The sequence below is a fragment of the Myotis nattereri genome, assembly GCF_964212035.1.
Source record: "Myotis nattereri genome assembly, chromosome: 1".
Classification (NCBI taxonomy): domain Eukaryota; kingdom Metazoa; phylum Chordata; class Mammalia; order Chiroptera; family Vespertilionidae; genus Myotis; species Myotis nattereri.
Genome location: NC_138075.1, coordinates 188,648,792 through 188,788,830, shown reverse-complemented (window position 1 = coordinate 188,788,830; position 140,039 = coordinate 188,648,792). Strand labels below are relative to the sequence as shown.

At 38.1% G+C, this 140,039-nt stretch overlaps 2 protein-coding genes and 2 pseudogenes across 4 annotated transcripts; 1 reads left to right on the top strand and 3 right to left on the bottom strand.

Annotated features, from left to right (window-relative positions):
• Positions 1–13,677: 13,677 nt before the first annotated feature.
• Positions 13,678–49,418, top strand: STAP1 (signal transducing adaptor family member 1; the record flags this gene model as incomplete). Its single annotated transcript, XM_081083695.1, has 9 exons — positions 13,678–13,797; positions 26,443–26,514; positions 30,779–30,892; positions 32,818–32,874; positions 35,794–35,966; positions 37,661–37,789; positions 43,225–43,294; positions 47,389–47,485; positions 49,384–49,418. 9 exons carry the CDS (start codon positions 13,678–13,680, stop codon positions 49,416–49,418), a joined length of 867 nt encoding a protein of 288 aa, XP_080939821.1.
• On the bottom strand, positions 21,732–22,529 carry LOC308513580 (protein N-terminal asparagine amidohydrolase-like; annotated as a pseudogene). The gene has a single exon. The product of its transcript is annotated as a protein N-terminal asparagine amidohydrolase-like (transcript).
• Positions 49,419–69,894: 20,476 nt separating the features above from the next.
• On the bottom strand, positions 69,895–138,792 carry UBA6 (ubiquitin like modifier activating enzyme 6). Its single transcript, XM_081083433.1, has 33 exons — positions 138,698–138,792; positions 134,071–134,133; positions 129,046–129,140; positions 128,507–128,535; positions 124,257–124,351; positions 123,380–123,491; positions 118,059–118,139; positions 115,184–115,306; positions 112,892–113,015; positions 108,899–109,002; positions 107,442–107,504; positions 106,598–106,674; positions 105,719–105,785; positions 104,019–104,162; positions 100,409–100,476; positions 99,863–99,941; positions 97,923–98,003; positions 93,084–93,161; positions 91,256–91,437; positions 89,511–89,616; positions 87,928–88,017; positions 87,736–87,816; positions 86,875–87,003; positions 83,796–83,847; positions 83,644–83,707; positions 82,627–82,696; positions 81,209–81,280; positions 79,792–79,909; positions 78,480–78,673; positions 77,345–77,472; positions 76,354–76,441; positions 76,064–76,158; positions 69,895–70,903 (listed from the first exon to the last, which is right to left on the bottom strand). The coding sequence occupies exons 1-33, from the start codon at positions 138,766–138,768 to the stop codon at positions 70,768–70,770; spliced, it is 3,159 nt and encodes a 1,052-aa protein (XP_080939559.1). The 5' UTR covers positions 138,769–138,792; the 3' UTR covers positions 69,895–70,767.
• LOC308529841 (jun dimerization protein 2-like) lies at positions 102,612–103,096 on the bottom strand (annotated as a pseudogene). Its single transcript has one exon. The product of its transcript is annotated as a jun dimerization protein 2-like (transcript).
• Positions 138,793–140,039: the final 1,247 nt, after the last annotated feature.

Here is a 140,039-nt window from a genome sequence, read left to right as displayed (position 1 = left end):
AAAACAGTATGTAATTACATATGTGTTTTCCGATGGTCGTAGGCGACCCCTGTGAAAGGGTCGTTCGACCACCAAAGGGGTCGAGACCCACAGGTTGAGAACCGCTGGGCTAAGGCCTGGATTTTTTTGTTTGTTTTTAATTTTGTTTTATTGCTTAAAGTATTACAAAGAGTATTACATATGTCTCCTTTTCCCCCCCCTTGACATTCCCCCAGGCTCCCCTACCCCCAGTGTCTTGTGTCCATTGGTTATGCTTACATGCACCCCCTGATGTTTTTTTAATTAGATAATGGGAAAGCTAAATTAAACTATTTCCTACCTGACACCCCCCCCTTTTTTTTTACACTATTTTTTTTAATTGTTAATCTTCACCAGAGGATAGTTTTTTTTATTGATTTTTAGAGAGACTGGAAGGGAGGGAGGGGGAGAGAAAGAGAGAGAGAAATGTGAGAGATGGAACCTGCAGCCCAGATACTTGCCCTTGACCAAGAATCGAACCTGCAACCTTGGCTTATCCGTAGGACACTCCAACCAACTGAGTTACCCCACCAGGGCCTACCTACCATTTTATGATTCTACAAAATGATATCCTATTTTTATAATTTAATAAAATTTGAAAGGGAATTTTAATCAGCAAATACATTACTTATTGAATAAATTCATTAATCAAGAGTTGAGTAAAGGCCATTTTCTTTTTTTCTTTTTTCTTTTCTTTTTTTTTCGTGTGTGTGTAGGGAATAGGGGTTACAAATTAACTCTGAAATCTGACAAACCTGAGTTCCACTATACCACCACTAATTCTGCCATAAAATATTTCTCAAGTCTCCTGTCTGTTAGTGGGAATAATATTAAAGTTTTGAGATATTGCATTAATTCCTTTTAAGATGTAGGTGAAATGCCTGGAACATAGTAAGAATAAATAATGTAAAAGGTTGTTACGGTAATTTTTAAACTTAGTCTAGCAGAAGTTTTGCCAATCAGGCTATATTATATAATTTGGTGCTGTCATATTTGGTATAGATAAAACTATCACTTATTGAGGAGTGTGTACTATATGCCAAGTTCTATTCTAAATGTTCTCCGTGCAGGAAGCAACTTATTTAATTCTTAGAACATTTCTGTGAGAGAAGAGGACTAATATTCCCATTTTATATACAACAAAACTGGGACAAGGTTTAATTAATTTGCTCAAGATTGCACTACCATTACAGGACAAAGTTGGGGGATGAACCCTGGTCTTCAAACTCCAGAACTGAGCACTAATCACAACACTTTTTACCTCTCAGGGGAAAATTTTAAAAGCTCAGTCATAGATGTAAAGTTCCACATGTAAAATTATATCCCTCCGCTTCCACCGGAAACAGTAACCCTCAGAGGTATTTTAAGAAACTTGAAAATCAATCACATACAAAAAAATAAATTTTAAGCTGACTATACAAAGTGACAGTAAGGAGGAGTAGCAACTGGAAATCTCATACATTAGTAGGAATGCAACATGGCACAGACACTCTGAAAAACAGATTGGCTCTTTCTTATAAAGTTTAACGCTCACTTAACATATGACCCAGCAATTCCACACTTGGGTATTTACTCAAAAGAAATAAAAATACATATCACAAAGAAATGCATACAAATGTTTATAGCAGCTTTATTAATAATGGACCCAAACTGGCAATATGCTCATTAACTGCTGAATGAATAAATAAGTTCCAGTATATTCATACAATGGAGTACTCCTCAGTAATAAAATAAAATAAATAAAAACCCCCTAGTGTTGCCGAACCGGTTTGGCTCAGTGGATAGAGCGTCGGCCTGCAGACTGAAGGGTCCCAGGTTCGATTCTGGTCAAGGGCATGTACCTTGGTTGCGGGCACATCCCCAGTAGGGAGCGTGCAGGAGGCAGCTGATCGATCTCTCTCATCGATGTTTCTAACTCTCTATCCCTCTCCCTTCTTCTCTGTAAAAAATCAATAAAATATATATTATATAAAAAAAAAAACCCAGCTAGTGTGGCTCAGTGGTTGACCTATGAACCAGGAGGTCATGGTTCAATTCCTGGTCAGGGCACATGCCCGGGTTGGTGGTGGAGGGCGGGGGAGAGCATCTGATCAATGCTTCTCTCTCATCATTGATGTTTCTATTTCTCTCTCCCTCTCCCTTCCACTCTTAAATCAATAAAAATATTTTTTAAAGTATTATACTAAGACATTAAAGGTTAACTACTGTGTGATTCCAAGTATGTCACTGCTGCAGGAGTAATAGGCCAGATTTCCCAGACAGAAGTAGGAATGAGGTTCTTTGGGCACCACTGAAATAAGAATTTTTAGAAGCCTCCACGGAAGGATGGGATATGGAAAAAGGCTTTATTTGCATGAGGTTACATTTCTCAGTTTCCAACGTCCCATTTACCACTATACCCAGGAAGGTCTGAGGGACTGCCAAGCTCTTTCCCACATCACTCAGCCTTACTGGGTATAGTGTCTGTTTGGTATTCCCTTTCCTCTTTTCCTGTTAAACAATAACCAGGTTATTACATCAGCATCATGACTGCATACAACTATATGAACAGACGTGAGATCTGTGGTTGCGGGGGATTAGGTGGAATGGGCAGGGGAGAAGATGCTGACTACAAAAGGCCATGAGGGAACTTTCGTTTCCCCATCACCATTTATCCCCTCTATAGCCTCTCCCACCTCCACGTCACCTCCCCGCAGCAACCACCACACTGTTGTTCCATGTCCATGCGTTCTCATTCTTTTTTTATTTTTTGCTCAATCCTCCCCCAAACACCCTCCTCCCCTGCACCACCAGAGGTGTCTGCCTACTCTCTATCTATCAGTCTGTCTCTATTTTGCTTGATAGTTCAGTTTGTTCATTAGATTCTACCTATAAGTGAAATCATATGTTACTTGTCTTCTCTGACTGGCTTATTTCACTTATGAGGGAACTTTTTGCAGTGGTGGAAATAGTCTAGGTCTTGATTTTGGTGGTGGTTACACAACTGTATCTACTTGTCGAAATTATTAGAACTATGCTCCTAAAAAAGGAGTGACTTTTTGGGTAAATTATACCTCAATAAACCCGATTTGAAAAACTAGGAATGTTAGAGATGTTATAGGCAGCTAGAAAGACATGAGCAGAGCAAGGACAATAGGCCAGGTACAGAAACTCACCAGGGCAGAAAGCCCAGATGCCTAGCCAGGGGCAAAACTGGGAAAACCAGAACCTCGCCCCAGGATAACCTATCCTCCCCTAGCATATTACAGACCATGCAGTTTGGACCCCTGTGGGGAGCCGATATAGGGTTAAGCCTCGGACTGACCTGTTGGCAAAGTCACAAACAAGTCTTCTTCCAAGTCTTAAACAACCAAATCCAAGAGGTGGCCGCTGATTGACACTCGCTGTCATTTAAAAAATAAAAATGGGGGAATTTGCCGGAAGCAGGTCCACCCTTGCTGCTTGACACAGTCGCTGCAGGGAAGAAACATCTGCACAGCTTATGTTTCAAGGGAACTGGCGTATATGGCATATGTTTGCTCCCCCTCTTATCGCTATGTGTTTTAAACAGGACCACCTCCCCAAGAAAGGTTGTTTCCCCAGGTGGGGATTTTTTTCCCTGGAGTTAGGGATTAACAGGACTAAGGAAGGGAATAAATCCGTAAAGCCCCTTAACTAAGTGCCAGGCAGGTAGTTAATCACTTTAACTACAAACAATCACACTTAAAGCTACATAATCTTTACTTAGGATAATCTCCTTCAGTTACTTCCTTGTAATTTAATAGAACAATAGAGTAACCTTGGAATGGAGATAAGAAACGCCCGAACCTTTGGAATAGAATGGATAGGATTAAAATCAACTGGTATAAATACAGATGTAACAGGACAATAAAAGGAGAACCTGGCTATGATGATCAACTGAAGGCTGCCTCTGTGTCATTCCTTCTTTGCTGACTCCGTCCACACCTTTGGGAACCCCTGGACCTGCTGGGGATGGACCCCAACAGACCCTCTGACTTTTCATATCACTAGTCATGTAGTTTAGACTCCCCTCCCCCCCGCCCCCCGCCCCACCTTTTCCTCCTAAAAATAACATCTAGGCCTCAGTTGTATTTCAACTCCAGGCCCAGAAAAGCAGCAAAACCAGACCAGTGATGCTGTAACTGCCTCAGGGCCAGCCGAATTGACCAATGACCCCTTGCCTTGGCACTGGCCAATCATTGACGAATGTCCCCTTGCTTTGGCACCGGCCAATCAGTTGGAGATTAGACCCTGAAAGAGCACACCTGAAAAGCTGATGAATACTCTGTAAAGACCCTCCCCTGAGCCCTCCCAAAAGATTTCCACCTGTAAGAGGGATAAACATGCTCAGGATGAAGAACCCAGGGCATGCTCTCCCCCAGCGGAGCATCCATGCCATTCCCTTCCCCTTACTTTCCTAAGGGACTCCAGGAGACTTGCAAATGGGGAGGTGGGTGGGGGGCAGCAGGCAGCGGCAGCTCTTCCTGGGCTAACCCCCTAAACCTGTCTCTAAGGCCCTCTTTTCTCTAACTTCTCAGTGAGCCAAAGCAGCCCAGCCTAGACATTCCTGTTACTTCCTCTATGTCCTTCCTTGTTTCACTGTCCTAAGTATATTTTTCCCATGGCCAATAAATTCTTACTTGCTTTGCTGCACCTATCTCTTGATAATGCAGATAGGAACTACCCACCCTGTGTGGCTCAGTGGTTGAATATAGACCTATGTATGAATCAGGAGGTCACAGTTTGATTTGAGGTCAGAGCATATACTTGGGTTGGGGGCTGGATCCCCAGTGTGGGGTGTGTAGGAGGCAGCGATCAATGATTCTTTCTCATCATTGATGTTTCTATCTCCCTCTCCCTCTCCCTTCCTCTCTGAAATCAATACAAATATATATATTTAAAAAAAGAAGACAATCCTTGACTGGTTTGGCTCAGTGGATAGAGTGTCGGCCTGCAGACTCAAGGGTCCCAGGTTCGATTCCAGTCAGGGTCACGTACCTTGGTTGCGGGCACATATCCAGTAGGGAGTGCGCAGGAGGCAGCTGATCGATGTTTCTCTCTCATTGATGTTTCTAACTCTCTACTCCTCTCCCTTCCTCTCTGTAAAACATCAATAAAATATATTAAAAAAAAAAAAAAAGACAAGAACTGAGATCTCATCATCTCTCCGGTAATAGAAATAGAGGAGAGAGAAACATAAACACATGCAATGCGAATTTTGATCAGTCTTGTAAAAAAAAATAAAAGAAGAAGAAGAAGGTATAAGGAATATTAAGCAACAGGGGAAAACTAAAATATTAATTGATTATTCAATGACATTAGGGAATTGTGAAATTTTTGTAGCCATTAAAATGTTATTGTGTTTATATAATAGAATGTCCTTACTCATATGTCTTCCTTCTTAGCATATACATATTAAAGTATGGAGGGACAAAGTATGATGTTTGTTAAGCACTTCGAAATGATTCCATGAAAGAAAGATGTTACAGGGCAGTGAAAAGCTAGGAAAACTTTAGAGCAAGAGAAATAGGGAAACTGAGACAGGGAAGTTCGAACAAGGCCAGTGCAGGCAATTCGCAGTGGGCCTTGCACCTTCCCAGCCAAGGACACTTGAGAGCAAAAGGTTAAAAACTTCCCTAAGGAGAGAATGCAGGAAAGGAAGGCGGAAGGGGAAAGGGAAACCAGGCAGTTTCACTCTCTAAGCAGAGAAGCCGGCAGTCTCAAGGCTTGGCGAGGTAAAATTGCCAGGTGCTTCTCATGAATTCTGAGAAGGCCACAACCAAGTAAAAAGGGACCTTGAGAATTAATCTGTACAAAATTATTCCGCAGAGGAATTCTGAAACTTGTAGACAGGAGAGTATATAACACCTCAAACCCCAACCCAACTCGCTCTTCAGGTTAGCTGAGAGCCCATCTGTGCTTCAAAAGCCAGATGTATAGATTTGCTTGCTTCTTTAATAAAGGTGCATGCTTTAATAAAATTGTCTTCATCACAACACAATCGTCTGGGGTTTTCTCATTCAAACTCATTTACATGAGAAGACAAGAATAGAGGTTAGGGGCGACTCAGGGGGCTGTCTGATAACTATGATTTCTCTGAGAGGTTCCTGTAACAAGATAGAGATACAATTAAAGCAATTATGACAAAATGTTAACAATTCTTGAACCTAGATGGTAGATGTGTAGATATCTATGAACACTACTTGTGGGGAGCCCATATAGGGTTAAGCCTCAGACTGACCTGTCGGCAAAGTCACAAACAAGTCCCAGCTTAGAGGGCACAGTCCTCTTAGCATAATTAGGCTTGACCTTATAAGGCTCCTCAGATCTTATCTGGGAAGCTAATGGGCTGAGGGAAGTGCAGGAAGTGGCCAAAACAAGTGAAACTCACAAGAACTATGTAACTATGGTAACCACTACCTTGTTTACCTCTGACTATAAAATAAAGGCTCAGTTTGCCTCGGGATCTTTCTCTGTGGCCTCAGCCAGGCACAGGAAGATCCACAGAGACTAAAGAGAGCTAGAGAGCTATGAATGCTGTTTCCATGTAAATCATTCTTCGCTGACTCCATCCACACCTTTGGGGACCCCTGGACTGCTGGGGCTGGACCCTGGCAACTACTCTTTCAGCTTCTCTGTATGTTTAAATTGTTCCCTAGTAAAATGATGGGGCAAATGTAACTGACCAAAGAGAGTTTGTTCAAACAGTACTGCAGATAGCCAATTAGTCTGGCACAGGGAAGCAGTGAAAGATATTGGTGTTTATTGTGGAGCACTACTCAACCGCGAGCTGGCAGCTTGTGCTGGAAAAACTGAAACTCTCCAATAATGTTTCCAGACAAGGGGTGTCATAGAGCAAAAATAAAGAGTCATCATGGGTAAGAGGTTGGTCAGGGGCAGTAAATCATTATTTCTCTTTTTCTTCTCTCTCCCCCCCCAAAAAAATTAATAAATAAAATAGATGCAAGGGAATGGGAGGAGACTTACTGGGCTTGCTGTGAAGAAACTGAATTGAGTTCTGGGGCTACATGTTAAAATCATACCTTAAATCAGGCCCCTCAGTTTCACAAAGTGACATTAATAAAATTGCTCAAATATCTTGCAAAATAATTTGTTATTCTTCGAAAGTAAAAAATGGACATTTTAGCAAATTACTATGAGTTTTGTCATAAAAATTACACTCCAGAAATCAATTTACTCTAGAAATTATAACATAGCAATTATAACCTAAAATTTGCTAACATGAAATAAACTTATTTGTATAATTTTGAGTTTTATCTTTTTATATAAAATTTCATTTTATATATATATTTATTTGTTGATTTCAGAAAGGAAGGGAGAGGGAAAGAGATAGAAACAATAATGAGAGAGAATCTGTAATCAGCTGCCTCCTGCATGCCCCCTGCTGAGACTGGGCCTGCAACCCTGGCATGTGCCCTTGACGAAATCAAAACTGGGGCCCTTCAGTCCCCAGGCCAATGCTCTATCCACTGAGACAAACAGGCTAGGGCTCATTATATTTGCTTACTTTTTACTGCCAAATATCGCTTCATTTGTTAAGTACATTCACTTGCAGCAGCCTTCCCTTACAAAATTATCCCAGAAAGAAAGGCTCTACCAGATTAGAAAGTGCACTTGCAATATGTAGCTAGGTGGCAGCAGAGTTCACAAAAAACAATTTTGCTGTGCAATGGATCCTGAAAGTCTGCATCAAATCCTGAATGTTAAAGTATTACATAAATTGACCCACCTTAACCTTTTCTAAGTTACCTCTATGCATATCATTTGATTGTTAGTTGCAATTATATTCATATATATATATATATATATATATATTCTCTTAACAAGGAAATAAATACACTATTTTTGGGGTCTCCATTCTGTGTCTCAGTTTACTTCTAGTCAATGTAATTCTTACCTCAAAAAAAGGTTTGTGTCATTTAAACAATGCAATATACAGATCATGTGTCATAGAAATCTACACTTGAAACCTATATAATCTTATTAACCAATGTCATTGCAATAAATTTAATCTAAATAAATTAAAAATAAAAAGCCTAAATATATAAAAACAAATTTAGATTTTAAAAAGCTTAAAAATATAGTTCTGCACTGTAATGTTACCCTTGCAAATATTTACATTACTTTAATGATACTAAGCAAAAAATTAAATAACACGCATTTATATTTATTGACATAGAAATGTGTTCTAGACACATCATATAAAAAATGTAGTTCATGGCCCTGGCTGGGTAGCTTGGTTGGTTGAGTGTCACCCCATGCACTGAAAAGTCACCGGTTCAAGTCCCAATCAGGGTAATAGATTGCAGGTTGAATCCTGAGGATTGGGCACCTGTGGAAGGAAACCAACTGATGTTTCTCTCACTCCCTCTCTCCTCCCTCCCCACCCCTTCCTCTCTTTCTGGGGTCAATAAAACATATTTTTTTAAAATGTAGTTTATGAAACAGTGTGAATTTGATTAACCTGATTACATAAAGATATCTAGAAATAGAGAAAAAGTGCCCAAAGAAGTGATGGTAGCCATCCAAAGAGTGCGAATTGAAGATAATAGAGTAGTGTGTGATTTTCATTTCTTCCTTATGCCTTTCTGTTGTGTCTAAAATTTGTATAAGTAAGTTTTCCATTAATAATAAGAAAAATAAATAACTTCTTTTAATTTAAGTATGGATAAAATATTAGGTGTTTATAAATTCAAATACCTATAAAAATTTATAAACAATGAAGTGCCAAAATTGTAGCTTGCAGGCAATCAATCCCTAACAGTAAGAGATTTATGAGGTGAAGTAAATAGGGAGATAACTGCAAGCCAAGACAATTGGCAGATGTGATGTACAGTTAGTTGATGCAGAAGAATATATGTAGTAGCAAAATGGAGCTAGATTATGGAGTACCTTCAATGTTAGGGTGGCTTTTCACTTATTCCTATCGGTCCTTGGGAACTGTATTGATGAAGGGTCAGTTACATGGAAAATAATTCATGATAACTAATTTTGGTTTTAAAGGGGGGGAATCTACTAATAGGATCTACTAATTCAGCTTACAGAATTGTTGGAAGGGATGGAGAAATAGTGTATTTTGGGCTTTCAAGAATGATTCCCAAAGACACACTGCAAAACTGACTCCCCAAGAGTCAGCTGCTACATGTACAGCCAGGAAGCAAACTGAAAAATTGGGAGGCTGATGCTAATGCTGGAATTTCCAGAACCATACTGACACTGTACAGTCAGGATGCCACTGCAATTACAAAACTGCCCTGTCAAGGAAACAACCACAAAGCAGAAGCCTCTATGACCAGGAAGCCTCCTTACTATTTCTAGCTCCAGAAGCACCCCATACTTGCCAAGATGGCCTCGGCTATTAACATCCATGAAACCAGTGGTCATAGACTGGGACTTCTGATAACGTTGCCACAGAAGAAAGCAGATGCCTACAGACTATGCTTGCTTCCAGAAAAACCAAAGGCAGCCTGAGAATGAAGTCTGTCTCAGTTCTGCCTTGCCAAAGTTGAACGCATCCCAACTCCAGCTGCAAAGAAGTCTGGGAAATTTAGTTTTTAGCTTTTCAGCCGCTGCAGTAAAGAATGGCACACTAGAAGAGGTTGGAATGGATATTAAACATCAATCTATTTTATCCCCTAAGCAAGCACTAATGGATCATAAATGAAGTGAAGGGGAAGGAAAATGTAGACCTATCCTCATATATATTGAGTTTGAAGTGGTGAAAACAGAATTCATCATTGCTCTATTCACCTCCCCCCCAAACTATCTCCTTATCTGAAATTACCAGCTTCTATTAAAACTGCCATTGTTCTGTTATTTATCTCATTTAGAAATCTGTGAGTCCTGTATCTATGTGGCATCTAAGAAATATTTCTCAATAATATGTTTCCCCACACTATAAAAATAGTGTGAACATTAACTAGAAAAACTCTTTATCTTCCTAGAAGAAACTCTTTCTACTGAAATGAAAATTACAAGGTTAGCAAATGAAATCATTCTGACAGAGCAATGATATCACTTCTGTAGCAGTGATTTGTCACCTTTAATTTTCTGTCCCAAAAGACATACGTAGTAGGAGTAACCAAAGCTATTAGAGAAGAGAGTATTTTTTTAATGTTTTCATTTAAAAGGGCCCTATTATAAAAGACCTGTGTGACCTGCCTGCACACATTGCTGGTGCTCAATAAATACTTAGTGTCGAATGAAAAAATAAACCTCAAAAGCAATGAGAATACTTTAAAGCAGCGGTTCTCAACCTGTGGGTCGCGATCCCTTTGGCGGTCGAACGACCCTTTCACAGGGGTCGCCTAAGACCATCCTGCATATCAGATATTTACATTACAATTCATAACAGTAGCAACATTACAGTTATGAAGTAGCAACGAAAATAATGTTATGGTTGGGTCACAACATGAGGAACTGTATTTAAAGGGCCAGAAGGTTGAGAACCACTGCTTTAAAGTGTTTTAAGCAGGGGAATGACTTAAAGAGACTGATTTTAAATGAATCAGAGAAGAAAAAGAGTAATAAGTAGACTGCTTAGACGCCTACCGTAACTCCAGACAAGAAGTCATTTAGCCCACCCCCTCATATCATAGGCTGGGAAGCTGTGATCCCAGAGCAGTTAAGTGGTTTGTTTAAGGTCTCAGAGCTGGTTAGTGGCAAAATTGGCTTTTCTCCCTACTCCCAGACACTTTTCCTATGACATTACCTAACCTACAATTCATTATTCAACACCTAAAACTTGAGATATCTGTAAGAGGATTTCCATTGTAATGGCACACTGGTACAATGATACTGAAAATTGTGGACAGGTGTAACTGGTTAATAATGTTCCAGCAGGACTTCTGCATTGTGTAAATTTGGGGGGTGTTTTTGTTGTTCTCTATTTTTTGTTTTTGCTGTGCGTATTGTTTTTTTGGAGACAGTATTTGAACTTTGATATATTATGAATTAATTTGACTTGCAAATCAGCAAACCAAAGCAACGTACAAAAGTTCATGAACTGGCTTTTTAAAAAATTTTGTGGCCGAAACCGGTTTGGCTCAGTGGATAGAGCGTCAGACTGCGGACTGAAGGGTCCCAGGTTCGATTCCGGTCAAGGGCATGTACCTGGGTTGCAGGCACATCCCCAGTGGGAGATGTGCAGGAGACAGCTGATTGATGTTTCTCTCTCATCGATGTTTCTAACTCTCTATCTCTCTCCCTTCCTCTCTGTAAAAACTCAATAAAATATATTTAAAAAAAAATTTTGTGTATGTTTTTAAAGATAAGAAAAAATGTAAAAAATAATAAAGATAAGAAAAATATAATTACATCATTATTTCTCAAAATATTCCTACTTTTACATTTCAAAAAAATCTTTATTTTTGCAAGTATTTCTGATGTCCTCTTTCTCCCCACTGACCCCTTCTAGCCTGCACCCACCCCAACCCCAGGCCTTTACCACACTATTGTCTGTGCCCATTGGTTATGCATATATGCATACAAGTTCTTTGGTTAATATATTCCCTCCCACCCACCCCCACCTTCCCTCTGAGATTGGACAGTCTGTTTCATGTTTCTATGTCTCGGGATCTATTTTGTTCATCAGCTTATTTTGTCCTGTAGATTCTACATATGAGTGAGATCATGCATGTGATACTTGTCCTTCTCTGACTGGCTTATTTCGTTTAGTATAATACTTTCCAGGTCCCTCCATGCTGTCTCAAAGGGTAAGAGATCCTTCTTTTTTACTGCTGCATAATATGTAAAAGGTGTATTTAGATCATTATTTCTCAAAATATTTCTATTTTTACACTTTTTAAAAGACATTTTTGTTTTTCTCCCATGCCAATCTCTGGACATAAAGCCAGTGACTACTTTTCTCACTTTCTGACCACTAATGATTCCCAGCATCCTACCTCCCTGCGTCTCCTTATTTCTCAGTTCTCAGCCCTCCTTTCACTGCCTTCCTGTGTTACATCAGCTACCAGCTGCCAACAGGCAGATTTGGTCACTTATTAACTTGGGAGGTTTTCTTTGGTTATTTGACTCATTTTTAAAATTACATTGAAACTAAAAAATAGTGTGAATTTATCTCCAAAAAATTAAGTTGGGCTTAGATTTTATCATTTGAAAGTTTGGGTCATAGGGAGCAGGTCTCAAATTTAAAGGTAAGGCGATAATTCTGAAGTTTTGATTTCCTATTTCTGTTTCAAATTATTTTCATTTTGATAACACACTTGAACACTCTTCTCTAATTTACTAATAATCTGTCTGTATTGTTGTACCTCACTTTGTAGACAACTTGGTATCCCACATCTACTGCTGCCCCAACTGGTGGAGGAAACCATGTGCTCTCTCCATTAGAAAAGAAGGATCAGCCCTAAGCCGGTTTGGTTCAGTGGATAGAGCATCGGCTCCGGGACTGAGGGTCCTGTGTTCATTTCTGGTCAAGGGCATGTACCTTGGTTGCAGGTTCCCTGGCCCTGGTCAGGGTGCGTGCACTCTTTCACATTGATATTTCTCTCTGTCTCTCCCTCTCCCTTCCACTTTCTCTAAAAATCAATGGAAAAATATCCTGGAGTGAGGATTAACAACAACAAAAAGGAGGGGTCAGTTGGAAGGTGCCTGGCTTGGTTTGATTTCTGAGAATAGGCTGGTTCAGATGTAGGGAATGCTCAGGCCCAGGCTACTAAATCAAGAGTTTTCCTGAAATATTGAGGGTGAAATATCAAATGGTGTAACTTCTCAGGACCCTGCAAAACAAACCAGAATTCCTCCTATGTTTCTTTCTTCTGCTATTCCTTTTATAGTATTGAGCTAACTCCAGTCTCTCAATGACCATTCCCCACATGGAACTATTAGTTGCATGTTGGTCCCAGTGAAGCTCTATAAACCTTACTAGATAACAGTAAGGACCTCATCTATGCATCATAGCATCAGTGATACACAGCTCAGAAAGCATAAAATAACAAAACAAAAGTTTGAAAATTTAAAGCTTTCTCTGCCAAACATTTTGCCAAATATCCACTGGTGACCCAAGAATTTAAAATACTGACCAAAAAGAAGTGGAAAGTTCCATGTTCCCATAACTGTGTTTTATGCTTAGTGGACCATCAAAATGGGTATGGGATAAAGAGCTCCATTTTTCTTAAAATTTAAACAAAGTTTGATCCTGAAATACAACAGAAGTAGTCCAAATAAAGTTATCCTATGAATTAATTTTTAGTGAAGTGGAGTTAATTCAAGTCATGCCTTCTAGGGATAAAAATGGACAACAATGAAAACAAAAAGTAAACAAATGTGACCTGGATGTCTCCTCTAAAGCCCAGAATCTCCAAATGGGTTCCTTTCATCTTCTGGTGATGTTAATCTTCTGTTTATTTTGTTATTGTAATTCTAAGTACATGTAGTTTATTCAGAGGTTGCTTTCTCAAAGCTGGTCTATGCCTGTTTTATCTTACCTCATAAAAAGCGAAGGAAAGTGTGTGTGTGTGTGTGTGTGTGTGTGTGTGTGTGTGTGTCCTGTTGGTGGTTTAAAATCGAGTTGGGACTTCCTCTTTGAACAGTTGCCTTTTCCTCTCACTCAAGGTAGATCTCATTTTGTTTGAAACTGGATACAGTTGTAACCAAACCACACACCCACGAGAGGGTATGATGGCTAAGAAGCCCCCGAAACCAGCCCCTCGAAGGATCTTCCAAGAGAGGTTAAAGATTACTGCTCTACCTTTATACTTTGAAGGTTTTTTATTAGTCAAGCGCTCAGAATACCAGGTAAGTCCACAGATGATAATGTTAAACTAGCAGCTTCTGTCTTAATATAACGTGTATTTCATGGTGTTGTGATGTGACAAGGACCTCCTTGTTTCTGTTGCGATTAAACCCTCTTCCTGGAGCTCAGAAATATTATCCCATTCTTGCATAATTTAAATACAATGTATGGCTTAACCATATGTGTATATATGTATGCATTATACAGGGGTGGGCAAATGCAGGTTTACAGTTGTTCATATGGAAAAATACACAAGAATAAGCTCTGAGTTTTACGTACTCACAGCTGTAAAATTGCTTTTGCCTACCTCTGTATATGGTAATATAAAGTTCTAATATTAAGTTACTAAGATAAAAAAGTTCAATAAGCTAAAAGTTCAAAGAGTTAACTTACACATCACAGAAGATTTTGGCTTAATAGATGAAATGTTTCCTGTATTTTCTCTGCAATTTACTACGATGCTTCCATGATGACTTGTATCATTAAGATAAAATATTATGATTGAAATTAAACCTTCTGCTCCTATTCTCAGTTGTTTGAAGCTTATAAATAAGGATCAAATTATTTTTTAAAGTGGTAAACTTTTGTAAAAAAATGTGAAAATGATAAAAGTAATACTGTTTAACATTATGTATAAAATACATTTTAAAAATACTGTTCAAGATTGTGGGTTTAAAAAATAAAAAAAGTTAAGAAAGAATAATGAAGGATAATACATAGGGTGTTTTGTGGGTGGTATATACTTCACATGACATAAATACACTTTGTAAGAAAATTCACAAAGCATCCCATTTTTTAAAAATATATTTTATTGATTTTTTACAGAGAGGAAGGGAGAAGGACAGAGAGTTAGAAACATCGATGAGAGAGAAACACCGATCAGCTGCCTCCTGCACACCCCTCACTGGGGATGTGCCCGCAACCAAGGCACATGCCCCTGACTGGAATCAAACCCGAGACCCTCTAGTCCGCAGGCAGACTCTCCATCCACTGAGCCAAACTGGCCAGGGCAAAGCATCCCATTTAAAAAATATATATATTTGAATTGATTTCAGTGAGGAAGGGAGAAGGAGAGAGAGAGATAGAAACATCAGTGATGAAAGAGAATCATAGATCAGCTGCCTCCTGCACCTGCACATCCTCCTCTGGGGATCGAGCCCACAACCTGGGCATGTGTCCTGACTGGGAATCGAATCATGATCTCCTGGTTCATAGATTGATGCTTAACCATCGAGCCATGCTGGCTGGGTAAGCATCCCATATTTTTAAATGTAATAATGAAAACTTACAGTTAAAATCAGTGCTTTTAGAATAGTAATCGTAGATAATTTGAAATTAATGAGAAAAATAAATACAAAGTGCCTGTTACTAAAAAAAAAAAAAAAATCACTAACAGCTCAAATTTTATGAAATCTTAATATTAATTGAAACTAGAAAATTTTAAATGTTTTGAAAATGCCATAAGAAATATTTAATATATTAATATTTTTTTCCTGTGGATTTATTATTACTTGGGGGAAATTGTGTATATGAAAATATCTATAATGGCACATATTTCTTTTATACATAATAAGACCATTTATTATTTGAGAGTAAAGACATCGTAATTTGTATTCTGTTATGGGTGTTAAATATGCATTTTTAATATTTGTCAGTTACATTGTAATATTTTTTGCTTGATCTTACATGCTTTAAAAGTGAATTCAGTCTTATCACCATCCACCATCGGTTAGCCACATTGTTACACTTCGCGAGGAAAGAGAAGTTGAGAAAAAGGAATTTCTAATTTGTAATTTAAATTTTGTCATTCATTGGTTGTTTTCCAAGTATTTAAAATAACTGTTTTTGATATCAGATTCCTTTTCATGTTTAAAGAAGGCATTCCGTTGGTATGGTTAAGAGGAAGAACAAGGATTTTAGAGTGTCAGTAAAACATGACTTTACCTGATGGTTTTGCTACTCACAGCTTATGATCTTACACAACTTACTCAATCTCCTTGGGACTCAATTTCATCAACTGTAAAATGGAGAGAATCCGACTTGCCTCCCAAGGTACAATGCCAGGGATACAGTAGGTGCTCAGTCTATTTATTCGTTCAAGCAACACCTATCGAGTACCTCCTATGCAATAAGCATCACACTCAGTTCTGTAGAATATGAATAAAACACAAAGACCCTACTTTTACAAGGCTAAGTCTAGCCCTAGCTGGTTTGGGTCAGCTGTTACAGCATCTGCCCTCGGGTTCAGTTGCGGTCAAGGGCACATAGAGCGGCTTGATCCCTGCCCCTCGCCCCTCCCCCCTCAACACCCCAGCCACGGAGGCAATTAATCGATATTTCTCTCTGTGTCTCCCCCTCCTTTCCACTCTGTCTAAATATATATATATATATATATATATATATATATATATATATATATATATATATATATGGAAAAAATATCCTCCTGTGAGGATTAACAACAACAACACAAAAAGGATAAGTTTAATAAGGAGCGATGACTCGATTACCCAATTACATAGCAAAGTATCTTTCACTTGTATGTCAGGGAGAACAGAGCAAGAGGGTGACAAAAATTTCTACTGATAGGGTGGTTTCAAGGATTAAAGGGATAGCATGTAAAACATCTGGCTCACCCCAAAGGCTAGATTCATTCTCTTCCCATTTCACTATTTATCATAGTCTTACTAACATGATAAAATCAATTTTGAGTCTACAAGTAATATGGCTCAAAGGAGAGCTGTATTGATAGAGTGTTTGAAAATGGAAGCTGTGAGGAAAAGCTCAGGAAAATAGTGGGATTTCTTCGCATATGGCCATAGAATGCCAGGGAACCTTTGAAAGGAGGTGAGCCAATGCTATATAGAAGGTCATCTTTGGAGCCAATGTGCTGAAGAGTTGGGAGGCTCTGCAGGATGTTAAGTGAAATCTCCGTTGAAGGAAATCAGAACATTAGAGCTAGAGAATGTAAAACTGAGAAGTAACCTGCTTTATAAGGAGATTACATGTTAAGAGGTGTGTCTTAGCGCCATTAAAAGTACAGAATCTTCATAGAAAAAATAATGTGGAAAATTTTACTTTAACCACAGCACTAGAATTTTGGATTAATCAGGAAGATTTATTTGATAATAAGAGCTTTGAATGCCACAGTGGGACATCAACAGCAACACAATTCTTATCCATGGGGAAAATGTCATTTTTCTGGAACTGTTTGAAAATAAGAGCGCATTTGGAGAGCATCTCAGTTTCTTCAATCTGTGATATGCTAACATTAGAAACACTATGTGTAATATGTCTTCTTATGAGCCTGAACATAAGAATGTGGTCATCTTAATAATATCAAAATAACATTTCTCTAACCAGTACTCTAGTTGCCAGTAATTTCTTTAGAAAGATTTCAGGGCTATCTCAGGTGTGCTTTTTAAATTTTTTTAATTTTAAAAAATGCATATTTTTATTGATTTCAGAGATGAAAGGAGAGGGAGAGAGAGAGACACACACATCAATGATGAGAGAGAATCATTGATTGGCTGCCTAATGCATGCCCCACACTGGGGATTAAGCCCACAACTGGGACAAGTGCTCTGACCGGTATGGAACCATGACCTTCTAGTACATAGATTGATGCTCAACCACTGAGCCACGCCGGCCAGGCCAATTTTTAAAATAACACACTGTTTTCAAGATTTTTAAGCACAGATCTCTACTATAAGACTACCAATCTATTTAGAAATTATACACTTGTACTTGTGTACTAATACCAATACTACAAGCAAATTATTAGAGATATGCAAAAAAGGAATTAAGAAAGATGAAATATAATTAGATATTCTAAAAGTTTCTTCCTCCTTGCACACCTCTGGGGCTTATGTGTCCTATTTTGGAGACCACTATACAACATCCTTCCTTAAGCAAAGGCATTTTGCTTGCTCATAAGAAAAAGGATAGTTTTTTATTGGGGACATGGGATAGAGAGAAACTTAACTGGATTTTGCATTGTAACCCATTTTTACTAGTTACATTAATGAGAAAGAGCACTGGGAAGCCAGAAGATATAAATATCAGCCCAACTATGGAACTTGGGCAAAACTCTTAAATCTTTTAATCTGTTCCTCTTGTAAAACTGAATGGGTTGCTGTGATGATCAAATGGGCTAAATAATAATGGGTATATTTTCTTAAGGTTGACAGATGGCAGATACCACACTGCTGGATATATATATATATATATATATATATATATATATATATATATATCTTGATTTCAGAGGGGAAGGGTGAGGGAGAGAGAGATAGAAACATCAGTGATGAAAGAGAATCATTGGTAGGCTGCCTCCTGCACTGCCCCACTGGGGATCGAGTCTGCAACCTGGGCATGTGCCCTGACCAGGAATCAAACCGTGACCTCCTGATTCATAGGTCGACGCTTAACCACTGAACCATGCCGGCTGGGCTCATGCTGGGCTCTTATCGTCCTGTCACTCTGATCCTTATAGTAACTCTTCTGGATAGAAATTATTTTATCCCCTTCACAGATGAATGAGTTGTGGCTCACAGATGCTATGGTCAAGGTTCCTCATCTAATAAGGAGCCTCTTTGGATTTTATTGCCAAGCACTTGACATCATCCTACTACCTCTCAAACTAAAGTTCTAATTCCATTTGATTGTGGGCTTCCAAAGGTTGGGGATGTCTAATCACTAGATTCTTTATCACTCAGAGCTCAATGGGAAGCTCGGTAATTTCAAACATTTGTTTAATTGCGTGTAAATGAGATAGAGACCTTAAACCAGTGGTTCTCAACCTTCCTAATGCTGCAACCCTTTAATACAGTTCCTTATGTTGTGGTGATCCCCAACCATAAAATTATTTTCATTGCTACTTCATAACTGTAATTTTGCTACTGTTATGAATCATAATGTAAATATCTGATATGCAGGATGTATTTTCATTGTTACAAATTGAACATAATTAAAGCATAGTGATTAACCATAAAAACAATATGTAATTATGTATGTGTTTTCTGATGGTCTTAGGCGACCCCTGTGAAAGGGCCATTCGACCCCCAAAGGGGTCGCGACCCACAGGTTGAGAACCGCTGCCTTAAACTCTATATAATGATTTTGAAGCAAGCAATACATTCAGTAGTCCCATTTCAGTCCCTTTTCTTACTTCAGTGACTCAACATAAATGATTGCTAAAGCATAAGAATCTTAGTGCTAATTGTATTTCATTCAAAAATGAGTTCTTCAAACTTAATTTGTAAAATGTTTACATAGATATAAATATATATCTACATGTTGATTATCGAGAGTGATATTATTATTATTATTATTGTTAATCCTCGCCCAAGGATATTTTTCCTATTGAGTTTTAGAGAGAATGGAAAGAAAGGGGGGAGAAAGAGAGAAACATAAATGCAAGAGAGACAGATCAATTGGTTGCCTCCCGCACACGCCATGACCCAGGGCCAGGGATTGAGCCTGCAGTCCAGGTATGTGCCCTTGATCAGAATCAAACCCTTGACCCTTCAGTCCATGGGCTGATGCTCTAACAACTGAGCAACTGAACAGGGCAAGAGAGTGATATTTAGACAAGACTCAGATTATAGTGCTGGTATTCATGAGAACTTACCAGAAACTAAATCAAGACATGGCCCATAGGTCTCTGCATATTGAATATAAGTTTGATCTGATCTCTTAGGTTTGTGGCTGTGGTTGGAGTTCACAGGACCTATTGTTATTTGTGACCTTATTTTTCCTCCAGGCTGCCTTTACTCTCAACTCAGTGCCTTTGTTTGTGCTTCTTCTCTCGTTTAATAAATCCTCCTTAATTCTTCCCATAAATTTATATGTTCAATTTACCAGTAAAACCCCCATTTTTCCCTGGTTAATTCTATCCAATTCATATCATTCTGTCATGACTAAACAACTCTGTAATTTTTCTCAGGAGCACAAATGCATGTCTGCATGTACATAGAGAAGGACATCAATAAACCTTGACTGGCTATTAGTCTCTGTAGTTTTTCTGTCCAGTGGTGGGTTAATACGAATGAAGCTAATTAAAACGGTGAACATAGTGGCAGACTTTGACTTCAGGGTTTCTCTTGTTTTCTTTCCCTCCAAGAATCAGAGAGTCTCAAATTTGGACTTGATCTTAGATGATATACGTCAGTAAAGCTATAAGCCCATCATTAATTTCTCTAACCAATATACCTACATTCTGATCTCCTCCCCACTCCCCTTCACCCCTATCCTTGTTACAGTGTAGCTTTGACCTGCTGCCTGCATTGAGAAGCTTACAACTAAAGCAGGATGTGAAAGCCTTAAAAAGAGAGATATGATTTTTTAAAAAAAACTCCTAAGATATATTTGAATTGTTTTATTTTTTAATCTCAAGTCAGATCTGAGAAAGTTCAAGAGAATTTTTAAATAAAGTGATTAGATACTCTCATGGTTCTTACAGAACATCTGTTTTGATCTTAGACACAGTATATATTAGTAAATTTCTCAAGCCATATTTCTCAATGCAGTTTTCTACTTCTTGCAGCAATATGAAAGGGTGCAAAGTATCTGTTAATAATGTGAGTGAAGAGGCAATGTTTTTTTTTTAATGTCAAATGTATTTTGTATTGGTTTTAGGTATAGAGCTTAGTGTTAGACAATCATATAATTTATATAGTGTTTCACCTGGCACCATACATAGTTATAACAATATTATTGACTATACTAGAGGCCTGTTGCATGAAATTTATGCAGGGGTGGGGTGTCCCCCAGCTCAGCCTGCACCCTCTCCAATCTGGGACCCCCTCGGACATCCCTCTCATAATCCGGGACTGCTGGCTCCCAACCACTCACCTGCCTGCCTGCCTGATTGCCCCTAACCACTTCTGCCTGCAGCCTGAATACCCCCTAACCATTCCCCTGCCAGCCTGATCGATGCCTAACTGCTCCCCTGCCGGCCCAATTGCCCCAAACTGCCCTCTCCTGCAGTCCTGTTCCCCTCCAACTGCCCTCCCCTGCAGGCCTGGTCACCCCCAACTGCCCTCCCCTGCAGGCCTGATCACCCACAACTGTCCTCCCCTTCCAGCCATCTTGTGACCACACGAGGGTGGCCATCTTGTGCAAGGATGTGATGGTCAATTTGCATATTACCTCTTTATTATATAGGATTCCCTATGATTTATTTACATCTCCGTGACTATTTTTTAACTACCAATTTGTACTTCTTAATCCATTCACCAACCACCAGATTGTTCTCCATGTCTGAGTCTATTTCAATGCTGCATTTTTAAATTTATTTTGTTCTTTAGAACCCACATATAAGTGAAATCATATAATATTTGTCTTTCTCTGTCTGACTTATTTCACTGAGCATAATACTTTCTAGGTCCTTCCATTCTTTTGCAAATGGTAAGATTTCATTCTTTTTTATGGCCAACTAATATTCCATTGTATATATGTACCACAGCTTTTTTATCCACTCATCTATTGATGGGCACATGGCTTACTTCCATATCTTGGCTATTGTAAATAACACTGAAATGAACATAGGGTGCATATATATTCTTTCAAATTCATGTTTTGAGTTTCTTTAGATAAGTCACCAGAAGTAGAATAGCTGGGTCATAATGCAGATCCATTTTTAAATTTCTGAGGAAACGCCATACTGTTTTCTACAGTGGCTACACCAATCTAGCAATTTTTTTTTTCTCTTTTTAGCAGCCAACATTTATGGATCCCAGGTCCTATGTGCTTTACATACCTTATTTCATTCAATCCTCAACAAGTCCTTGAGATGATAGGAGGCTGGTTTCCCTACCTCTATTCTTGGCCCCTTAACAGTGAACCATTACACAAAAAATCCTCCCCAAAACAGTGAACCATTACACAAAAAATTACCCGCACCTCCCATACCCTGTTCATTTTTATACCTGTTTGTTGGGACTTTCTGTTTCCCAGCTTGAAACCATTAAAATATTAAGACACAGGGGTCACACAAATGAACATCAACCACTACCTTTTTTTCCCTTTGCCAAAATAAGATTTTATTTTGAAAGTCATTTGAAAGACACTAAGACTCAATGGATATTGATTCCAAATTCATGTTCCGTCCAACCTCCCATCAATGGTCTCTGTCATAAGCCATTTTCATTTTTTTTTTTTTTAGAGTAGAGCTTTATTCCCAGGAAATAGTGTATTTGTTGGAGATGGGTATTTTTTTTTTTTTAATCAAGGTTGTTCTAATATGTTCAACAAAGTGAGGGGGCTCAGCCCGAGGTGGCATGGAAAGGTTCTCTAGTATTTGCTTATCATCTTGCTGCGACCAGAAATCCACATGTGGAAATGGCACCCAGGAATCCGGTCCTATACAAAGTTGTTCTGTCTTTGCATCGTAAATTCTAACCATTGGTCCTCCTGTTAAAGCTCGCGCAGCACGCTCGCAGCTCCTCCTCCGGCCGCGATCTTGGCAGGAGGCTCTGTAGATCTCCGCAGTTCTAACGTTGACAGCAGTGCCGTAAGTGATTGGAAAGTGGTTTTCGTTTTCTTCGCGGCCATTTAATTCTGTCACACATAATGTCACTAAGTGAATGTCCTCGTCTAGTCTGTCAAATTCACTAAGAAGTTGATGAGGAAGACTTTGTGACAACTGCCTATTGCCACTGAAGCCGCCCACGGGGTGCACCTCCAACCTTCCACATTGAGCGTGGTCGGAAAAGGATTTTATGGAGCTCATGGTCAAGGAGACCTCAGCTTCGGTGTCAGTGTCCAGCAGGTAGCCCCATTACCTCCAGAAGCCGGTGGGCTCGGACGAGGTCCCCAGCGGACTGCGGCGGCCCCACTCACCAGCCCTCAATCAGCAGCGGCATCGTGGAAACGGTGGCCCGGCAGTCCAAGGAGGCGACCGCCTCCCCCGCCCTAGTTACTTTTATCATTAATAAAATCTATCTATCTATATGTGGTTTAGATTTAAGGCCAAAACTCTGCTAACACCTTACCCTAGATTTAGGTAGCCTTGGGCGACCTTGAATCACTGACTCGGTGTAAGAGGCACAAGCCTGCTCCTCTTGGAGACCCTTTGCCACGTGGCAGAGAACAGAGCAGAACACCCACTCTCTCTGGTAGGCTGCGCTGAGAGGACAGGAAGGGGCCTAAGGTGAGCATCCTGCCTCCCACACTCACCATTTACGCAGTCCTACTCTGGCAGCTCTGTGGAGGATAGATGGGGGGACATAAGAGAGACAAGGTGAAAGGCAATTGTGATGCCAATAGCACTGCATCCTATATGAAAGGAGGAAAAGATTTCTGATGGGGCCGAAACGAGGTGGGTTTTCTTGCCTTATTAAACTGCTTGACTCTGAGATGCGTCGAGCATATATTGGGCCCCTGGATCTCAGACAAGAGGCAGCATCTCTTTGCCCAGGTTTATAACTGCTCATTTGGAGACCATCTATTGGCTGCTCCTTCAATCCTATGCCCTTTGGAACTGTCCTTTCCTATGGTAACTTGTTCTTGGCCAGGAGGCATCAGCAGGTTCATTACATTACACGATGGCGAGCTCTCAATGGGGAGGTAGGATGGAGTGGAAAGAACACAGGGATCAGACAAAGAAACCTTGCTCCAGGGTCCACCTCTGCCCCTGAGGTAGGTTGTTGCAGGAATACTACCAATTTGTTCAAGCCTTACTGTACACACTCCCTTTTGAAATGGGACTTTTCTGCTCCTTCTATAAAGAAGTTGAGCCTAGTTTTCTACGGCTTTAATCTGGCCTCGGTCATGCTTTGGTAAACATGACAAAGGCAGAGGATTAGAAAGTCCTTGCACATTGGGTTTTGCTCTCTCTTGCTCCTGGGAATCCCTCTGCCGGAACGTGAACAAGTCCAGGCTAGCTAAAGAATGAAGCCAGGTGGAGGGAGCCTCCAGTTCTCTCAGAGGGGTATTTCCCAACACCAGCAGCCATTTCTGTGATTCTCTGAACACCAGCTGGCTGCTGAACCATTCAGTTCAATTGTGAAACTAGCTACCTACCCCGATTTAGTGCAGATTCACAGCTTAATTAAGGACTCAGTTCCACAAGGCTGCCCTCCCGAGCCTCAGTCACCAGTTGCAAGTTCCTGGCCTCCCACACTTCTGACTGACTGGCTATATGTCAGGGGTTACCGTGACCCCCTCCTAAGACTTGACAGTTTACTAGAATGGCTCATGAAACTCAGGAAGATGCTTTCCTTACATTTACTGGTAAAGAACACAAATGAACAGCTGGATGAAGCGGTAGGTAGGGCAAAGTCTGGAAGGGTCCCAAGCACAAGTGAGTGCTTCCGTCCCTGTGAAGTTGGGGTGCACCACTCACTCAGCATGTGGATGTGTTCACTAATTAGGAAGCTCAGCAAATGTGATTGTTCAAGAGTTTTTATAAAGCTTAATCTCTAGGCCCACCCCACTCCCACTCCTTCTTGGAGGTCGGTGAGTGGGGCTGAAAGTCCCAACCCTCTAATCATTTTTTCTTTTGGGGACCAGACCCATCCTGAAGCTCTCCATGGATCCCCTCTCAAATCACCTCATTATTATAAACTCAGGTATGATATTAAGGGGCTCATTATGAGTAACAAAAACACTTCTATCACTCCGGTTTTAGGATCTTTATGCCAGGAACTGGGGCACAAATACCAAATATATTTCTGACTATACCACTTCCACTCATTCTTTCTGCATTCCCAGCTTAGACTCCAGGCAAGTAGTGAGGCCACCCTAGACAATTTGGTCACAGAGAAGTATCATCATTTAAAGAATCATTAGCCAGACACAGAATGGTAAAAAATGGAAAGCATTTGCTGTTATAGTCCACCAAGTTTGAAGGTAAGCTTGTTACATAACAAAAGCTGACTAATATAGCACCTTATCAGCTATGAAGACAACAGAATAAAATAGTTCTACTAAGAATGTGAGAAAGATTGTTGTTGTAATTCAGAATGAATATAACCTTGAGCTTCCTGAAAGCCAAGGCAAACAAAAACAATGGGTTATGGAGTTCCCGTTATTTGAGAAAATAAGTATATAAATTCTGAAGAGGTGACATTTTGATGGTCAAAAAAGGAATAAATTATACTTTAGTATTAAAGAGATACAAAACACCATAATATATAAAAGTGTTTTCACATTTATAAACAAATAAAAAAATTTCTTCATGTGACTTTCTTACCTTAATTCTCAGTATAAGTTCAGATAATCCAATATGTCATAGAAATTCAGCTTATTAAACCCTAAAGGAAGGAATGATCAACATGTCCATGCAACTGACTGGAATGTTTTAAAACATACTTTTGGAAAGAGCTGTGTATGAGGATAAGTCCTTAGATGTGGAAGGATTTTATTTCTTAAACTCCCTTGCCATTCTTTTGTAATACAAACAATCTTCATAGAATATAAATTCTCCTTATTTAAATAAACTTGCACTTGGGTGAAGTGAGAGTCTGAATGGGTTATTTACATTTTTTTAATTTAAAAAGTTGTGAATGTATTAATAATAAAATGTGAATGTGTGGGGAAGCATGGGGCTTGGTTGGAAAGTGTGTAAGGAAGATTTTGCCAAAGGTGGAAGCCCCTGCCTTGACTTTTCCAAACAAGTCTGAGCCTCTGAGTGTTTTGCTGGAATCTCTGTTTAGTCTTTTAGACCCGACCTTGTAGAATCATGTGCTTTCTCAAGGACACTTATCCTGCTGATTTTATCTTGAGGTTAATTTTAGTTCAAGCTGTTGTTGCAATAAAAGCTCAAAGGAGGCAGGCAATTGGGGCTGTTTTGGTACCTCCTGCCAAGAAGCCCCTTAGCCTTCTCTTTCACAGAAACATGTGTCAGAGTAATCCATTCATCTGTCGCTCAGGGTCTGCTGGTATTAATAATAAAATGTTCACCACAGGAATGAAATTTAAACTTCAAAGTTCAGCTTTGATGGTGCTATTTTCATCATTACCAATTGCTCACATTTCCTTGATCTATGTGTTACTTATTGAAATCAAACTATGAGTCATGTGCTATGCTATGTGCTGTACATGTATTAATTTATACAATCCTTTCCACAGTCCTAGAAGGGAGATATTAAATGCTTATGCTTGTTCTGTGTTCTATCCTGGCCTCTTAAATGGCCCCTCTTACAGGTGCAAGCTTCCACTGAAACTGCATTAAAATAGAATGTCTCAAATCAATGAGAAAAGTTTTGGCAAATGCTGTATTTAAACACAGATCAAACTACATCTTTACCTCACATCTTTTTATTTTTTATTCTCACCCAAGTATATGTTCATTGATTTTAGAGAGAGAGGGAGAGAGAAACATCAATGTGAGAGAAACATTGATTGGTTGCCTACCAGCAGCTTCCTGACCAGGGATTGAACTTGTAACCTTTTTAGTATTTGGGACCATGCTCTAACCAACTGAGCCACCTGGCCAGGGCCTTACCTCACATCTTATACTAAAATAAATTTTTGAAAAATTTAATCAAAAATTAAATGTAAAATTAAGCCATAAAAATTAGGTGATTTATCTCAGGATAAAGAAGATTCATATCTCACAGCAATTAAGCAAGTTACAAAGTAAAATATCAATAGGAAAGTAGCTGAATATTACACTGATGCTTACAATTTCTTTCCCACAGGAATATAAACAATATTGGACAGAGTTGAGAGGAACTACCCTTTTCTTTTATAATGACAAAAAAAGCACAATAGTAAGTAGTTAAACATGTTCAGCTGATTCATTTTTTTCCACCAATATACACTTGTCATGTAGTTTATTATTCATTTGGGATTTTCTGTCTTTTAAGGGTAAAAATGTTGTAGTAAAATCAATTCAAATAAGAATATTTCTATCTGCGAGGGCTATTAATTATAAAACCCATGGTAATAAATTTCTGGGCAACTCGGAACAAGGTATTAACTCATATTTTAAACTTTGCATTCTTTTCTTTCTGATCCCGAGTAGAATACTTGGTTGAAAAGTGGAAATTTTAGCTATTCATCTGGACACAGTTGCTTAATACCAAGTGATAACCTTAATTTCCCGCCTTGTTGTCATGTGCAGTTATAATCTGAAAGAAAATAGATGATCCCTAAAGCTTAACAACATACAATATGTCACTATTTTTTTCTGGAAAGACAAAAGCATACCTCACTAAACAGGACTTCTAAGAGCTCAAGCATGAGAAAAACAATGAAGAGATTATGACATTTATTTATTTATATTAATTTCAAATAATTGATTTGTATTTTAATTTTTCCACACACAAAAATTGAAAGGTGACTGTATTTCATTCCCCACAAACACACAAATAAAATGCATTTTAGTAGCAAATGGTTGCCTACCTTGAAATGCTATGCTTATAATAGATTTTATGACGCTGTAACTTGTTTAAATAAAAACATTTTGGACCATGGATGTGGTTGCCTTAAAATGTCATTATTACATATCCAGATCTTGTGAAAGAAACAGAAAATGAGTCTCTATTCCACCTGCAGGCATTTCAGCACCATTAGTGGTAGACTAACCAGAAGTTATTAAAAAAGAAAATAGTTATCTTTCACCAGAGTTCTGGATAGATAAGATTTATATAAAGGTGTTTCCAAAACTGTAATACATTTTAACAAAACTAATTTCTCTGTTTTGCCTTCCAACTTCTCACTGATGTCAGTGAAATTATGAAGGCCCTGTACTAGCCCTTGTATAACACACATTTTGAGTGAGAAAGTTAATAGTTATTCTTCACTGTAAGAGACAGTACAGCTTAGTGATAAGAGCGTGGTCTTCAGGTAGTTTTACCTGGGTTTTTATCCTGTTCCTGCCCTGTTCACTCTGCCAACTTGGTCTCTTGGGCTACTTAACTAACCTCTCTGTGTCTCAGAGTATCAGACAGGGAACTGGTAGGAAACAGTTGATCTCTCAAATTGGGCAATTTGAAGAGAGTTGAATAAAGATGCAATACTCAAAGCAGTGGCCAGGATATAGAAAAGCCACAAAGGTTAGTACAGAACCCTGAGACTAGTAACAGTGCCCCATTACCATGCCAGGGTGTAAAGGAAAGAGAGAATAGTGGGGAGAGTTATATGAAGATGACTATCTTGAGAGGAGTATGCTCTTGGATTGAGGAAGCAATTGCATAGAGTAATAAATACTTGACTTCACTCTCTTCACTCCTCTATCTTGTGCCAATGTTCAACTGTCCAACCCAGCAGGAAATCAAAGGGTAAGCGTGCCCATAATGTTGTCCACATAGGTTCTTACTATGGCGCACAGTGTTGGGTGATGAAGGGATAAAAGTGAATCTAGAGGAGCAAATAAAAGATCTCCAACACACTCAGTTTCAAATCTCTAAATTTAGGATAAAAAATAGCCTATCTCATAAGGTTATAAAAAGGATTAAATGAGATAGTAAATGTAAGGCACATAGTGAGCATTCATGAATTTTATTTGTAATATCTAATTTAATTCTCACAACAAAAATGCAAAGTAGGTACTATTTTAATCCCCACTTTATAGAACTGAATAGTCAAGTGTAAAGATTAAGAAATTGTACAAGATCAGACAGCTAATGCAAGGGGTACAATCCAAGTCTTGCTCCTGAGATAGCATTCTTAACTACCATGCCATGAAGAGACTGTTATAATAAAATGATGCAGAATTGCTCATCTACCAATTGCATTAAAAGAGGATGCAGAATTTTGGGAATAAGAGAAATCACAGGAATGAAACAGGTGAGAACTGTAGATATTCAGCCTATGATCGGGAAGAATTTATAGCTGCATTTAAGTATTTGAAAGGCTGTCAGGAGATCATATGAAAGAGTCACCGAACTTGTTTAGTGTTATTGCAAAGAGACTAAGATTAATGGATGAAAATTGCCTAAAGGAAAACTGTGGCTTAACATAAGAAAACAAAACAAAAAACTTACTGACAGGCAAAGCTGCATAGATGCATAAATTCCATGTTTGAGATGTTCAACATAGGCTAGATGACTACATAGAGGGATAGCCTGGGGATGATTCAAGCATTGGATAGTAGCTAGATTAGACAGATGACCTTAAAGGCTTTTTTCAATGTTACAATTAAAAACAAAAAGATATGACTTCCTTTTTTCTAATCAATAGATCAGCTTACAGGCACTCTATCTAACTGGGCCACTTCTTCCTTTGTTGCTTCCTCTGTCTCAGCAAAATTCACTGAGCTTAATCTAGACAATCCATCAGAAAAAGATTCTTGTGTAATTTTAAATTCTGTCCTCCTTCCCTTATACCTCTCCTTCTATATTTAATGTATCTTTGTTCATTGAAAATAAATAGGCCAACCCAAATGTAACCTCAACTTTATCAACATAGAAATAACTCTGGGAATTATTTACTATTTTTATGTCCTACTTTATTCAGAAAAATAATATAAGTCTTATAAGAATATAGTAAAATAAGTTATATTAGGCATAGTGGAGAAAAATAAAAGGAGAAAAAATAAAGTCAAGAATGAGGTTAATTTAGCAAAAAAAATTATACCATAAAAACCCTACTACCCTCTCTAGAGGTGGTCTTAACCTTTCTAATACTAGAGAGTAAGTCTGGCTAGTTACATACAAACCGGGCCATGTTGACTAATTACTCAGAAGAAATATTTTTATTGCACTGCAATACGATAGAAATTTCTTAATAGAATCCTCATAACCAGTAGAATGTGGTAAGTGTTGAATAATGGCTTCCTGGAAAAAAATATGAATATATGTATATAAATTTATTATAAATATTACTTACATAAAGAATGCATAACACAGTTAAAATACATAATAATCTTTATTCTAATTTTCAAATAAAGCAGTTGATTCTCATAAAATGTTTTTGTTAATTTTTCTGAATGCATATCAGAATTGCAATTCAATCCTGATATAACAAATGGAGTTGTTTTCTAATATGCTATTTTCCTAATAATTTTATTGTCATTAAATATGATATCTGACATTGTTGGCTAATATTTTTGTTTACATTAATAAATAAGAGGAAAGTAAGACAATTATGTATGCCAGAACTTCACCTACTTTTCAATGACATGAGCCACCTGTTTGTTGAATAACAGTCTTAGAATTATAGAATAATATTTTGTTTTTTGTTCAAAATAAAGTTTCAGATACAACAAACTTTAAAGTTTCATTTGCATTATTAACATTTTCTCCTTCACTTTCTTAAGTCTAGACCAGACCAGAAAACTATAGCCTTTCAGCCAAATGTAGCCTGTGGCCCAATTTTGTACATTCTATGAGCTAAGACTGTTTTTACAGTTATAAAGTGTTATAAAAAAATTTCCAACAGAGACTTTTTGTGGTCCACAAAACCCAAAACCTTTACTACCTGGCCTTTGAAGAAAAAAATTGCTGGCCTCTGGGTCAATTAATAAAATAATAAATCAAGCCCTAATTTGTAAGGTTTGCCAATTTCCATGGTGTACTAGTAAATACTCCCACCATGGCTGATTTTAACCTATCATGTGACCTCACTGAATGTGGAGGTGGGAAGAAAGGCTAGGTAGCACACCATTATATAATGTGTTTAACACACAGAAATGAAGATGTAAATAACTTTAAGAGCATAGAGAATATTATGTGGTAATCAGAAAATGATTAATTTTGAATTTTCATTACCCTCTTTGAAAGATAATTTATTTACTTATATGTTTATATAATTTAACTTTTAATAATGACTGGGTTTAACAACCAGCTAGCAAAATTCCTGAAAATGTAACAAATGAGCTTTTGCAAACCCGTATAAGCCAGCACCAGCACACCACCACACAATACATTTCCACATGCCCTCTGAGTTGGGAAGGGGTGACACAATGAAAACCAGAGTACCATGCAAAGTATAAATCAGTTGAAAGGAAGATATTATTTGCTTTCCTTCCTACTAAAATTACTGTGTGTCACCCATGAAATAATTTAATGAGATTTCCCTTTATCTTTGCAGTATGTTGACAAGCTAGACATAATAGACCTCACATGCCTTAATGAGCAGAATTCAACTGATAAAAATTGTGCAAAATTCACCCTTGTTTTGCCAAAAGAAGAAGTGCAACTGAAGGTGAGTGAGGAGATGCAATTATTCTGAAACAAGATGTGGTTATAAATAGCATTCACCTCTTCACAGCCTAGTGGCTGAGGTAAAGAGGGGTTATGGGAGAGCCAACTCCTATACTTTGTTAATATTTCTTGCCTTTTGCCAAGAACTACGGTTTTCTAAATAAGAACTTAAAAGGGCATGTTCACTTGTTTAGTATACAAGCACATTGAAACCATATACTCTGTCCTGTGACAAAGTCAGAGATCCCACCTGGTGTTTATAAAAGTTCTCCTTGAATTGATATTCAAGAACTTGGTATTTACCAAGTTCTCAGATGATCCTGAGACATGTCCAACATATTACATGTTTGGAACTACTGAATTAGACAAACTCATATTTCAAATGTTGAGGGACATTCTGCAAGACAATTGGCCTACACTCTTAAAAACTACCAGTGTGACAAAAGCCAAAGAAAGACTGGAAACCTGTTCCAATTACAGAAACCATAGAGTCATGATAACTAAATGCAGTGTGTGATCTGGATTGGATCCTGAATTAGAAAAGAAGAAAACAAACAAGTAAGCACACAAAAACCAAAAGCTATAAAGAACATTATTGAGACAATTAGAAAAATTTGAAAAAGATCTGTATCTTGCATATACACAATTTGTAAAATATGGTATTACTATCTATTAATTAAAACTCTAAACTCCACACCAGCAGAAATTGGTACATTCATCACTCAAAGTGAGCCAATTACAGTCAACCAACAACTACAGTAAAAACAAAACAAACAACTTGCAATAGAGTAAGATGCAATTGGAGCTGACCTTAAAAGTACTGGTCATTAAGCTTTAGTGTGCTACAAATCACTTGTACTTAGGAAATCCAAGCCCCACCCAACAAACCTGGGTCTCAGAATCTACATTTTTAGCAAGCTCCCTCCGCAGATGATTCTGATGTGGTGGTGAAGAGTATAGGCAGGACTGGAGCCTAGGTTGAATTCTGGTTGTTTTATTCATTAGTTGTGTGATTGTAGATAAGTTATGTAAGTTCTTTGTGCCTTGGTTTCTACACCTGGTAGTAAGTCTGCTCAGATGTAACCCTCTTACTGAAATCTACCTGGACTACTTTATTAAAATGGCAACACTTTCCCCCTCTATGGCACTCTCAATCTCTTTTACCTTGATTTTATCTTCCCATTTATTTCCTTCTGACACCATAAAATTTACTGTTATGTTTATTATTAAATGTACCCTGCTACACCGTAAACCAGTACTAGAATAGTGCCTAGCACTAAAAGTCACTCAATAGACACCAGTTAAATAATTAAATCTGTAAAAAAAAATGATAGTACCTTTTGTCGAGTTGCCATGAAGATTAAATCAGATAATGCATGTGAATAGAATAGAAGTTGCTACTTATAAGCACTTAATAAATGTTGGTCATATTTGTACTTTTTAGAGCTAACAATTGTAAATTTCTAAGGACTAACTACATTGGTTGCCCCCAATTTAAAGCCAGTCATTGTTAAATACCAATTGGGGGATTCACCATAAATTGACATACTGCAGAAGTAAGTGTGCTAACATTTAAATTTTTTGAGTTAAGTAAATTGGTATACTTTTACTTGTTTACTAATCAAAAGATATATACTCTGTCTTCTGATAAAAGAAAACAATATTGAAATATTTCATAACAAATACACTTTAGTAGTTCTACACAAAAAGAAAAATGAGTTGTTTATTCCATTCAACTGATTCTAAGTGGTTTAAAATTACAATTGACTTTTTAAAACATTGTGCTTCAATAGAAGACTATGCATTTTTGTTGATTTTGCTGATTTTTTCAAACAATCATGAAATTGGGAAGTTATTTGAAATTAATAAAAGTATTAACACTCATAGTCATGCATAAAGACTTCTCTTCTTTGTCTTTATCTTTAGACGGAGAACACAGAGAGTGGGGAAGAATGGAGAGGCTTCATTCTTACAATAACAGAGGTAGGAAAGACATCACTCTTGATTAATTCATTCATTCAGCAAATATTTACTGAATATTTACTATGAACCATGCAGAGTAAAAGGGGTTGGAGATATAGAAATTGAAAAAGATAGATATAAACCTTCAGACTTACTTGTGAAATTTCTATCTTTATTGGGTGGATGGAGAGGGAAAAATAAAGTAAGTAAACAAGCAAGATAATTTAAAATTGTGATTATTTCTATAGCAGTGTGCTAGCTAGCAAACAAGAAGTGGTCAGGGAGATCTCCTTTTTGCTAATATCCTTTTGACACAGTGGTCCTTGTATATTCTGATATTTTAGCTTGCATAGCATCCTCTAAAATACTTTCCAAATCCATACTTACACATTTAACACATATTTATAAAATGCTAAATGAGATGGATTTTATGAATAACATAGACAATATAACATGGAGGGACCATCAAAATAAAACCCATGATTGTTTAGTGACTCTTAAGAAAAAGGGATGTTGATCTGTTAGACTCTGTGGCATCTTATCTGAGATCAGTACTGGTAGTAAGACCTGCTGCTTATGGTGTACAGTTGTAGCAAGATAACTACCACTATGTTAAGTAAAGCCACCGCAGCAATTGTCTTAGAAACATGAGGTACTTTGATAATCAGCCCCGAAAAGAGCACCTTTATTCTCTAATGCTTTTAGTGGATGAGAAAACTTTCTGTTTATTAGAGGAAGTTAAATACAGACTCTATCGAAAGCTAGTTCCTCAGTAAAGACTCTGCAGTCACATGAAATAAGTACTGCACTTTACTGATAGGCGATGGATGTTGGGTCTTTATCTTAGCCAATAACATGTAAAAGTTAGAGGCTCAACTGCCATGTGGGTAAGTCCTAGGTGATTAAAAAGTAGTCCAGTTTAAGATGTGAAAGCCATGTTGACGTGGTGGGAGGGAGAAACTCTTTGGGGAACTGCATTCTTTTCCTTTCCTTGTGCAAAGGCAGCATTTTGGCTGTGGCATTTCTTAACCTGGGGAATAAGTATCCCAATGATATCTGCCTAGGTGTCAAGGAGTGCACTAAAACCACTGGAAAAACTTCGGGGTGCATCTTTCTGGTACACTAATACTTCGTGTTTTGGCCCCCCAATTTTTTTTCTTGAGGAAAGGCTGCATTCTTTTTAAATTAAAATGTATATAGGTACATTACAGAATATAAAATTTAAGTGAATTTCCAAAAGAAGACAAGGTACCTTATATTTTATGCTTGATAAATGTCATTTTTTGCACAATGAACCCAGGTCACTCTATGCTATTATTAGGAGAAGTTTTGTAGACATTTGAGAAACATAAACTATAGTTGAAAGAGTTGAGATATTGTGTTTGAATTTAAAAAAAATGGAGTTTGAGTCTTGGTTTTACAACTTACTAGCTATGTGACCCAGGACTAGTTATTTAATCTTTTTGAGCCTTTCTTTCTTTCCTTCTTTTCTTTCTTTCTTTCTTTCTTTCTTTCTTTCTTTCTTTCTTTCTTTCTTTCTTTCTTTCTTCCTTCCTTTCTTTCTTTCTCTCTCTCTCTCTCTCTCTCTCTCTCTCTCTCTCTCTCTCTCTCTCTCTCTCTCTCTTCCTTCCTTCCTTCCTTCCTTCCTTCCTTCCTTCCTTCCTTCCTTCCTTTCCTTCCTCCCTCCCTCCCTCCCTCCCTCTTTTCTTTCTTTCTTTCTTTCTTTCTTTCTTTCTTTCTTTCTTTCTTTCTTTCTTTCTTTCTTTCTTTCTTTCTTTCTTCCTTCCTTCTTTCTTTCTTCTTTCTTTCTTTCTTTCTTTCTTTCTTTCTTTCTTTCTTTCTTTCTTTCTTTCTTTTTTGCTTTCTTGCTTTCTTTCTTTGTAAAGTAAGATTCTTATCTTGTAGCATTGTTGTGAGGATTTTCAATAACACATTGCTTGGGACATAATAGGTAATAAATAAGGAGCAGCTGTTTCATTAATTTTTCCTTATTCTATTATTTTTTTTCTGGGTTGGTATATAAGAAAATAGCCCTACTGATTATTAGTTAGCTTAGTTATCCAGATGAATATTCTTGAAACATTTGGATTGTGTACCCTAAAAAATTTTTATTGTGTACTATAAAAATTATAGTAAATTTTTATTTTGAATTTCATATATATGTACATACATCTCTAGAAAAGGTTAAAAAGCAGTAGTAAGTAGAGCAGTAACATAATTGTAATATGTGAATAAAACTATGAAATATACACACCAGCATACCAAAATATAGACCTCCGCTTGCTGACTCTCAGTCATCTAATGAACAGTGCCATCTCAACCCCATGTTACCACATGGTTGGTGGCGATAGTTCTAGGTTACCTGTGGGAGAGCTATGCACTTTGCAGATGCTCTGGGACTTCCCCGGCAGTGAGAAATGGTACACTCAGAATGAAAACATGAGATCTGCTGTTATGTGAATTAGCCTGTAGTACTTTGCTTTGGGGTCTGACCAAAAGGGACATTTCCTGGAAGAACACTGGACACCCTAAGCAGGTTCTAGGGTTTAGCAGCGATTCTCAACCTGTGGGTCGCGACCCCTTTGGCGAACGAACAACCCTTTCACAGGGGTTGCCTAAGACCATCCTGCATATTAGATATTTACATTACGATTCATAACAGTAGCAACATTACAGTTATGAAGTAGCAACGAAAATAATTTTATGGTTGGGTCACAACCTGAGGAACTCTATTTAAAGGGCCAGAAGGTTGAGAACCACTGGTTTAGAGGCTGTTTTAGGACACCTGCCTTACATCAAGATTGTCTATTCTTGATTCTACCCACCCATCTCTGTCAGGTAACTGAAGCTCCTTAGGACCAGAACAGGCTCATCTTGGCTAAAAATCAGTTAGTTATTTTGCTTTCTTTCTTGTTTGCTTACTGTTTTAATTGGTTTCAGCTGTCAGTTCCCCAACATGTGTCACTCCTTCCTGGACAAGTAATTAGACTGCACGAAGTCTTAGAGAAAGAAAAGAAAAGGAGGATTGAGACAGAGCGGCTGTCAAGTACATCTCCGGAAGAAGAGAGGGAACCAACAGAGGATTATGTGGATGTACTGAACCCTATGCCAGCGTAAGGGCACCATTAACTCCAGTTTATTTATTAGATTGTTAATGTTAATTTCTATTTGTTAAGGAGAGTTAGTCAATGACCTCATTAAACCAGGGACAATAAGCTGTCTTGTGGATAAACAGCATATTTCTGAGTGCATGCCACATTTCCTCTTCTGTGTCATGATCAACAAAATGCAAAATGCAGATTTGAACCATCTCTCTTACCACACAGGAAATCCCCTTCCACCCACACTTTCAGACTAAACAGATATTCTTTCCAAAGTTTAAACCTAAATAAAAACTGCTTTGAGGAAGGAAGGAAGCAATATTTTTTCACTATGCAACTCTCTGATTGACTGATCTTCTACCAGAAAATTACACCAATGAATTAAAAAAACACACTATATATATAGACACAGACAACAGTGTGGTGATAGACAGAGGGGAAGGGGGGGAGGTAGGTGGAGGTAGGCAAAAGGGGATAAATTGGGATGGAAAGAGACTTTCTTTGGGCGATGGGCACACAATGCAACATGCAGATGATGTTTCATTGAGTTGTACAATTGAAACCTGAATGGTTTTGTGAACCAATGTAACTCTAATAAAATCAATTAAAAAATAAGTGAATATTCTATGCAACTGTTCAATCATTGGGTAGTCATTGCGCTATACTTTGAAGGCCCTGTGTAAAGTGGGTAAGGTGTTGTTGGAAAAATGAAAAGACATAGAACACGCTGAATTTAGCAACATCCCATCTCTATTGTTTACCATTACATTGTTAAAGAGTGTGACTAAGATTGTGAACCTCTTCCTCTGGAACCTTGGTCAAGTTCTCACCAGTGAAATTTGCCCTGGTACCACCTTTGACATCAAGTTCTGATTCGTGTTCTTTTGTACTATGATCACTGAAACCTGACCACCGTAACGTTTTGCTGAAACCAATGACTCATAGACTGATAGGTTAAAAGTCACAGAGTGCTTCTTTTTCTTTTATGCTCAATAAAACAATATATGATTTTACAGATAAATAAAAAGACTAAAATCATTGCTCCCCAATTCAAAGATATTTGCTGTTAACATTTTGGTATATTGCATATCCTTCCAGATATTTTTCTGTGACTATATATTTCATTGATTACAATATACTAGTATACTATAAAAGTGAGAGGTGCTTTCTTAAAGATTTTACACATAAAAACACCACCGATGTTATAAGAAATCTATATTTTACCAAATGGAGTGAGTTAAGATGTACTCTTAAATATGAATTATTTTAAAAGAAAGGCAAACTACAGAAGCATATATAGAGATGTTTTGTATCTCTGGAAAGAAACCACTAACAAATATTATTTATCCAATCCAATACCTTATTATTATAAACTGAGAATGGAGATACATTGTTAATTTTTATCTTAGGTTTTCAAATGGTAATGGTGATAATATACTGATCAGTAGATAATTTTTCAGGTCCCCTTTGGTGAGAGAACAAGGTTTTGGAGGGATGAGGGGAGGAGGGCTGTAAGCATACACATATTTATAGTGGCACAGGCTTGTAATAATAATAATTATAATCATATCAATGCAGTTATAATAATAAAACTGGGGATTTTAAGAAAAGTTAACAAATGCAGTTCTAAATTACTTCAGAAGCATTTTTTTCAAGTCATGATCTTTATCCAATTTAAAAAGTCTGTTTTTATCTCACCTCTGTAGATGTTTCTATGCTGTGTCTCGCAAAGAAGCAACTGAGATGCTTGAGAAGAATCCTTCATTGGGAAATATGATCCTGAGGCCTGGCAGTGACAGCAGAAACTTCTCCATCACTATCCGGCAGGAGATAGAGTATGTTTGTTTAAAAAAACATATGGAATTATTAAAAGCATGATATCACTTTAGAAAGCGGAGTCATAAAGTTCAGATCAGCATCCTCTATGTGTTTTGTTGGGGCTAAGAATATAACTACAAAAATAGGGAGGGGATGATATACGTATTAGCAATACTAAAGACTGAGCCAAGGCTAATATTAGCAGTAGGGATGAATGAGCAAATTACTTTGGTCCTGGATATAGTTCATTCATTCATTCATTCATTCATTCATTCATGCATGCATGCATTCATTTCAACAAGTATTTACTGAGCAATTACTATGAACCAAGTAATATTCTAGGAACTGAGGATGCAGCAGTGAGCAAAACAACATCCCTAGTTTAAGGAAGTTTACATACTTGCAGGGAGACACAGACGATAAATAAATACGTAACCAAAAATGTCATACATAAGGTAATAAGGCCTATGAAAGTAAAATAAAGCAGGATGAGGGAAATGGGAATATCAGAGGTAATAATTATGTGCACATTTTGGTAGCACATACACTAAAATTGGCATGATACAGAGAATATTAAAGATTAGCATGGCCCTTGCGTAGTGTTTCATATTTTAAAAAAAGAGAAAATTTTTCTAGCTGCTGTTGCTTTAATATAGAGTGCTTAGGAAAGGCCTATTTCATTAACTGGCATTTAAACAGAGACCGCAAGGAAGTGAGGGAACAAACCTCCGTGTCTGGGACAAGAGCATTCCAGGCAGCAGGTGCCTATGTCCAGAGGCAGGAGAAGCTTATTTTGTTCAAGAAACAGAAAAGGCCTTGGTGATTGCAGTGGAGTGAGCTAGGAGGAAGTGATAAGAGATGAGATTCCAGAGGTGGGGTAGGGACTGATGTGCAAACCCTACAGTTCATTGTGGGGACGAGGGTTTTACTCTGAATGACATGAGAGGCCACTGGAGTGTGATGAGTAAAGAAGTGACTATGAAAAGGACCATAGGAGCCTTTTGTCAAGGTCAATAATTTCTTTCTGGTGAAACAGTTTATGCTTGATAAAGTAAGTAACATTTACACGCACAAGTTGATTTTTCTGTGTAACTAGGGTGGCTCACTTCAGCTCTCAGTCTCTGAAAATTTGTATTGCAATAGGATCTCTAGTTTAGTTAACATTTTCACAACTTATAATATAATCTACATATAAAGGCTTTTGTCCCATATGAAAATATTCAATAAGTGATTCTTATTCCCAAAAAAGCATAAACAGAACTTTGTTTTTTGAATTTGTTATTTTTTTCCTGAGGGTATTATTCTATTACATTTCTAAAGCTAGAATATATCAATGAATCTATCTACCATAAATATCAATAACTCTAAAGAGATTAAATATGAAGACATTGACAATGAAGAAAGGCAGTAAAAAGAAAACAATCACAGGAAAAAATTAAACTTAGGACATTATGGCTGCATTGGCTAGTATGAGCCATGGTCTAATCAGCTTTATTCACTTGCCAATTACTCTGTATACACTAGCCATGTACATTGAATAGTGGCAAGAATGTTAGATGGTAAATCTGGTTCTGTGTGTGAAGTAAGAGAAAATGTGTGTCATGTGCGCATGTGCACGCATGCATTCACATGTGTCTTTTCCACAATAAATATCTATGTCAATTTAATCTTTTGGGTGTATTATTTTTAAAAATTATAGACTAACATTTAGAATGAATGAGTTTCAATGAATATAGTTCAGTTATAATTTATTTATCATTTAATTGACTATCTTGATGCAAATCCAACATAAATAAAAATTATGAATGGCCATCAAATATCAGTGAACTTAGAACTCCCGTATTTTGTTTAGTATATCCTGATTAAGGAGATTATCCTTTTCCAGGGTTTAGGAAATTGAGTATCACATAAAATATAGAATGTTTTTAACTGTTTACTTCCACTTTAAAAATATGGAATATAAAAAACTAAATTAAAATTTATCTTGCAGATTTTAAAAAAAGAAACCATCTAACTGCTTGGAAAGTAAACTAGATCACACAAGAGAATGATGAACTGTTTCCTTCATATTATTTTCTTGGTTGGATTGGCTGTTTGATTGATTTGCATGTGAACCCTATGTTACTATTCTGCATGAAACAAAATCCTGAGACCTAACAGCTCTTTAAAGACTGTGTATAGTAGCTGGATCTCTTGTAAGGTAGTCTAAATTAGCCCAACTTTTGCACTGTACTTTCTGTACAAGTGAGCTATAAAAAAATAAAGTTTTTTTCTGCTGTAAATGTGGTTTTGGACGAAATGCAAGTAGTTTCTATATTTAGGATATGAACTTAATGTCACAGCTTATACGTATATTTGTATTATATTTAAACTCGTAGGAGTCAAGCAAAGGAGTTCATTTCAAAGTTATGTGTTTCTAATTTTACGATACTCACTTCCAGTTTGAATTCATATAGTTCATACTTTTGTACAGCTGATGGTCATAAGAATATAATATTTCATAAAACTAGTCACCCCCTCACCCAAAAAGTTCATATTTAGAAAGCAAGGAGTAAAATAGAATGCTTAAACTAGAGCATTCTAATACTGTAGTCAGTATAAGCTTATTTAGACTTTGAGGCATAGTTTATAACATGAAAAACATGAAAATGGTTAACATGTTTTAGCTGTTACTGTACAAATTTTCCTTATGAGTCATATATATATAGTTATATGTCTTCTCTAATATTTTAGAATGCCCAGATTTAATATCGTCTATTTAACAGATTACTTAATTTTAAAGGATAGCTATTGTGGAGAGTAGTATAATTGACTACAGAGCTTCATGTGAAGACTTGTCAGAAATCTAGACTATTAGGAAGCACCTGTGTTACCCACAAAACTAATTCATTCTCTTACAGGTTGTAGGAGAAATGGTCAGCTATGAAGTTTAGATGAGTGTGTCTGGTTAAACACTAGCTAAAAAGGACAAGTTGGTTTACAAAATATCATGAAAGTAAAAATTATCTCCATCTGTTCACATATCAGCTGTGGGAGGGAAGACTGTAGTTCGCAGGAAGAAGCAAAAGTCATTCAATGTCAAATTATCAGGTGACTCCTCTCTTGATGCAAAATATCATCCACCTTTATCCAGCTCAATGGAGTGTGAATTCATAAGACATAAAGCTATTCGTAAAACAAACTTCATGGTTTGGTTTGGTTTTCTAAAAATAATTATGACTATGTGGCAAGCTAGCAGTATACTAGTATACACTTCGGAAAGCCATTGACCAAGAAAGCAGTAGCAAATAGTTACCCAAAATTCATTCCTTTGCAAAAATTGAGGTCAAAAGCTAAGAACAGGTATTTATAACCATATGTAAGGCCACACATTCTTTTTTAAAGACAGGTTACTTCCTTTTTGAGGTCATACACATGAGACTTCAATATAGCAAATTTGTCAATCTCATTTTGTCCCTCTTTCTTTATTCCTTTGGAAAAACAAAATGTGAAAGAAAAACAAAGGTCTAAAATAAGAGTCAAAGCCTAAGTGACTTGAATGGAATTTTTTTCTACCATCCTGCTTCAGAACTTAGTCCTGTTAGTCAGAAGTTCCAAGAGACCCTGTTAACCTTTGCTACTTTTCCTTTCACAGCTTTGCCATGAATGACGATAATGATGATATGATGGTTATTACTAACATAATCTCTGTCCCCACTTATAGGGTACCATTTATGGGTGCATGTTGAGTGCTTGACAAACATTTTCTTCAGGCACAATAAAGACAGAGACAGACAGTATTTTCCATGTTTAACAAATGAAGAGGCTGAGACTTAAAAAAATTACTAACTTAAAGGACTTTTCAAACATAATTCATAACACAGCCTTAAGCGCGAAGGCATTACCATCTCCATTTTATAGATGAAGAAATGAAGGCTCAGAGAGCTTACAAAAGACCAGAGTGTGAACCTAGATCTTCCTAGTTATAAAGGCCATGCCCCTCAAGCTTTCTATTAATCTTCCAAGTTATGATAATTACTTATTACATAGGAATACAGGAATTCTAAATGGATTTGGTGCGAGTTTTCATATGTAACTGTATGATTATAAGGTTGATTTTCATGGTAGGGATAAAGATAAAGCCAGAACCAACCATCCCAACAGAGGGTACCTGTAACTGCAGTCTGTAACTGATTCCTGAAGGTTCAGCATTAAGAAATACTTTTTTTTTTTTTTTACTTTCCCCCCTTTTTAGGAGGGGAGAGGGTTGGTTAAGTTTTATCCCATTTTTTGAAAGTAAAACTCTAGAATAAACCATTGGAATAAAGTTATTAGCTGTTTCCCAACATGATATGCAATTGAGAGAAGATTTGAATGTAACAGTAGAAGAGGAAAGGGTGAGTCCCTTGAACAGAAGTGTAGTTCAGTCCTAGAGAAATGTGACCTGGAAATGGAGGATGAGGGATGAGAAAGGTAGGAGGCTCTGCAGATAAAACTTAACCTGGTAGACACTTTTGCTATAGCAGCTTCAGTAAATCGGACAGGTGTTGGATTACTTTGTCTTGCAGGCAAATGGCAGTGCAATAGACGCTGTTTACTTTTCAACATTAGCTAGTCTTGGTCCTGCTGACACTGTTTCCATATGAATCAAGGGAATTCAAGGCAAACATACTGTTGTTCAAAACTAACTGGCATAGACATTGACTTATGCTCTCAGTATAAAGTAGTTCTAGCAAATAGCACTATGAGATGGGCTCCTACAGTTTTAAAATTCAGTTTCACAAATACAGTGTGCCTGAAGCTGGAATACAAAAAATGACTAGAATGTGCTTCTTGTTCTTAAGCAATTCATAGTCAATAAAATAGCACAAATTTAGTATTAGAATGCTATGTGACTACAGAAGAGGAAGACATTAAGATTTATCTGTTGTACTTGCATTCTCACATCTAAGTGTTCATATAGTACCTAACTTCTAGCATTTTCCATACCTCGAAGTCCAAGATGATATATAAGCAAGCAGGAAGAATAGTCATTGAGAGCTTTCTGACTGGAGTAAAGGGTAATTTGCTTTCAGTAGTTCTTTCTATTTCTCTGTTAATATAGAGAATAAGTATTTGATTTGTATATGCCCACCTAGGATTTTATAATGATGTCTACTTTGTAAGTTTTAGGCATTTAAAAGTATAATTCTGCCTAAAAGATTGTCAGTTCTTGATTCCTGTATTTATCCCTATTATTTTTTCTCATCCAACCAATTGATGGCCCAGGTTTCTTATACACCTAGCGTATAACTCCCCAAAAAGAATATATATAAAGAACCAGGTAAACAGAAAAACAAAAAACCCAACCATTTTTCCCCCTAGTCATTAAAACATAGGTTTTACTATACAGGTGATATTTTATACTCACTTTAGTTTGATTTGACCCAACAGTATACTCAAATGGATATTAACCTTTTTTTTTCCATTTTAGCATGCCAAGAATCAAGCACTACAAAGTGATGAGGGTAGGAAAAAGCTACACTATTGAACTGGAAAAACCTGTAAGTAGCTATTTCCTTGTTGTTCATGAATTTTCTTCTGCTTCCTTCTACACTTACCTGATTTTTTTTAATTTTTTTTTTAATTGCTTAAAGTATTACAAAGGGTATTACATATGTCTCCTCCCCCCTCTCCCCCCCCCCCCGCCCCACACTTACCTTATAGAACACAAAGAAAGGTGGAAAAGTAGACTCCATGGCTAGGAACAGTGCTGGAAAAAAACAGCCATGTCAAGGAGCCCTGAGGTGTAAGGGTGAGAAATGAGATTCAAGAGCAGATGGATGAGGCAGAATAGAAGATAATCTGCTAAAAATCCTTTCCATTTTTCTTTTTCTGTAAATCTTTATCACTATAGTTGTTTCCGGGAGAGAAATATATTTTGTTTATCAGTTGTTTTACATCCTCCAAATTAAGTATTTCAATGTGCTTATATTTTTAAATTTTATTTTTTCATTATAGTTGACATTCAATATTATTTTATATTAGTTTTAGGTGAACAGCATAGTGGTCAAATATTTATATACTTTGCGAAGTGATACCCCTGATATGTCTAGTACCCACCTGGCACCATACACAGTATTACAACATTGTTGACTATATTCCCTATGCTGTAGTTTACATCCCCATGCCTATTTTATAACTACCAATTTGTACTTTTTAATAATTTTTTAAAAATTAGTGTTTTTGTTTTTTTAAATTGATTTCAGAGAGAGGAAGGGAGATACAGAAACATCAATAATGGGGAATAATAATTGCTTGGCCGTCTCCTGAACACCCCCTACTGGGGATCAATCCCACAACCCAGGCATGTGGCTTGACCAAGAATTGGACCTTGACTTTCTGATTCATGGGTTGATGCTCAACCACTGAACCACACCGGCCAGGCCAATTTGTACTTTCTAATCCCTTTCACCTTTTTCACCCAACCCCACAGTCTACCTCCCTCTTCATCTAGCAACAATCAGTTTGTTTTCTGTATCTATGAGCCTGTTTCTATTTTGTTTCTTTATTTTGTTCTTTAGATTTCACATGTAAGTGAAACCATTATGTTGTCTTTCTGTCTGACTTATTTCACTTAGCATAATACCTTCTAGGTCCATCCATGCTCCCTCAAATGGTAAGATTTCTTTTTTATGATTGAGAAATATTGCATTGTATATATGTACTACATCTTTATCCAATCATCTATTGATAGGCATTTGGGGTGCTTCCTTATCTTGATTATTTGAAATACTGCTGGAATGAACATAGGGATGCAAATATCTTTTTAAATTAGTTTTTGGATTTCTCAGATAAAAACCCAGAAGTGAAATTGCTGGGTCATAAGGTAGTTCTATTTAATTTTTTGAGGAACTTTCATACTGTGTTCCTATAGTCAGTGGCTGCACTCTGCATTCCCACCAACAGTGCATGAGGGTTCCCCCTTTTCCACATCCTCACCAACAGTTGTTGGTTTATTGATGATAGCCATTCTGACAGGTGTGAGGTGATTGATATCTTGTAGTTTTAATTGCATTTCTGTGATGATTACTGACATTGATCATTGTTTCATATGTCTATTGGCTATTTTTATGTCCTCTTGGGAGAAGTGTCTATTCAGGTCCTCTGTCCATTTTTAATTGGGTTGTTTTTTTTGGTGGTGTTGTATGAGTTCTTTATAAATTTTGGATATTAACTCCTCATTGAATGTATTATTGGCAAATATTTTCTCCCAACAGGTAGGCCGTCTTTTCGTTTTGTTGATGGTTTCCTTTGTTCTGCAAAAGCATTTTTGTTTGATGTAGTCTCATTTGTTTATTTTTGTTTGTTTGTTTCCCTTGCCCAAGGAGATATATAAAAATAAAATATATTACTAAGAGCAATGTCAGATAGTTTACTGCCTATGTTTTCTTCTAGGTTTTTTTTTTTGTTTCAGGTCTTACATTTAACTCTCTAATCCATTTTGAGTTTATTTTTGCATATGGTATAAGAAGGTCATCTAGTTTCATTCATGTATCTGTCCATTTTCTCAACTCCATTTATTGAATAGACTAGCTTTACCCCATTGGATATTCTTGCCTCCTTTCATTAATTCACCATATAGGCATGGGTGTATTTCTGGGCTTTCTTCAATGTGCTTATTTCTAATGGGACAAAAAGCTGTGAATGCTTAATCCTCTAATACCCACCATGCAGAATTTCAGAAATCTTCCTCTTACTAGCAACATAGGAGTAAAGAAAGGGTTTTGCCCTGGCTGGTAGGGCTCAGTTGGTTGGACGTCATCCAATGCACCAGAAGGTTACTGGTATGGTTCCTGATCTGGGCATATCACCAGGCTGCCAGCTTGATACCTGGTAGGGTGAGTGCAGGAGGCAGCTGATTGATGTTTCCCTCTCAAATCAATATTTCTTTCTCTCTCTCTCTCTGTCTCCCTTCCTCTCTCTCAAAAAACCAATATAATTTTTTAAAAAAAGGGGTTTGTCTTTGTCTGTAACCCCTCTTCTACCCCAATAAACTTATCATGGGGCTAATGATATCTATATATAAAAGCCAAGCAACCAGAACGACTGGACCAGAACGACCGGAATGACTGGTCGCTATGACACACACTGCGGCTGGCCAACTGGCCTGATGGGGGCGGGGTCGGCTGGCCAACCTCCCATGTCCCCTCCCCCTGGCCAGCCTGTCCTGATCGGGGTGCACTGGGACTCTAATAATATCATAACCACTACATATTCTGTTAGGCAGAGCTAGTACTTTACATATGCCATTTATTTATTCTTCATCACTACCTTGAGGTAATGCCTGTTGTACAGGTGGAAAAATGGGTATTTACTGGTACACTGGTCTCAATCAATGAGATTATAGTAACATGACCTATGGTTCAAGATGCTGAAAAAAAAGGGAAGATAGGCATGTGATCTTAGCTGAGTTGATGGAAAGACTGGACCAGGAAAGTACTATCACTTAAATGGAACCTATGGTTCTTGAAGATATTGACAATATATTTTCTAAAATTGAGCTTCTAACTCTCCTGCCCCTCCATGCCCATTATGTTGATCAAACAGAGAAGGGTCAGTATGGTTGAATTTATGTTTTGACCATAACCCTTAGAGTGCAGTAGTGACCTTTGCCATAAGAAAAGCAGCTGCTGATTCATATACCCCACATAAACTGTTGCTATAAATGCTTCCCAGAGCTTCTCCATTCTCATGTCCATGCCTGATTGGGAGTTTTCAAAAATTCGAATGAAGGAAGCAGAGAACTATATTGCTGAAGGGTAACACAAATAGCCAAGTGAATGGAAGCAATGGTCAGGAAAAAGAATGTCTCTGCAAGTGGTGAATGGGGCACATTTATCTGTCATTAGCCCAAACAGTTCTCAGTACAAGGAAAGCTAATAGTCTGAATTATTCTTTCACCTTCCACACTCCCCAAACCCTACCCCTCAACCAGATTTGTCACTTTCTGAAAAATGTTTTTCCTCTTCAAGGTTACTAAGGATATTCAGCTTTAATCTGATTTTACTTGTACAAAAATACACATAATAGCTATGCATTTCAGTTATTCCTAGCCAAGCAAATTATCCTATTACAATGATATTAAAATGCTAATTTCAGTTTGTTTCAAGCAGAAGAAACCAACTATAGTCAAATGAAGCAAAATTAAATGTACGAACATAGGATGACTGGAAGGCTAGAAAACCAGGGACTAGGAAGCAGTTACCTATAATAAACATCATCTGATTAGAGATCTACTCTCCTTCCTTGTTCTTCTACTCTAGTTCAAATTTCGGGAAGGGAGCATTTCTGACCTAACTTGAGCCACACTCTCATGCAAAAACTGGGGAAGAGCAAAGAGTACCTAATGATTGTCCATCAAAACGTATCCAATAGGAAAGGGGTAATACTTCAGCAGGAAATCAGCTATGACTATAAAGGAGAAATAAAATGCATGGGTAGACAAAGCCATTCAGTAAGCCATTGAAGTGAGGTATGGATACGATTTTCTGGAGGCCAGAGAATACACAGTTAATCTCCATTAACTTTCAGTTGAGCTTTCTCTTCCTCTATCTTTACACAGGAGACACTGAGCCTTCTCTCTCTCTTTATACAGGTAACACTTCCAAACCTTTTTAGCGTCATTGATTATTTCATGAAGGAGACTCGAGGAAATTTACGACCATTTATATATTCAACTGATGAAAACCTTGGTATGTTCTTCATTTAATCTCTATATTAAGGAAAGCAAAGCCAAACCAAACCAAACCCTGTATATGGTTTGTAGTATCTACTAGGTAGGACTGTAGTTCTGCTTTTAAATTTACCCATTTAGAAATTGTTTTGTTACTGACCCTGTGAAAATAAGGGAGTACCACTATATCCTGGTGGATAGAGGATGGGCCCATTCTACAGAAAAACCCTGAGGCATGTGCTATAACTATTAACTTTATTGCATTATTCTACTTGGCTTTATCAAATTCAGAGATAAGAAGAAAACCATGATATAGTCATGTAAACCAAAGAGGAAACTTAAAGGTAGGGTCTGTCAACAGTGCCAAATGCTTTAGGCACATTAAAATGGGTGAATGGGTGAGGATGAAAGAAAGACCATGGGAATTGGCCATAGGGCAGTAGATGACCTGAGAGAGGTCTTATTCAACCATAAAGGGAGAAGTCAGACTGCAAGATAACAAGGAGTGGGTGAATGGCAAGAAACTACAGATAAAGATTATAGATAGTAGTCAGAATTAACTACAGAATTTGTTAAACCAAGCATGGGACCCTATAAAAGTGTACAGTTCACATGACCATGAAACTGGCCCTGTTTGTATTTTTTCTTTTTTCTTTGGCAGAGAAGGATAGGCTGGTTGTGAGTTTCTCTCCATCCTTTGAAACAATCCTTGATACATGGTCACTTGAGAAGCTGTAAGCAAGAGAGATAAAAATATTCCCAGCTTGTTTGGATTCAGTTATCAAAACAAGTCCCTGTTCCTACAGATTATGAGAAAAAAAACTTTGGCTACCTGTATCCGGGCATATCTAGAAAATCTCCCTAATTAAAAGGGCAGCAAGTTTGCCCTGGCTGGGTGGCTCAGTTGGTTGGAGCGTCATTCTGTACACCAAGAGGTTGCGGTTTTGATACCCATTTGGGGGCGCATATGGGAGGCAACTAATCAATGTTTCTCTCTCTTTCTCTCTCCCCCCTCCTTCTCTCTTTTTCTCAAATCAATAAAAACATATCCTTGAGTGAGGACTATATATATAGAAAAAGGGGGCCAGCAAGTTAAAAATGTGTTAAGTATTAAAATATGGCTATAAATTTTGTGATGCCAAATAATTAAAAAACAAACAAACAAAAAACTCTTGCCCTAACCGGTTTGGCTCAGTGGATAGAGCGTTGGCCTGCGGACTGAAAGGTCCCAGGTTCGATTCCGGTCAAGGGCATGTACCTTGGTTGCGGGCACATCCCCAGTAGGGGGTGTGCAGAAGGCAGCTGATCGATGTTTCTAACTGTCTAACCTCTTCCTTCCTCTCTGTAAAAAAAAAAAATCAATAAAATATATTAAAAAAAACACCTCAATCTAAAGGAACTTTAGAAAATTATCCAGTACAGTGTTTTACTATTATAGGAATCACCTGCACTCAGTACAGAAACCAACTCTCAGATGTGATCATTCAGCTTGTTTGAAAATTTCTAATTATAGTCACCTCACTGATTTTTGAGGCAGCACAGTTCACTTTTGGTAAGCTCTCATACTAGAGAATTTTTCCTTAGTATTGACTATGAAACATTCTTTCAACTTCTACATATTAACTCAACTTCTGGGTTTGAGACAACACAGGGTTTAGCGACATGTCCCTCTCCCCCCAGTCTGTCATCTATAAATTATTGGTTCCTTCAGCACTCTCACTCTCATCTTGCTCTTCTCTGTACATTAATATCTGAGCATTTCTCTTAAAGCATAAGCACAAGGGATGAACACATGGCTATAGATATGGCCAGCATAATACATTACCTGGGCTTTATGCAGGTAAATACTATCTAACAGAAACCTCTGGGAATGAGCTATTAATACTATTAATGCTCCCCCCCCCCCTTCTTTTCCAGAGACCGAAGGATTTCCTGTAACATCTCTAAAATAAATAGAAAAAATAGGATGGTGGGGAGGGGAATCCAATGTAATTGACCTCCTTCATAAATTGTGAAGTCACCTAATGCTATGTAACAAACCACCCCCAAAACATCCTGTGCAACAAACCACCCCTAGAACATGGTGGTTAAATCAACAAACCTTTTATTTGCTCAGGATTCTGTGCATCAGCAATTTGGACTGAACCAGGCTTTTCACCTGGTCTCTAAGCCTTGAGCTTAGGCTCTCACATGAGGTCCCAGAGCAATTAAAGGAGAGAAGGGTAGCTACATGTCCTTGGGCTAGAAATCCTTAGTACTGAGAATAAAATTCAGAAAGTCCTCATGGAAGTTGTTGACAGGGTCTGCACTTTTAAGCAAAAAAAATGTTTAATAAAGCCAATTTTATCATCGGCTAACTGACATAAACAAAACTTGAGTTCCTACAGCACCGCATCAACATGGTAACAAAACGACAATGAACTAAACCACACGGAGGATCTGCCTTGTTGGAGCTTTTTATACAGAAGCTGTGAAGTGAATAAATAATTCCAAGTGTGATGTTTTATGTATAGGGACTATATTTCTTTCTTTTAAAAATTACTTAATTTACATACAACAATTGTTTTGGTGTATAGTCCTACCAGTTTTGACAACCACCACCACCACAATCAAGACACATAAAGTTCCATCACCTCAAAAATTGCCTTCATGTTGTTCCTTTGTAGTCAACCCTTTCTCTTTAAAATTTACCAATTTTAAGCTTTAAAAAAAAACAAACATTTTTACTAGAGGCCCGATGCACAAAAATTTGTTCAAGAGTAGGCCTTCCTTCCCCCGGCTGCTGGCATTGGCTTCCCTCCAGCACCTGGGACCTGGGCTTCCCTCCTCTGGCTGCCTCAGGCACCCTGGACCTGGGCTGGCTTCCCTTGGGCCCCAGCTTCATCAGGAAGGACATCCAGAATGATGTCTGGAAGATGTTCGGTCTAATTAGCATATTACCTTTTTATTATTATAGAAGAAGATGATTTCAGAGAAGGGATAGAGAAAGAGAAATATCAATGATGAAATAGAATCATTGATCTCCCCGCACCGGCGATCCAGCAACTCAGGCATGTGCCCTGACTGGAAATTGAACTTTGACCTCCTGGTTCATAGGTCAGTGCTCAACCACTGCACCACACCAGTTGGGTGTACTCAGCCCTTTTTATTGTCAATCTCTGGCAACTACTGATGTCTTCCATTCCTATAGTTTTGCATTTTCCAGAATGTCATATAAATGGAATCACAGTATGGAATCTTTTGACACTGATTTCTTTCACTCATCATAATGTCTAGATCCACACAAGTATAGCATGTATACCTTGTTCCTTTTTTTAAAGCTGAATAGTATTTCACTGTGTGGAGATACCAGTTTTTTTTTAATCTACCTACCAATTTAAATGTATTAGGGTTTCCAGTTTTGGGCAATTATTAATTAACCTATATGAATATTATTATAAAGATTTTTGTGTGAACATAAGTCTTCATTTCACCTGGATAAATCTCTAAGGATAGTATGTGTGTGTAAATTTATATAAAACTGCCAAACTCTTCTCACAAATGGTCCTTTTTGCATCTCTGCTATCCATATCTTGAGTGTTCTATTTGCATTCTCACCAGCACTTACTGTCATTAAAAAAAGAGAGAAAAGATTCTTGTAAGTATATAGTGGTCTCACTGTGGTTTTAATATGTATTTCCCTAATGATTATGCTAAGCATTTTTTCATGTTTTGTCAATCATATCCTGAATTTGGTAAAATATCTAAGTTTTTTTTTTTTAAAAAATAAATCTTTATTGTTCAGATTATTACAGTTGTTCCTCTTTTTTTCCCCCCATAGCTCCCCTCCACCCAGTTCCCACTCCACCCTCTGCCCTTACGCCCCCCCACTGTCCTCATCCATAGGTGCACGATTTTTGTTCAGTCTCTTCCGACACCCCCCACACCCCTTTCCCCCCCGAGAATTGTCAGTCCGCTCCCTTTCTATGCCCCTGATTCTATTATATTCACCAGGTTACTCTGTTCATCAGATTTTTTTATTCACTTGATTTTTAGATTCACTTGTTGATAGATATGTATTTGTTGTTCATAATTTTTATCTTTACCTTCTTCTTTTTCCTCTTCTTGAATACCTTTCAGCATTTCATATAATACTGGTTTGGTGGTGATGAACTCCTTTAGCTTTTTCTTATCAGTGAAGCTCTTTATCTGACCTTCAATTCTGAATGATAGCTTTGCTGGGTAAAGTAATCTTGGTTGTAGGTTCTTGCTATTCATCACTTTGAATATTTCTTGCCACTCCCTTCTGGCCTGCATAGTTTCTGTTGAGAAATCAGCTGATAGTCATATGGGTACACCCGTGTAGGTAACTGACTTTCTTTCTCTTGCTGCTTTTAAGATTTTCTCTTTGTCTTTTGCCTTTGGCATTTTAATTATGATGTGTCTTGGTGTGGTCCTCTTTGGATTCCTTTTGATTGGGATTCTCTGCGCTTCCTGGACTTGTAAGTCTATTTCTTTCACCAGATAGGGGAAGTTTTCTGTCATTATTTCTTCAAATAGGTTTTCAATATCTTGCTCTCTCTTTTCTTCTGGCAACCCTATAATTCAGATATTGGGATGCTAGAAGTTGTCCCAGAGACTCCTTACACTATCTTGACAGTTTTGGATTCTTTTTGCTTTTCTGATTGGTGTTTTTTACTTCTTTTTATTTCAAATCTTTGACTTGATTCTTGGGATCCTCTTGTCTACTGTTGGATCTCTGTATAATATTCTTTATTTCAGTCTGTGTATGCTTAATTTCTAGTTGGTTCTTTTTCATTCCTCAAGGGTCTCACTAAATTTATCGGCAGTTTCTAGAAAATTCTTGAAAAACCTTATAACTGTGGTTTTGAACTCTATATCCAGTAGTTTGCTTTCCTCCATTTCTGTCATTTGTGACCTATTTTTTTATCTCCTCATTTTGGCTGCTTCCCTGTGTTGATAGAGTGGCTTTCTGGGCTAGGTGTCCTGTAGGGCCCAGTGGCTCAGCCTCCCCAATTACCTGAGGTGGACACTCTTGGTACATCCCTTTGTGGGCTGTGTGCACAGTCTTGTTGTAGTTAAGTCTTGATTGTTGTAGGTATCCCTGGGAGGAATTGACCTCCAGGCCAACTGTCTTTGAGAATCAGCTGTGTCTACACTGGGAGAACTTCTGTGCTGAAGACACCCTTCTGGGGCAAGACTTGCTTCAGTGGGGCTTTGGTGCTCACTGAGTCTGCCCCCTGAGTGTGTCCCTTATGGATCTGAGGAGTTATAATCTGGATGGTCCCAATCTAACCACTGGGTACACAGGGTCTTGGATCTCTAAGGAGGTGCTAATTTAGCCTCTGCCTGAGGTTACCCAGCAGGAGCTACGGAGAGATCTGCAGGTTCCTCTTCTTTGTTTGGGTTTTGGAGGTGCCCAAATGAGGCCCAGCTGTGAAGCAATGCAAGCTGCTGTGGGGCCTTGGGCCTTCTTTTGGATGTTCTGGGTCTTCCTGACCCAGCTGCAGTTTGTTAGGTAATTTTAGATCTCAAAGGGCCAGCCCATTCATATGCAAAAGCCTCTGGGCACAGCTTGGGTGGGGCGGGGTCTCAGGGAATTAACAGGGTGGAGCAAACAGCTATGGCTGATCATCAGTCCTGCCCTAAGAGGCCCCGGGTCTCAGTGTCCTGGTAATCGCTGCAAGCACTTCTGAGAGAAAGCCGCCCTCAAGTTCTGCTCGCTGCCAGACAGTCCAGTTTCTCCCTGTATGAGTCTGGGTCCCCAGAGACTCACCCAGAACTGGAGTCAGGGCCATCGGGAGCTGGTGCCTCCCTCCTGATTGCAAAAGACACTGGCGTCCTCAGGTGCCAGCTCCTTTCAGCGTGTGCTCGAGCCTCCGTACCTCTGCACTTTACTTCTGCACCTCCTCTGAGTCTCAGCGTGCTTTTCTCTTTCCTTCTAGTTGTAGAATTTCCACTCAGCCAGCCTTCCTGTGGTTCTGGATGATGTCTGTTTTGTCTTTTAGTTGTATTTTTTAAAAAATATATTTTATTGATTTTTTTACAGAGAGGAAGGGAGAGGAATAGAGTGTTAGAAACATGGATGAGAGAGAAGCATTGATCAGCTGCCTCCTGCACACCCTCTACTGGGGATGTGCCCGCAACCAAGGTACATGCCCTTGGCTGGAATCGAACCTGGGACCCTTCAGTCCCCAGGCCGATGCTCTATCCAGTGAGCCAAACCAGCCAGGGCTAGTTGTATTTTTGAAGTGGTTTTGTGAGGCAGCAATTTCCGGTGTTTACCTATGCCGCCATCTTGGTTTCTCTGTTTAAGTCTTTTGTCCATATTTTTATTGGGTTGTTTGATTGTGGCTGAGTTTTGATACTTCTGTGAATGTTCTAAAAACAGGTCCTTTGTCAAATATATAATTTGTGAATATTGTGTTTGTTTGTTTTTTATTATTTTAATAAATAAAAAAGAGCAGAAGTTTTCAGTTTTGATGAAGTATAAATTATCAACTTTTCCTTACTTTTAGTGTTGTATCTGAGAACTCTCTGACTAACCAAAACCACAAAGATTTTTTTTGCTGTTATTTTCCCCTTGAGAAGTGTTATAGTCTTATGTGTTACATTTAGGTCTATGATTCACTTGCAATTAATTTTTGCTTAAGGTATGAGAGATGCATCAAGGTTAATTTTATTGGCATTTAGGCATGTAATTGTTCAGCAACATTTGTTTAAAAAAATCACCCATTATTTATTAAATCACCTTTGCGTCTTTGTAAAAAAATCAACTGATCATATTTTTATGAATAGCTTTCCATTTATCTATGTTCCTACCTACCCTTTTGCCAATATCATGCTATCTTGATTACTATATTTTTACAGTAATTCTTGGTATCAGGAGGTACAAGTCCAACTTTGTTCTTTTCAAAATTGTTTGGTCTAGTCTAGTTTCTTTGCTTTTCAGAATAAGTTTTAGAATGAACTTGTAACCTACAGAAGTCCTCCTGGTTTTGATTTGGATTTTGTTAAATCTGTAGATCAGTTCAGGGAGAACTGACAGAAGGATGAGTTCTCTGGGGGTTTTAGGCGCTCATGCTGCCACAGCTACAGTGCAGCGCCTGGACTAGGGGCCATCTTCAGAGCAGGAGTGGAAAAAATAGGAAATGGAAAGGGATGACAAAATGGGCTATTCATGTAAAATTCCAATACTTTTAGAAATAGAACTGGTTCAGTCTGTTTTGGGATCAGGCCAACTTACTCAACTTCCCTGCATTTCAGATTTTAAAATGACATGAACTGATGGAATTAGAGGGACACATGGAGAGAGTCTCAAATAATTAGACTATCTTCTGTAGAATGACATACTTTTCTTTCAAAAGCAGAAAGGTAATAGAAGGGTGAATTGGAGCAGTAAATGCGAGTGGAAATAGGACTTTCTAAGAAAAACTACAAAAGGCCAAAACCTATCTTGACAAACAGTGCTGAAGTTTTAAGAAAACTGGGGAGCCCTAAATTGTTTCAGGAGTTTGGGCTCATAGCTGAGTGGGGTACAGTAGGAATATTTGAGCCCTTGGCTTTAAGTTGCCTTGAACTGGGAAATGGAAGTTGTAAAGCCCTAAGGGTTAAAATCAGGAGGCTTGGAGAAAGTTAAGGTGTTTACAAAGAAATACTATTAAAAATAAATGAGATTTTGTTTTGTGTTAACACATGTCAGCATTCAGCATTCTCTTGACATAAAAGGCAAGAGCAATGATAGAATCAGAATAAAAGATATTACCTCAATGTATTTTTCCCAACTTCAGAAATTAAAAACCACTTAAAAATATCATAGGATAGGTAACTGATATTAAGGTAACCAGCAAGGAAAATAATGCTCCCTAGAGAAAAATTTATTAGGAACTAAGCTATAAGTCAAGGATAAAATAAGAATTAAAAAAGCATCTAACTATTCAGTATTTAATTAACTAACATTTATTAAACACACCACACCAATGTTTCAAGTACAAGCAGGAAAATTAATTCATGCTGCAAATCAAAAACTGCCCTTTTCCTCGATATTGGATCTTTATTTAATCAAGATTTTCCACCCACAATTTCTAGGCCAAGAACCCATGATAGAAGGGCAAAGAGAGAAGTTGAAGAAACATCTACATACTGCATGAAATAAAATGGGGAAACCATTTTTATGAATCTTGATAAGTGTAAAAGACAAATAACTGGAACTTTTCCAGAACTAACCAAAGACACAAATCTAGATTCAAAGAGCTGGAAAAAAAACCACACACAAACAAACCCTGAACAGGATTAATAAAAGAAATCTATATCCAGACACACAATAATTAAATTGCATAAAAGAAATGCAGATGAAGAGATTTCTCTGAAGATCTAATATTTAGCCTGACAGCTGACTAAACAGCAACAGGGGGAGTCATAAGAGAGTAGAAAAATATCTTCAACGTGCTGAAAGATAATAAACATCAAATTAGAATTTTACATTTAGCAAAAATATATTTGCAGAATGATGGCAAAATAAAGATTTTTCATACAAAAGAATCATGAGCAAATATGCCTGAGTAGTCTTTCACAAATTAAAACTCTGAAGGAAATATTCCCAATAGAAATGTATCCCAGATGACAAGCCTGAGTTACAAAACAGAATAAAGAGCAAAGAAAGTGATATTGTGTAGGTAAATATAAACACTGATTCTATAAGCAAAATAATAAAGTTTTGCAGAATTAAAAGATAACAGAATTAAAATGCATAACAGAAATAGAATATGACTATAGTATGCAAGTAGAAATTAGAGCATTATTCTAGTTATTACATCAGCATAATAAATAATCCCAAAACTTAGTTGCATAAACAATCCGTGTTCATGGATTTTTGTGGGTCAGGTAATTGGAAGGGCACAGCAAATCTGAAAGTTTTGCTTACAGTCTACAGCCATACCACCCTGAATGCACCCAATCTCATCTGAAAGTTTTGCTTATTCATACGCCTGACACCTGATGATGGTAGTAGGTTGGGGCTGTTCTCTCCATGTGGGCTAGTTTAGGCTACCTCATAGCATGATGACTGGATTTCAAGGTTAAACTTTCAAAGAGGGAGTCAGCAAGTAAGAAAGGAAGAGCCAAGAGAAAGCCTCTATGACCTAACCTTGGAAATCATACAGTGCTACATATGTTGCATTCTGTTACACTGAGTGGCCAGATTATTATGACCAGCCAGATTATTATGACCACCCTATCAGTACTTCGTTGAGCCACCTTTTGCCTTCAATATTGTGGTGATTCTTCTTGGCATTGACTCCGCGAGATGTTGAAAGGCGATGCGAGGAATCTGACACCATGCCTGATGAATAGCACTGTCCAGCTCTGGGAGATTTGATGGTTGTGGAACCAGCTGCCTGATAGCTCTTTTAACTTTGTCCCACAAATGCTCAATTGGATTGAGATCTGGTGATTATGGGGGCCACCTAAGCAAGGTAAAGTTTCCCTCATGTTCTTGAAAGCACTCCTGCACAATACACGCACCGTGGCATGGCGCATTGTCTTGTTGGAAGAAGCCATCTCCATTGGGATACACCATCAACATGATAGGATGAAGTTCATCAGCAACGATACTTAGGTATGTTGTGCTATTCAGACGTTTATAATGATCTGGCCCTCTAGCAACTTCAGTGGGAAATTATACCTAATTTGCCTACAAACATCAGGTGGTCATAATAATCTGGCCACTCAGTGTGTATTAGCTGAGGCTAATTTTGTTTGGGTTCAAAGGAAGTTGAAATAGACTCTATCTCTTGATGGGGGTTGGGAGTGTGTGACAAGCTTCTAGATGAGCATGCGAGATTGGAAATATTGCTGTGGCCATTTTCAGAAACTATAATAATCTGCAAAAAGGTAAAGATAATGACTCACTTTAGTCTTAACCTGTATATGCATGTTGTAAAATAAGGTAATTATCAAAAGACAAAAGCTACTAAACTAGTAAAGAAAAAAAGGTGTACAGCTTAGGAAAAGGGAAACTATATTATTTATATTAAGAAAGAATTTAACCTAAGGAATTGGTTAAATAGGTCTTGGTAGGACTGAAAAGGTCAGCAAAGCACACAACACTAAAGGGCAGAGGGTGAGATTGTTAGAACTGGAAGCCGAGATGAGATACCCTGCAGAGTGCCAGAGAAGAGTTAGTGCCTAGAAGCCAACCACAACCACTGGCAGAAAAGCATGCTGACATCAGGAAGCAAATGGCAAGGGTAAAAGTAAAAGTCTCTTCTCCCTTTGTCCAGCATTCTAGTCACCTTCTAGTGTTATTTATGGAACCTAAAGGAAGCCTAATGGCAAAGGAGAAATGTACTTTCCAAAACTTCAGAATACCAAAGGGTGTCTAGAGTTGAGAGAATTGGCAATAAATGGAGTAAAGAAACTAAGTAAATACAAATTTTAAAAGGTAAGAAATTAGAGAAAAACAATCACAGAACAGAAAATCCCCATAAAATATGGCAGAAATAAATCTATCAGTAATTACATGGAATATAAATGGCCTAAATGTTCCAGTTAGAAGATAAAAATTATCAAATTGGATTTAAAAAGCCCCAAAATTCAAACTCTAGGCTGATATGAAGAAACACTATCTTAAAAAAAATCAGAAATACAATGGAGAGGAGAACCAAGATGGCGGCATAGGTTAACGCCGGAGTTTGCTGCTTTGAACAACTACTTCAAAAGTGAAACTAAAAGACAGAACGGACATCACCCAAAACCACTGGAACGCTGGCTGAATGGAAGTCCTACAACTAGGAGGAAAGAGAAACGCATACGGACGCTCAGAGGAGGCGCAGTGCTGAAGTCAAATTCTGAGGTGCGGAGTGCGCGCGCGGAACGGGCTGGCGGCGGAGGGCGCGGTTGGCGTTTTCAATCGGGAGGGAGTCGCAGACTCTGAGCTCCAGATCCTGGCGAGTCTTTAGGGACCCAGACTCAAACGGGAGAAGCGGGACTGCCTGGCTTCGGTCAGAGCGAGTGCAGCTTTCTCTCCGAGCTTTGCAGCGGGTGCTGGGACTCAGAGAGGCAGAGCCCCTGGGGACAGGACTGAGAGCCGCCATAACTGCTCTCTCTCCGGCCCACCCTATTGATACTGTGCGACCCGCCCCGCCCAAGCCCTGCACAGAGGCATTTGCCAGATAGCCTCAGGCAAAGGCTAGATTAGCACCTCCCTAGAGGACAGAAGTTCTCTCACTGCTGACACAGCTGATTCTCATAGCCACTTGGCCTGGAGGTCAAACCCTCCCTGGAATTAGCTACAAGATTTAACTATAAGACTGCACACAAAGACCACTAGGGGGTGCACCAAGGAAGCATAACAAAATGCGGAGACAAAGAAACAGGACAAAATTGTCAATGGAAGATCTAGAGTTCAGAACCACACTTTTAAGGTCTCTCAAGAACTGTTTAGAAGCCGCCGATAAACTTAATGAGATCTACAAGAAAACTAATGAGACCCTCGATGTTATATTGGGGAATCAACTAGAAATTAAGCATACACTGACTGAAATAAAGAATATTATACAGACTCCCGACAGCAGAACAGAGGAGCGCAAGAATCAAGTCAATGATTTGAAATGCGAGGAAGCAAAAAACACCCAACCGGAAAAGCAAAATGAAAAAAGAATCCAAAAATGCGAGGATAGTGTAAGGAGCCTCTGGGACAGCTTCAGGCGTACCAACATCAGAATTATAGGGGTGCCAGAAGATGAGAGAGAGCAAGATATTAAAAACCTATTTGAAGAAATAATGACAGAAAACTTCCCTCACCTGGTGAAAGAAATGGACTTACAGGTCCAAGAAGCGCGGAGAACCCCAAACAAAAGGAATCCAAAGAGGACCACACCAAGACACATCATAATTAAAATGCCAAGAGCAAAAGATAAAGAGAGAATCTTAAAAACAGCAAGAGAAAGAAACTCAGTTACCTACAAGGGAATACCCATACGACTGTCAGCTGATTTCTCAACAGAAACTTTGCAGGCCAGAAGGGAGTGGCAAGAAATATTCAAAGTGATGAATACCAAGAACCTACAACCAAGATTACTTTATCCAGCAAAGCTATCATTCAGAACTGAAGGTCAGATAAAGAGCTTCACAGATAAGGAAAAGCTAAAGGAGTTCATCACCACCAAATCAGGATTATATGAAATGCTGAAAGGTATCCTTTAAGAAGAGGAAGAGGAAGAAAAAGGTAAAGATACAAATTATGAACAACAAATATGCATCTATCAACAAGTGAATCTAAGAATCAAGTGAATAAATAATCCGAGGAACAGAATGAACTGGTGATTATAATAGAACGAGGGACATAGAAAGGGAATGGACTGACTATTCTTGGGGGGGAAAGGGGTGTCGGAGATGCGGGAAGAGACTGGACAAAAATCGTGCACCTATGGATGAGGACAGTGGGTGGGGAGTGATTGTGGATGGTGGGGCGGGAACTGGGAGGAGGGGAGTTATGGGGGGGAAAAAAGAGGAACAAATGTAATAATCTGAACAATAAAGATTTAATTTAAAAAAAAAAAATCAAGAGTCAAAGAGGAACTCCTAATGAAAAATAGAAAATATTTTAAATATTAACAATAAATAAATAAATACACATACATACACAGGGTGGGGCAAAAGTAGGTTTACAATTATTCGTATGGAAAATAATACAATAATTAATAATAATACAAGAATAAACTATTTTTGCATACTTACAACCATAAGCCTACTTTTGTCACACCCTGCATATATATCAAAATTTGTGGAATGTGGCTACAACAGCGATTAGAGTATGATATAATGTAAGTATAAAATATTATAGTAATATAGAGATATTTATAACTTTTAAATGAATATGTTTGAAGATAGGCTGAAAATGAATGAAGTAAGCATTCATCTCAAGAAGTTAGAAAAAAAAGAATAGTAAAAAAACCCTAAAGAAAATAGGAAAAAACTAAGCAATATTGATAAAAGCAGAAAATAATGGAAAAGAAAAGTAACATACAACAGAGAAGATTAACAAAAACAAAATTTGAATCTTAAAAAAAGACTAAATACTGTCCCTCTTTCAAGATTATATAGGTGGTCCAAAAGAATTTACAAATAATTATAAGACTCATTACAGTTAGTAAGTTTCCAGATACAGAAGCAATACAAAGAAATCAATTATATTTTACACTAATCAACAGTTAAGAAATAAAGTGGCGAGGTAAATTTGGTTTAAAATTCTTATTTGAGAATATTTAGAGAAGTTGGACAAAATATATTTTAAAAATGTTGGGAAGGCATCGGAATTGTCAGTGAATAATTATCAGGCTAATATCTGGGAGAAATAGAACTTCATTAAGGTGAACCCTTTGTATGGGATCACTTGTTCCCTGAGAGTTTTGGAAAATTTGTAAGTAAGAGTCCACTGAGAAGCTGAGCACAGCTAAGGGGTAGGGATTCAAAGGTTGAATCTAGTGCCAGCCAAGAGGTGGGGGCCCTATTAACCCCAGCCCACACTTTGCAACTCTTCTGGATTGTAGGAGTAAGGGTTAACAGGAAGAAAGAGCACTACTACAGTCTATAGTTCAGCTCTGAGTGACATGAATAACTCAGAAAAATCTCAGTTTCTAAAACTGGGTAAAAATAATCCCAAACTACTAGTGCCCAAGTATCTGGTAGAGCGTATGAAAAAATTCTGTGGAGGATGAAAATGATCATGCTGGGCATCAAATTATTTCTACAATTTTTCAAATATAGTGTTGGCATACATTAAAAAATAGAAAGACACACAAAAATATAAGAAATGAGGATTGGCAGAAACAAAAGAAAAATAAAAACAAGACCAAGAGAATTTCAGTTTTGGGAATTATTAAACACAGACTACAAAATAATGGTTTTCATGTTCAGGTAGATAAAAGACTGAAAATTACAGCAAGACAATTGGAAACTGTAAGAGTGACAGATTTCCATATTTGCAAATAGAAATTTGAGAAGTGAAAATACAAAGAGCTAAGAATAGCCAAGACAGTCTTACAGAACAACAAGGACTAGTTCTGCCAAATATAAAAAACAATATATTTGTTATAGTGATGAAGACAATAGATACCACAAGTATAGAAAAGGAGCCAAAAAATTCAGAAACATATATGGATAGATATATATACAGAGCAGGGCAAAAGTAGGTTTACAGTTGCTTGTATGAAAAAATAATACAATAATTAATAAGTAATAATACAAAAATAAACTGTGTTTCATGTATGCATAGTTGAGAAACAGGACATCTCTACTGCTCAGGAAAAACTGTTATTATCTAATAAGATTTAAGATATAAATAGCCTATGACAAAGCAATCCTATTCCTAAGTTATACCTGCACTAGGAGATACATATAATAATGTTCATTGGGAACTGTGATTGCCCCAAACTAAAAACATCAGAATTGTCTGCAGTCAATAGAATGAATAAATTGTGGTATGTTATTGCAAAGTTAAATTATACAGCAATGATGATGAATGAAGTATAGCTACAGGCAACAACATGAATGAATCCCTTGTTCAATGAAAGAAGCAGCCAAGAAGAATACACTATGGTTCCATTTACATAAAAGTTCAAAACCATCAAAAAGTATAAATGGCATTAAGTGCGGACATAGGTGGTAACACTAAAAAGAATTTAAAATGACATAGTTATCACAGGAACTAGGGTAGTATTATTGCCAGAAGCTATGTGGGGAGAAGCTGGTTGATTTGGAAGGGACTACAAGGGGAGTTTCTGGGCTGCTGTAAGTGTTCTAATGATTTGAGAGCTGGTGATACAAATAGCTACCTTAAAATGATTCCTTAAACTGTGTATTTTATATTTTATGTACTCTTTTGAATTTATTTTTTGAATATTTGTTTCTCAATTAAAAAACAAAGATAGACCCTAACTGGTTTGGCTCAGTGGATAGAGCGTCGGCCTTCGGACTGAAGGGTGCCAGGTTCTATTCTGGTCAAGGGCATATACCTTGGTTGCGGGCACATTCCCAGCAGGGGATGTGCAGGAGGCAGCTGATCGATGTTTCTCTCTCATCAATGTTTCTAACTCTCTATCCTTCTCCCTTCCTCTCTGTAAATATCAATAAAGATATCCTATCTAATAAAAGAGAAACATGCAAATTGACCATACCCCCAAACGCTTCCCATTGGCTAATCAGCAGGATATGCAAATTAACTGCCAACCAAGATGGCGGCCGGCAGCCAGGCAGCTGAAGCGAACAGGAGGCTTGCTTGCTCCAGTGACGGAGGAAGCCAAGGTTCCCGGCCTGCGGCAGCCCAGCTCTGAGCTCCGGATGCAACAATGTTGCAATTATAGAAGCTAAACAAGCTCCAGATAGCTGCTTTCAGCCAGCAGAGGGCTCAGAGCTTAGAGTGGCAGTGATGGCTACAGAGTTTCAATTATAGAAGCTAAACAAAGCCCAGATATCTGCTTTCAGCAGCCGAGGCCTCAAGCTGGAGCCGGACTCAGAGCAAAGCCGGCTCTCAGCTCCAGTGACAGCCATAGAAAGTAAATAAATCCCAGAATAAAAAAAGAAAAAAGAAAAAAAGGAGAGGCTGGGAGCTTCAGTCACCCGCCAGCCTGAAAACGGCGCTCAGCACCTCATCCAGACTGGCCAGGCACCCCAGTGGGGACCCCCACCCTAAAGGGGGTGTAGGCAGCCGAAAAACAGCCATCAGCCTGGCCAGGCACCAAAGTGGGACCCCCACCCTGATTCGGGACACCCTTCCGGGCAAACCAGCCGGGCCCCACCTGTGCACCAGGCCTCTATCCTATACTACAGGCAGGGCAGGACAGCGTGAGCTGCCATCTGGGCACCATGTGCAGCCCCGCCCCCAGCTGGGACCCCTATGTGCCACCTGAGCCCCCAGTGGGGACCCCCCGTGACGCCTAAGCCCCGCACTGCTAAGCCCCACTCCCAGCCGGGACCCTATGACTATTGGAGAGCAGGAAAGTGCTGCTGAGCCCTGGGTCACTGTGGTGATCCGGCCAACGGTAAGTAGAAAAGTGAGGCCTGTAGGCAGCCCCCAGCTGCTCCCAGCTGCACCTGATCAGGGAGCAGGAAAGCCCGACCTGCGGGCAGCCCCCAGCTGGGCCTGGTCCCCGGTCGCCATGGGGATCCGAGAACAGGAGAGCAAGCCCGGCCTGCGGGCAGCTCCAAGCTGGGCCTGCTCCCCGGTTGCCATGGAGACCTGGAAGCGGGAAAGCCCGGCCTGTGGACAGCCCCCAGCTGGGCCTGCTCCCCTGTCGCCATGGAGATCTTGGAGCAGGAAAGCCCGGCTTGCAAGCAGCACCCCCATCCTGGCCATAGCTCAAGGGAGAGTACAACATGCAGTGGCGGCCAGGAGCCTGAGAGATCAACACAGAGGGGCTCCTGCTTCAAGCCTCCATGGGCCCAGGAGACACACACACACACACACACACACACACACACACACACACACACACGGAACGCCTGCTTCGAGCCCCTGCTGCCAGACTGTGGCCATCAGTAGGACATCCACCGAGGGCTCGCAGACTGTGAGAGGGGCAGGCTGGGCTGAGGGAACCTCCACCCCCCAGTGCACGAATTTCATGCACCGGGCCTCTAGTATATATATATATAAACAAACAAAAAAAGATAGGACATAGCAATACAAAAATAAACACAAATTACCTACTATAATCTCCAAGATCTCAATGTCCTATTGAATTTGTTAAAAGTAAAATAGCTAAACTCATACCTAGTGGTTCTATATTGAGTAATTACATACTTACTAGAGGCCCGGTACACAAAATTCGTCCACTGGAGAGGGGGGTGTCCCTCAGCCTGGCCTGTGCCCTCTCACAGTCCACTGCTGTGCTGTGCTCGCCAGCCATGAGCCCAACTTCTGGCTGAGTGGCGTTCCCCCTGTGGGAGCACACTGATTACAGGGGGCAGCTCCTGCATTGAGCATTTGCACCCTGATGATCAGAGAGCATCATAGTGACCAGTTATTGTGCTGTAATGGTCACTTAGGCTTTTATTATATAGACTAGAGGCCCGGTGCACAAAAATTTGTGCACTTGGGGGGGGGGGTCCCTCAGCCCAGCCTATGCCCTCTTGCAGACTGGGACCCCTCGAAGGATGTCCACCTGCTGGCTTAGGCCCACTCCCTGGGGGATTGGGCCCAAGCTGGCAGTCAGACATCCCTCTGGCAGCCCAGCAGCCCTCGGGGGATGTCCACTTACCAGCAGGGAGCAGACCTAAGCTGCAGTCGGACATCCTTAGTGCTGCTGAGGAGGCGGGAGAGGCTCCTGCCACCACCTCTGTGCTGGCAGCCATCAGCCTGGCTTGTGGCTGAGCAGAGCTCCCCGTGGGAGCGCACTGAACACCAGGGGGCAGCTCCTGTACTGAGCATCTTCCCCCTGGTGGTCAGTGTGTGTCATAGTGACCAGTCATTCCCAGTAGTTCTGCTGTTAGAGTCAGTTTGCATATTACCCTTTTACTATATAGGATAGAGGCCTGGTGCATGGGTGGGGGCCTGCTGGTTTGCCCTGAAGGGTGTCCGGATCAGGGTGGGGGTCCCGCTGGGGTGCCTGGCCAGCCTGGGTGAGGGGCTGATGGGTGTTTGCAGGCTGGCCACACCACCTTTAGGGTGGGGAGGGGGGTGCCCACTGGGGTGCCTGGCCAGTCTGGGTGAGGGCTGAGGGCCATTTTCAGGCTGGCCAAGCCCCCCCAAGATGGAAGCTCCCAGCCTCTCCCTTTTTTCTTTATTTTTTTATTCTGGAATTTATTTACCTTCTATAATTGGAACTCTGTAGCCTTGAGTGGAGCTCAGAGCCGGTCAGGGCGGGTGGGAAGCTTGGCTTCTTCCATCGCCAGGGGCAACCCAGGCCTCCTGCTCGTTCCAGCTCCGTGGCCACAGCTGGCTGAAAGCAGATATCTGGGGCTTATTTATCTTCTATAATTGAAACTTTGTTGTCTTGAGTGGAGCTCAGAGCCGGCCGCGGCAGGCGGGAAGCTTGGCTTCCTCTATCACTGGGGCAACCAAGCTTCTTGCTTGCTCCAGCTCCGTGGCTGCCAGCTACCATCTTGGTTGGGTTAATTTGCATATAGTCACTCTGATTGGCTGCTGGGCAAGGCTTAAGGCATAGTGAAGGTACAGTCAATTTGCATGTTTGTCTTCTATTAGTGTAGCTAGAACTTGCTTAATTGGACCTGATTTCTGATTTAGCTAAACTTTCTCCAGCCCAGTGAAGCATCCCAACTTCTCTTTTAGGTAACTTTCAGCAACACAGCAGTAAATATCAACATGAAGCAGATTATTATTGTAGATCAAGCAGGAAGAACAAAGGGTAAAATATTTAACTGCAGCAGTGTCTGACTATATTCTGTGCATTGAGAAAAACTGGTCATTTTCAAGGTCCACCATTTCTTCTTTTCAGTTGAGTCAAGTTTCTAAACTTTCTAAATCTCCGTTTTCCGGCTAATGAAAAGAAAATAGGATTCCCTCAAGTCTCCTATCTACCTACTACAGGAATTCTGTGAGGATCAAATGAGATGAGGCATGGGAAAACACTTCACAGACATTTGGTTAAACTGTAAAATGTTTGCACCTGGCTATAAAGGAAGTCGTGTTCCTGGGCTGAAGAAACTCCAAGGAGGCTAGTCACTAAGGAGAGGAAGCTGGATGTTGCTACGCGATGTCTTTACCTGGCGCCCACAACAACTGTTTCTGGGCTGGGCTGTGGGCCGCATTTTGTGCCATGGGGTCTTGGCAGTGATGGCTGCGATTTGGTGGGCTGTTGCTCCATGGTGGTGCGGCGGGGCCTGTGTCCCATTTGGGGGAAGCCGAGTGTTGGTTTGTTGGCGGCGCCAGGTCCCTGGTGCCATTTATTTTTAAGTGGCCAGTGCACATTATGGCAGCTCCTGCATTGAGCATCTGCCCCTGGTGGTCAGTGCACATCATAGCTACTGGTTGGATGGATGGACACTTAGCCTTTTATATATATATACTAGAGGCCCGGAGCACAAAAATTTGTGCACTCGGGGAGGGAGGGGGTACCTCAGCCCGGCCTGTGCCCTCTCGCAGTCTGGGACCCCTTGGGAGATAACGACCTGCTGGCTTAGGCCTGCTCCTGGGTGGCAGAGGGCAGGCCCAATCCCTAGGTGCAGCCCCTGGTTGGGCTCAGAGCAGGGCCGATTGGGGAGTTGGGGTGCCGCCCCCTGTCATGCACAGAGCAGAGCGGATTGGGAGGTTGCAATGCCACCCTCAGTCATGCTCAGGGTAGGGCCGATTGGGGGGTTGGGGCACCGCCCCGTCACACTCAAGGCAGAGTCGATGGGGAGGTTGTGGCGCCACCCCGTCACGCACAGAACAGGGCCAATCGGGGTTGGGGCGCTGCCCCCTGTCACGCACAGAGCAGGGCCAATCAGGGGGTTGGGGAGCTCCCCCCCCCCGTCACACACAGAGCAGGGCCCATCAGGGGGTTGGGGAGCTCCCACCTGTCACGCACAGAGCAGGGCCCATCAGGGGGTTGGGGAGCTCCCCCTTGTCACGCACAGAGCAGGGCCCATCAGGGGGTTGAGGAGCTCCCCCCTGTCACTCACAGAGTAGGGCCGATAGGGGAGTTGGCACACCGCCCCCTGTCACACACAAAGCAGGGCGGATCAGGCGGTTGGGGCGCTGCCTTCTATCACCCACAGAGCAGGGCCAATCAGGGGGTTGGGGCGCCGCCACTGTCACACTCAGGGCAGGGCCGATGGGGAGGTTATGGCTCTACCCCATCACACACAGAGCAGGGCCCGTGGGGGGGGAGGGTTGGGGTGCCGCCCTCTATCACCCACAGAGCAGGGCCGATCAGGTGGTTGGGGCACCTTCCCCTGTCATGAACAGAGCAGGGCGGATAGGGAGGTTGTGGCCCCACCCCGTCACAGACAGAGCCGCAGGGCAATCAGGGGGTTTGGGCGCTGCCCCGTCATGCTGATCCCGGTGCCGGGAGGCCTCGTGGCTCTGCTGATCCCAGTGCTGGGAGGCATATTACCCTTTTACTATATAGAATAGAGGCCTGGTGCATGGGTGGGGCCGGCTGGTTTGCCCTGAAGGGTGTCCTGGATCAGGTTGGGGGTCCCCACTGGGGTGCCTGGCCAGCCTGGATGAGGGGATGATGGGTGTTTGCAGCTGGTCACACACCCTTCAGGGTTGGGGTCCCCACTGGGGTGCCTGGCCAGTCTGGGTGAGGGGCTGAGGGCTGTTTTCAGGCTGGGACTGAAGCTCCCAACTGCTCCTTTTTTTCTTTTTATTCTGGGCCAGCTTTAGCTCTGAGGCTCCAGCTCTTAGGCCTCCGCTCCTGAAAGCAGGTATCTGCTTTGTTTCGGTTCTCGAAACTCTGTATCAACTCCAGCTCTGAGATCCCAGCCGGCTGAAAGCTGGTTTCTGGAGTTTTGTTTAGCGTCTGTATTTGTTACAATGCTTGAAACTGCAGGGTCAGAGTCCTGCAGCGGCAGGTGGGGAACGTTGGAGTCCTCCGTCACTGAAGCAAGCAAGCCTCATGTTAGTTTCAAGCTGCCTGGCTGCCGGCTGCCATCTTGGCTGACAGTTAATTTGCATATTGCCCTGATTAGCCAACGGGAAGGGTAGCAGTTGTACGCCAATTACCATGTTTCTCTTTTATTAGTGTAGGTAGGTGATTACAATAAATTTTTGATAATATTCATTATGAATTATTAGGTCAAGAGGTTTTTTCTCAAAATCTCAAGAGAACAATTTTCTTTCTGTCTTCATTTTACTAATTATAAAATAGTAGACTCAATGGTACACATCTAATTCCAAGCTCTATCTTTGGGACAATTTAGAGGAACTTATAGATGAGTTAACATAACTGCTTTGAACACCAAAACAGGCATTAGAAATCTGCAGCTAACAGTTTGGGATTTAGCAGATCTTCTGGGTTTTACATGGTCTCCACCATTTACCCCCAATTGTTTTAACAGACTTTCCAGGAGCCAAATAAACTTTGAAGTAATGTCCCTCCACATCCAGTGACTTTGTATGTCCATGACTGCAAAACTTGAAAATTAGGAAACACCAAAGCAACATTACCAACAAAATAAATAGTAAAATTGAAATCTCTGGATTTACAAAGATATTGTCAAATTTCTTAATTTATTTTTAGCAAGTAAAAAATTACTCAGTGGTACCATACAAAATTAAATAATTAATTTTTTGCACCTGGTATTGCAATCACTAATATTCTGTAATATCATAGTACAGAAATAAACTAGAGAATGAAAAAAATTGTCATTAACTTCATCTTGGCTTTCCAGCTTAGTAGAACTAAACAGAAGAAATTAATGGCAATAACTATTACCTACAGAAAAAAAACAACAACAACAAAAGGGTTTCAGGTTTAATCCCTGTTGATTTTGTTTGTATCTGCTAACGCACTGTTCTCTATAAATAACAATTGAGAGCACATTCTAAATTTACTTTGGAAGAGATTTGGAGATTTATATCAAATGATAAGCAAGCTATTAGGTCATAGATGACTTACTGAATGGCTACTTGGAAAATATCAGTTACTATCATGGAGCACAAAACAATATAAAAGTGGGGAAAAAGGCTTCTTACAGAAAAGTCCTTTTATTATTCCTTCCCTCTAAAGTTCTAAGCCATAGAACTCTGATGTTTCTGGGTTCAATTTTAAGTAACATTAATTTTAAGCATTATATTTCTAATATGCACAACTGGATAGAGTAGGATATGAGGAACCAAAAATTAATTGCTTATTTCAAAGGTAGCCATTTCCTTTAAATTCATCCTGTCCACTTCTCTCCACTTCCCAATGCACAGATTATCTATCTGTTAACCATGCAATTTCACCTTCTACTCCTAAAGAAATTTATTTTCTCAACTGGATAATACTTTTACAAAAGAATAAAATAACAAAGCTGGTTGATAGTCATTTAAAGTATTTGTAAATAAAATAAAAGTTGAGGATATAAAAATATACCTAATTGGAGTAATACTGATGTGAATTTAGTTTTATCAAAGTACCTACTAATGGTCTGAACAGGGGAGCAGAAGAAAAGCAGCTAGACTAGAGGAAAATGACTTCTGTGGGTTAAACTTGCTTTAAAATACACGGTAGTTTTAGAAAAAGAAACACTTGCTGTTTTCATTGAGTTTACAGTGTTGAGTATACTTTATGTCATTTTAATGATAGCACTTATATGAACATATGCAACAGCTCATATCAGAAAACAGAAAGTTTCTGTCATCAAAGACCTAAAAAAATAAATTTTTATTTTTATTCCCTTTCTGGGAATGCAGAATAAAATAATACGTTTCTTTTTAACATAAAATATAAAATTTTTTTCCCCCTGTTTATTAGGTTGCTGGAAAAAAAAATCCAAGACTCAACTAGTGATAATTTTTTAATTTCTAGTTTTCAACTACTTTTAAAAAACACTCCCTTCACAAAACCTTTTAATCTTACATACTATGACAATTAGGTCTAGAGTTCCAAATAAATAAAACGGCCACATGAGAAGGCATAGTGAAGAATCAAATGATTAGCTACATCTATTCACATTCACGGATTCTCTAAGAGGGTTATCAGAGTCCATGTAATACAGTTAACATTTAGTCATCTGACCTACTGCTCATGGCTTACAACACTGATGCTATCAACAAAGATCCTGATTTTTGGGAGACGGTGATATAACAAACTCTGGTTAAACTAGCAGAGGTAATAGGACAGTAAACTGCAACTATAAAACTTAAAATGTCTACTCTTCATTCACCATCTCTCCACTTCCCACTGGTGTTAAATTCAAAGTCTAATCATGAGAGGTACAGGGTGCCTGACACTATTTGTATAGAAAAACAGGCCTCAAAAAACTAAACAAATAAGAAATTCATAAAATAGGATTAAACTTTGTGGATAGTTGCATTTGTTACTTTAATTTTTTTTAATCTTTTCTCTCTTCTGGTCATGGATACATATTTTTTCCTTCTATTCATCCAGAGAGGTTAATACACAAATTTGTTGTAAGCATTATAAAATGGCATTCCAATTCAAAGGTGCTTGTGATCATGTCCACATAACAAGTATATACTATGCTCCAAAATGTTTTGCAATTCTTCAGTGTAGTTTCCTGATGTTATGTCCCTTAAATTAAGGTTTCCTCAAAGAGAAATCCATTAGTAATATGAGCTCATTTTGCAGCTCTGAATTAAGTCACTCTTTCTAAAATCAAAGAAGTGCTGCAGCAACTTTAAGACAACTTCTGTTAATCAGTGTCATGACTAAAGTAGTATCTTACTGGAGGTCCAGGCAAATCTTCATCTCCATCAGTGTCTGGAGCAAATGACACAGTAAGATCCACATATTTCTTTTCAGTAGTAGGTTTCACAAGTTTATGCATTCTAAGAAAAATAGCAAAAGACAAATAATTTGGTAAATTCCTAAAATGAATGATTTGCTGACTAACATTGCCCAGAGAATCGGACTTGTATCTAGACTTTAATTTCATTTTAACCCCAATAATACATCTGTTTTCATCTATTCTTTTTTTTTTATCTAAAAGCTCTAAACTCAAGACACTCATTTACCTAACAGTGAATCACTATGGACCACTGCTAGTAGTGGTAAAGAATATAAACCATTTATTCAAAAACAAAAAGTGAAACAAATTCTCCAACATACAAAAAACATAAAAAACCCAAAATGCTTTTTGAAAGCAATGATTTAAGAAAACAAATTCTCCTATAACTCTTAAATCTTTGAATGCCAGCTAGAAACATCATAGTAAAACACATTCTTAAGTTTCACCTTTCCCTTATATCCTCTGTTTATCCTACGTACCAAAAAAACATTTAAACAAATTGGTAGTTACAAAATAGTCACAGGAATGTAAATTACAGCATAAAGGATATAGTCAATAATATTGTAACAACTACCAATGGGATCAGAGGGGTACTTAAAACATGGGGGATGGGGGACCACGTTGTAAAATACTGTTGTCTAACCCAGTGGTTGGCAAACTCATTAGTCAACAGAGCCAAACATCAACAGTACAAGGATTGAAATTTCTTTTGAGAGCCAAATTTTTTAAACTTAAACTATATAGGTAGGTACATTGTTATTAACTTAACTAGGGTACTCCTAAGCTGGCCTTTGCTAACATTCTCAATCTGATTGAGGTACGTTCGCTGAGGTCGACCCCTTCCAACTCTCCCATCCACACTCGTCTTATATACTTGTTTCGTCTATCTCCTTTTGTTCATCCTCTCTATATGTCCAAACCATCTCAACATACCTTTCTCAATCCTCGACACTACATCTTCTTTCACTCCACAACATTCCCTAAAATTAACTTAATAAACTTTACTTAAAGTTTTAAGTCTTAGTTAAACTATAGGTACGTTGAATAAAACTTGATATACTTAATAACGATATTATTTATTGATAAAATTAAATTCCTTACAATTTACCTTACAATATCCATAAAATTAAATCATGACAATGACTGACAAACACTAATGTGAACAACAGCCTTGCATCTCCTTGGAAAGTTTGGGTAAGTCAGGTTTGTATGCTGTTTTTAATTTTAGGCATGATTCCAAGTTCTCATCAATAAGACGACTTCTCAATTTAATTTTGATAAGGTTCATGCTTGAAAATGATTGTTCGCATAAATATGTAGACCCAAATAAGGAAAGAACAGCAAACACTAGTTTTTCAGTTGATTATATGAATCAGGAATACTATTCCAAGTGTTAAAAATCAACATATCGTCCTTCTCCAGGTCTTTCAAAGCAGACCACTTGTGCTTTGAACTAAGTTCACATTTGTTTTTCTCCAATATTTCTATATCAGCACAAAGACGTTCAAATTTTGAGCTCCAATTGCATTTCAAAGTTGCCAATGTCAATATTAAAGGGAGAAAAATTTAATTCTGTTACAGTAGCATTGAGAGGTTTTTAACAAAGGCTAATGTCACTTTGCTGTTTCTGAATTCCTGAAACCTGTTGAGAAAAGCTTCCCTCATATTTAAAATACTGCACGTGGTATTTTGTGGAAGAGCCACACTCAAGGGGGCAAAGAGCCGCGGTTTGCCCACCACTGGTCGAACCACTGTGTGTACAACTGAAACTAATACAAGAATAAATAATACTGAATGTAAACTGTAATTGATTAAAAAAACTCTAACCCCCGCCCCCTTAGTTTTTGCTATTGTCACTGCTGTCTTAAATTAAACCATCATCTATATACCCTATTACTGCATTAGCTTCTAGACCAGGGGTGGGCAAACTTTTTGACTCGAGGGCCACAATGGGTTCTTAAACTGGACCGGAGGGCCGGAACAAAAGCATGGATGGAGTGTTTGTGTGAACTAATATAAATTCAAAGTAAACATCATTACATAAAAGGCTACGGTCTTTTTTTTTTTTTAGTTTTATTCATTTCAAACGGGCCGGATCCGGCCCGCGGGCCGTAGTTTGCCCACGGCTGTTCTAGACAACTGTCTCCAGTTTCTCTTCTACCTCCAATCTACTTTGCTGCCAACATTCTCTTAAAAAGTAAATCTTATTTTATTCTCTTGCCTATGTTATCTGTCATACCTAGCTTATGCCAGGCTCTGAACTACAACATTTTTAATCCTCAATATTAGCTCCTTCCATTTTACAAAGATAGTTTGTCCCATATATAACTTTCATTCTTTCCACCCCTTATCCATCTCACCGTTAAGTCATTCAAAAATACTTGATTTTCCAAACAGATCATGTACGCTTCTTATTATTAGCTGCATGCCTTTGCACAAACTATTGCTTTTGCCTGATATAATCCATTTTCAAAAGTAGTGCAAATAAAATTTACCCTAAGCATAAGGTTTGATTTAGTAGTACCCATAGTATTCTGTAAAAACCTTTATTATAATAACTATTCAATTACATTTTAATGGTTAACATGTGACTCTTCCTTAAACTGTGAACTCCTTGAGAGCAAGTCTATTTCAGTCGTCAGCAAACTGCGGCTTGCGAGCCACATGAGGCTCCCTTGAGTATGGCTCTTCCTAAGCCTTAGTTAGGAAGTTAATAACAATGTACCTACCTATATAGTTTAAGTTTAAAAAATTTGGCTCTCAAAAGAAATTTCAATCGTTATACTGTTGATATTTGGCTCTGTTGACTAATGAGTTTGCCGACCACTGGTCTATTTGATAAAGATGTATGATGACAGAACATTAACAGGAGTAATATTTATGGAATGTTTTTTACTTGCTATTACAATACTAGCCCTTACTATTACTTTAGTATTCAATAGCACAAACATCCCTGTTTGTGGATAGGAAACTAAGTTTCAAAAAAGTTCAATAAGCTACTACTCCATGTGACAAAACAATGAAATAGCTGAGGAAGGATGTGAACCCAGGTATTTCTGAAGTCAAGCTTATCAAGCTACTTCATAGATACTCAGTAAGTTATCTGCTAAGTAAACAATGTAATCAAATTAGAAATATTATTCACAAAACATCATGCTGGAGCTTATACATATTGGCCAATTCTATAAAGTATTTTTATGAATATTCACAGCAAATGTTAAATTTCACTAGTTAATACATTTCAGGACCACACATTCCAATCTCATCTAGTTAGTATATGACATAATTCTAAATACTACTCTTTATCCAAAAGATACTTAGGGATCTGAATTTAAAAAAAAACAACCAATATGAGCCAAATTAATGCCTTAGCTCAGTGGTCGGCAAACTCTATTAGTCAACAGAGCCAAATATCAACAGTACAACGATTGAAATTTTTTTAGAGAGCCAAATTTTTTAAACTTAAACTATATAGGTAGGTACATTGTTATTAACTTAATCAGGGTACTCCTAAGGCTTAGGAAGAGCCACACTCAAGGGGCCATAGAGTGGCATGTGGCTCGTGAGCAGCAGTTTGCCAACCACTGCCTTAGCTAATATAATAGGAATTTTGTTTGTGAAGTATAGATAATTAAGACTGGAATAATAAAAAAACAGTGAATAACCTCATTAACTGATAATCATAAAGTTGACATATCTGTTATAGCACCATCATGTGGAGATTCATTTAGTCATATGGCAAATATTTTTTAATGTCTATTTTGTGCCAGGCATTGGTCTAGGTTCTTTTTTCTTCTTCAGATTTTAAAAAATTATTTATTTTATTTTATTTTATTTTATTTTATTTTATTTTTTATTGCGTAAAGTATTACAAATGATCTAGGTTCTTGAAATATATCCGTGTAAATAGAGATCTGACCCCTTGTGAAGCTAATGGTCTAGGTCAGGGGTCCTCAAACTTTTTAAACAGGGGGCCAGTTCACTGTCCCTCAGGCCGTTGGAGGGCAGGACTATAGTTTAAAAAAAACTATGAACAAATTCCTATGCACACTGCATATATCTTATTTTTAAGTAAAAAACCAAAACGGGAACAAATACAATATTTGTATTTGCATGCGGCCCGCAGGTCGTAGTTTGAGGACCCCTGGTCTAGGTGCTGGGGGAAACAGATAATTAATAATAAACATTATATAGTAGCTACAAGTCAGTGATAAATTCTATATTAAAGAGAAAAAGTAGAGCAAAGGAGATCAAGCATGCGAGGAGAGGGTAGCAGATAGAATGCAGTATTTTAACAGGGCTCATGGAGGTCTCTTCAAGAGGTACAAAGACCAGAAGTGAGAATTAGCCAGGTTGTTATCGCAGAAAGAGGTACAAGCAGAGGAAACAACGACAGCAAAGGTTTCATGCTAGTGCATGCCTGGAGTGTTCAAAGAAAAGAAAGAATGACCAGTATAGATAGAATTTTGAGAGTAAAGGGAGAGAAGTATAAAAGAAATTTAGAGGAGTAACTGGGAACCAGATCTTTTAGGGCCTTGCAGACCATTGTAAAGACTGCCTTTTTTGGTTCCCTTTCTTTCTTTAGGTCCCTGATGAAATGCTACCTACGACAAGAAGGATTAACTAGACTACTTAATATAATATAGCAATTTACCCCCTTATTCTGCTTTCTTTTCTCCATAGCATTTAATACTATCTGATGTACTTATCTAGTTGTTATGCAAACTCTCCAAGTAGGACAGGGACTTGGCTTTGCTCACTGCTATACCCCTAATGCTTACAAAAGTACCTGGCACATAGTAGATACTCCTAAAAAAAAAAATTGTGAATGAATGAAAATAATAATTTCGCATTTTTGTTTTTATACTTCAGTCTCATATTCCTGGTCATTATGTGTTTCCACAGGAGAAGTGGATCTATTTTCACTTGATATGTTGATCAAATTAGGTTTCTAAGCCTACTGGCTGAAAAGTTAACACTGAACTACAATAAATTCACAAGGGTATTATAATCTTAAGAATCTCTCTTGAGAGGTAGCCAACTGAGCTTGGTAGATTCACGGTCTTTTGATTGCCATTAGGAGTAAAACACATATTTCTATCTGAATTTCGATAAACCTCTATATTTAATTTTCCAGTGTGCATCCAGCTTATATGTTTCCATTCCTGTGACTCTTTTGCATACAGTGTGTGATACTTACGTTAACTTCAATCTTTTTGCATGACCAGGCATTATAGGAACATAAAGCATTTTGACTCCCTGTACCACCATTGTTGGCTCAATTCCATACTTTTCCTGAAAGTGAATATCCAAAAGAGAAACAATTATCAAAGCTTCATCTAAATATAAAGTTTTGGGTGACAATGTTTTACAGCCAGTAAAAATAATACTTATAAAATTGTCCCATAAATTTATGTATAAAAACTAAGACTCAAAGCAACTAATGTATAAAAAACAAACTCAAAGCAACTAAGTGAATATGTGTCTCACTTTGACAGCATTTATAAAATCCAAGAGGGTGAAATCTTCTTTTCCATGTATAGTCCATCGGTCCCAAATTGTAAATGATATTCCATTTCTGTTGTAGAAAATATTCAGAACAAAAACATTTTAATTTTCATCCCTTTAATAATAATAATAATAAAAATTCCCAAGAAATTCATTATTTGTAATTTAGCTGGATATTAATGTGGGGGGAAAAAGGAAAATACAACTCCTAATTATTCCATAAACTTATTTCTCCAACATACCACACAGGTAACCACTTTTATCAGTTCCTTATTGATTTTTCTAGCATCTCACTATAAATCAGTATGACTTAGTGAGAGTCTTCCCCCTCTCTTTTTTTAATCACCTGCATGATTTTCACTGTGTGGATGTTATAGTGCCCTACTACTGAACAGTTGGGTTGCTCCAATCTTTGGTTATGACAAATGATGCCAGAATGAATATCTTGTACATATATCATTTGATATGAATGTAAATGTATCTGTAAATCTGAAATACAGTGCTATATTCCCCATATTATGGGTTACACTACTTTATACTCTCATCAGTAATATATGAAAGTGCTTTATCACAGTCTTGCCAAGATAGATGTTTTCAAATTTTTGGTTGTTGCCAATCTGGAAAGCCAAAAATGAAGATCCAGGACAAATGCTTTGCTTTGTCACATAGCTTTTGGAACTAGATTCTAAATCAGATAATCCATTAGTCAGAAACTAAGGTGTCTTTTAATTCATTGAGTTAGGTATATGAAACCATAAAACAGTACAATGCTAAACAGTGTGACAGATTAAGTATTGTGAGAGTTGTATGGCTGGTTTAGTCAAAAATACATAAAGAAGATAGGGTTTTCACCTGTTCTTGAAGTATTGGTAAGAATTTATAGATTTAGAAAAAAGAAAATGTAAAGTTAGTATTTTTCCCTTTTGAAAGGTAAAAATTTTATTATGTACAAGAAATAGAGCTTCATGCATACCTGATTTCAGTTTTTCTTACTTCAGATGTTTCTGTAAACACTATAATTGGAATGGCTAAGTTAAGGAAACAATTTTTGTAAGCTTCAAAGGGACAGCCAGCAGCTACTTTGATCATCTCCAATGCAACCTAGATTAAAAAAAGGTACACTGATTATATAAAAAGGCTAAAACTATTAATGACTTTAATTATCTCTACTTAATGTCCCTAGATTCTTCTTAAGCATTTCTCTGTAAAGAGTAAAATCAAGTACTGGACTAGAGTAATATAAATTTCTTATAAATCTCTCCAGTTTTAGCATATATACTTTCAAACTCTCCACCTGTTCTCTACATGGTGAACAAGGTTATTAAAAAATATGTTAACTTAACCAGGTAATCTTCCTACTTTGAAAGCAGATAGCAGAACTCAAAAATACAATAGTCTAAGCACAATACTGGGGCAGATAATTACATGACTTCTAAGAATAACACTGTATACAGTGTAATAATTAGGGCCATTGTAAAGATTCTGAATCATTAAGGGAAGATTAAATTGTAAGAAAACTGAATCACAAATAGGGAATTACAATTTTTTAAGGCAGAGCACTAAAATCCAACAGCAAAGATCAGGGCAGTTCATTTTATTCAAGAAAAAGAGTACCTGCTTGGTATGGAGGAAACAAAGATGATTAAGAGGATTAGTGCTTGTAAGAAAAATTAGACTATCTTGACAGAGCTTATTTTTTTAATGTTAAAATGTTTGTATACCCGCCTGGCTGGCATGGCTCACTGGTTGAGCATCAACCTATGAACCAGGAGGTTACAGTTTGATTCCTAGATGGGGCACATGCCTGGGGTTGAGCTCAATCCCTAGTGTGGGGCATGCAGGAGGCAGCTGATCAATGATTCTCTCTCATCACTGATGTTTCAATCTCTCTCCCTCCCTCTCTGAAATTAATAAAAATATATTTTTATTGTAAAAATTTAAAATGTAGATTACTTTAACAAATGTCTTGCAATTTTAAATTATAAGATCAATATGTATACCTCTCCTTTTCTAAGATCTCTGAGTGACTGGTTGGAGGTAGTACAATGGGAAAAAAGGAAAGAGGCTATGAAAAAGATGCATTTTCACTGAAATAATAATAAACTCACCAAGCCAGAAACTGCAGCAGTGGTTGTTGCTATAGCAGGTATAATTTTACCAGCTATGCGTTTTGTTTTGAAACGGTCAGCTGGTTCAATGCTATACATTTTAGCACGAAGATTTGATGCAGCTGTGATGAAATCTATGTGTCCATTACGATCATCATCTTTTTCAAATGAAAGGACTGCCATCTGAAGGTCACCTAATCATAACAACCAGAAAAATAAGTTTCCTAGTAAGTGGTAAAGATTTTACCAGGTGAAAAGCAATGTGGGTTCACTACTCTTATAGGTTCTTTTTTGTTTATGTTTTTGAATGACTGAAATGTACAAGAAAAATGCAAAGAACTGCAGAAATTGAAGAAAATGAAAATAATGGCTTTTATACCACTAGATTAGAGAATTTTCTAGATTACAAAAAGTTTTCTAAAAAATAGAAAAATAAGAAAGCCATGTACCACATCTGCTAGTAAGTGGTTTACAATAAAAAGGCAACAGTGGGTATTGTTTGAAAGTTGATTTGAAACATACTACTCTGAAACATTTGACCTTTGATAACTAAGAATAGGGTAAGTTGGTCAAATAAAAATATGCATCTTTTTTAAAGATTTCTAGATCAGTGGTTCCCATAATCATTCTGTAGATAGGTATAACTTGATCTGTGATGAAATGAAAAAGAAATGATAGTATGCTTTTTTCCAGAACTATAATTAATAAACTAAGATGGTTACCTTTTATTTGTAAAATAAATAATCCTGGTTGTTTTCCCTGAATTTTATTGGTCTGTGCATAAAATCCAAAAGTTTGGGAACTATTGATTTATGTAATAGAAAAATGATGAGCAGGTCTAAAAACATGAATTAGTAGCTCTGTTTTTAAGGAATTAACTGTTCAGTTTCCCTATGTTTAAGACAAAGTATTTGTGTAGGTCAGTTTGTATTCCCTGTGTGTAATTATGGAGACTAAGAAACCAAGAAAAAAAAATCTGTCTATGCATTTTTATCCTGAAGTGACTTGTCTAATTTAATGACTCCACTTTTTGCTCATTATGCTAGTCATAAGTTAAAAAAGAGTCACAACAGAACCTAAAATAATCAGAACAATAACAAAGCAGACTCACATTTGAGCTTTTGAGAGTAGGGCAATGGTGGAGAAAATTATGAATTCAGTCACAGTTAAAGATGAACAGTATATTTCATTAGATCATGAAATCAACTAATATCATTACTATTATTAAATCCCATAAGCTTTTGGGTACAGAACTTAGCAAAAACAGAAATCTCTCCAAGTTCAAAACATTTTAATAAAGATTAGCTCTTACTTGTGGTAGCTTCATTAGATGACATAATCTTTTCTAGTTGGAAAATAGCATTCCTCTCATCTTCACTGCTGATAGGAATCTGGTCTGGTTTCCGTGCTGTTTCATCTGTTTGAACAACCTTTAAATACATGTATACATGTTCATTAATGTATCACATCCAATGTCTAAGTTTGGTTATCATACCTGTTTTATCAAATAAGTCACAAGAGAAAATATTCCCCCTACCTAGTTTAATCAGATTATTAATCATTATGGTGCAATGTGTTTTATACCTTCCATTAGTTACATATGGTTGGGGAACATCCGGCCCATGGACCGTAAAGGCCTGTGGGCTGTATAAGGCCTGCAAAATCATTTGGTCAGCCCCTGCAAGGCATTAGGGATGAGTTAATTAAATGATAGACCACATATAGTAGGCTAATTTTTAAGTTGATAATTTAAAAAAAAAATGTTTGTATTAGTTTTTAGAGAGATAGGAAGGGAGAGAGTTAGAAACATCAGTGATAAGAGAGAATCATTGATTGGTGGCCTCCTGCACATCCCCCCACTGAGGATCGAGAGTGCAACCTGGGCATGAGCCCTGACCAGGAATTAAACCTTCGACTCTTAGTTCCTGGGTTGACGCCCAACCACCAGTACTACATCGGCCAGGGCTAAGTTGATAATTTTGTATGGCCCTCGAATGATGTTATAAATATCCAAATGGCCCTTGGCAGAAAAAAGGTTCTCCATATTTGCAGAAGTTGGTAATATGTTGTTTATATGTTTTCTTTATTATCTGTCTCCTAACACTGACATCTAAACTCTATGAGAAACTTTTTTCTCAAGAATGCTTACTTTGTTCACTAAGAGAACCACAATAAATATATATATAACAAACTTGTTTATAGTGAGTGTTAAAAATATTTACTGAATAGCTTGTGAGCTCTGAATTTATATGGTTCTCTTTTAAAATTCCACACTAAAATAAAGTTGATAATAATCAAAAGTTTGTGATTCTCACAAATCTACTTCAAAACAAACTTCATGGCTCTAACTAGCACAGAGCTGTTTTCTGTCTTCGAAGGAACAAGAGATCCATAAAATACATAGGTATCCTTTAAATATTTCTTGATTGCTGACAAACAATTCTTTTCCAATGAATATGTCTTTCTTTATACAAATGCAGGGCAACATGTACAAGTAATTTATCCTTAAGGGATTACTTACTGGACATCCCATGATGGCAGTAAAGTTAATATTCTCAAACTAAGAAACTAGCTACATCATCAGTAATTAAAGTACTATTTTTTATCTTAAAAAGACATCTAACTCAAATTTTTATAACCCTAACCTGGATTCTCCAGGTTTAGAATGGAATTTGACACATACAGAAGTTCAATAACTATTTGCCAAATAAAAGAATTTCTAAACGTACCTTACTGGAAGGTTTGAATTCCTGAATCTTTACTTCTGAAAGAATATTCAAGAGGGCACCTGCTGATATGTCCTGTTTTTTTAAAAAAAGTAATTTATGAACAAACTTTTTCTTTTAATTCTGAATTCTAAAGCTAAAACTGTCCTATAAAAAGTCCCTTTTCATATAAAAATATTTGAATAATTTATCATTTGACTATTTAGACTATACCTATTTATGACATATACCTATCTTTATTTCTATAGAAATATCAACCCAAAAGACTGGGGGAACAGTAGTATGTGCAAAAAACTACTTATTTGTCAAGAAACTTAAAATCTTAGTTCTTTCCACAAATTTTTATAAAGGTAGTTTTACAACTGGTTGTATCAGACTGAGTGCTTTAAGATTGAGGACTATGTCTTCATTGTTTTACAAAGCTCTCGGCATAAAATTATACTCAATAAATAAAATAAATAAGTAAATTGAATTCATATCTTTGAAAACATGAATATATTTAAATGGTTCAAGATGAACTTTGATAAATTTAAGGTTATCAGATCCTTATATACTATTAAGAAACTGCTTAGGAAAAACTGAGACAAACTGCTTTTGAGGTCACCTATGATACATCACAAAATTACCACTCTTTTTACAAAAAGAATAGTAGACTGTATGCCATTATTTTTACTGGACATTCACAGCACATTTTACTGTATATTAACTAAAAAAGGATTAATCTACAACAGGCATTTTTATCTTGATCCTAGGAAGCTAGATCTATTTGGATCTAGATCTAAAATAGGCAGAATTTTATGAATCTGGTTCATATTTCCCCATTCAGCCTATTTAAAAGTGTTACAATTTATTTAGCTCTACTATGCATTTGTGGGGAAAAATTCACTACTGCAAATTTGCCTCTCAAATGAAACTGCATTGGATCCTTTACAGTTAGTCAAAAAAGATAATGCCTAACAGAATGGATATGATGATAAGGACTAAGAGATATCAATATGAGGTAGCATTTTCAAATTTTCTGAAAAGAATATAAGAAAGCATCATAAAATAAGCCAAACCAATGTTAACAAAGAGAATCTCTAAGGAATATTTTAAATTTGTTATAAAATAGTTCCTTTTGGGTGTCAGAGTAATTACAATTGAAGTTACTATGTTATAAATGTTTTAAAATAAAGCTAAGGCTGCTTTTATAAATGTGTTTCACTACTTAAACTTAGGAAGAAAGAAAATTAACTTTCTTCTACTTAGTAATGCTGCAATGAGATTTTAGCTTTTGCTATGGGCAACCATGCAACAAAATAAAAAAACGAAAAAAAAATTCTCATAATATATAAACACATTTTGATGATGGAATTAGCTGGTAAGTCATATAATTCTAGCCTGGCTTTGTTTCATTTGCTAAAGCTTTAAGAATATCTTACCTTTTCTGTAAATGGAATGCAATAGATTGTAGCATATAATTTTGCAGCATTCAGAAGAAAACTGAAATGCCTTTGAAATTAAAAAAACAAAAAACAAAGTATGAATTAACAGTTTCAAATAAGATGTTTAATTCATCAGAAACTAGTCTTTAAAATGTTGAAGAAAATAACCGTAGAATTTTTATTACAAGATTATTTTTTAAAAGTCAGGCTGTGAAATTCTGGTCTAGATCTAAGTACTGTACAGGCTATAGACAGAAAATATCAGATGTTTATCCTTATCAGCACTGATATTTCAAAGTAGTGACTGTGATTACTTTGGGGATATGATTAGTCAGAGAAGCAAAAATTATACTAGTCAAAGAAAATTCATAAAAAAGCATTACATATTTGGTATTAAAAAGTGTATGTCAGGTGGTTCATACTAAGCAAAAGAGTATATTAAGACAAAGAAAGGTAAGTTTGATAGAACAAGCAGTCCGGATTAGGTGAGTGGAAGCCTAAAATAAGCACCGGATGAAAACCTAAGCATAAAGGAAGGCTTACACACAATGTGTTTAATATGTGTGTGTATGCTTATATATATATAGCATCTGGATAGGTATACAGGTATTCATTCAAAGACCAACTCCTTTGAAAATTAATTTGAGGTTATTTAGGGAGATATTTAGTGGTAATCATTCTTAACCCCAAATAACTTAAATTTTTATATACTAGCTTCATTATTACTTATTCCTATATACTAGCTTCATTAAATAGAGAAAATCTGCTGTCTCTTCACTTTTTATGGATAAAGTCAAAGAGGTGACGCTTTGGTTTCATTTTAGAAAAGATAAAAATAATGAGGGTATTTACCACAGAGAATAAATAAATAGTGTGGAAAGAAGGGTTGTTGTGACTGGCTTGGTTGGGCAGACTACGTTTAACATTAAAAAGTCTGAATATTTTCCCAGTAAGAAAAACTTATACAAAGTTAAAAATTTACAAATGAATATAAACCTGGATGTAAATACTTACAAAGGTTCATTGAAATCAAATTTTATTGGACAGGGAGGTCTCTTTGGTGACTGCCAAAACAAACCTAACAAAATAGATAAATATTATTTTAAATTGAGACAGCCAGTAATAAATTACATTAAACTTCCTTCTCAATACTCAGCTATACTTACTGCCATCTTTTAATCGAGTATCTAGGGGGAAACAATGAAGAAGCTGAAGAGCCTAAAGAAAAAAAATGAAGTAAAAAAAAACACCAATGAAAACACACAAAAAGATGTCAGTGAAGTCTCCCAGCTACTCTTGTACTACATCTGTCCATTCTGGATTCTGTCACTGCCCTCTCCCCGCCACACCAAAACCTGGAATAAGCTCTATTGTTATTTTAAAATTAACACTAATAGTTTGTCATTATAAAAAATAATATAAACGAAGCCACTTCAAAATGGGTCTGAACTACCATCCCAGAAGAACTGCCTTATAGGTCTTAACCCTCAAACCTTTGGAATAGTAAAACTGGGTGAAAAAATCACTGGACTGGGCCTACGGCAATACTATATCCCAAACAACTGTTTGTAAAGCTAACAGAAAAGCACTATGGCTGTTAGACTGAAAATTAGATATTCTTTAGAATCAGCAACACTATGCTGATATCTGCATCTATAGAAATTCCTTCTTTGGAGTATTAAGACCCATAAAGAAAAAAAAAAATCCTCCCTTCTATTCCTGTAATTTTTCTCCTTCTCATGAATACCCCTTGCCTTCACCTCCTAATCGGAATACTATTCTAGTTTCTGCTTGAATCAGTGCTTCCTAAATAGCTATTCTTTTGGATCTCATCTAAATGCTTATTGCCACTCAATTTGGCCTTTTATTTTTAGGTTAACAGCATTTACAGCAAACACAAATTAGATTATTTCATCCCTTTTTACAGAAATGGTGGTGTATGTTACATAGTACTTAGCAACTTTCAAATTAAAATTAAACCAGTATAATACATACTATTTTGTATTTTTATAGTGGTACTAGAGGCCTGTTGCATGAAAAGATTCGTGCAGTAGGCTTTCCTTTCCCCTGGCTGCCGGCACCGGTTTTCCTCTGGCACCGGGGACCCAGGCCTTCGCTCTGGCCAGAGCCACTTTCAAGCCTTTGCTGCCCTGCCCGGCCGCCCCGGGTTGGGTCGCACATGGGATGCCCGGGTGGGACGGCAGATCACTGCTGCCCTGCCCGGCTGCCCCGGGCCAGGTCGCACATGGGGCACCCGGGCGGGCTGGCCGATCGCTGGTGCCCCGCCTGGCCGCCCCGGGTCGGGTCGCACACGGGATGCCCAGATGGCGGCCAGGCGGGCCAGCCAATCGCTGCTGCACTGCCCAGCCGCCCCGGGTCAGGTCGCACACGGGACACCCGCCGCCCCCGGTCGCAGATAGCAGGCCCGGATGGCAGCAGGGCAGGCAGGATGGCGCTGTCCCGCCCCACCGCCCCAGGTGGCAAATAGCAGGCCTGGATGGCGGTGGGGCAGGCAGGATGGCACTGTCCCACCCTGCCTGCAGTATGCAAATTAGCTGCCATCTTTGTTGGTGGTTAATTTGCATATCGCTCTGATTAGCCAATGGGAGGCGTAGCAAAGGTACGGTCAATTACCATGTTTGTCTATTATTAGATAGGATGTTTGGGATTTGCTTCAAAACCATCTGGGGAAGGGTATATTGGGTGGAGTTATAGATTAAAACAAGATTATCTAGGAGTTGTTAATTATTCAACCTTGGTGACAGACATATGATGATTACATGGGAGTTCATGATACCATTTTCTCTACATTCTATTGTTCTCAATTTTTCCATTATAAGAAGTTTTAAAAAACCTACAAAAGATAAGGACTAAAAACAATTTGAGATCTTGAAACGAGATCGTTGATAATCATGGTCAGAATAGTTTGAATAGAATGGGGAAAGAAGACACATTTACTGGATGTGGAGTTGGCAAAGTTGAGTATAGACCACTTTTTCCAAGAAGTAGAGCCAAGAAGAAAGTGAATTGCAGGATAAGTATAATTAAAAAAAACTTTAGCCGAAACCGGTTTGGCTCAGTGGATAGAGCGTCGGCCTGCGGACTGAAAGGTCCTAGGTTTGATTCCGGTCAAGGGCATGTACCTGGGTTGCGGGCACATCCCCAGTGGGAGATGTGCAGGAGGCGGCTGATCGATGTTTCTCTCTCATGGATGTTTCTAACTCTCTATCTCTCTCCCTTCCTCTCTGTGAAAAATCAATAAAATATATTTAAAAAAAAAACACAAAAAAACAAAACTTTAAAAAAGGGATGAACTTAAAATTTATTCCAATAAAAGCCCAAAGAGAGGAGGATATTAAAGAGAGAGTACAGGACACATTCTAGCAATTGTTAAGTTATTGGAGGTAAGAAAACAGCCAATATTATTGAGTATTTATGGGCCAGGTTCTGTTCTAAATGCTTTACACATGTACTAGAGGCCCAGTACACAAAATTCGTGCATGGGAGGGGGGCTCCCCTCAGCCTGGCCTGAACCCTCTCCAAACTGCCAGTCAGACATTCCTCTTGCAATCTGGGACAACTGGCTACTTACTAACCGCTTGCCTGTCTGATTGCCCCCTAACTGCTCTCCCCTGTTGGCCTGATCGCCCCTAACTGCCTCTGCCTCAGCCCCTGCCACTGTGGCTTTGTCCAGAAGGATGTCCGGTCTAATTAGCATATTACCCTTTTATTAGTATGGATTAATTCATTTGAGCCTCATCACTGCCCTATGAATTAGGTACCAGCTTATTACCCCCATTTTACAAATTAGGAAACACAAAATATGATTATCAGACAGGATAGGGAAGGCAAAATTACAACAAAATTTCTGACTGAATTTCTCTATTTTTTCAGTCTTTTCCTTTACTCTGAAAAACAAACTACATTTAGACTACTGATGAAATATATTTCTTATACTCCAGAAGGAAACTCTATCTAATAAAACCCATTTTTGTAGACAGAGAAGGATAAGTTAAATGTATATCTAACAAGCCAATTAGTGAAGTTTAAATGCATTCATTAATAAGTGACATTTAAAGAGAAATTAGTTGTGTACTCAGCACTTGTTCTCAGTTACTTTACTACTTATTTCTGAAAAACTTCCTGAAAGAAAGAGTAGACATTTCAGGTCAATGAAATTAATTTGATAGTAATTAAATAAGCCAAGGGCAGACCTTTTTTAAATGTTTTATAATGCATACTTACCTTATGGTTAAAATATTTTTCAAACTTTAATCTTGCTAACGCTACACACTGGGACCAATTTCTAGGTCTTCTGCTAAGTAATTTAATAACTTGAAATGAGCCTTCTAAACTGTGTCCAGTTTGTAGCTTCTAGAATGAGAGAAAACAAAACAAATGCATTTCCAATTAATCTCTCTCTGCCTTCCTCCCTCTCTCCCAGGTGAGTACTAGCCACAGTTTGAAGTGCCATCTCATGCTACTTGTCCTTTCCTTTCTCCTCTCTCCCTTTCTTTTCTTTCATTTTTGGAGAGGAAACAGAAAAAAAATAGCACATCAAATTTTAACTCTAAAGTTTCTTGTCTCCCAAATTATTCTGTTTTGCTAGCTACTGGTAGTATGTATGTACTGACTAAAATAAGTACTAAGAATAATGTTTTATACTAAAAAGCTGGCATTTTTAGGATTAAAGGAAAGAAAGAAAACATCTTTGTCGTGTCCTCACCATGACAGTATAAGTCTGAGATATTACTATCCAATTGTGACAGTTTCACTAGAACTCACGAAGAGCTGTTTTATTATTTGTAGCTCTCCTAGAATTATAACACTCTTATTAGGTTGAACCATATGAATTGATGTTTTGTGGGTCAAACATGGTCAAATATAGGCAACTCCATATAGTTCAACCAAACTAAAAAAATAAAATAAAATAACTTTTTAAAAGATCATTTGTGACCTTCTAATTTTAACATTCTTCATGTACTTACCACAAACAATAATAATCACATTAATCTCTTTTTAAAGAGGTAAAATAAACCAATTGCAGGGAACTTTTAAATAAAATGACACAAAACTCTGTTTGTATTAAAATATATTGATTTTTACCTGTAAGACTTCTTCTGCAGATGAATAGGTTTGCCAAAATTTGTTAAATAATGAAGGCTTGTGGGAAAAGGAACTTTCAAACTGTTATGGAAAAGAGGGAAAAAAGTTACAAACAGAAGTCTAATTGGAAGCTTGGACTATCTTCTTTTCAACTACTACAAAAAATATTCCTTTAACAAATATCTTTATTACCTTATCTCTTGCCCACTGTATAGTATGTTCGATAGCAGCTGGAAAGGATTTCAGAGTACAGAATGGTATTTCCTCTTCTGGGGGATCCCGCTAATTTATAAAATGTGATAATAAACAGTTAAGAGAAGCAATGGCAATTTTTTATTGATTGAATTTACTTGAATGTTTTAAGACCATTAAAAAAAGAAATGAAGTTCAAAAATAAAAGAAATCCAACCTTTTTATATCTTCTCTCTTCTAGGCACCAAGAAGACAAATTGATTCTTTTGACACTTAATCTACTTGTTAATAGCAATGTAACAACAAACATGAATTCTATGATCATTTTTGGCACCATGTAGCACTCATGGAAGACCACCATACATAACTAATTTTTCCCCTCCCAGAATCAAGGTTACATTTAAAACTTTATACTACTCCCTATTATGAAAAGTAATTCAAGAATCCCCAATACAGTGCTCAGCATACCATGAGTTTCTCCATGGAGAAAAAAACTGGGGAACATGAATATGTCCTTGATGCTTGGTACAGCTTTGAGTAGAAAGTGTGTAAAGTAAATGGCAAATGCCTATACTGTCTCAGATAAAAAGGAACTACTGAAAAAATTTTATATCCTGTAGAGGGTATATTTGGCCTATGCTTATTTGTTTACCCAATGTAAATTACTCACTTGGTCTCTTTTTAATGGATATTTATATTTTAGTTTGTTGATTTTTGAAATACCATAAAATATAAACCAAAGAGGTAAGTCAGAAGATTATTAAATTCCAATTTTGAATATGAGGTCAGAGAAGACAGGAAAAGGTTTGAGAAAGATATAGAACAAGAGAATCAATGGAACTTTTGGAATTTTATAATATTCTCTACTTTGAAAAATTTCCAACATAACAACCAACATATCATGATTTCCTCCATCTAATTTCCATCAAATTAAATTCCTCAATTTGTTTTCTATGTTTTTATTATATAATGTTGATTTCATGAGAGTAAATGAGAAAATATGAAATATTTGAAATTTTACTAAGCTAAACATTTTCATTAAATAAAGGATATTTACAAATGTAAAAAATATACTGATTTAAAAAAGAGAAAAAAAACAAAAAGAAAAAATATATATATACTTCTTTTAATTTTACGACTTAGGTTGATCTTTCTTTAAATCCTAAAGCCTGAAATTATTTCTTAGGCCAGTAATTTTCAGCTTCATCAGTATATCAAGATTACTTGTGGGGGTTTAAAAAAGTTATATCTATATATCATTTATAGTAAAAAAAAAAACCCCTATATATATATATTTTGATCCCTAATATTTCATAAGTTACAGTTGAATGGTTAGAAAACTAATCAAGCAGCTTTGAGAAATAAACAGTAAACAAAAGAATAGACTCCAAACCAAAATTTTGATGATTTTAAAAAAATCAGTTCAGATATATTTTTAAAATTGTACATACACTTATGTATGAATATCACTGGCAGATGAAACCACGATTAGAGAAGCTAAATCAAATTTGTGGACTGATGAAGATAATAAAATGATGAGATATAAAGAAGAGACATTTACTTAAAAAAATTGGTTCACTTACATGACTACTATAAGATTCGGTCAAATGAGGTACAATAACTTCAGTGTGTCCCTTAGTGCCCATTGTTCCAGAATCCAGGAGGGGCAGTAGATTTGCTACAGAACGGCTATTTGAAAAGACAATACGGAACAAGCACAAAAGTAAGCAATAGCAATGCAGGCAGAGGAAATCCTACCACTGTCTACTGACCACTTCACACACTGATCACTACTGGACTATAATATTTTAGGAAACATACATTACCACCAAACAACCCATTAATCATTTCTGTCCCCTTCCTCCAACAAATTATGTTGTTCAATCTAGTCATTTCTGTCTCTACCTTCTACCACCACCACCACATTTTGGGCTTGTTTTCCATTAGGTTAACTTTTAGCTATGTTATCCTTTCTACTTTTGCTTCCTATTTCTATCCCACTGTATCTTCTCAATACTTTCTTAATTCCAAATAATACTATACCTTCTTAAATATTTATAATACCTGTATTCTATACAATTTATTAAAGTTATTTTTCCTTCTTCTGACCATGGAAGGAAAAATAAATTTTCCACTATACTCTCAACTGATAAATTTTTCTGTTAATATATCTGCTCTAACACCCTAACATTCAAGAGGCATATAAAAATGTAAGAAAAATTATGTAAGATGTACACATTATAGTCATTCATTCTTCTTATTTCACTAATATTTACTGAATGACATCATGTGTTGAACACCAGTGATACAGTGATGGGAAAATAAATGGTTCCAAAATAAATGATTTAATGAGGAAAAAAACATTAAATGAATATGTGCATCAATAAAATAAGTGCTATGAAGGAAAATGCTTAGTGCTATAGGAGATTACCATAGGATATTTTAATTTAGAATTTGGCAGTTAAAGAAAGACATTTAGGTTGCAACTATAGGGTGAAGAAAAAAACAAAGGTAGGTGAGAAGTAAATAGGTAAATTTGGGATCAGGAGTTTTGGGAAAACATAAACATAATTTCCTGAGGCTGAAGAAGAGTATGTGCAAGTCTCTGAGGTAAAAAAAAAAATCAATAATAATAAAAGAGTAATATGACCGGACAGCTGAACGACCTTCTGGACGTCCTTCCAGACGACGTTCTGGATGAAGCCAGGGCTGCGAGGGCTGAGGGCAGCCGCCACAGTTGTGAGGGCCAAGCCCCTTGCACGAATTTATAGTAATAATAATTAAAGAAATGCTGAATGCTCTGTAAGAATTGAAAAAAAAAAAATGTGTAGCTGGAATAAGGGGAGCCAGGAAGGAATAGGTAAATGTTAAGCTGGAGAGGTGGGCAAGTAAGTGACAGACACTATAAAAAAAATTGAGGCCATGTTCAAGATTTTAAATTTTATCCTAGGTATAATGAGAAATCATCACAGGGTTTGGGAAGTATTATATTAGCAACATAAAGAATAATTAAAAAATTAAGTAACTTTTCAACAAATAGGTATGGGAAACAGAAGTGAAAACGAACAAAAAATACAATGATGCCCTGGCCAGTGTGGCTCTGTTGGCTGAGCACTAACCCATGCACTGAGAGGTTGCATGATTGCAGGTCCAATTCCTAGTCAGGACATATGCCTGGGTTGCGGCTCCATTAATTTAGAATGGAGGGAGCATGTAGGAGGCGGCTGATTGATGTTTCTCACACTGACGTCTCTCTTTCTCCCTCTCACTAAAATCAATAAAAGCATTTAAAAAATAAAGACAATGAACCCAAATTTCAATTACATACCTGTCTACATATCTCCTGGCTTCCACATTATCTAATGCTGTAATAATTATATCTTGTTTATTATAGAACTCATCACTGTAAATAGCCTCAGTGGCTGGACACACTTTGTTCAAGTGTGCATCTATTTTTACTTGAGGATTTATTTTCAGGGTGGCATCAGCAGCAGTATAGCTTTTAGGTTTCTAAACAAACAACAACAAACAGAAGAAATAAATGTTAAACAGAAAAAGACAGTATGATTGAACTTACACATTCTTGTCACTCTGGAAAATATATATGGAGGTGAGAATGAGATCAAGTTCATGTTTTAGTTTGTGGAAATTACATTCAGACTGTATTCAGGCTACATTTAATAGTGCCCAGCAGTCTAAATAATTTACACATTGAAATTTAAACAACTTCTCTTTTACAGCTAAATGCTTTAGAGTTCTTGAAATATTAGTTAGGCCCTGTCTGGGCAGCTCAGTTGATTAGAGCATCTTCCCGATACCTCACAGTTGCAGGTTGGATCCCTGGTCAGGATACATATAAGAGTCAACCAATGAATGCATAAATAAGAGGAACAACAAATTGATGTTTCTCTCTCTCTCTCTCTCTCTCTTTTTCAAATCAATTAAAAAACAACAACTAGTTAAAAGTCCAACTAAAAGCACATTGTTCTTCCTAGTTATAAATCGGCTAAGTGCCCAGAAAAAGATGAGAATACATTCAGTACCTTATTAGAAATTCAAACTACATAAAATAAGCTCTCAAACATACGGTAATTTAACACTTTGAGAATAAAATCATTAAAAAATTTTACTATTTTTGGATATAAATATTTAAAAAAATTATTACATGTTTCAAGTTTTATTTAAAAAAAGTACCCTAAACATAATTCATTGTTTTTTTAAAGATTATTGGTGTCATTTTAAATGTCAACAAAGTTCACTTGGAAACAATGGTTTTGACACTAAATGTGTATAGACCATTCTGTTTGAATACATGAACATAGTTTTAATATGGTATTTCTATCTCTTCTCACACTGTTTAGTTGACATGCTTTTACTTCTCAGTGCTGTTAATATACATACAAAGCAGAAACTTTGCTAGAACTCAGTAAAATAATAAATAGGCCAAGTTCTTCTCTAAGTTAAATGCACAGTTAAGTAAATTAATTTTGTGACATACATTTTATAGTTCATGAAAGACCCTGTTATTTAGTTCTTTATATTTGGATAAGTGAGTCAATTACGTTAACTATGCCACCTGCTTTAGTTACTTTTCTGTTTATGACATTCTTAAGCTATGATTACGAGTCATTAAAAAATAAAAAATAAATTTCAAAAGTAAAAGCAAATTTGCTTGACTGACTAAACTGCTTCTTTTCCTGACTTAAATATTTGGATCACTATGAAAAAGATGGAAAAGCATTATTTTATAATAAAAAGGGATATTAATCAGACAAAATCAATACAACACAAAATTATAAGTGCTAAATTTGAACACTTCAAATTAGAGAAAATGTTTCTGTGTGTGTGTGTGTGTATGTATATGTATATATATATATAGTTTCTAAAATAAAACATGTTGACATAATTTGGTGATTATAAAATGAAAAAAAATACCACACACAATTCACAACAATCCAAAATCATTGAAAAACCAATTTTTATATTAAAAAATATTTTCCTCTATAATCATTCCCATTATTTGGTAATTTGAGGTTCTAATAAATAAAGAATATATTATGCTTGTCAAGCACCATTTTCTATATATTAAAAGGAAATTCTCTTCTGTTTTGTATAACACAACAGATGATTTAAATTTGAAACACATAGCAACATACCTGTATGTGATGAGGACGAAATAAGAACTGCCTGTTCAAGTTAGATTTTTCTATCAAGTCAGGATCTGTAATTGTAACCTAATACCAAGAAAAGACAATGGCTGAAATTATGTAACTGATAAGTTTAAATCTATTTTGTTTTTCTCGGGATGACTGAAACAACTCCCACCATTATTCTAAATTATTTTGGCTGGTAAAAATTATATGAATACAAATATTCAAAAATGATTACCATTACTACTCTTTTATACTTACACTTAATTATAATTAACTAGGGGCCCGGTGCACGAAATTCGTGCACTGGGTGTGTGTGTGTGGGGGGGGGGGAGAGTGTCCCTCAGCCCAGCCTGCCCCCTCTCACATACTGGGAGCCCTCAGGCGTTGACCCCCATCACCCTCCGATCCCCTATCAGCCCCTTGCCCAGGCCTGACACCTCCGCCAGAGGTGTCAGGCTTGGACAGGGGACCCCCATCTCCCCCCGATCACTGGCTCTGGCCCCCGCCCAGGCCTGAGGCCTCTGGCCCAGGAATCATGCCTGGGCAGGGGACCCCCATCTCCCTCTGATCGCTTGCTCCACCCCCCGCCCAAGCCTGACGCCTCTGACCCAGGCTTCAGGCCTGGGCAAGGGGACCATCATATCCCCCCAATCCCCGGCTCCGCCCCCCACCCAGGCCTGATGCCTCGGCCAGAGGAGTTGACCCTCATCACCCTCCGATCACCAATCACCGGATTGGCCCCTTGACCAGGCCTGAGGCCTCCGGCAGAGGTGTCAGGCCTGGGCAGGGGACCCCCAGCTCCCCGCGGTTGCAGGCTCCGCCCCTGCCCAGGCCTAACGCCTCTGGCCTAGGCGTCCGGCCCAGGCAGCGGGGACCTGCAGTGGCAGTGGGGGGCGCCGCGATTGTGGGCTTCGCTTTAGGCCCAGGCAAGGGACTCCTAGCTCCTGGGACTGCCAGCTTCGACTGTGCCCAGCTCCCATCGCTGGCTCCACCCCTACTTCCTGCTATCACTGGCCAGGGCGGCAAAGGCGCCTGATTCTCCCATCATGCCCCCCAGCTCTTAGCTCCCCCCTGGGTTTCAGATCTCTGTCAGTGGCAGGAGGCTTCTTCCTGCTTTCCCTTTCGCCTCCCTGCATTGTGCCTACATATGCAAATTAGCCGCCATCTTGTTGGCAGTTAACTGCCAATCTTAGTTGGCAGTTAACTGCCAATCTTAGTTGGCAGTTAATTTGCATATAGCCCTGATTAGCCAATGAAAAAGGTATCGCCGTACGCCAATTACCATTTTTCTCTTTTATTAGTGTAGATGCTTAGCAAAGGAATAGATCAAGCAAGTTAAACATTTACTTTTATGTGATTAAATTCAAAATTTAAACATGCATATGTGATTTACCTAAAATTAATTAAAACATCTTGCTTCTGGACAATTAGAGGATATCTAAAGTCTCCCTTCTATTTTCCATGTTATAAATGAACATTTTACTTATTTTTAACCATCCACTTCCAAATCAGATAATATTTTAAAGGCTTTAAAAGTCGGTCTAAGATATTGACAAATGTCTCTACTTACCCTTGCTTCATGAATTGTTCATGTTATATAATAATTCTTTCAGTGAGAACCAGTAAGTGATAGTTTTTCATCATTTTACTTGTCAAATATCTTTACTTGTCTTGAAGGATAATTAGCTGGGTACAGAAATCTGGGTTGATAGTAATTTGACCTTGCACTGTGAAGATCTGATTCCCTATCTTTAGGTGTGCATTTGTTTTTCTTTTCTTTTTTTTTAAAATACATTTTATTGACTTTTTTTTTTTTACAGAGAGGAAGGGAGAGGGATAGAGAGTTAGAAACATCAATGAGAGAGAAACATCGATCAGCTGCCTCCTGCACACTCCCTACTGGGGATGTGCCCACAACCAAGGTACATGCCCTTGACCGGAATCCAACCTGGGACCCCCCAGTCCGCAGGCCAATGCTCTATCCACTGAGCCAAACCGGTTAGGGCTGCATTTCTTTAAAAAAAAAATGTTTTTATTGATTTTTAAAGAGAGAAACATTGCTGCGAGGAACATCCATTGACTGCCTCCTGCAGCCCCCTACTGGGGAATGAGCTTGTAACCCGGGCATGTGCCCTAACTGGTACTGAACCAGTGATTGACACTCAACTAACTGAGCACACCAGCCAGGGCATAGGTATGCATTTCTTGTTGATGAGAAGTCTATTAGGTAATTTCTCTTTTTCTCTTTGCCTTTGATTTGTTTGAACACACTTGTCTCTTTTCATTTTGGTGGTTGTTGCCCATATCTCAGTTTTCATTACTTTATGTTTACTTTTTAAAATTGAATTTATTGAAATGATATTAATAAAACCAGATTTCAAGTATACAACTCTATAACATATCATCTGCATAATGCATCATGCACTTATCATCCAAAGTTAAAACTTTGCCATTATCCTTGGAAACTGTCTCTTCCTCATTCTCTATGGAAATTCTGCACTTACATTGGACTCTGCAATTTCCAATAAATTCTCACTTCAGCTATATTTGAATTTTGAGCTCACTTACTATACAGAAGTTCTTATTCGGCTTTTTGTGAAAAATTTCAGTGCCTTTTCCCAGTTTCTTTTCCTCTTTTTTATCTTTGATCATTTCTCTTTTTATTTATTTACTTTAATCTCTGATCATTTCTAACTTCATTTTTAAGTTTGTTCTATTATCTCTAGATTTTTCTATTATCTGTAGCACTCCTATTACCTACATTACTTAGAGATTACTAATTTTTCCATTTTCCTTGGCTGATTGTTTTTCTAGGTGGTACTTTTTTCCTAGCTGATTATCACTTTTTATTGTGAATCGTCATGATGCAGTTTTGCATTTGTTTTAGTCAGAACTCTAGAGGTTTCAATGGTCCTAAATTTGCTATATTAATTTTCTGCTTAAAATTTTTGTATAATTTTGGACCCCATTTACCAGTGTGGTGCATGCTCTGTGTTTTAATTTGTCATGAGTGACTTCTCTTTCTATTTAATGTTTTGGACAAATATTCCAGACAGAAATGGTTGGCCTTGGCCTGGTAATTCAGTTGGTTAGAGCACTGTCCAAATGCACCAAGGTCGCAGGTTCAATCCCTGGTCGGCAAGAATCAACCAATGATTACATAAACAGGTGGAACAACAAATTGATGACCCCCACCTCTCTCTCACTTTCTCTCTCTAAAAATCAACAAAAATAAAAAAAGAAAAGAAAAGAAAAGAAAAATGCTTAGAAGTCACCACAACTTTTAGTTTAGGAATTAATTCCTCTTTTGTTTCCTGGAACCTTGTTTCTCTTTCCTTCTTTTCAGTTAGTTTTGCTACCTATGTAAAGACTTAAAAAAATTTTTTTACACAGCAAGTCGATGTCTTTGCAATAAGATAAAAATCTGTCCCAATTAACTTACCTTGTTTTGTTACCTGAAGTCAGTAGGTTTGTTTACTGAAACTCTTTTTCTAATCTTTATATGCTAACTAGAGGCCTAGTGCACGAATTTGTGCACAGGTGGGATCCCTTGGCCTGGCCAGTGATCAGGGCCAATTGCGGCCTATCTCACCCAGTCCCGATCGGGCTGATAGGAGCTGGGAGGTTGGCTGGCCAGGGGCGGGGAGGGACTGTGGGAGGATGGTTGGACACAGGAGGTTAGCTGTGGGAGCACACTGACCACCAGGGGGAAGCTCCTGCGTTGAGCATCTTCCCCCTGGTGGTTAGTGTGTGTCATAGCAACTGGTTGACTGGTCATTTGGTCGGCCAGTCATAACAGTCGCTTAGGCTTTTATATATATAGCTATGCATTGTGAATTTACAAGAAGTTAAAAGTATTCAGGTGATTGCCAAATGCATGCAACCAAGGATTTTTTTTTTGAGAAATGTATTTTAAAACCACTAGAATTAATAGCAGTTTGTAGAATACAACATTTAGAAATACTGAGCAGGAATAACGAATAACCTCTTCGAGTGAAACAATAAGTCAAGTTTAATTAACTATAAAATTATTCGCTATTAGTCACCATGATAAATCTGAAGTCAATACTCTGGGAAGCTAGTTTACATCTTAATTTGAAATATATTTTTATTAAAATATATGACATGGCTTCCCAAGTAACTCACACTTATAGTCTTAAGAATTTAAATTGTATACACAAGTTTATATTATTTCCTTCTTTTGATAATCACTAACTGAAATTATATCTGATTAGTCTTCAACTTTCTAATGTTAGTTCCTCCTATTTTTAAGATTTACTTAATAATTAACTAGTATCTAATAAAATAATAACAATATTTATATACTTTAAAGTTTCCAAAGCTCTTTCACATTTGATCTTCATAATAACATTATGAGGTAGGTTGTACAGATATCAGCTGCACAGTATTAAAGAATGAAATTTAGGAGCAAAGAATTAAAGCATTTTGCCACGGGGTTGCATAACTTTTGACAAGTGGTCACAGTAGAATCAGAATCTTTCAATTTCTAGCTTAATAACCTATCCTCAAAATTCAATACTTCAGATCTATGCAGTTCAAAAGTGGACACCTGCCGAAACCGGTTTGGCTCAGCGGATAGAGCGTCGGCCTGCGGACTGAAAGGTCCCGTGTTCGATTCTGGTCAAGGGCATGTACCTGGGTTGTGGGCACATCCCCAGGAGGAGATGTGCAGGAGGCAGCTGATCGATGTTTCTCTTTCATCGATGTTTCTAACTATCTCTCTCCCTTCCTCCCTGTAAAAAATCAAAATATATATATAAACAAAAGTGGACACCAAAAAAAATATGTATACACTTTAACTCTCAAAGATTTTTGTCTTACCATTCCCTTCTCTTTGCTTGTGCCAACACCAAGTAAAGCAAAATTTTTTAACATTTCACAGCCTATGGCTCCACATCCTACCTATGGAGAAGAAAAATATATCAAAGTAAATAAAATCAGAGCTTCTACTTACTAAAGAGCAATTTCATAATAATTTTCATCAAATGCTAACTCACAATAAACACTTTAAAAATAACTTTAACATGTTTGATTATTTTAGTTTAAAGTTTTAACTGGTTTATGATGCCATTATTAAGTGTCTCAGTTACAGAAAATAAAAAAAAGGTATAAACCAAAGTAAGACTGTCAAACTACAGCGAGAGGTAGGGGATGGCTGGGGGGCAGCGGGTAAGAGATCAACCAAAGGACTTGTATGCATGCATATAAGCAAAACCAACAGATGCAAGACACTGGAGTTTGGGGGAGTGGACGGGCGGCGGTGAGGGCAAGTGCCGGGGGGTAAGGGAGGCTGAAGGGAGGTCAATGGGGGGGGGGGGGGGGGAAGGAGACATATGTACTATTTGTAATACCTTAAACAATAAGATAAAATTTAAAAACATAAATAAAATATATAATTTTAAAAAAAGTAAGAAAAAGCACAATATTTGCCTTTCCTTCAAAGAGAAAACATTTTAAAATTCCAAGGAAAGCCAAATAGTGAGCTCCTTTTTTAAATATAAGCTAAAAACAAACAGCAAAAATCATCAGTGCAATCTATCCCATATAATAAAAGCGTAATATGCAAACCGACCGAACGGCGGAACGACCAGTCACTATGATGCGCACTGACCACCAGGGGGCAGACACTCAATGCATGAGCTGCCCCCTAGTGGTCAGTGTACTCCCATAGGGGGAGCGCCACTCAGCCAGAAGCCAGACTCACAGCTGGCGAGCGCAGCAGTGGTGGCAGGAGCCTCTCCCACCTCCACTGCAGGCAGTGGGGTCCCAGGCTGCAAGAGGACACAGGCTGGGCTGAGGAACCCCCGCCCCCAATGCACGAATCTTGTATATATATAAACCCTAAGTGACCAGTTGCTATGACACACACTGACACTCAATGCAGGAGCAGCCCTATGGTGGTCAGTGCTCTCCCACAGTGGGAGCGCCACTCAGCTGACTGACAGACGCCAGACACAGGGCTCCAGATGCTGGGCTCATGGCTGACAAGCACAACTGCGATGGCATGAGCCTCTCCCACCTCCACAGTAGCACTACTGAGCGGTGGCAGCAGCAGGAGCAGCGGGGCGGGGATGAGCAAAAACGGTGCAGTGCCCAGTCTGGGCTCAGGCTCCTCCCTGGCCACCTGCTGCTTTGTGCACTACTACATCCCCCGAGGGGTCCCACATTACAAGAGGGCGCAGGCCAGGCTGCGGGACCCCATGGGTGCACAAATCCATGCACCGGGCCTCTAGTATTTTAATAAAAAAGATTCTCTAGTAATTTAAGAAAGATAGAATGCACCTCCATATTCCTCCATTTGGTGAGAGAGAAAAAAGAAACACAAAAACAAACGAACACCCCACCAATTTTAATGTATTTCTAGAAATTATGGAATGTTCAAAACAATAATACACATATTTTCATCTTAAATGTATTAATTCCTTAGATCAGGGGTTGGCAAATATTTTCTGTAAAGGGCCAAACAGCAAATATTTTCAGCTTCACTCCATATGGTCTCTGTCAAACTAGTATTGTAGCAGAAAAGAAATTCTAGACAATAATAAGTGAATGAATGTGCTCCAATGAAACTTTATTAACAAGTAGGAAGATGGATTTGGTTTGCCAGCCACAGTCTGTAAACTCCTGTTCTAAAGATTTACTGAATGTCTACTATGTTAGAAACTACTCATTTTATAGTCAAATTTGCTTTAATAAATTTACTTGATGATATATAATAGCAGTTTGAATGTACTATTTATTTTCATCATTATTATACTTACTAAGAAGATATTCAAATTTTGTAGCTTCTGACACAAAGTGTCTCCAATGCAGGCTCGTAAGGCATCATATCTATCTCCTCTGAAGAAAAGAACATACCAAAGAAAACAGAAAGGCATTTAAAACATTAAGATTAGTTTCATTGTTGACACAAACTTAAAGTAGTTTAAATTGAAGGCAGAACTTTTGGGGTATGTGATTTTGGAGCGAATGAATCCATAAGCTTTAATCAGATTCTCAGAGATTTGTGACTCAAAAAGGTGAATCACTGATACAAATAAAAGCTGCAGATAGCAACTGTTCATCAGAGTGGTATTTTGAATGCTAACCATTCTCATAAAAATATATAATTTATAAAGTGGTAAAGACATATGGCATTATGACATGTCACCTCTAAAAAGGGAAATGACTGCAGAAGCAAATGGGCTAGGTTTCAGAAAAGACATTTAATTTAAAACAACTACATGTTTAAACAAAAGCTCTTTTAATCTGGTTGCCTATTACAAATATACAAATAAGAAAAAAACCAACAGAAATCCCAGTATTACCGTGGGAGAAATTCTTCCAGTTCCGGTTTGCTTAGGAACTCGACAATATCTGCTGCTTCAATGTATAACTTAAAGTAGAAGATAAAAAAATAACTTACTATGTATAGAACTTAAGAGAAAAAGTAGTTCTCTTCTGTAGTTATTTAATAATTAAGAAAAATAATAAAATACCAATGTAGAATAAAATAATAGATTCAAAATGTAATTGTTTTTATATATACACTCCTGTATTCTTTCATTAAAGCAATGATTAAACCCGAAGGATCTGTTAAAAGATATAATTTGATTCATGTAATTTAGCCATCTTAAAGATGTTTGTTTTAACAAACAAAAGAAAACTTCCCCTCCAAATCTATTTTCTATAACTACATAAAAACTCTGGAAGTCCCATTTAATTTTAGCTACATCTGAATAAGTAATGAAGAGGAACAAAGTTTTGCCACCCCAAAATATGCCTTTTGGGAATTTGATTTTAAGCTGGTTATTAAAGACTTAAAAAGATCCTTTGACCCTCTCATTTCACCTACCTAAAAGAATTCAAATAGAAAAACCTGCTGAAAGGAAGGGAGCATCACCTTAGCAACATAAATGTGGCAACAAGGTAGGAATCCAGCAAAGCCTGTTTGGTGAACTTTCCTCTGTATCCCAGCAAGAATTTGTTTACTACATGTTTGATCTTTTTCATCTATTTATATAAATTGCCTGCTTTCCCTTTGAAATCCTAGGCCCCTGCCTCCCTCTCGTTTGTCCAGATGGCATATAAGCTTCAACTGCCCAATGCCTCTTTGGGGTGTTATATTCTTACTAGAGGCCCGGGTGCCGAAAAATTCGTGCACTCGGGAGCGGGGTCGGGGGTCCCTCAGCCTGGCCTGCACCCTCTTGCAATCCGGGACCCCTTGGGTAGGGTCCCTAGGCCTGGCCTGACATCAGGGCCTATTGGGGCTTTTCTTCCCTGGCTGTTAGCAGCTGGCCCCGCCCCCGTCCCTGCTTGCCATCTCTGCAGTGCTGCCCCCTGCCACCAGTTGCCTCCCTCTGCAGGTGACAGGCGTAGGGTGCAATCACTGGCTGGCCCCACACACTCGCCACAGCGTCGCTGGCCGGTGGCCTGGGCCTCTCTCTGTGGGGCAAGTGAGGGCAGGGCCCCCAGATCGATCACCCTGCAGAGGCAGGCCCTGCCCACCCGCCGAAGCAACCCCGGCCAGGTAGCCTGGGCCTCTCTCTCTCTCTCTCTTTTTTTTTAAGAGTAATGTTTACTGAGCAACACAGAACTGAATACTATGAAGGGTTTACCAGTATGGAAATGCACCGCACCCCTGCCCCTGCCACCCCCAACACCCAGACTACAGTACTTAGAAGTTACAAGCACCGGCCATAACTGATGAATATCTGTTCGTAACAAACAAACCATAGCATATTTATACTGTATCACATTGAGTGATTATAGAAATCCATTTACATATTGCTTGCGTAAAATATATTTTTTTTTTTATAAAAAATACTTTTAAAAAGTATAAAAAACGTGCAGTTGAGAGCCCTGTCAGGACAGCCAGTCTATAAACATTCAGTGAGTATGTACTTTGGAAGGGCGCCCATGTCTCATGCCCACAGCAACTCCAGCAGGGCCGGCGAGGGTGTGCCCCGGCTGCCACCCTGGGCAGGACTGAGCTGGACCACGGTGGGTGGGTACAGCAGGGCCTGGCACTGTGCCCTTCTCCAGCCTTGTGTCAGGGTCAGGTTCAGGGTCAGGGATGGGGGCAAACAGATTGCAGAGCTGAGCTGGGAGTTCAGTTTCCCTCTGAGTTCCATACTCAGCCTAATTTTGGTTCCAACTCATGGCTTTTCCTGACTGCTCGGAGGTCCTTTGGGTGGGTGCCCTGGTGGAGATGCTGGAGAAGTGCCCACAGCTGCCCGCTTGGGCATCTCTCCGGCCCAGAGCCTCTGTCCTGTCCCCTGCAACCCTGCCCCAGGCAGAACAGCCCCCTCTCAGGACTACTTTGGTCTCAGCGCTTGGTCCTGGGTTTCATCAGCCTGGGTTTCTTCCCTGGTGTGGCTGATCTGAGTTTCACAAAAAAGCCTGGCCGATGCTGGCTGTGCTGAGCCTCATTGAACAGTTTTTCATGCAGCAAGGAAGAGCCCTCTGGGACCCTCCTCCTCCTTCCTCTCCCCATCTCCTCCTCCTCTCCTTCCTCCTCCCAGCCCATGATCACGTCTTCTCCAGCTGCCCCAGCAGTGGGTCGCCTTCTTAGTTGGGGGTCTTAACACTGTTGGTCCTGATGATGCAGGTGGGGCGATGCCCGTTGAGCATCAGGATGAGCTGCTGCTGCTCCCGCTTCAGCTCCTCCATCTGGGTTTTCAGCTCTGCATTCATGAGCTCTAACCACTCAGATTCCCACTGCAGAAACTCCATCCACTCCTTTTTGTTCCAGCATCGGACTGCCGCCACTTTGTTCTTTTCCTGGCGCCTTTTCCTCCTCCACTCCTCGTCTAGCCCACTTTTCACAGGTTGCGGCCTCTTGCCCAGTTTCACCTCCAGGAAGTGCAAAGGGGTGATCATGGCCCCAATGTTGTGGATGTCAGCGTATTTCAGCTCTTCTGCTGTCAGGTCCGAGCTGGGAGTCCAGTCAGGGGGCTGAGTCCTGGCAGAGAGCCCACAATCTTAGAAGGGTCCAGGATCTGCCCAGGCATCATAGCAGGAGGAGTGGCAGACCAGCCCTGCAGAAGCCGTGGGCGGAGGCTGCAACCTAGGGCCTGGGCCAGGCTGCAGGTGCCATGCCCGCTCAGGAGCCACCATGGTGCCAGCCCTGCCCTGCAGCATCCACCACTGCCAGCACCTCCCATCACAGCCGCCGAGCATCCCTCCCGCAGGCTGTGGTGGGCGGCCTGGGTCTCCCTCTTTGAGGCGATGGATTGTGGTGCTCTGCCTGCCTGTCTCATCACCCCTAACCGCTCGCCTGCTTGCCTGATCGCCCCTAACCACTCATCTGCCTGCCTGATCGTCCCTAACCACTCTGCCTGCCTGCTTGATCGCCCCTAACCACTTGCGGGGGGGCAGGGCCAGCCCCAGTGAGGGGCCGTGGTGGTTCTGGTCGCTGGTCGTTCCACTGTTTTGGTCGCTGGGCTTTTATTATATAGGATGGCACCACCTCATGTACATCCTTGATTACTCTTTGATAAGTACCTATTCTACATTTATTTTCCAGCTTGCGGGATATTATATGTCACTTATAATTGCATACACTATAGAGGAAATGAGCTAGGAAGTCAATTTCAGAACAAGTTCAAATCCTGAGAGTCCATGAATGCTAACCTAATAATACAGGAGACTAAATATAAGGATAGAAAATTCATACCCTAACTGTCACAAATGAGGGAAATATATCCTAGAACGCAACTCTGGGTTATAATCCAACAGCCTCAATATATGATCATATATTGAGAATATATATCACAGAATTAAGTTTTGGTATCATATCAGATCTCTCTCATGCATCAAAAAATATTGTAAGGTTGCTTTTATAATATATTAATACTAAAATTCCTAACAGACATTCATTGTATAGATGGATAATTCAACCTTAAATATAAAACAATACTAAAATACAGAACTAACCCACTGGCACAAAGGAGAAAACTTTCCTGTCACAGCTTTCAATACTTCTTGGCTGGCAACACCTCCTACTGCTGCAGCAAGTGGGGGTAAAAAGCCTTGAGCAGTCCAAGAGAGCCAACGCACAACATCAGCATTTACTTCAGGCTGAAACATAAGCCAGGAAAGACCACAGTATTAACAGTATTCACATAGTACATTCAAACCTTCAATTACTTAATGTGAGAATTTTTTATAGCTAAACTTCAAAAAAAGCCACTCAGTTTCTCTAACTAAATAGTTTTAAAGTCCTGCCCAGCCTCTGTGGCTCAGTGGATTAAGTGTCATCCCATGCAACAAAAGGTTACCAATATGATTCTGAGTCAGTCACATGACCAGGTTGCAGGCCTGACCCCCCAGTAAAGGGTGTGCAGGAGGCAGCAGAATGGCTGTTTTTCAAAGATGTTTCTAACTTTCCCTCTCCTGTCCTCTCTCTCTAAAAATCAATGAAAACATTAAAACAGTTTTTAAGTCCTAAAAAAGTTCTAATCTTACAATAAAAGACCCAGTTGAATGTTAGTTTCCCAAGCAGTACATATTTCTCTTTATCAGTACCTGCCATTTTTGTTTTTTTACTCTTTATGTGACACAAACACACCATTTAGAATTAAATGAAATATCTAACATCTGAGGTTTTGTTAAATAACAGTTCTGTGATGTCTGTCAATATTTAGAAAGAACCAGAATTTGTAAAAAAAGTTTTAAGAAAACTATGGAAAAACCTTGAAAAAAGATAAATGAAAATAAAATGACCCATATAAATGATGAGGAGCTAGCTATCAGTTTGTGCTTTAAGTGGTAGATAAAAAGTATATCTAAGAGTCTGTTTTTGTTTATTCATTTGTTTTTTTGTTCGATATTCTACATGAGTGAAATCATAAGGTTCTTAACTTCTCAGACATTTTTCTAACCACTCTACATGCAATAAAAGGGCTTTCATTTATGACTAGTGATTCACTGCTTTCAGTACACTTATTTTTTTCTTCTTTAATTACATAAAATATGAGATATTATTCTTACTAATGCTAAGACTTTCATTTCTCCTTCATTATTATAAAGTAACAACATAAACAACATAATTTTCAAATAACTGCACAAACATTGCTACATTTATATCTGCTACAATGAAACTGTTGGCCAGCAGGCACTGGCACCGTAACATGAAAAAACCCATTTTCCAGGTGATATGTCCACACATGATATGCAAAATGCAATTAAGAGATATGAATATATAACTTATAAAAGAGACAATTTATATATAGGAAAGCTAATAAGTTTATATAGTAGTTTACATATATTTTGATTTAACAAACCAAGTAAAATCAGAAGAGAAAATAGTAATACTAAAAATAGAGAGCAACTATTTCGTAAAAAAACAAACAAACAAACAAACAAAAAAAATAGAGAGCAGTGACAAATTCAAATTACTATATGCCACATACTGTTCTAAGTACCTTAAAAGATTAAATTATCTATTATACACAAGAACTCTCTGAGGCATGTTAACATTTTATAAATTTATAAATTAAAACAGAGTACAGCCAAGTAACTTGTCTCCTATCAGAATCAATAAGTAGCAAAGTTTGGATTTGAAGGTTAAGAGAAAATTTATATACAGAACATTTATATGTTACACTTTGATAGCTGTAACTTTCAAGACTCACCTTCTCTTCCAAGGTTTCCCTTATAGATGTTGCTAGTTTCAACAGCTCTTCTACATCATTTTTGCATCTAGGATTCAAAACAAAGCACCTCAAATTCAGTTTTCTCAAATGCAATAAACAATAGATCATATTCAAATCTAAGATATATGTAGAAAAATGTGGAATTTTACTAACAGGTAGAAGCACGAGTGTTTTACTGACTTGAACACTGGCTCACAAATACATTACTTAAAATCATGTTCATCTAAGAACAATACTTCTGACTTAATAGGCTAGAAAGAGAAAAATTATGTAATAGATTTCATAACTGAATTAATATCATATTTTTCATTTTAAAAAGTTGTAGCTTTTGAAGAATTAAAAATGGGAAAAGTCTTATTTAATGTAATTCCAACTTTATAAATTAATCTCTCTACTCTCACTAGGAAGACCAGGAAGTCATAAAAAAATGTTTCTATAGTTTGGGGTACCTGCTGGTGTTGCAATTTTAAGATGCTTAATTACTTTTTAAATGTTTTAAACTATAATTTCTGAAATACTGTTTTTTTGTCAGTATTATATTAGAACATTTATTTAAGTGTCATCTAATAATGTTCATCACATTTAAGGACAAATATCATTTTTTCCAACTAACAATGTTACACATGCTTCCATTTACTTTTAAATAATTACGTAAAAATAATGTGTCCTTCAACAGTAAATACAAATTGCACATTGTATCATTTTTGGTTTGGGTACTAAATTCATGCACATGCATGCATTTTAAATAGTACACTTGAATTTAACTATAATTATAACATCAAATATGTTTTCATAAACTGAAATACTGTTTTATAACAAAGAAAAAAGGAAAAAGTTATTTCAAACAAAGAATGTTACCCAATATTTGTTTTGCGACCGTAGTTCTCCTGAAATTGGTCCAAGGCAAGCATAGCTGTGTGAATCTCTAAAGGTGCCTAATTAGAACATTAAAAAGAGGTCAATGTAATATGTGCCAGGCACTGTGCTAACGTTTTAAAACATTATTTAATTTAATCATTACAATAAATTAATTAGCTCAATATTATTATTAACAGAGAAGGGAGCTGAATCTTCGGGAAGTCAAATGACTTGACTTCAAGGCAATAAAGTAATATTACTAGTAAACAATAGATTTAAGTCTCAATCCCAGGTGGTATGACCAGTTTTTACTAAGTTATCTATATGAAACTTAGAGTAATATCAACTAAACAAATGCATCAAAATATTTGTATAAGATCACTTTCTTCTTTTTTCCTTATCAACATTTACAAATTTGGAATCTGTCAATATAATTCTTTTCTTATCACAATTACATTCACTGCTACAAAATTATATCCTTTGATTTTTTTAAAAATAAATGCTTTCAAGGCTTTTTGAGAAAAGAGCTATTATATGAACTCTACATGGTTCAGAAAAATCTTTTAATAAGATTACCTTGCATAAATAACTAAAAACTGTTTTTTAACTATCAAAGATAACATATCATTATAAAACTTTTTCCTATTATTTTAACATTTTTCCATGATATAAATTTCTGTTTATAATCACTGGAAGTCAACTTTATATATGTGAAACAACCTTTATCAAGAAAATCTTACAGAAAGGTATATACATGGTTACTCCATTTTAACTTTATAACCTCTTACCAATCCCAATCCCCCATTCTGCCGCCTCTCTTAAAACCTTCTAAGTGTTTGTTTACCTCAGGTTTGCTAAAATCGGCAATAAGGCACTTTGGGTGTTTTATCTGCTTCTCCAATGACTCCTAATAGAAACAAAACAAAACAATTTACTCTGTTGCAAGTGAGTGATTACTTGGCAAAATACACAGAATACTACAAGTAACGGAACTTTCCAAAAAATCTGAACTAACGTTGGGCTATTAAAGCTTTTTTTAAAAGTAGAATTAAGAATAACTTATTCACTAATCCACTGAGCCAACACTGATTGAGCTACTAGGTCCAAATAAATTAAATAGGACTCAGAATGATTTGATACTAAAAGTCTACTTCCCACTGGAATACTGTCAATGCCATCTTGACCAGAAGCCTGGGCTACTAAGTTTTAGCTGAAACATAAAATAGCTCCTAATTTTCCTGTTACCCCCTGTCTTATTACATTTTTTTAAAAAAATGTTAAATGCAATCAGGCAACCTGACCCACATAATAAATTTGGGAAGAAATGGCAAAAACATTTGTATGTAATTGAAAAAAAATTTATTGTTTTAACTGAAAAGCTACCATATTTTTCTGTTATCAAGTTATCAAGACTTGTTATGACTGACAAGACTAGAAAACTCAAAATTACAAAGACCAAAACAACAAATAACCAATCAAACAAACAAAAACAATTCCCCCAACCACCTACATAATCTGAAATTTACTTGAAGCATAAATTATCAATTTAAAAATTAGGGACAGGGGCAAGAGGAAGTAAGGCAGGGGCAGATTTGACTATCAGTGGTTATTTTAATCTGTTCGTTGTTCTAACTGGCTTAAACAAAGCCTCATAGAGGACTACAGTTAATAATAATTCTGAAAAAGAAAAGGCAATCTCATTAAAACCATGAGAACTTGTAAGAAAAAACAATGTATTAGCTTATACTCAGAAGTGGGCTAAAGATTTAAGTGGCAAGAGACTCCTGAGTTCCTTGATATAAGTAGCCTTTGCATTTTCTCTATTCAGATACTTAGATTTTCCTTTTCAATGCCATATGATAGGAATTACTTTATTTTTCCAACATTTACACTGTTTCTTGAAATTTAAAAAAATGTAAACATTTAAAAAATATTCCATTTACTTTAAAAATGTAAGTGAATAATAAAATATACACTGTTTCATCTTTTGTTTTAGGAAGTAATTGTAAGAGTATGATTGACTCCGATGATTCACAAAGGTATAATTCCTTTAATGTAATTTTTACCTCAATTATATGCATATGGTATTCTAGCTGTTCATATTTTGTTGATACCAGCTTATTTCCTTAAATTGATACCATTTTCCTCAAAGTGGGTGCAAATTAAAAGAATAAAATCTGTTCAGGCTTTAAATTAAGTGTTTGGTTAACTGACTATTCATTTTATTACTTTTTTTTCTCTTCTGCCATTCTTCTTCTGTAGAGAAATATTTTTTTTTAAAGCAGAAAAAGAAATACTTACAAAGTAAAATGTTTTAGGAGTCTTAATTTGGACAGCTATGCCTCCATGTAAATAAGGTTCCAGTCCTGTAGTATCACCAATGCTAAAAGAAAATGGTGATACCACTAAAAGAAAAAAAAGAAAACCATTATTTACTGATATAAATTTGAATTTCAAGGTTTATCAAGATGTTAATTTCCCATAATTTACAACATTAAGAAGATCCCAATATAAATCTTTTTTTTTGGGGGGGGGGGGTGGGCCAGGGGGGTATAGAGGTAGTAAGAAGTGTGGAGAGCTAGACAAAGTATTTTTCCAATGTGAATTTAAGTACTTAAAAATAGCCAAGAAAACTCAAAGGGAAAAAAATTAGTGACAGGTGCTTATTAGATATTTAAATATTTTATAAAGCCTCAATAACTAATAATGTTGGTACTAATTACACATAATTAATAACAATTAATAGAGCATGGTACTGGCTCACGAATAGACAGGCAAACAAACAATATATTAGAGAACTCAGAAATAGGCTCACAAGGGATACAATTAAGGAAATGGCACCTCAAACCAGTGAGGAAACGATAAGATTATTCAATAAAACTTTCGGGAAAAATGCCATCTGGCAAAATATCTATTCCAAATGGATGTTTTAAATGTTGAAGATGAGAAAAATATATTAAGACAGAAGAATGGGAGAAAAACTTTGCAGTGAGGAAGGTTTTTCTAATAAAATAAAAATCATAAAAGAAAACTTTTTAAATTTGATATATACACATAGTAAAAACAAATCATAAGCAAAGTCAAATGCCAAACTAGAAAAAAATTTGCAATTTATATAAAAAACACCGACAGATATGCCTTATATTTTAGGAATTCCAAGGAATGGTTAATAATCCACAACTCAACAGGAAAAAGGGCAAATGATAGATGATTCATATTAAAGAACTAACAGCCCTAGCCGAAGCTGGTTTGGCTCAGTGGATGGAGTGTCAGCCTGTGGACTGAGGGGTCCTGGGTTTGATTCCGGTCGGGGGCGTGTGCCTGGGTTGCGGGCACATCCCTGGTGGGGGATGTGTGGGAGGCGGCTGATCGATGTTTCTCTCTCGTCGATGTTTCTGGCTCTCTGTCTCTCTCCCTTGCTCTCTGTGAAAAATCAATAAAATATATTTAAAAAAGAAAAAAAAGAAAAAAAAGAACTAATAGCCCTAAAACTTAAGAAAATACACTTATCTCATTCATAATGTGTAAAATGCAAATTTAAATTATACTGTGATACAACTCATTAAGTAATATGAAATAATATGCAGCCATAAAGAAAAAGGAAAAACAAAAAGAATGTTCTGCAATTATTAACGTGAAAAGATCATGTAGCTATTTGGTTTCGTGAAAAGGCAAAGGGTAGATGTATAATATGATACACTATATGTAAAAAAATGTAAGGAAAGCCAGGAAGGACACATAATCAACTAAGAACCAGTGAATGGATGAGAACTGAGTGGGAACCGTAGGTAGGCAGGAAAGTTTTCACTGTAAAATCTGACCTTTATTGTGTTTGAACAATTTCCTTATTAAAAAAATTAAATGAAATAAACAGTAAGTTCTTTCTCCCCATAAGTCATCCATAGATTAAGTAGAGAGAAAAGACCAGCAGAATAAACATCAAACTTAGCTACTTAGTTACCTCTGGAGCAACGAGGAGGCTTGAAATAGTACTCATTTTAAACTCTAGGGAGAACCAAGATGGCGGCATAGGTTAACGCCGGAGTTTGCTGCTTTGAACAACTACTTCAAAAGTGAAACTAAAAGACTGAACGGACATCACCCAGAAACACTGGAACGCTGGCTGAGTGGAGGTCCTACAACTAGGAGGAAAGAGAAACGCATACGGACACTCAGAGGAGGCGCAGTGCTGAAGTCAAATTCTGAGGTGCGGAGTGCGCGGAGCGGGCTGGCGGCGGAGGGCACGGGTGGCGTTTTCAATCGGGAGGGAGTCGCAGACTCTGAGCTCCAGATCCGGGCGAGTCTTTAGGGACCCAGACTCAAACGGGAGAAGCGGGTCGGTCTGGCTTCGGTCAGAGCGAGTGCAGCTTTCTCTCCGAGCTTTGCAGCGGGTGCTGGGACTCAGAGAGGCAGAGCCCCTGGGGACAGGACTGAGAGCCGCCATAACTGCTCTCTCTCCGGCCCACCCTGTTGATCCTGTGCGACTCGCCCCGCCCAAGCCCTGCACAGAGGCATTTGCCGGATAGCCTCAGGCAAACGCCAGATTAGCACCTCCCTAGAGGACAGAAGTTCTCTCACTGCTGACACAGCTGATTCTCATAGCCACTTGGCCTGGAGGTCAAACCCTCCCTGGAATTAGCTACATCAAGATTTAACTATAAAACCACAAACAAAGACCACTAGGGGGTGCACCAAGGAAGCATAACAAAATGCGGAGACAAAGAAACAGGACAAAATTGTCAATGGAAGATCTAGAGTTCAGAACCACACTTTTAAGGTCTCTCAAGAACTGTTTAGAAGCCGCCGATAAGCTTAATGAGATCTACAAGAAAACTAATGAGACCCTCGATGTTATATTGGGGAACCAACTAGAAATTAAGCATACACTGACTGAAATAAAGAATATTATACAGACTCCCAACAGCAGACTAGATGATCGCAAGAATCAAGTCAATGATTTGAAATGCGAGGAAGCAAAAAACACCCAACCGGAAAAGCAAAATGAAAAAAGAATCCAAAAATGCGAGGATAGTGTAAGGAGCCTCTGGGACAGCTTCAGGCGTACCAACATCAGAATTATAGGGGTGCCAGAAGATGAGAGAGAGCAAGATATTGAAAACCTATTTGAAGAAATAATGACAGAAAACTTCCCTCACCTTGTGAAAGAAATGGACTTACAGGTCCAAGAAACGCGGAGAACCCCAAACAAAAGGAATCCAAAGAGGACCACACCAAGACACATCATAATTAAAATGCCAAGAGCAAAAGATAAAGAGAGAATCTTAAAAACAGCAAGAGAAAGAAACTCAGTTACCTACAAGGGAATACCCATACGACTGTCAGCTGATTTCTCAACAGAAACTTTGCAGGCCAGAAGGGAGTGGCAAGAAATATTCAAAGTGATGAATACCAAGAACCTACAACCAAGATTACTTTATCCAGCAAAGCTATCATTCAGAATTGAAGGTCAGATAAAGAGCTTCACAGATAAGGAAAAGCTAAAGGAGTTCATCACCACCAAACCAGGATTATATGAAATGCTGAAAGGTATCCTTTAAGAAGAGGAAGAGGAAGAAAAAGGTAAAGATACAAATTATGAACAACAAATATGCATCTATCAACAAGTGAATCTAAGAATCAAGTGAATAAATAATCCGATGAACAGAATGAACTGGTGATTATAATAGAATCAGGGACATAGAAAGGGAATGGACTGACTATTCTTGGGGGGGAAAGGGGTGTGGGAGATGCGGGAAGAGACTGGACAAAAATTGTGCACCTATGGATGAGGACAGTGGGTGGGGAGTGAGGGCGGATGGTGGGGCGGGAACTGGGAGGAGGGGAGTTATGGGGGGAAAAAAGAGGAACAAATGTAATAATCTGAACAATAAAGATTTAATTAAAAAATTAAAAAAAAAAAATAAACTCTATTTAAGTATATCTATCTATCTATATAGATAAGTGAATAAATATGTTGCAAATGCTGTTCACCTAATGAGATATATAACATATAAAGTTTCCTCTGAAATGTCTTAGGACTCTTGCTATCTTAACTCCCACTGCCAGCCCTGCCATAGCACATCTTTCAGTTCCTTGAATGCCTCTGTCTCTGAATACAATAATCTTTTCACCACCTTCCTAAGTCAATCCAATCAACAAATTTGAACCAAGACACCTTGTCTGTACTACTGTAGCACCAAAACTGGGTAGGTTTTCTTGCTAAACTTATAAAGACTTATAAATGTGCAGAATAATGAGTAATTATAAATGAATTAATAAAACACATCAACTTACCAGTTATTTGTTGTGTAGATCCATTTAAGCCTGTCATTCCATTAACTTCTCGAAATGTTAGAAATTGTCCTGTCTCAAGTTTGTGAGGATGATTTTCAAGGCAGGTGACAATGCCAGGATTAGCCTAAAAATAAGAGTAATCTACTAACAAACAAGTTCAAGTATTACTTTTTTCGTACAAATTCCCAATCCCACACAAAAAAAATGCCATGTAATTATAAAATTCTCAACCCCTCCCCGCCCCGACCAAGTTCCAAGCCATTCTTCTCTTTAAATAAGTGTAACAAAATAATGATCAATTTATTTTATTTTAAATGCTTAAAATATAATTTTTATGCATAGGGGAAATAGAGAGTCCAGTAAGAGTTGCAACATTTAAAGCAAAGAAATACATGTAGCCCAGCCGGCTTCTCAGGATAAAAACAAAAATGAATTAGCTTATTTCACCAAAGAGGATGGATGAGACAGGTGAAAGGCCCAGACAGTTTCTAATGGCACATAATCCTGTACACTTCTTGACTAAAGTGATAATAATCTATATAAAATCTAATGAAATTATCATTCTCTCTTTCATAATAGTGTAGATTCTAAAAATTATGATCACAAACATGTAATGTGATATGGGTTTGCTAGTATCTCATGGAATTTATTAAGGAGAAAAAATTCCTTGCAGATAATTTAAATGGGCACATGTATGATATTTTCTAATTCTTTATGGATAACTTCTTATTTCCTGCTTTATTCAATAAAAGAAAAGACCAATGCAATACAAGAATCCATAATCTCCCTTGGAGCTTATTCTAACTATATGATATTCTCAGGGACAAACCAAAAAGAACTATAAAAGATAAAAGGCTAAATAATAAACCATTCTGCTAAGAGAGAGATGCACAGAATTTTTCAATAAATTTTTCTTAAAAAAAGGCAACATTACATTGGGTTAAAAAATAAAGCATAAAGATAATGTACTATCAAAAATACATTATCATTCACTTATGTTGACTTCTTCGGAGCTTTTAATGTAAACTGATTATAAAAAGTGCAAATGAAGTTAATGATTTAGGCTAAAAAGAAAGAGTAAAAATGAATCATAATGATTTTTTCCTTTATAGGAAATAAAAAAATTAAGTTGATCAAATACCTTTTGATTTGAAGATTAGTTAATTCTTAAAACTTTTTTCTTCCTCCAAATGTTTTAGAAATATAACAGCTTTTGTCTATGATAACTTAAGTGTGCATCTCTCTAGAGTCACTGTGTTGGGCCAGGTGACTCATATCAAAGTTAAATCTATGATCTGACACAATGAACAATTCAGCAAACACTGAATCACAGTTCATGTCCCATAAGAACATGACATAGAACAAAATTAAAATTTATGACATTTGTGCCCAGGCCAGGTTGCTCAGTTGGTTGGAGTGTCATCCTGTACACCAAAAGGTTGCAGGTTCGATTCTGGGTCAGGGCATATACCTAGGTTTCGAGTTTGATCCCTCGTTGGGTGCATATGGGAGGCAACTGAGTGATGTTTCTCTCACATCGTTGTTTGTCTCTCTCCCTTCCTCTCTTTCTAAAAATCAATAAAAACATATCCTCAAATGAAGATTAAAAGAAAATATATGACATAAGCAAATATTGGTCTACCAACCTATAATAATAGAGGGGTAATATGTTCATTAGACCAGACGTCTTTTGGACGTCATTCTGGACATCATTCCTGACGAAGCCAGGGCCGGAGGGAAGCCAGCCTGGGTCCCAGGTGCCGAAGGGAAGCTGGTGCGAGGGGAAGGAAGGCCTACTCTTTCACAAATTTTCATGTATCGGGCCTCTAGTTGCTAAGTAATGTTAGAAGGAATCAGGAATACTCTTTTTAAAAAAGATGTAGTATTACTGATTTCAGAGAGGGAGTGATAGAAACATCAATGATGAGAATCATTGATCGGCTGCCTCCTGCATGCCCCCTGGGGATTGAGCCGAGTCTGTAACCCAGGCATATGGCTTGACTGGGAAGAGAACCATGACCTGCTGGTTCATAGGTCCATACTCAAGCACTGAGTCACATTGGCCAGGCAGGAGTACTCTTTTAATAGTCTAACTTAAATTTAGCTTTAAATATAATACAATAAAGAAATTAACAAAATATCTCTCAAAAATTACCTTAAAATCTTGTAAAACAACTAAAAAATATTGCATATTACAATATTTTGCTAATACCACCTTTAAAAAATAATATTCACATCAACTTAAAAAATTAATCCTATACATATGTATACAATATACATATACAATCATACTTGCGTGATATTTGAAATGAAGATTTCTTTTGGTTCTTCTCCTGTTGTATCTAAAACTTCAAATTCATCACCAAAATCACAAAACAACTGTGACCAAATTCCATGTATATCTGCACTAATGAACTGTAAAATAATAAAAAAAAGTTCAAGCTTATCTATTTATATAAAAAAAAAACAGCTCAACTATCTTAGGCTCTTTTATGACAATTTCACTTACAATTAAGTATATCGTTTGGGATATAAAGTAAAACATGAATAGAATAAATTATTTTCCTGTAAATTGGTTCAGGAATCAAGGATTTTGGTATTTGGGACTTGATATCTAATGTTATAAAATTAGAAGCAACGTCTGCACATCATCATTATACATTCTATGATTTTTAGATAACAAAAATTCTTACCTTACAAGTACAGTATATAAGAAGCAGATTATCTTGATTTCATGGTCTAGCAGTGAATTTTTACTTTTCATTTTAGAAAAGAATGGTGTGTCCATTCACCAAAAGCAGTAGTTAAGAGAAAACAGAACAGAGCTAAAAGCTGAGTGGAGTCAACAGAAAAAGGGCTGAGGAACTGACAAAAGGTAAAAATGAGATTCTTCAACGGAATCATAAATGCGTTAAAGTGATTTTTATTATACTACACTCTCCACTATTTTAAATCTGTACAGAAACTGTTTTCATGTTCAGTTATTTTTAGAGTTATTGATACTCTCTCTTACTTGATCATGTACTACCTTTACTGTCAAAATAGTACATATAGCCATTTTTATGAGATATAACATCGAGTAAAACTTTTATATATTTAAGTTTAAAAGCTCAGACTTGAGGACAATTTCTTCCTTTTCAAAACAACTTTTAAAATGTGAATATATGTATCAACTACAGAAACAAGTATTTAAGTTTATAAACTACTGTAATTATTTTGTAAAACTTATGTGACCTATTATAAATTTACTGACCATTCCATGTCTTACTCATCTGTTTAATTTAAATTATGAACCATAGCACAAATGTTCTGCAAAGTGTAAAAATGCTATGTAATACCACAATCTGAAAGTACACCCATTTTATATAGTACAATTATGACTTGGTGGCCATTTAAACAGGATGAATAGCTTTTTCCAAAGAAACAAATGTCTCACTAAGGAGGTGGAATTAGCAATATGTACTCAATTGCAGAGAAAGAATTTTGCATTTTCTCATCTAAATCTCTTTCCAATATTCCCAGTGTCACTACTACTTACCTAATTAATCTGGACCAAAAGCTAGGAGTTATTCTTGGTCATTCTTTCCTTCACAACTCGCATTGATCCAACTCTCAAGTTCTGCTAGCCTTTTCTTTTTCTTTTTCTTTTTTTTAAACAAGTTCAATGACTCACAATCCATATTTGCTCCTCTCTTGACATAAGGCATCAATATCTCTCACCTGGATTACTGCATTAGCCCCTAACTGGCCTATCTGCCTCTATGCTATTCATTATCCAATAGTGCTCTTTTTGGTTTCATAACCGCTTCATGTTCCTAAAAATTACTGAGGGCCCAAAGAGCTTTTATTTATGCCAGTTATACCTACTGATATCCAATGTGTTAGATATTAAAACTGAGAAAGATTTAAAACCCAAGAATACACACACACACACACTATATTAGCTGTCAGAGCAATTGTATCACTACACATCAAAGACTGTGCCACATAAGAGAACCAGAGTGAAAAATGCAAATAACATTTTAGTAATATGAAATTTTATGAAAGGGTCTGTGTCCTTGGACTACACTTTTAAAAGCTACTCCTAGAGTCTTCTCTCCACTCAGCACAATCAGAATGATCTTTTAAAAATGTAAATTAAATCAAAACTCACAGTCTTAAAACTCAGACATTCTTAACTGTGATCTATAAGAAAATGGTCTTCTAACTATTTCTCCAACCTAATCCTCCAGCATCTTTTACTCCTACTGCTCTCTCTTTAACCAAACTCCCATTCTGGTCCTGCTTGCTTCCTTCTGCTTTTCAAACATACCAAGTGAAGTTTTATACTCGCAAGTCTTTATACTTGCACTTCTCATTGCTTTGAATGCTCTTCGTCAGATGTTTACTTAGCTGGCTCTTTCTCATCATTCAGGGCTCTATTCAAATATCATCTCAGAGAAGATGTTCCCTGACATTCATTCTAAGACAGCGGTTCTCAACCTGTGGGTCGCGACCCCTTTGGCAGTCAAAGGACCCTTTCACAGGGGTTGCCTAAGACAATCCTGCATATCAGATATTTACATTACGATTCATAACAGTAGCAACGTTACAGTTATGAAGTAGCAACGAAAATTTTATGGTTGGGTCACAACATGAGGAACTGTATTTAAAGGGCCAGAAGGCTGAGAACCACTGGTCTAAGAGAACCAGCACTGGCCCCCATCCTAACATCATGAGGATGTTATACTCTATTCTTTACCTAGCTCTTTTCTTCATAGGACCTGAAGGACTTATTTGTTTATTTTCACAAGTAGGAAAATTTGTATGTCCTCTTCACTAATGTATTCCTAGTGTCTAGAACTGTATATGTTTAGTGAATTTGTTCAAAGAACCAAAGTATCATCACCATACCATACTAAAGTTAGATGACGAATTCACTATTTATCATCCTTTTTATTTCTAGTCTTTATTCTTCCTTAGTTTTGGTAATCTGTCTATAAACCAAATTTAGATCTTAGTTTTAAAAATATGAAATAAATATACCAAGTTTAAAGAAAAAAATATTACTGTGATTGTCCTCATATAAAAAGAACTTTTATATAATCCAATGAAAAGCTAAAAATTTTAATAGTGCAAGTGTCCTTCCTATGGTTAACTACCTGTCAATATTAAGTGATACTATTACCTTAATTGGAGGGCACTGAGAACGGCAAAACTCATTGATTTTCTTCTGCAATGGAAGTCTGACCTCAGTCAATACTACACACTGTTGAGAAAAAAAAATAAAGACTAAAAACTAAAGAATACACAATTATTTTGGTAATGTACAACTTCTAAATCAGAAGCATTTCAATTTTATACTCAAAATACAATAGGATTCCCACCAAAAGTTAATATCCTCAGAGGTATCTATGCTAATAATAACCTAGGTGGTGTCACGCTCTCACGTCATCATAAGATGGCTATCACAAGATGGCCGCACACACAGCGTAGGTGGGGCCTGGTGGCCGCTTCATGCAGTGAGGCCTGGGGGTCTCGTGGCTCTGCGCAGCACTGAAGAGGCCAGTCTCCGTGTCTCCACCGCCTCGCACGGAGGTGGTGGGTCTCAGAGGAGGAGGCAGGTCACAGCAGAGGGGGGCAGTTGTGGGCGATCAGGCCAGCAGGGGAGGGTAGTTGTGGGCGATCAGGCTGGCAGGGGAGTAGTTAGGCATCAATCAGGCCAGCAGGGGAGCGGTTAGGGGGCGATCAGGCTGGCAGGCAGAAGCGGTTAAAGGCAATCAGATAGGCAGGCAGGCAAGTTGTTAGGAGCCAGCGGTCAAGGATTCAGAGAGGGATGTCCAACTGCCGGTTTAGGTCCACAGGGATCAGGCCTAAACTGGCAGTCGGACATCCCCCAAGGGGTCCCTAATTGGAGAGGGTGCAGGCCTGGCTGAGGGACACCCCCCCAACACACACACACACACACACACACACACACACACACACACATCGTGCACGAATTTCGTGCACCGGGCCTCTAGGGGAATAATAAAAGCAAAAACAACATAAACAAGGGAAAACCTACTCACATTAAATTCTATTACCATCATAGACTTCACAATTAGAAGCAAACTGTAATTTCCTGTGGAATTTATGCACTCCAAATGATCAGAGCTTTTGTTTTCTCTGTTACTGCTATGAAAATACAAACCTAGTCACCAGAATACTAATTTAAAGTATTTAGTTAGCCTAAAGGATTAACAATGACATTTTTAAAGAGATATATTAGTTGGCTTAGTTTTCTCTTACTTCAGAGATTCAACAGATTTACAATATAACTACTTCTGCTTTAATAGTTTCATTAGTGAAACCACAAAGTTCTGTAATAAATATCAAATTTAATTTTCAATGCTTTATTTTTTATCATTACCCTGTGAGATAAGTAAAGAAGATTTTATAATCAGATTTTATCATAATTGATAAAGGTCAAATACTTTCTTAGAGTAATTAGCAGAGCTGGACTCTTAGTCTAGAGCTTTCCTTGTTGCTGGTTTCCATGACATATTACTTAGTTTTACTACAAATATCCAGGTATTAATATAGTGGCATACTTTCTACAAGGAGATTATTTCTCCATGGGTCTCTCACTTTATACGTATCACGAGGTATACCATGAATGCAAGGTTCTGACCATTTTTTACTTGTGCCATTTCTCAGGATAGTATTTGTCACATACAACTTGAGGAATGAGGTAATGTCTCCCTCTGGTACAAAGAAGGAAACTTGTTTATTGCTTACTGTAAAACATTAAGACAAAGCTCAGTGTTCCTCTCTTCTAAAGGAACCCACTACATGTGCCCTCTTGCATTTCACTAGGATTTGGGGGAAGACAAGAAGAAACAAGGCAAATACAATACTCATACTTCTTTTTTTAAAAATATATTTTTTATTAAGATATTACATATGTGCCCTTATCCCCACGTTACTCCCGGCCCTCACCCCCCCCCCCCCCGTTGTCCGTGTCCATTGGTTAGGCCTATATGCTTGCATATTAGTCCTTTGGTTGATCTTTCCCCCTTACCCCCACCCTCCCTTACCTTCCCTCCAAGGCCTGACAGTCCAATCAATGCCTCTCTGTCTCTGGATCAGTCCTTGTTCATCAGTTTATGTTGTTCATTATATTCCACAAATGAGTGAGATCATGTGGTATTTAGCCTTCTCTGACTGACTTATTTCACTTAGCATAATGCTCTCCAGTTCCATCCATGCTGTGGCAAATGGTAAGAGTTCCTTTTTCTTTTTCCTCTTCTTAAAGAATACCTTTCAGCATTTCATATAATGCTAGTTTGGTGGTGATGAACTCCTTTAGCTTTTTCTTATCTGTGAAGCTCTTTATCTGACCTTCTATTCTGAATGATAGCTTTGCTGGATAAAGTAATCTTGGTTGTAGGTTCTTGGTATTCATCACTTTGAATGTTTCTTGCCACTCTCTTCTGGCCTGCATGGTTTCTGTTGAGAAATCAGCTGACAGTCGTATGGGTACTCCCTTGTAGGTAACTGACTGTCTTTCTCTTGCTGCTTTTAAGATTGCCTCTTTGTCTTTTGCTCTTGGCATTTTAATTATGATGTGTCTTGGTGTGGTCCTCTCTGGATTCCTTTTGTTTGGGGTTCTATGCGTTTCCTGGACTTGTAAGTCTATTTCTTTCACCAGGTAGGGCAAGTTTTCTGTCATTATTTCTTCAAATAGGTTTTCAATATCTTGCTCTCTCTCTTCTTCTGGTACTCCTATAATTCAGATGTTGGTATGCTTGAAGTTGTCACAGAGGCTCCTTACACTATCTTCATATTTTTGGATTCTTTTTTCTTTTTCGGTTGGGTATTTTTTGTTTCTTCGTATTTCAAATCTTTGACTTGATTCTTGGGATCCTCTTGTCTGCTGTTGAATCTCTGTATATTATTCTTTATTTCAGTCAGTGTATGCTTAATTTCTAGTTGGTTCTTTTTCATATCCTCCAGGGTCTCACTAAATTTATCGGCGGTTTCCAGAAAATTCTTGAAAAACCTTATAACTCTGGTTTTGAACTCTATATCCAGTCGTTTGCTTTCCTCCATTTCTGTCATTTGTGACCTGTTTCTTTGTCTCCGCATTTTTTATGCTTCCCTGTGTTGGTAGAGTGGTTTTGTGTGCTAGCTGTCCTGTAGGGCCCAGTGGCTCAGCCTCCCCAGTTACCTGAGGTGGACACTCTTGGTGCATCCCCTTGTGGTCTTTGTGCACAGTCTTGTTGTAGTTATGCCTTGATTGTTGTAGGTATCACTGGGAGGAATTGACCTCCAGGCAATTGGCAGAGAAGCTGTGTCTGCAGTGGGAGAACTTCTGTGCTGAAGACACCGTTCTGGGGCAAGACTTGCTTCAGTGGGGCTTTGGTGCTCACTGAGTCTGCCCCCTGAGTGTGTCCCTTATGGATCTGAGGAGTTGTAATGTGGATGGTCCCACTCTGACCACTGGGTACACTGGCTCTTGGATCTAAGGAGGTGCTAATTTAGCCTCTGTCTTAGGTTACCCAGCAGGAGCTAAGAAGAGAACTGCAGATTCCCCTTCCTTTTTTGGAGTTTGGAGGTGCCCAGATGAGGCCCAGCTGTGAAGCAATGCAAGCTGATGTGGGGCCTTGGGCCTTCTCTTGGAAGTTCTGGGTCTGGCTGGCCCAGCTGCAATTTGTTAGGTAATTTTCAGGTTGCAAAGGGCCAGGGCATTCATATGCAAAAGCCTCTGCCGCAGCCTGGGTGGGGCGGGGTCTCAGGGAATCAAAGGGCAGAGCAAGCAACTATGGCGGATCCTCAGCCCTGCCCTAAGGGGCCGCGCGCGTCTCAGTGTCCCGATAATTGCTGTCAGCACCTCTGAGGGAAAGCCGCCCTCAAGTTCCGAGTTCTGCCAGCTGCCAGACAGTCCAGTTTCTCCCCGTATGAGTCCTGGGTCCCCAGAGACTTCCCGGAACTGGAGTTCAGTGCAGTCGGGAGCTTGTGACTCCCTCCCGATTAAAAAAGCCGCGTCCTCAGGTGCCAGCCCCTTTCCGCACACGCGAGAGCCTCCGTACTTCTCCACTTTACTTCCGTAGCTCCTCTGGGTCTCAGTGTGCTTTTCTCTTTCCTTCTAGTTGTAGAATTTCCACTCAGCCAGCCTTCCTGTAGTTCTGGATGATGTCCGTTTTGTCTTTTCATTGTATTTTTGAAGTTGTTGTGGGAGGCAGCAATTTCCAGTGTTTACGTATGCCGCCATCTTGGTTTTCTCCCCAATACTCATACTTCTTACCATGCTCTGAATAGTAAAGTTCTTAAGTCTTTAACCCAAGAATCTCATGTATTCTTGCCAGTGTTCATCAAATAGTAACACATTGACTTAGCTTGTAAACAGGATAAAAGTCAATTCTAAGTATATCCCGTTTGGTGTGGCTTAATTGGTTGAGCATCATCCCATGTACCAAGAGGACACCAGTTTAATTCCAGTCACAGCACATGCCCAGGTTGCAGACTCGATCCGCAGAAGGGGGCATGTGGGAGGCAGCTGACTGATGTTTCTCTCTCGTCATTGATGATTTTCTCTCTCTCACCTTCCTCTCTCTCTCTAAAATCAATAAAAACATATTTAAAAAATATTCTAACCAAGTATATGTTGAATCTTAAGTTGTTTCATCAATGGTACAAAATTCTCAGCCAGAGTTAGAGAATTGCTTCTTGTTGGGAGAAAACTGACATATATATGGTCACACAGTGCCTGAAGAAGAGTAGAGGAGAAAGATAGGAGTATTTTTTTTCCCCTAGACAATGGGTAACACCATAATCTGATCATAGGAAAAACCAGGGTGAATCTAGTCACTTTTAGAACATCCACAGTGTTTAGAATTTTTATTATTTAAGGTTATCTGAAGTAGATCCCCATGTTTTACATTTCTGTAACTGGATTAGATCACCTTTAACCCATGACCTTAGGAAGAGAAGAGTGTACTTTCCTATTCCTTTACTTTGGGCTTGACTGTGTGACTTGCTTTGGCTAATGTATTATTAAATGTAAGTAACACAGAGGCTTGACATATGCTTAGAATGTTGGACTTGCCCCTTTGCATTTCTGCTGTTGCCATCAGACCATGTCCTAGGTAGCTCCCTGGTCCCAGAAGAGAGGCACATGGAGCAGAACCCAGACTCTGGAGTTCAAGTTCAATCTAGAATATCTGAACTCCAACTGACATGCAAATACATAAGAAAGAAAAAAACACATGTTGCTATAAACCACTGCGTTTGGGGTAGATTTTTATGCACAATACTGTGAAGATAGCTGACTAATGTAATTGCTTTGTCAGAAGTTTATAGTCCCTTTGCCTAAAATGAAGCATTAGAAATATATTATTCTAAAGGAAATCTTTTATCCTGAAATTTTTTTTCTGCTTAATAGAAGAGGTTAGTTATTTCACATTAATACTTAATGATTTGCCTTGAAATTTGTCAATAACCTCCAATATTAAATGGTGCACCAACCTGGTATTTATCTAAGAAGGAGAGATCTGTAGCTTCATTTAAAGGAAGAGATGATGATGTAACATGAACATATGGATTTAGTTCTGCAATATGTTGAAGAACAGCTTCAGCCCTTAAAAAAAAAAAAAAAAAAGAAATGACCTTTAGTATTTTTTCATTCAATATACTCAATCTCTCAAACTTGGACACTTTTACATCAGAGGAATCTGAATGTCACAAAATTTCAACAGAAATTTAATAAGCTGTAGAAGGAAAAAAACTGAGACATATTTATATTTATAGATGACTATACAATCTTTAGATGTAGCATACTATTGTATTTCATAGTAAGACACAATCTCAAAGTGTACCCTTATAATATCAAGCTCCAAACTCCTTAAGTCTTTTAATGATTCAGCAACAATAAAGACTTACTTTAACAATCTTTAAGAAATACATTCCTAGGTAGTAATGTGAATATCTCAAAAATTTGACAAATATAATTAAGTAAATATATGTCAATACTTATTTATCAATGGTAGTATAACTTTATGGTGATGAGTTAAACAACTACGAATGAACTAGTGTTCTGGATACAGGTAATATTATAAGTAATTGCAAGAATAAAAATAATGTCCTGCCCTAGCTGGTTTGGCTCAGTGAATAGAGTGTTGGCCTGCAGACTAAAGGGTCCTGGGTTTGATTCTGGTCAAGGGCACGTGCCTGGGTTGCAGGCTCGATGATCCCCAGTAGGGAGTGTGCAGGAGGCAGACAATCAATGATTCTCTCTCCTCATTAATGTTTCTATCTCTCCCCTCCTCTCTCTTCCTTCTGAATCAATAAAAATATATTTTAAAAATATTTCCTATGATAATACATCAAAATATTTTATCTTCACCTGTTTCTCATATTAACAACATCATCTTCACAGAGAAAGAAATTGGTTCCTAGATCCCATGCTTGGCATTTCTTTACATCATGAATTGTAAGTGCCTTCAAAAAAAGGAAAATATCTGTTAATTCAAAATAGGACAAGGATGTTCACCATCTACAATATTTACATTATATTAAAAATATTATCCTGCATAATTAAACAACAGAAAGTAAGGCGTAAGAATTAAAAAGGACGTAAATTAGATCTATTCACAGATGAAATGACTATACATATCAGAATACCCAGAAAAAGTAATGAAAAAAACTATTTCCAACAGTAAGAGAATTTAAATTTTTGGAAAGCAGCATTTTAGATAAAGCATCACATAAAAAAATTAAAAATTCACATAAATAAGCATTTCCGAATGTTCCACGTTCAAAGTAAGAAAGATAATTGACTAACTATAAAAAAATGTTTATGACTTGTATTACAGGCCACAAGAAATTAATTTAAAAAAAGGAGGCATGGGTTCTGGTCAGGTGACAGCTCAGTTTGTAGGAGCATCGTCCTGTATACCAAAAAGGTTGTGGGTTCAATCCCTTGTCGAAGCAAGAACAGGAGGCAACTGATCGATGTTTCTCTCTTACATTGATGTTTCTCTCTCTAAAAATCAATGAAAACATATTTTCGGGTGAGGATTTATTTTATTTTTTATTGACTTTTTAGGGAGGGAGAGAGAGAAAGAGAATGATGTGAGAGATACATTATCGGTTATCTCCTGTAAGCGCCCTGATGAAGGTTAAAACCTCAACTCAGGCATGTGCCCTGACCAAAAAATCAACCCACAACCTTCCTGTGTACAGGAGGATGTACTAACCAACTGAGCCAAACCGGCCAGAGCCCTCCCTCGGGCGAGGATTTTTTAAAAAATGGGGAATGGTATATGAAAACAAATTATACTGGAAAAGAAATGCATTTGGCCCTGTAAAATATAGAAGCATGTTCAATCTTGCTCAAAAATGAAAGATCTTTTCTCATTCTGGAATGGTATGAAGTCCAAAAGTTTGACAATATACTCTATTGATGAGAATGAGGTGAATCAGGCATTTCAATACATCAGTGGTGGAAGTGTTAGGCTGCACAACCTCAATGGAAAAGAATTTTGCAACCTCTACAAAATGACATGTGCATTTATACTTTGATATAGTAATCCCACCTTTAAAAATCTATACCAAAGACACACTGGGAAAAATACAAAAAGACATGGATATGAGTATTAACTGCAACACTATTTATAATAGCAAAAGGTTGGAAATAAAACATCCATCAGTGAAGAAGTGGGTATAATAATATATGCTACATTGACAAAATGTATATCCATGCAGCTATTTAAAAAAAAGGAATACATCCTATATAATAAAAGGCTAATATGCAAATTGTCCCCTGGGAGTTCGACCAGGAGACAGGAAGTTCAATCTCTCGCTATGACATGCGCTGACCACCAGGGGGCGGCACGGAACATGGCGGGCAACCAGTGGTGGCAGTGGGGCTCTGAGGGAGTGAGGGAAGGAGGAGACAGGGAGGCCACGAGGTGGGGAACCTGATCGGCCCTGATCGCCCGCCAGGCCTAGGGACCCTACACTTGCACAAATTTTGTGCACCAGGCCTCTAGTATGTGTATGTATGTGAATATATATATATATATATATATATATAAATATATATATATACACATACATATATATATGTATGTGTGTGTGTGTGTGTGTGTATGTATGTGTATATATATATATATATATATATATATATATATATATATGTTACCAATATGGGATAAACTCAGAACATGATAAAAAGCAAGATGGAGGAAAGTATGGCTCTTTATCTAAGAAAGGCAGGTGGGAATAAATATGTACAAACACATAAAATTTTCACATTTATCTGTTTTGTTTATATTTAAAAACAGATGAAAAAGGGGGTGAGCTAATTAGGAAAGGAGGGTATAGGGTACAAAGAAGCTAGGCTTACCTGAATATACTTTGTTTTATAAAACTGACTTTGAATTTTTTAAGTCTCACATAATATTAATACTACGTTAAATCAAAAAAAGCAATCCCTAAAAATCCAAGCAAAATAAATGGACAAAACTACCTTTTGAATTTGTTGTATAACTGCCCAAAGGAATGACTTAAAGTGACTACAAAAAAAAAATCTTAAAACTTTTTAAAATTACTTAACTGCTTTTGATTAGTAATCATATTGTTATTAATACTGGAATTGTTTTGCTGAAAAAATTTTACAATCAGTAGCAATCAAAGACTACTGGGGTGTACCAAGAGGACTCAAAAACTTGAAGAAGATCTGAACAAGGAAAGGTAAAACAATATGAGCATCAATGAGAACAGCTATTATAACAGATCAAAACCTATCAAATCTGAGTTTGTCATCATATTCACACACACACACACAAACACACACACACGTTCACTGGCTACTGCTGGGGGATGATAGAAAAACCACTGATTTGAAAACTGGTAAATAAAGTGGGAAAATATCAAATATTTCTTCTGCTCTTCATATAGTACCACTTTAGCAGAACCAAATATGTGATGAATGACAAATTTTCTTTCTAAATATTATTCCAGCTAATAAATAAAAAGAATGACAGAATTAGAATATCACTGCCATTAATAAAATAATGAATCGAGGCAATAATCATTAATAGGTAGTAATAACCACAAAGAGAGAGACAACAGAATATTATTTCCTCCTCAGGGGAGAACAAAATATCACCTGTGAAGTAGTGGCGCCACAAGAATCAAATATGAATCTGACTGTCTGAATATAACTACCAGTTTACAGGAAATACAGAAGTAGAGGTATATGTGATAAATAATCTGGTTTCTTTAACAAATTGCAAGGGGGGTGGGAGACAGAGAAGGGAAATCTATAGATTAAAATAAACCAAGTTTAGTGTATGGACTTTACTTGGATCTTGATTAGAACAAAAATTTTTGAAAAAATATCTCAGAAGATAATTGGGAAAATTTGAACTTAAACTAGATATTTGATGATTGTGGTAGGTTTTTAAGATGACCCCAATAATTCTCATTTCCTGGTATTTAGGCCTTTATGTAATTCCCTCCCCTTGAGTGTAAGCAAGACCTAGTGACTTGCTTTTGAGGAATACAGCAGAGGGGATTGAATGTCACTTCTAAGATTAGATTACTAAAGACTGGTCTGCTAGAACAGTGGTCGGCAAACTCATTAGTCAACAGAGCCAAATATCAACAGTACAACGATTGAAATTTCTTTTGAGAGCCAAATTTTTTAAACTTAAACTATATAGGTAGGTACACTGTTATTAACTTAATTAGGGTACTCCTAAGGCTTAGGAAGAGCCACACTCAAGGGGCCAAAGAGCCGCATGTGGCTCGCGAGCCGCAGTTTGCCGACCACGGTGCTAGAACATTCCCTTTCTTTTCTTCTTGCTAGCTTACTCTGATGAAGCAAAGTGCCCTATGGAGAGGGCCACATGGCAAGGAACTGATTAACAGCTAGAAAGGAGCTGAGGTGAGAATGTGAAGTGGCACAACTTTGCCACTGAATCCTTTCAATAACTACCTGAGCCACCTTGGGAAGCAGATCCTTACCCTAGATGACTGCAGTCCCTGCCAATACCTTGACTGGAGCCTTGTTAGAAACCCTCAAACAGAGGAACCAACTAAGTTGTGTCTGATTCCTGAGTCACAGAAACTGAGATAGGTTCTCCTGTTTAAGTTGCTAAGTTGTGGGGTAATTTACTTTGCAGCAACAGATAACTAATCCAGTGAAATTAAGAAGCATTTTTTAGGTGTGAAAATGGTATTGTAGTTATATTTTCAAAAGGGACCCTTATCTTTTAGAACTATGTACTAAAATATTTAAGGAGTGTATAATAGGATGTCTGAAACTTACACAAAAATAATTTTGTGGTTGGGGTAGGCAGTGGGGAATGGGGAGGAGATACATGAAAACAAATTAAAATTTGTCTATGAGCTGATAATTGTAGCTGCATGATGGGTACATGGGGTTTGTCAAAACTTTTTTTTTTCAAATTTTTAAATTTTCTGTAAGTTTTTTAAAAAAGACTGAAGAATTAAAACAATTTTGCTACTAAATAAAAAAGCAATAATTAACTCAAAGTGTAAATAATATTACTTCTGAGAAGCAAAAGAGAAATAAAAAAAAGAGTTCATAACAAATAATTCTTTTTACCAAGGACATTTACTCACCTTAATTCCTGCAAGAACAAGATTCTTTGCTATAAAGAAAAAGGAAAAATAATAGCTCAATATTAGGAATGTATAACAGATATGTCTTCATGGAGCTTCATCACATCTCTGACTAAATAATTTTAACTTTTTTACTACTTAAGAAATACATGTCCCAAAGAAGGTACAGATTAACAAAAATAAAAAATAAAATTTTCCATAATCATATCACACTGAGATAATTACTCTTAAAATTTTAATGTATTCTTCCAAATATACTATTATACATATATGTATATGTGGCCTACCATAATAAATTAACAAATACAGTGAATAACCACTAATGGCTATTAACATCACAAAGAGAATCAAGAGAGTCATTACTGGTTCTTTCTGGAAGAATATAACAGTATTGCGAAGTAGTCTTTCCAAAATAATTAAACCTGATTAAGGTTTTGAATTTAATTTTCTTTAGAGAAATAATACATGGGGAAGGTATTAAATCTTGAAATTACGCTCAAAAGTGTCATGTAAAATTATAAATAAAAGCTACTGCTTACCAATTTCCAAACCAAGACCACCCATACCACTTAAGAAAATATGGGACTTGGCCATCTTCTGCATTGCTGTGTCTCCAAGAACGTACCTCTGTCGACTATATGTAAAACACAATGAAAAACAATAAATTAAGTCATTGAAATTATATATCCTTTTAAAGTTGTTTGCAAACAGCCTGGCAACTAGATCCCGGCCAGAGACTCATTTTGGATCATTTGCATAGTGTTTACATTTTCTGAATTAATTGCTAAATAAAGTATGAAAGGTAGATTAGAGGCAAGAGTAGCTCTAAAGAGATCACATAAAAGAATAACAGATCATTGAAAGATGCCAAATTTAGGGAGAGGAAATGAAAGAGATGGAATTAAGATTTGTTCAGAAAATGAACTGGAAGCATTTTAAAAATTAATTGAATTTGGAGGATAACAAATAGGGAAAAAAATCTAAGATGACACCATATTCCTATCTTAGGTTACTGAGTGGGTGTAATAAGCATTTAATTAAGCTTGGGAATAGGAAGAGGAAGAAAAAGGGATCCAAATGGTGTTGAGTGCTACTTTATGCCAAAAACTAGCACTCAATAATGTAAATTTATATTAATTATTTTAGATAAAAATTTTAGACTAAGATGTTCTTTTTTTGAGTCTTTTAAATTTTTATTTCTTGATTAAAATATTACATATGTGTACTTATCCCCCCATTACACCCTGCAACCCTCCCATTCATGCCCTCACCCCCCTGTTGTTTGTGTCCGTTGGTTAGGCTTATATGCATGCATACAAGTCCTCTGGTTGATCTCTCCCCTTTACACCCACCCTCCCCTACCTTCCCTGAGGTTTGACAGTCTGATCAATGCTTCTCTGTCTCTGGATCTGTTTTTGTTCATCAGTTTATGTTGTTCATTATATTCCACAAATGAGTGAGATCATGTGATATTTATCTTTCTCTGACTGGCTTATTTTGCTCAGCATAACACTCTCCAGTTCCATCTATGCTGTTGCAAATGGTAAGAATTCCTCCTTTTTTTTTTTTTTTTTTTTTTACTGCAGCGTAGTATTCCATTGTGTAGATGTACCAAAGTTTTTTAATATACTCATCTGCTGATGGGCACTTAGGCTGCTTCCAAATCTTAGCTATGATAAATTGTGCTGCTATGAACATAGGGGTGCATATATCCTTTCTGATTGGAGTTTCTGGTTTTTTGGGATATATTTCTAGAAGTGGGATTACTTGGTCAAATGGAAGTTCCATTTTTAATTTTTTGAGGAAACTCCATACTGTTCTCTACAGTGGCTGCACCAGTCTGCTTTCCCACCAGCAGTGCATGAGGGTTCCTTTTTCTCAGCATCCTCGCCAGCATTTGTCATTTGTTGATGATAGCAATTCTGACAGGTGTGAGATGGTCGTTTTGATTTGCATCTCTCGGATAATTAGTGACTTTGAGCAAGTTTTCATGTCTCTTGGCCTGCTTTATGTCCTCTTTCAGGAAGTATCTATTTAGGTCCATTGCCCATTTTTTGATTGGGTTGTTTATTTTCCTTTTGTTAAGTTGTATGCGTTCCCTGTAAATGTTGGAGATTAAACCCTTACCAGTGATAACATTGCCAAATATGTTCCCCCATGCAGTGGGCTTTCTTGTTGTTTTTTTTTGATGGTTTCTTTTGCTGTGCAGAAGCTTTTTATTTTGATGTAGTCTCACTTGTTTATTTTCTCTTTAGTTTCCATTGCCCTAGGGGCTGTATCGGTGAAGATATTGCTTCAGCACATGTCTGAGATTTTGCTGCCTATGGACTCCTCTAATATTTGTATGGTTTCCCATCTTATGTTTAAGTCCTTTATCCATTTTGAGCTTTATTTGTGTATGGTGTAAGTTGGTGGCCTAGTTTCATTTTTTTTGCGTGTATCTGTCCAATTTTCCTAACACCATTTATTGAAGAGACTGTCTTGACTCCACTGTATGTTCTTGCCTCCTTTGTCAAATATTGAGCATAGTGGTTTGGGTTGATTTCTGGGTTCTCTATTCTATTCCATTGGTCTATATGTCTGTTCTTGTGCCAGTCCCAGGCAGTTTTGAGAACAGTGGCTTTGTAATACATCTTGATATCTGGCATTGAGATCCCTCCTACTTTATTCTTCTTCCTCAGGATCGCTGCAGCTGTTTGGGGTTCTTTTTATTCCAGATGAATTTTTGGAGAGTTCTTTCTAGATCTGTGAAATATGCTGTTAGTATTTTAATGGGGAGTGCATTGAATCTATAGATTGCTTTGGGTAGTACGGACATTTTAATGATGTTGATTCTACCAATCCAAGAACATGGTATGTTCTTCCATCTGTTTATGTCTTCCTCTATCTCTTTTTTCAGTGTCCTGTAGTTTTCCGAGTACAGGTCTTTTACCTCCTTAGTTAAATTTATTCCTAGGTATCTTAATTTTTTTGGTTTGATGGTAAATGGGATTTTTTTTTTAATTTCTCTTTCTGTAAGTTCACTATTGGTGTATAAAAATGCCATAGATTTCTTGGCGTTAATTTTGTATCCTGCTACATTGTCAAATTCATTTATTAGGTCTAATAATTTTTTGATGGAGTCAAAATGGGTTAAAGACTTAAGGACAACACATGAAACTGAAACCCCTTGAAGAAAAAAGAGGAACAGCTTCTAAACATTGGTTTTGACAAAGATTTCCTAGGTATGATCCCAAAAGCACAGGTCATAAAAGCAAAAACAGACAAGTGGGACTACTTCAAACTAAAAAGTTTCTGTGTAACAAAAACAACAACAAAGTGAAAAGGCAACTACAGAATGGGAGAAAATATTTGCAAATCATATATCTGATAAGGGGTTAATACCAAAAATATATACGGAACTATAATTCTATAGTTAAAAAAAAAACAACAAAAAAACAACAACCATATAATCTGATTTAAAAATGTGCAAGGACTAAAAGAGACATTTCTCCAAAGATAACACAAATGTTATGTGTGTTATGAAAAGATGTTCAACATCACTAATGGTCAGAGACATGCAAAACCACAATATCACCTTATATCTATCTGTTAGGATGGCCATTATAAAACAAAACAAAAAGACAAAAACAAAATCCCAGAAAATAATAAGTGTTGGTAAGGATGTGGAGAAATCTGAATCCTCGTACACAGGTGGTGGGAATGTTTTAGTCTAAAAGTAACAGAAAACAATATGATGTTCCTAAAAAAAAAAATAATAAAATTACCTTATGACCCAGCAATACCTGATTATATATGTACTACTACTATATGCCATACCTAAACGGCTATATTCTAAAACTTTCAGTCTCAAGCAAACTGCAGCCTACTTAGATAGCATTGCAAACAAAAAATTTAATCTCTGGCTTACTGAAAATTATGTTCATTAGTTAGCAATTACTGGGTTGGAGGGATATAAAAGTTTCATAGGGATTTATAATGAATAAAATTAGCAAAAAAATTCAAAGAGCTGCCATTTGTTATCCCAAGAATATGATCAAAAGGACATTAAGAACAACATAATTATAGATTAAGAGTACAAACCTAAGGTGACTTCTGAAGTATACTGATAATCGGGGGAACATATGGTAAAATAATTCTCACATAAGCAAAATCAAGTTAGTCTTTCATCCACTTTTTCCAAGTGGATTTGAAGTCAACATATCAGCTCCTTCTAAAGTGCTCAAAAATGATACTGTACCCCACATTAAAAATACACAGAGGAATTCAAAGTACACAATGAGCTTATCTTTCCAAATTGTATCTACATAAAATCTATTTTTCGTGATTACATGAGAGGAAACCTAAAAGTTTTAGAACAGATACTACCTTATATACAAATAACTTGAAGTACTAAAAAATTTCTTAGGAATAATAGCAACAAATGTGTTTTTAATTTAACTTTAATTTTGAAAAAACTATTTTGATTTCCTGAAAAAGTATGGTAAATAAAGTCTCACTAAATTTCATTAAAATCACAGCTCTTCAATCACATAATAGTTCTCCATTATTTATAGAGTGCAAAGTTATTAATGAGATTATACTGACATAAATATTTTTTAGATGCTACTGTATAAGTAAATAAAGTGGAATGGACTATTTTTCATGAGACTCCTGTACTACTAAGAACATAAATATATATTCCTGTCCAAAAACAAGAGGAATATTTTGTGGTGGATCGCAGGATCATTCTTAGTCATATTGTCTAAAGCAAGCATGTCAAACTCAAAGGCTAACACGGGCCACATAAAGGTTTAAGTTTATGTGGGCCGCAAAAAAACAAAAGCTTTAATTTTCATAGAAATAAAGGTTTATTTCGATAAAGACATGTTGAATACAAATGGCTGAAATAAATGAGTAATCGTTAACATAAAATAATAGAATATTTTAATAGAAGTTAATATTTTTTCTTGCACACTAACTTACCAGACACTGAATAACTACACAATAAGTGTAATGCAAATAAACCTAATTTTTGTTGTTCTCCAAAAGTGAAAAATTTCCTATTGCACATACCAAACAAATCAGTCCAAGACTGATGATGTGGCAATCGGCTGCTAAAATATTCACTGCTAGTATTAGTGGAGAGAAATGGTGCACCTGTGTGTAAAAGGCTCGTAAGGGAAATGAATGCAACACGATTATAGTAATCAGTCATTAGCGAACGCTGTAGTTTGTTATTAATAATTATGTATAACAGGATATTGTAAAAATTAAGTTATGAAATTTTTATTAAAACATTTCTTATATACCGTTATGTTGGCTGGGCCACAAAAATATTCGTTGTGGGCGGCGAGTTTGACATGCTTGGCCTAAAGCAACTGAGATTTAAATATTATTCTAGCTTTCAGACTACACATAATTAAAAAAAGAAGTTGCAGAAAATCTAATTTTAACTCAAGAGCAACTCTTAAGATACATTTACAAAACTTGGCATAGGCCTAATGGCAACCTCAAACAGACTACTTCATTATTTGAGAACAAAGAATGGGGAAAATAAGTTTCAGTTTACATAAGGTTCTTACCTGTATAATGCATCATCAATCTCCACAGATTCAGTTGACATCATGGGCAAATGTGCATTTGTACTGAAAAAAACAAACAAAATCTCTAAGGGCAAGCACGATTATTCAATATTCACATCCTGTAATTAACATTCAATTATACATGGTATCAGATTCACCAGTTACTAAAGGAGCTTTTACAAGTCAGATATATATTTTATTATCTACCACTTTACCTGGATTTAAAAAATAGGTCAAAATTAAATTCACTGATTGCATATTCTTTCTGTGTATACTGCAAAATTACAGCCCATGGTTGTTTAGTCTTCGGCATTGTTTTATCACTGATGCATAATTTCTTTTGGATCTATATTTTAGCAGTTTTGTAGTGTCCCACAAACCTTCTCTAATATATAGTTTCCCTAGATAATCTCATACAATCCATGGAATTTACCATATACTGATGATATCGAAACTTCTTTCTCTGTGTTTGATCTCTCCTCTGACCTCTAGATTTTATACATCTTCCAAAACAATATCTCTAGTCTGATGTCCAATTAGTATCACAAATATAATAAGCCCAAAACAGAATTCAATTCTCCCTGCTTAATCTATTCTTCCCCAGTGCTTCCCAATTCAGTTTCTGGTACTACCTACCATTTACCTACTCAGGTCAAAAAAATCTAGGGATCTTTTTCATTTGTCCCTCATTTTCTTCATCTGTTAAGCTCTTCCTTCAAAGGAGATCTCAAATCTGATCACTTCTCACTATTTCAATCTGTATAATCTCAGGCCAAACGACCATCATATTTTATCTGAAGTACGCTGAAGGTCTCCCAATTAGTTCTCCAATCTCAACTCCCACAACTCTCCTTGCTCACTATCTTCAGCCTCGCTGGCCAACTTGCTGTTCCTCAAAAAGCCAAGCCTGCTATCACTTTAATTTTTACACTGGCTATATTCTTTCTGAATACTTCCTCACAAATATTATGCAGACCATTCCTGATCACCCTATCAATGAAATGGCTCCCCTTCTCCTTAGGTCACTCTGTAATTCACTAACCTGCTATATTTTCTTCAAATCACTTATCATTAACTGCTTATTGTCTGCTTTCCTCTATGGAATGTATGATACATTAAGAAGTCACTACTGCATTCCAAATACCTAAAAGAGCTGGCATTTAATGAGAGTTAACACTGTGTCCACACCCTTTTAAATGCTTTAGCTGTACTAACTCAGTTAATCCTATCAACAACTTTATGAAATAGGCACTATTATCATCTTCATTGAACAGAAGGAATAAAACAAAACACCACAAAACTAAGGATGACTTAAATAACTTTCCTAAAGTCATAGCAGGCAAATGGCAGAGCCAGAAGCTGAACCTAAGCAGTCTAGCTCTTGGGCACCAGACTATACTGCCTATAACCTCTTACGTAGTAGGAATAAAGAGAGCACTCAAAAAATATCTGTTGAGTAAATTTTAAAAGTTAAACATACCAGTGTGACAAGACATACTTATGGTAATGTATCCTTTACCATAGCTCCTCCCAATTTTTTTAAAGCATGGCACGCAAAGAAAATGATAATAGGATAAGCACTGGGAATAGAGATGCTTCCCTGGCAGAGGGAACCAGCCTGAGGCATTTGGGCTTGAGCCACTGTGACAGCTAAGATCAGTATCATCTTAATAAAAGTATAATCCATTCCATATTCTGGGAAGCTTTAGTGATCAATTACAGGATTCTAAAAACAATGTGGTAGCAAGAAAGTTCAGTTTTAGAACTCATTTTTTTTTAAGGCCTGGTATTGATATATAAGTCAAAGGATCTATCTATATATCCTATATATTAAAAGGCTAATATGCAAATAGACCAAACAGTGGAACAACTGAACAACCAGTCACTATGATGTGCGCTGACCACCGGGGGTGCACGCTTCTCTACCTCCCCCTGCTCTACTTCCCCCTGCTCAGGGCTGGAAGCTGCCTCTCTCAACTGCTGCCAGCAATGGCTCCACTCTCACCTGCTGCCGGTGCCAGAGCTGCCTCTCATACCCACTGCTGGCGCCTGATACTGGTCCTGATCACCCCTAAGGGCTTCTCTACCTCCCTCTGCTCATGAGGAGCAGTCGGGGCATCAGCTGCTGCTCACACCCATTGATGGCCCTGGCCCTGATCGCACCTGCTGTTGGCACCGGCCCCAATCACTCCACTCAGTCAGCGGGTGCGAGCGGGGCCGGTACCGTCAGTGCATGGGAGTGGGGCTGCTGGCAGACAGGGAACTGGGGGCCACAGTGGGAGGGGCTGAGTGGGGGCATGGAGGATGGGCCAAGACCCGCCTGTGCCCACAACAGCCTCATGGCCCACAGTTCCTTTCAAGGTGCACGAATTCATGCACTGGGCCCCTAGTCTACACTAATAAAAGAGAAAAATGGTAATTGGCGTACGACGATACCCTTTTCATTGGCTAATCAGGGCTATATGCAAATTAACTGCCAACTATGATTGGCAGTTAACTGCCAACTAAGATTGGCAGTTAACTGCCAACAAGATGGCGGTTAATTTGCATATGTAGGCACAATGCAGGGAGGCGAAAGGGAAAGCAGGAAGAAGCCCCCTGCCACTGACAGTGATCGGAAACCCAGGGGGGAGCTAAGAGCTGGGGGGCAGGGCAAAGGCGGCCCTGGGGCCGCCTTTGCCCTGCCCCCCAGCCATGATCGGAGAATCAGGTGCCTTTTCCGCCCTGGCCAGTGATAGCAGGAAGTAGGGGTGGAGCCAGCGATGGGAGCTGGGCACGGTCGAAGCTGGCAGTCCCAGGAGCTAGGGGCCCCTTGCCTGGGCCTAAAGCGAAGCCCATGATTGCGGGGCCGCTGCAGCTGCGGGTCCCCGCTGCTGGGGCCGTACGCCTAGGCCAGAGGCGTCCTGCAGGGGCAGGGGCGGAGCCCGCGCGATCACAGCCCCCCCCCGCCCCCCCCCCCCCCCCCCCCCCCCGCTGCCATTGCAGGTCCCCGCTGCCTGGGCCGGATGCCTAGGCCAGAGGCGTCAGGCCTGGGCAAGGGGCCGATCCTATGATTGGAGGGTGATGGGGGTCAACGCCTGAGGGCTCCCAGTATGTGAGAGGGGGCAGGCTGGGCTGAGGGACACTCCCCCCACACACACACACCCAGTGCACGAATTTCGTGCACCGGGCCCCTAGTATATATATAAAAGCCTAATATGGTAAGTGTCCGGTCATTTGACCAGTTGCTATGATGTGCACTGACCACCAGGGGCAGACGCTCTACTGGTAGGTTAGCTTGCTGCTGGGGTCCGGAAGATGGGGACTGAGCAAGACAGGACTCGCCCTGGGGCCCTCCCGTGGTCCTTCTCTGGCCCTTGGGTCTCGGATTGTGAGAGGCCACAGACCAGACTGAGGGACCCCCACTGCAGGCCTCTAGTTTGTAAATATAGTTAATCTTACCAAACATTGCTTGGTACCATTAAATGCTATCAGCTTCTACTTAATTAAATGGATAACTATGAGAAATATTCCTGATTGCAATTACGAAAGCAAGCCAGAAAATAGCTGTGCTTATTACACATCCACTGTAATAACCTGTTTGGGCATTGCAACAAAATATGATCGTAAAATGTCCTATTACACAGTTTTCTCATCCTTAGGACACTTTCTCTAGCGAAAGTGCGAAGCCCTACAGCCTCATCAGCCCTGTCACTTACTGTGACTGGCAGTGTTCAGAAAGCCCTGCCTTGCTGGGATGGTTCACAAGTCACGTTTGTGTGAAGATCTATGTGGCCATCAAAGATGCTTTAAAAAGGGGGAGTTTCTGTTAGCGTTGCACAGTGTCCCCCGAGTGCATGTGGCAGTGTGGGCAAAGCGGGGCAATCCCCCGGTATCAGAAGCATCCCTCAGCCTGCAGCTCGGGAAAAGGCTACGGGTTCGCGTCCACCATGTCCACCGCCGGCAGACTGTATTCTGGCGGTGGCGGGACACAAAACTACGCTTTAACTATGCGCTCATTGAAGCAGGAACTACACGAACCCTCATGTTCCAGGGGCGAGCAAACCGTGAAGAACCTCAACACCAACTGGGAAAGAAGAATGGGTCACTCGGGCTTTACCCTGATTTTTTTTTTTTTAACTGTAGTCCACAGAAGTCCTCGGGGTGTCCTGTCACTGACTCATGGTGACCAAGTTCCCCCAGGTGATCGTTTTAAAAGGAGGCTCGCGGTGGAGGATGACGCCCAGGGGAGCTCCTAGTTTTCATTTTGCCGACGGGAGGGCAGCGTGTGTTGTTAGGCAACAGGTCTGGGGAGCGGACCGGGCCGGGACTCCCGGTCGGAGCCGCCCTCCGCCACCTTCCCGCCCGGTGACTGCGAGGAAGGAGGATGGCAGACCCCGACCGGAACTGAGGAAACGTTGAAAGGGGGAGAGTAAGGACTTTCTCCTCGGCGAAGCCGGGAGCCCCGGAGGCCGGAGGCCGGGCCGCCACACCCACCCCGGGGGGTCCCCGCGCCTCCCAGGCCGGTCCTGCCCCGGCCCCGCGGCCTCTAGAGCGCTCCCTGCCCGCCCAATGGGGAGAAGCAGAGAGCGGCGCTGGGTCCTGCCCGCCACCCCTCGCCTTTCTGCGCCCACACGGGTCCTCTCACCTGGCGGCACCCCAAGAAGAGCAGGACGCCTCTTCCCCGCGAGGTGCGGCCACAGGTTCGGATCCCTCCATCGCCTCCGGAGAAACGCCGCGCCGCGGGCTACGGGCAGGCAGGGAAGGGGGCGGCACCGCGGGGGTCAAGGGGCGGGCGATGACGTCACCGGAGGGGCGGGCCTGCGGAGCTTGCGGCTGGCCGCGCCTTCCCGTCAGCCCCCGGGGCGTCCTGACTTCCGGTCTGGGTGTGGCCGCGGGGCGCTCGGCTGCAGGTGGCTGCAGTGCGTGGCGATGTTGCGATACGGATTCCGCAGACGTTAGTGGGATCGAAACAGTCAAGTGACGCTGCACCGCTGGCTCCCCAGCCAAGCACGGAGGGTTCCAGGGGCCCGGAAATGATGGGGCTGCCTATCAGGATTCCCGAGTTTTGTTGCGAGAAATGGAAACCGCGCCCCCCAATTTTATAAATAACCAAAGATTAATAATGGGTAGCTCCAGATGTCCAGCCTGGGATTCAATTTTAAGACGTTATACGTTTGACAGATCATTTTGAGCGTATAGTACAGGCCAGGCACTGCCACAGGTGTAGTAGAATCATGTGACTTTTAGACCTGTGAATAACATTACTGTATGTCATCCAGTTTGCCCCCTTCACCTTCCGGGTGAAGTTAGTAATGTAGGTGACTCGGCCAAGGTCAAAGAGCTGGTCACACATGTCTAAGAACCTTTCATCTAATTCTCTTTCCATTGACTCCCCTTGCACCTTTCTTGGAAAACAAGGATGAGTGGGACACAATAACATTAGGGTTTGTCTTCCAGTCTAAGAAACATCTGCAGGATTTTTAAAATTGGCATATACTGTCTTTATATACATTACATCATCTCTTGCAATGTGTGATATTTTTAGTTAATTAGAACTTTTTCCTGTCTAGTGGGGAGTGAGGCTCCAGACAAAACCACATTACTCTTTATGCCTCTCCATTCTCTTTTAAAAATTGTACATCTCCAATAACCTGAAAACATGCTGCTCAACTATGGCATCATTCAGGTTTCTCAATCCAGTTATGTACCTTTCAACAGAACAACTAAAATCAAATTTTATCAAGGGTTCTGCTCTAGCACTAGGCTTATCCCTCTGTCTTTTTATTCTAAAGTAAATAAATATATTTGGCCCACTCCACAGATAATGCCAATTTCTGTATTTCCTTCTAATTTCCCTTTTTTTCTTTCTAAAAATTGAATGGCCATTAAACTTTAGGACCTATTAGACAATGATAAGGTGATAGAGATACAGTGATTCCTGAATTCAACAATCTCATTGTGGAAAGCCAAAAAAAATGGAACATAAA

Coding starts and splice junctions, on each gene's coding strand:
- UBA6 (XM_081083433.1), bottom strand. CDS start 138,768: ATGGAGGGATCCGAACCTGTGGCCGCACCTCGCGGGGAAGAGGCGTCC. Junction 113,016..115,183: donor TCATTTCAAATATCACGCAA/GTATGATTGTAT, acceptor TCTTATTTTTAG/GCTAATCCTGGCATTGTCAC. Junction 76,159..76,353: donor ATTTTATAAATGCTGTCAAA/GTGAGACACATA, acceptor ATTCACTTTCAG/GAAAAGTATGGAATTGAGCC.